General features: G+C 45.5%; 1 protein-coding gene across 4 annotated transcripts; it reads right to left on the bottom strand.

Annotated features, from left to right (window-relative positions):
- Positions 1-32,472: 32,472 nt before the first annotated feature.
- Positions 32,473-117,000, bottom strand: PRRX1 (paired related homeobox 1). 4 transcript variants are annotated; one of them, XM_045026343.1, is made up of 6 exons: positions 116,537-117,000; positions 112,998-114,321; positions 46,351-46,526; positions 43,436-43,617; positions 41,035-41,103; positions 33,219-33,350 (listed from the first exon to the last, which is right to left on the bottom strand). In XM_045026343.1, the coding sequence occupies exons 2-5, from the start codon at positions 113,236-113,238 to the stop codon at positions 41,049-41,051; spliced, it is 654 nt and encodes a 217-aa protein (XP_044882278.1). In that variant the 5' UTR covers positions 113,239-114,321; positions 116,537-117,000; the 3' UTR covers positions 33,219-33,350; positions 41,035-41,048. The 4 variants fall into 4 exon arrangements, with proteins under 4 accessions (XP_044882275.1, XP_044882277.1, XP_044882276.1 ...); XM_045026340.1 differs by lacking the exon at positions 41,035-41,103 and having other exon boundaries at positions 32,473-33,350; XM_045026342.1 differs by lacking the exons at positions 41,035-41,103; positions 116,537-117,000 and adding an exon at positions 115,994-116,111 and having other exon boundaries at positions 32,473-33,350.
- Positions 117,001-144,179: the final 27,179 nt, after the last annotated feature.

Here is a 144,179-nt window from a genome sequence, read left to right as displayed (position 1 = left end):
AATAGGCTCCACCTATGAAGACAATAAGAAAATGGTTCACATCATGTGAGACACTTTGTCTAAGGACCCACAGATCAGCCAAGGTTGGGCATTCCCCTCCCCAAAGATAGAAACTAAAATGGCTAAATGAGGATATTCTTAATTGCCTAGACAAGAATCTCTCATTATTTGCCTATGTATAAACCGCTTTCTCCCTCCCAACCTAGCTAAAAAATTCCAAGTTACCAAACAAGAGTCACACTCTGCTTTACTTTGCACGGTGGCCCATTGCATGTTGAGTACTTCAAGAAAAGATGGGTCGGGAAGCTGCAAGTTAAACAAACTAGAAATGTGCCTGTAAGATTGAAGATCAAATTGAGCAAACTGTTACCCCCAAGAAGTCCAAGCCACATGTTTTCACCCCAGTGGTCCATATTTTCAGACCAATGGCCCATGTAGCCCAGGATTCTGTCTTCCAACAGTGGCCAGTGCCAGATGCTTCAGAGGGAATGAACAGAACAGGGCAATTATGGGGAGATCCATGCCATGTTATCCATGCCCAGTATCTGACAGTCAGAGCTTTAGGGACATCCATAGCACTGGGGAGTGGCATCCCTGACCATCTTGGCTAATAGCCATTGATGGACCTTTCTTCCATGAACTTATCTAATTCTTTTTTTTACCCAGTGATAGTTTTTGCCTTCACAACATCCCCTGGCAACAAGTTCCACTGTGAACCATCCATCTTTCACCCCAGATTAGAACCTGCACATTTGTTTGCCTTATGAGTTAGCTCTACCTGTGGGAAATGTCTCTTGTTCTATTGTAAGTCCTAAATAATGTGAAATGCGTATGTACAATCAAAGAATGCATGGAGTATGTCCTCCCAATTTAGAAGGTTGAGGCTTTTGTTGGTGTTCATTGTAAATAATCGTTGCACTCTAGAAGTAATAGGAATTGTCTGGGACAAGGAAGGAGAAATGGTGAAAGATATAAACCAGGTTATAACTTTGGGATATTAAGAGAAGTTATTTAAAAGGGGGATCCTAATTGATAGTAGAGTATCAATTTGATAGTATTTGATAGTAATGAAATACAATCCTTGAAATGAATCAAATTTTAAAAGACTCGGATAAGAAAACAATTTACGGAAATTTGTTATACACCAGCAGCATCTACAGGATACCAATAGAAGCAGCAGAGAAACCTAGACAGCTGAAATTTGAGGACCCACCTGGCATGTGTCCAAAAGGAATCAGAGGGTGTCTCCTTCCCATGAACCCTGAAACTAGGTTGTATAAATGGACATCACCATGTGCTCAGGAGAGTTAACTGAACCCAACACAAAAAGCTGCAGAATCCCAAGTGTGACCAGCCAGGACCAGCCATGTGGAATGACTCTTCCCCCATCCCCAGGTTTAAGAGGATAAGTAGTGGTGATTTGATTTCATCTATTTCTCCTTCTATTCTTTAATAAAGATAGCTGTAAGTTAGCTTCCTGAGCCTACACTCTCTAGTGAGACCTAAAGGAACCATATTTTAGAATTTAACTGCTTAATAGTTCAAGCAAATTGGCCTAAAAGAGATTGAAAAAAATTGTTTTAAGCAATTTTAATATTCTAAACTTGACCCACGCTCTTCAAAGTGCCTCAAAGACAAGTGCACCCATAGAAGTGTGATAACTGGCTTAGGTACTAAAGAATTGATGGTAATAAGCAATCTTGGTAATTTGCATCATTATTTGATATAACTGCTGAGTGTCAATTGGTTGTGTATACATTTGAGTGGTGAACTGTTGATTATATATCAGTGTGGCTTTGGGTGAATGAGTAAGTTGTTGGTTGGTCAGGAACAAGCAAGTCTACTGATTTGAGAAACACTGTTTAGGTTAAACGTTGACCTGAAAAGAACCCAATGTTAAACTAGTAAGCTAACACTCCCTGGACTCAGTACAAAGGTGTTATTGCTTATCCCACTCAATTCTATATTGGCAAACCTAGTTTGTTAGATTTCAGCTGTAAAATCAACTCCCTTTCACGCTTACATGCTGACAACCACCTAGGGGCATCACCAGTGGCGGATTTAGAGTTAGTGGGGCCCTGTGCACGGCTTCATTTTTGGGGCCTCCCCCTTGGGGCCCAGCCAAGAAAAAGAACATTCTCTCATTTCTTCCCCTCCGCCCCCGTTTTTCATTCTTTTTTCTTCCTCCTCTTCCTATATTATAAGTAATAGGAAGTAAATGAAAATAAAGTGAGGTACCTTGATTGGGGCAGGGAGTTGGGGTGGAGGAGGGGGTGAGGAGTGCAGGCTCTGTGAGGAAGTTTGGGTGTGGGATGCAGGCTCTGGGCTGGGGCAGAGGGTTGGGGTGTGAGAGAGGATCAGGGGCGCGGCACTTACCTTGGGCAGCACGGCTCCCAAAGCGACTGGCACACCCCCCTGGCAGCGGCTTCCAGGCAGGGGGAACCAGGAGGTCTCCATGCACTGCTGCCCACAGGTGCCGCCCCTGCAGTTCCCATTGGCCACAGTTCCCAGCCAATGGGAGCTGTGGAGTAGGGTGGGGGCAATGCATTGAGACACCCCCCCAGGGGCCGCAGGGACATGCCATCTGCTTCCGGGAGTGGCATGGCGTGGAGGGAGGGAGGCAGAGAGGACAAGGAGCTGCCTTAGCCCTGCTGCTGGCACGTCTCTGCGTGCCGCTTTGGGGGAGGGAGGTAGTGGGTCTCCGTGAGCTGCGTGGAGCAGGGGCAGCTCGCAGAGCCACCTCCCCCACACCAGGGGCATGCAGAGATGTGCCAGCAGCAGGCCACTTGTGGGAGTGGTGCGAGGCCACTGGCAACAGCATGCAGGCAGCCTGCCTGCCTGAGCCCTGCTGCGCTGCTGCATTTTTAGGGCCTCCCTGTCATTGCGGGCTCTGCGCCACCTCACGGTGTGTTTAACAGTAAATCCACTCCGGGGTATCGCATAATATTTTCACTGCACGCCTGATTCTGTGGGCTTGTCTTCACTGCTGTGCTAGACTGAGCTATCGAGATTTGAGCTAATTCCTCTGTGGTTAGCCTAGCTTGAAAGAGAGAGGCCAAAATGTGAAATAACACTCAAACTGAACAGTGTGTGTCAATTAGCAACCCAGATTAGCTGCATCTTCGCTGCATTACTTAAGTGTCAGCAGCACTTGAACTTCAAGCCATACCCCTGATGGGCTAGCTAACTCAAAGTGCCTTTTCCCACAAATGTTTTCAAGATTTTGAAATTTTTTCCCCATCCAGAATCCGAAATCATGAAAATTTTCACAAACCTAGCCAATTTTTTTTGATCGGGTCAATCAATATGTCTCATTTTGGTAATTTTGAAATGTTTCATTCAGATTTTGAGCTTTTCATTTAGTTTGTAATATAAATTAACTAATGTTTCTAAATGGAAAGTCTGTTAGAAGCAGAAATCAAAATTTTTCATTTCAATTCAGGAACTTTTTTTTTCTAAAAAGTTTTGAAACCAGGTGAGCCATCAATACTCACCATCAAATTTTGGTTTTGGTGAATCAGCACTTTCCAACAAAAGAAGTTTATCTGGAAAATTCCTAAACCAGATCTACATCTAACTTGAACTAGAGAGTCTTGTGGGTGGAGGGGTATTGGGTTAGGGGTCACACTTGAGTTATATCTCAAGCTAACACTGCAGTGACAAGCCCTAAAAATATTGCTCATCGACTCTGGGAACAAAAAACACGCCATGTGCCCCATTGTAACAGCTTAGATTACAAATGCTGATTACTTCTAGTGAGTTTCTCATCACCAAGCTACAGACCTAGAATTACTCACAAAAAATCTTCAGGGGATAAAGGAAACAGCTGATGAACTTGCAATCTGTTTGTAAATGACTGATTCACTGAGTTCTACTGCCTGTCAGAAATTTTCTACACTGATGCATGCTGGTTAAAATTTTCAAAAGCACCTTAGTGATTTAGGAGCCTAACCCCTTTTCAAACATGATTTAAGCACTTAGAACTGAATGGAAAGTCAACTGGACTTAGGCACCTCTACTATGGGGCCTTCATCTCTGATGCCCTTTTGCAGCAGGATGGGGAGCTACACCAACCTGACTCCATCCCAATTGTGCTGCCGTACTCAATTCTGTGTTCATCAAGTCCTCCTTGTGACCCAACAATCTGGCAGGGTCCTCAATAGTCTCTGTCACCTTCAGGATTATGAGGAGTAGGAAATTCCATGGCTCTAGTGGGACTAGACATCCCTTGGTCTCCTGGGTTTAGAGTCATCTCCAAATTCAGTCTGGAGTAGGTTGGGGAACCCAGGCCTGTCCACTCCACTGGGTTCTAGATCAGGGTCCTTGTTTGGACCAGACAGAAGCAAACCTTCTCAGTCCCTTGCTGTTCCCTGAGCTATCTCCTACCTCTCTTCCCCAGCCTCCTGCCCTGCTTCTCCTACTTTGGAATGGTGGCTTCTCAGGCAGCTTCCAACCAGTCTGCTGGAGGGTTCCTGCCTCTGCCTCTCTGAGAGCCACCTTTCTCCTCAGGAGCTCCCCCTCTAACTGAGACCCTTAGCTTTTGATCATGCCCAGGTTCTTCCCTGCCTCATTAACTGCATTCCAGTTACTCAGTTAATTACTCCCAGGTGAACCCGAGCTGTTTCATTCCCCCTAGTGGAGCCTGTCAGAAGTAGCCTGGGCACTTGATCCCTTCACAGGTCCAGCAATCCTCTGGCAACACCTATCTGGGCAAATAATGGATTTTTTGTTTTGCTAGCAATTCCAAAAAACCTGAGTGTGTGTGTGTGGGGGGGGTCATTTTGGGTCAAACCATAAAGCAATTAAAAAAAAAATTCAGTCTCAAAAATAAAAAATAAAAAATAATTGGGGTTGAATGAATCATTTTGTTTTGACAAACGCTAGACGTGTCATTTTGGTTTTGTCCATTGGAAACATTTTTCATAGAATCATAGAATCATAGAACTTAAGATCAGAAGGGACCATTATGATCATCTAGTCTGACCTCCCACAAGATGCAGGCCACAAAAGCTGACCCACCCACTCCTGAAATAATTCTCTCCCTTGACTCAGCTGTTGAAGTCCCCAAATCCTGATTTAAAGACTTCAAGTAGCAGATAATCCTCCAGCAAGCGACCCCTGCCCCATGCTGCGGAGGAAGGCGAAAAACCTCCAGGGCCACTGCCAATCTACCCTGGAGGAAAATTCCTTCCCGACCCCAAATATGGCGATCAGCTGAACCCCGAGCATGCGGGCAAGACTCTCCAGCCAGACACTGAGGAAAAAGACTTTCAATATCCCAACATTGACCCTCGGTACTAATTTTTGATTGTTTTAATAAAATTAAAGGACATTTTTAAACAAAAAGTCATCTCAAACCAAAAGATAACCAAAATATTTTTATTTTCTCTGATTTTTTTGAAGGTATTTTTTTCCAGCTGAAACAATTTGGTGAAACATTCATGAAGTGTTTGATGTTGCTGAATATGCATTTTTCAGCCAAAAAAAGTTTTGGATGAAAATTTTTCCCAGCTCTACTCCTAAGTACCAAAGTCACTTTTGAAAATGGGACTTAGGTGCTTTTGAAAATTTTATCCATTTTTGCATGACTAGAGATTTATGCAACTAAACTGCATTGTATTACTTTGTTCTGACTCTTGCACTTACAAAATAAGGCCATAATGCAGGAAAGCACTTATGCACATGCTTAAGTCCATCACTGCTTAGGAAAGAACGTAAATATGTGTTTACCTATTAGCACATGTTCTGGTTTAATGAGACAAACACATACTGAAAGTTAAGCATATGCTTAAATGCTGTCCTTAACAGGGATGCTTTACTGAATCAGGAGCTATGTATGTATGTGTGTTTTGGTGTACATGTATAGGTGTGAGTTTGTGTTGTGTGGATGTGTACGTGTTTGTGTTTGTTTTAGTGTTGGCATTTGCATGTGTGTGTCTGTCCATGTGATTGGTTGTGAATATGAGGCGGGGGAGTTATATGTACCGGAAAACCTCTGGTTTGTTAAATGGGGAGCTAATTTGTTGGAATGAAAGTAAACACAACACATGGACAATGTTACTATGCTAATATATTTTCTTTTAATTAAAAAAATAAGCATGCTGCTGACTTTTCTATTCCGTAGTGGGTCCTGGCTTCTATTGTAACAAATGGTAGGCTGACCCACAGTTGAATGCTAATGACTCTCGATGGGAAATATTTTGTTTCATAACAGTGGCCAAAGCCAGCGTAACACATGAGGACATTTTTTCAGGCACATGAAAGTTGCTATTTTTAACTGTTCTTCCCTATATTTATGGTGTTTGAAGGACCCTGGGGAAATGATGTGGCAGTTTAAACACACTGGAGCAATTTATTACGTTCAACTCCTTAGTTTGCATGGATGGGTTTGCAAAAACATCAATTGTTGTTATTCGAATATTGAACAAGCTTTTTGTATTATGCTATGTTACCACTCAGTTGCAGTGATACTTGGGAAGCGATTCTCCTTGTTATCTATCTTCTTTGACTGAGCTTGTCTACACTGGCAATTTACAGTGCTGCAACGTTTCTCATTCAGGGGTGTGAAAAAACACCCTTCTGAGCGCAGCCAGTTTCAGCGCTGTAAAGTGCCAGTGTAGACCGTGCCCCGGCACTGGGAGCCGCGCTTCCAGAGCTGGTAGCTACGCCCCACGTGGAGGTGGGTTTTTTAGAGTGCCATGACCACACAACGCCTGTTAAAGCACTGCCGTGGCAGCGCTTTAGCATTGCCAGTGTAGGCTAGCCCTGAGTCTGTTACCATGAGTGCCATTTTCAGTATCATAGATCCATTATTGATGATTTACAATTATGTTGTTGTAGCTCAGGATATTAGAGAGACAAGGTGGGGGAGGTACTACCTTTTATTGGACCAATTCCTGTTGGTGAGAGAAACAAACTTCTGAGCTTACCCCAACCTGAAGAACAGTTCTATGTAGCAAAAAAGCATGTCACTCTCACCAACAGAAGTTGGTCCAGTAAAAGATATTACCTCCCTCACCTTGTCTCTCTAATCAGTAGGAATCTTAAGTGCATCTTTTTTCTTGTGTCTGAGTAAGACTGGCAGTAGTAATGCAGCAGGTGACCCAAGATCAAACCAGCCATGTAAAACAAGACTACAGAAAAGAATCATTCACAGCTGGGTGAAATCTGTATTTGTGCCAGTAGCCAACCCCAGGGGGTGAAAACATTGCATTGATGCACACTGCAGACATGACCTGGGGCAGCAGGAATATCACTAGAACTCTCGTTATTATTTATGTTACAATAGCAATTAAGCTGAGGGCCCCATTGTACCAGGCACTGTGCACACACAGAGTAAGAGACAGTCCCTGAAGAACTTACAGGCTAAGTAGACTAGACAGACAAAGGAAGGATTATTAGCCCCATTATACAAATGGGAAACTGAAGCCTGGCGAGATGAAGGGCTGGGATCATGAAAGCACTGAGCACTCTGGACCCAACCAGTAAAGCACCGACACTCATGAGCGGTTCTTGCAACTGGGATGCTGTTACTCATGTGCTTAAAGTTACGCCTGTGCTTTGCTGGCTTGGGGCCAGAGCACTCAGCAGGACCAGCCCATATGAGATTTGCCCATAGCATGCAGGGAATCACCACAGAGCCAGAAATTGACCTCCCAGTCTCCTACATATTCATCCAGTGCTGTCCCCACCCTTCACTCACCCCCAGAACAAGCAGAACCCTGCGTGCATCTCCACACTGCCCTGCCAGTATGCTAGAACCTGACCTGGCAGACCCATCTCTAAAGGGGAGAGTGGAGCTGATGCTGTGAGCCACAACTTTCTATATACCATCTACCTCCACACACTCCCATTTCAGGAGCACCCAAGGGGTACTGGAGTACGGCCAAAGGGGACTCCGGGCTGTTATTAGAGTAACATGGAGAAGTTACAAACCCAAGAGCATTAACACTGTCGAAGATGTGTTTAGAAGTAAATGAGCAAGGAGTGGACTGAAATCATGCTCCTTTGAGTCCAACAAAAATACATTCCTAATAGGCATTAAGCTAAGTGGAGTCGCACAGCGTTAGGATTGCCTTTCAGCAGATAGTTCATCTTTGCTGTCACTTTCGCTTACGCCATAATTAAAACAATAAACCTCAGCAGAACCACCCTGCTCCCAATCAGCAGCTGCTTCTCCTCCAGAGCTTTGGAAATGGGTCAATTTGTCGCTTAAAAGAAAAAAAACAAGGAAAATTAAAGACAGACTCTTTTTCCTATTTGAAGCTGCCATATTTGGAGACCGAAAAGCTCCCTGGCAAGACAAGTGAGTGAAAATTATGGTTCCCCCATAAAGTAGCAGGTTTGCCAACCTAGTGGCGACAGGAAGTGGGGGGAAGTCATAGCTCAGAGCTTCATGGGTAATAGAATCTATATACAAGGGCACATGCTATTAGAAGATTTAACAGTGTTGCCAGTCCCCAGGCATTCATGAGTCAGGGTTCCCACCCCACCCCCAAAGATCACAAAATTGGTTTAAAAATCCTGAGATTTCCACAAACCAGTAATTCACGGGATTCTTTTTATTTGCTTTCTTGTTTCTGATTATCTAGGGGTCATGTTTTCACACTTTTTGTCACAACCGTCAGGCCTAGAAACTCAATTTCTTTTGAAAATGAAAGTTGAGACTGGTATAATCAGCTGACTCCAGGAGCTGGGGCTTTAAGGAGAGCGAAGAGAGGGATAGCTCATTGTTTTGAGCATTAGCCTGCTAAACCCAGGGTTGTGAGTTCAATCCTTGAGGGGGCCATTTGGGGATTGGTCCTGCTTTGAGCAGGGGGTTGGACTAGATGATCTCTTGAGGTCCCTTCCAACCCTAATAATCTGATTCTATGATCACAACAGTCATGATAAATATATGAGAGCTGGCAACACCAAATTAGATGCTGAAGGGCCAGCTGAGCCTCTATAGTACAGTGTTTCCCAAACAGTGGGTCATGGGAAGGTTGTAGGTTGGATGCAGGCCTGGTGCAGAGGGCCCTGGCAGAGAGGAATTAAAAAGCAAGCCTGCCCCATGCAGCAGTAGCTCGGGTCCCATGAGGCTGGGCTCCCTGTGTTGAGACCTGGCACATGGAGTCTCAGTTCCACTCCATCATGACAGAGGGGTAGCTGGGCCAAACATGAGTGGCACTGCTACCCCATGTGCACATGGTGGGTCACCTTGCTTGTCCAGAAAACAGTGGGCAATTCCCTTTTCCTGCACCTGCAGGATGGCGACCAAACTGATGGAATTCAGTTTTTCTGTGCCATGGAAGTTAAGACAAACAAAGCAATGAAAACACAACCCGAGATTTTTCAAAGCAGCCCGGAGGATTTGTGCACCCAGCTGCCACTAATTTTAAAGGAAATTGGGCACCTTAGTGCCCATAGGCAACTCTGAAACTCTCATCCACAATGAGAGGGTTGTGTGCCTTTATTTTATTTATAACTTGTCATTTATGTTCGAAAGGTAACATGCCTGGGGGGGGGAGTGAGGAGAGGGGGCTAGCCTTCTTTACCAGATATAAAGAAGGCCTAAAAGATGTGAAGCTTGGTTTTGTTTTATAATTTAGTGGTCCTTTACTTTTGAAATATCAGGGACATCAAGTCTGATCCTCCCTAATTTTGGTGGTGGTCTCGTTAGTGAGGTTGATCAGACCCCAAAGGAGCCTCACTTCATTGTGCAAAATCTCTTCATGTGTGCAAATGCTCAGAATTGCACATTCAGTGAAGCTAAGTTCCATGGAAGCCATGGCTTGACGGGGTGAACATCTTGAGCAGGACAGAGCTATCTACTGTGGCCAAGCCAATCACTCCACATGATGGAATTCCATGATTTTCCCCCTTTTTAAAAAACAACCTTGGAAAATTCATTCAAAAACAAACCGTGTGTTAAAAGGACCCTGTGGTTGCACAGTTAAGCACTCATAAATAAATACATAAATAAATAAATAAAATATTTCACACCAAGTACATACACAAGAGAAGCGCCAAAAAGAGGACAGGTATTTAGAAATGTGCTCTCCCTTTTTAACATCCTCAGAGGAGGAGGGTTCCCCAGCCAGCAAGCCATAATCTTTAGCCAGGTTCTTTGAATATTAACCTCATTCTGAATAAGTAATAAACAATGTAGTATGTTAATGTCTTATTGTAACTTTGCCTTAAAAAAAGTTTCTATAAATAAATAAATGAGGAAATGTCAAAGTGAAAAATGCCTCTACAACCTTAACTCTGCCCCCCAGTGCATATGCATTACAATACAGTACGGTCATAAGTTACGTGATGTCATGTGGTTTTTCCTCACAGCCCCTGTCTCATTCAAAAAGTAGAATGGGTGGCAAGTGAGACACCAGTGCAGGAGACAGTGAATGGCTGGATCAGCAATAAGGTTGTTCTTTGCAGCTCCACTTGCATGTGCACAATTAGTTTAGAGACTGTAAACTAATTTTCCTGGGGCAGGGACTGTCTTTCACTGAGAGCCATCCCTTGGGTAGGGCGAATCGGGGCGACTGCGCTTTGGGGAGCTGCTTCAATAAAATCGGAACTGTCCCGATATTTAGCCCTTTGTCCCCCAACCCGACCGCTGTACGATCGGGATGCCGTTTGTCCCAATATGCAGGTGAGGAGGCGGGTGCGGAGGTGAGGCAAGAGGCGGGCAGGCAGGAGAGGGGTGAGGAGGCAAGAAGGTGAGGGACAGCGAGGAGGAGAACAGCAGTCGGGTGGGGTGGGAGAGCACGCGCTGGACAGAAGGCAAGAAGACTAGCGGGGAGGCGAGCAGCAAGCGGGAGGGTGGGTGGGAGGTTGAGGAGGCAAGTCGGGGCTGGGGAGGGGGAGTGAGAAGGCAAGTGCCAGCTGGGCGGAGAGAGGGCACATCAGGTGGACAGCGAGGAGACTAGTGGGGAGGCTGATTTGTCCCGGGCCCTGCACCCCCCTAGGGACAGCCCTGCTTTCACTATATGTATGTACAGAACCTGGGTCTCAACTGAAATCTCTCGGCATTACTACAATAATAAAATATAATAATTATGTGAATCTTGAGTGTATGTGACTATGTGCTTTCCCTTAAGTGTATCTCTTCTTTTATTAAAACAATGCTTAGGTTCTTTTAAATTGGAATATTCCCTAATACACACACAGGAGCAATTTTAACATAAAAGACAACAAAGTATTTTATCCATTAATTTCCTTGTTTTCTTTAAAAAACAAACATACCAATTGCTTATGTAATTTCACAGAAAATTTTGACGTTTTGACTTTTTTTCAGGATGCAAGCACATTTTCAAATCTTGGAATCTCCCATTGGACAGAAACTCAATTTTCTGACCAGCTCTGGGATGTGCATTGCTACAGCCATGGCCACAGGACAGAATCCTTCTGTCTTCAACTGGTCAGGAGAACTATGTGCCCTCCTGTCAGACCTTGCCATCCCCCTGACCTCAGACGACTGCAGGCATCTCTGTCAAAGAGTGAATGAAATAATCAGAAACAGGCTAATGTTGGTACTGCCCATAGTAGCACCCCTCATAGGAGACAAAGGCAAGTGTGAACACATCATCCTTGGCCTCTGCAAATTCTACAGGCTCCCTCTTCATTTCAGAAATGAATCAATCTATCGTCTCAATGTACGAAAACCGTTAGCAGACATAGAGCCAGCTACCTCAGAAAATATCTCATTGGCCACAAAAACTCCACGATAGCTACACTCTACAGGGGCACTGGATCTGGAAAGAACCTGGTTTAGATAATGAGGCATTCAGGGTAGCGCGGCTGCAGTGGCACGACCTCCGCTTCTGCCAGAATGAATCAACCTGAGCTGCAGCCTGGCTGGGTTTCAGTCCAAAGGCAAGCTAACTTGGTTTGAGAAGGATGTCTCCAGATATAGTGCCTGTACACAACCAACACCAACGCCTGACCACAAGAAGACAGATGGTTTTGCTGTGAAAGGGACAAACTAAGGCTCTGTCTTCAATGCACCATTAAGCTGGTTGATCAGGCCCCTGGACTAGCTTAACCCAGGTCTGAGCATTCCCACAGCAAAGCCCTACCTTTGTTACCATGTCCTCACGCTTTCTGCACTTGCCCTTGTGTGTCTGAGGCACATCCCATGGTTCTTTGTGCTGAGATGCTCTAGGATCCTTTCCTGGTCAGTTGTGGGAGAACTTGTCTGTCCTTTGAGGGCAATTGTGGGAAGGCACTGGAGGACTACCAGCACTTGAGTGATTTCACCTGAATACTCACTGCAGAGTGGGTGGGTTCCAGCCCAAATTGAAGGAGAGGCTGGGTTCTAGCCCAGCTAACCCGGCTTAAAGGTCTTCTGTGAGAATGGTAGGGAAGGTTGGGTTAAAACTCGGGTTAAGTGTTCAATGAAGACATACTATCAGACATACTCAGGAGTTCAAGATTAAATTCATAGCTTTACCACAAACTTCCTGTGTGAGTTTATACAAACCCTTCATCTCACTGTACTTCAGCTCGCACCCGCCCGCGAAATGAAGATGACAATCCCACCCTCTGCCTAGCTTGTCTCTTTAAATTTAGGTCTTCAGGACAGGGACTGTCTCTCACTATGTGTTTGTACAGTGCCAAGCAGAATGGGGGCCAGACCTCTGTTGGAGTTTCTACGTGCTACAGGAATATCAACATCACAAAAAACAATAAAATACACACGTTCCTCTTCACACCATTTTTGTTAGTAAGTCTTAATTTTGTACAGTGGTTAGGTGAGTAGTGTCTTAGAAATACTCAAGGTTTGGGGAAAAGAAAGATTTTTTCTATGTAGTGATCAATACAGCTTGTCTTCATTACTTTTAATTAGATTCAGACAAAGGAGCTCAACACATGGTTGCTTTTTGTTCTTTTCATTCTTTACTAACTGGACTAAACCAATTCACATTTCTAGGTCTGACTAGATGCTTATAATGACCCCTCCTGGCCCTAAGAACTTATGAAGCTTGCACTATATAGTGTCCTGAAACATACTCATAATACCCTTTTTATGGTACCTTCCATTCCAAAGGATTGCTTCTCCCATCACTGATGAACCCACTTCTGGGATGGAAAGCAGCTGCTGTCAGACAGCATTCACCAACACTATATTACAGGCTAGGGCAAGAAGTGAAGGAAAACACTGCATCAGTTTGAAATATTTGAGGGATTATAGTTGGACAGAAATTAGAATTTGGACAAGCCATTATAAATAGTGACCCGGCACAAAATGACATGGGATCCTAGAGAACTTTGGTTGCCATTCCCCACCCCCCATCCAATATGATATTAACTCCAACAACACAAGGCCCCCTACCACCATATGGCGGCATTGGGCCTGTAAAGCCATGATCCTACATAACTGAAATCAGTTGGAGCTTTGACAATGACTTCAGTGGCCACCTATTGCATCATCCACAGTACTCTCTGCTATCCCATGGATTTTGCCTATAGGTCTTCTGTCCAAATAATGACCTGATCTAACCCTGCTAGGGCTTGGATTCTTCAAACACATGCATAACTTTATGCACTCAACTTGTTCCCTGTGTGTTTTCAAGAATGGGACCTTTGCAGGTCAGAGATGATGGCCCAGCTCTTGAATGTATTTGATAGTTCATAGCTAACTCTATAATTACCCACATATTGGTAAAACATAATTATATTCTGGATTCCCAAAAGGGGACTGTTTTTACATTCTTCTGCTGCTTTTCCTATTTAATGCGGGATTTGCAGATGACATCCTTGCACTTGCTGAACATCCAGAACCTGTGGAGAGGAATACACAAGAGCTCTATTATGGCAAGCATGACTAAGAAGAGAGATGTTAGAAGATGAAGAGGTAAGTGAATGCTTGAGGGCAAAAGAAACCTTTAATAAATGGGAAAGAATTAAAGTGAATTAAAGAATTCCTTCCCCCCATCCTCACAACAAGGGAAACTATCGCTTCCAAAAGGCTGGCCCAGAAGGTCTGCTCACTCTGGGAGTCCATTTTCAGAGCTTAGGGAGGAGGTTGGGTTTTAGCAAACATGCAAAACCCAAATGTTTCCAGGTTCATATCCCCCTACAAAATGCATGCTCTGTATTAGGGTAGTTTTAAGTTATGTGGCTTGGGTCCTAGCTATTTATCATAGAGGTGGGTGAATTTTTTTTTTTGGAGTGTAGTACATTTGCTGAAAAATGCATTTTTCGGGGCACGGAAACGACTCACAAATTCGACAAATAGTTTTGGCCAAAAATTTGCATTTTTTATTAAGTCAAAACAGTTTGTTTGAGCCATTTCAGAATGAAACATTTTGACCTTTCATTTTGGAAAGGCATTCCGTTTAAAAACTTAGCTAATTTCAAAAAGGGGGGAAACATCTAAAAAGGACCCCAAATGAAAAAACAAAGAAGTTTTGTTTTCGTTTGAACCTAATATTTTGACCAGAAGCTATCTTAAAATCTTACATGGCCCCGATTACCATAGTATCTCACTGTCTTTAATGCCAAATCTTTAAGTCCCCAAAAAATTCAGCTTAGGTTTGAACTGAACTGATTTTTTTCTACTTATTTTTCTGTCCAGCCCCTGAATCACCAAAATCAACTACTTGCTCGGCTCTAAGTGATCTGTCCATCTCTTTCGTATAGAGAAGCGGTTCTCAAACTGTGGGGTGGGATCCCAAAGTGGGTCACAAATGGGGTTGCCAAGTCTGGCATTAGACTTGCTGGGGCCTAGGGCCCAAGCCCCACCACCCAGGGCTGAAGCCGAAGCCCAAGAGCTTCAGCCCCAGGTGGCGGAGTTCAGGCTTTGGCTTCAGCCTGGGTGGCGAGGTTCACACTACAAGCCCCCGGCTCTGGGCTGAAGCTTTGGCCCCACCCTTACCCAGGGTGGCAGGGCTTGAGCGGGCTCAGGCTTTGGTCCCCCCTTCTGGGGTTGTGTAGTAAATTTTGTGGTCAGAAGGGGGTCACAGTGCAATGCAGTTTGAGAACCGCTGCTATAGAGTCAACATAATAATGTCTAAGCCCCAAGAAATCAATTCTCTCTAGAAACTGGCAGGATGCAAACAAGAGAGTTTTTCGGTCAAGGCCACTGGAAGAAACATGTCATGAAGGCAGACACGGTGTGACAAAATCTGCCTGTGAGCTCAGTGGGGCTGTATGGGGTAACTGGGGGCACAATATGGCCCACTAATTGGGGATGTGAGGTTGTGATGCGTCTATACCTCACATCATTCCTACATAAGGGAATCTAAGGATAACAGCGCACTCTAACCCAGAATCAGACTCCACTCAAATCAGCATTCCAGTTGGTATTGGCATGGAAATCAAGGGTCTGAATTCCATACATGGACTGTACTTTGCACCACTTTCTCCAGTGTCCAACACAAATGTGCTCTTCCAATGCATTCTAGAGAGCACCCTGATGAAGGATGGAGCCTACAGTCCAGCTTATTCACTCCCCCTTTTCAAAGAAGCCTCTTTCACGCTCCAGTCTCTCTCTGGAAAAACAAAACCATCCTGTTTTGTACAGTCTTGCGGGGCATGTGAGTGGAATGCTTTAGGATTCACAGCCACTGGAAAAACATACTAGTTGCTGCAAACTTCTCTGCCTGCTACCAGCAGGACAGACAAATCCAGGGCACCTCCAGAGAGGAAGGATGGTTCAAGTGATTAAGGGCTAGGGTAGGACTTGGAAGACAGGCAGTCATGTCACCTAGCCTCACTGTGCCTCAGTTCCCCACTCTGTGGAATGGGGAGAACAGCTGTGCCCTACCTCCCAGGGGTGTTGGAAGGATAAAGACACTGAAGATGGTGAGGTGTTCAGATACTCTGATCATGGGGGCTAGACAAGGATCTAAGATTCTGAGCAACCAGTAATGATGCCAAGCGAGACAGGGAAAACTGATGAAGCCCTAAAGAGGGACAGGGAAAGACAAAGCCCAAAGAAGGCAGTGACCTCCTTCAGGTCCGGGAAGATACACAATGCTATCAAAGGTCTGGCGCTTGCTCACTGTGCTGGTGGCTTCTGAATGGGGTTGGCATGTGTTGTCAAGAGCTCTTAAAGCTGGGGTGATTTCCCATCAAGCTGACTCCTGGGCAATGGAGTTTTACAGTCAGGGCACTTCTTCACTGACCAGCGCCGTGTGGGACAGCAGCAGAACTACTTACACTGGCACAGCTACATCAGCAATGGGAAAAGCACTTATACTGCCTCTCCATTGCTTGAACTCCCACAACTATAGGGCTGCCCCAGTACTACAAGCAAGATGACTATATTGATTTAATTACAGAGATCTATCAAAGGGGGGCAGATGCCCTTTGGAAACTCCTGGAATCATACACCATGGAGCAGGAGACTCAGGATTTGCTCATTTTCCTGCTTTTCTGGTCTTGCATCCATGTTCTACAGTTGCTGCTCCATGCAGGCTGAGGGTCAGTTCTTGGTCCAGATACTGAAGGAGTCCCTGGTACCTGGCAAGGAAGCCTAGTATGGATTGTTCCAAAGGCCTCTGAAGTTCCTTTGGGCAAGCTGTTCATCATCTGATTATCAACACCTCCCTGAAGTGCATCATTCCCATTCTTCAGGGCTAATTTTCAGCATGAGGGTAGGGAGATGACACTCAAACCCTGCCAACTGGTATCCTCATTGCATTGGAACCAGGGGTGGGATAAGAACTGGGACTGCATTTCCTTTTCCAGCACGTAGGGGCTGCATCCTTTCAGCACAAGGAGCTGCATACGGGCCAAGTGGAGGCTCATTGGTTGAGCAACGTGGGGGAAGCTTGTTCTGCTTCCCACGCTGTACCTGGCCCATGGGTAAAGAGAGGACATCAGTGTAGCACCTTTCACCATGCAATTGTGGGACTGTGCTCCTCGGCCTAGTTCATGCACACATCCAGGCCGAGTTCCATGGGGCAGCATCCACTGACTCCCTTGACATCTTCTTGGAGCAGTGGTTGCTGTCCAGGAGGGTATGCTCAGTGTTTCTCACTGGTTCCCTTTTATTATCCCTCTAGCCTCAGTCCATGCATTTTTGGATTAGTTCCCCATGTTCTGCTGACCTGGGTCCTTTTTGGCCCCTCCCCTGTGGCTGGGGGAGTAGGCCATTCTGTCCATGGGTGAGGCTTCCTTCAGAGGCCATGTCTGTCAAAATGGAGATCAAATAGGTCATCACTTTTCACCAGTGCCATATTCTCTCTCTTTCTCTGCACACACATACACTTCCTGTTAAAAGAAATTGGCAATAAACGATGGATACATTAAATCCACCTATCTGATTACTACTATGAAATCCAAGTTGCCCAGCGAGATAGTAACGAAGTAACTTTGGCAACAGTTGCCCACTGTCCCTTGTCACACTATGGAGGTTATCAAAATAGGGGGGGAGTGAGAAAAAAGGAAGAGAACCAGAGTAGACAAGGGTGAAAGAGCAAAGTGGGAAAGTGTTGGTAAGAGAATATGTGGAGGTGGAAGTGAGGAAAAGTTGCCCACAAAAGAAAATAGGGAACAGCTAAAATTTCCAAAAGCACCTGTCTGACTTGGGAACCTAAGTCCTATATACTAACGTGACTTAGACACTTAGGGTACATCTACACTGCAATAAAAAACCCACAGCATCAACTCTCAGAGGCCGGGTCAATTGACTCAGGCTGCGGGGCTAAAAACTGCAGTGTAGCCATTAGGTCTTGGACTGAAGCCTGGGCTCTGAGATCCTCCCTCCTTGTGGGGTTGCAGTCCCAGGGCTCCAGCCTGCGCCCGAATGTCTACACGGCAATTTTTTAACCCCGCATCCCGAGCTCAAGTCAGCTGACCCAGGCTAGCTGTGGGTCTTTTACTGCGGTGTAGTCATACCCTTAGGAGGGGTATGAGGGTCTTCGAAAATGATGGATGAACATCATCATCAGTCATGCCCTTAGGAGCCGGTAGCAGCACCACCTACCGCTCTGCATCAGGCTAGTCACTGCACCCATCTTCCCCTCACTCAGGCTGGCTCTCCCAACCTGGCTTGGTAGCGCAGAGACTTGCTGCAGGGATGTGAGTCTCCGCCCAAGTCATTAAAGAGAAAGTCCAGCCCTTCCAGGTATCCATGTCCAAAACAAACATAGATGAGTCCAAGGTTGGCCTCACCCCTCCCTCCTAAGAACCTGACTCCTCTCCTCTGCTCTTCCTGGGCTCCTTTGAGGCTCTCCCTGCTCGCCATTGAGCAGCAGCTCTTGGGGCTTCCAGACAGCAGCCTCCCTTTGCTCTCCACAAGCTTCTGCCTTACCTCCAGCCTCGAAGGTCTGGTTTAGCCAAATGCCCTCCCTGTCATTTGTCATGGCTCATTTTCTCCACCTAGGGAGGTGAGCTAGGTGTGCCACATGTGGGGCTGACCCCATCTCCCCTGAGAGGCCCAGCCACCCTGTGATAGACTCTAAGTCGCTTTCGAAAATGGAATTAAGGCACTGAAGTCACTTGGGCGCTTTTGAAAATTTTTGCCTAAAACTCAAATGGTGATGTACACAGAAAGGGATGATGTCCAGACTCAGCTCTACACGGTGTACTTTGGAACGATGTTGCAGTTAAGTGCTCTATTTGTGGAACGATTACCAGTAACTGATCCATAGAGACAAAGCTCCTGATGCTGGCCGTGGATCCGTGCACATGAACCTGGGTTCAAATCCTGCAGAGTTTGCAGAAAACTCCTTCTGAAACCCAAGCCCAGGCAGACGCCTCTTTCATGTCCCAGAGCAGAGCTATCTTGCTCCCCTGCAGATAATATGGCAGAGCAGTCTGCTGCCTTGACTCAACAGACAACATGCTAAGTCCAACAGTCAAGATACATTGGGCATGTTTGCTTAGGCTACAGCTACACTTGCAGATGTAGAGGGCTGGGAGTTAAACCAGCCCTCGGAGACAGCAGTAGGGAAAGCGCCGCCGTGTATTTACACTGTCAGCTGCAAGCGGAGTGGAGTGGCCACATTAGCATCTCTTGCAACGCCACAGAGAGCAGTGCATTTTGATAGCTATCCCAGGGTGCAAGTGGCTGCAGCATGCTTTTCAAATGGGAGGAGAGGGTGTGGAGTGTGTGTGTTGTGTTTATGTGGGGGATAGACAGTGTAGTTTTGGGGGCAGAGTGTGTATCAGCATGCTGTCTTGTAAGTTCAGACAGCAGCAGGGGAAACCCCAATATCAGCCTTCCTCTCCCCTGCTCACTGTCTCTCTCACACACACACACAAACGCCTGCCTCAGCAGCAGCAGCATTCCACAGTAATCGTTTGCTTTGTGTCCCAGAGCAGATAAGCATGCGGGATGTCAGAAAAGGAGCTTTGAAAGGGGATATTGGCATGCCTGCAGCCGAGTTCAAACAATGACCAGAGTGGCCACTTGACTTCAAGGGATTATGAGACGTTTCTGGATGCCGATCACTCATGGGGGTGGATTACCAGGGGCACTCCAGCCATGGAGTCCAGGCCCTCTACATGCCTTGCCAGTGTGGACACCAGGAGTTAGGGTGTCTTGGGCTGATTTAATGTGCTCTAACTTGCAAGTATAGCTGAGCCCTTAGTGTTTTCCTAAGATAATAGAACTTTACAGCTACTTGATGGCTGTTTTCAGAGTGCTGCACTTTCCCACTAGCACTGAGTCAATGTAGAGGGTGGGGATACAGGCCAGCCACTGGGCTACAAAAAACAACCACCATCCCAAACCTCAATGCACATTCCAAACCTCCTCTGAGTTTGAAAAGGTTATGTTTCCATTTCCCCCATGCCTTCTAGTTTTAATATGAGGCCAGAAGCAGCAGCAGCAGCAGCAGCTGTCTTCCATCCATGCATCACAAACACATGCCCGATTTGCCAGCCAGAATGCCATTCCCAGCTCTGTGCACATGATCTTCTCTGATGATTACTCCAGCCCCAATGGGCCACTTAGGTCATCTGCTTCTCCCTTGGAGAGATACATTTTGGTGTCACCTTCTGGTTTCCTGGGTGGTTGGAGATGGTGTTAAGAAAGGGCCCCTTTCTCCACATTCCCATTTATGGGAAAACCAGGACAATATGTATCCCTTCTCTCTCCCCCAAAGGCAAAGGTGCCTCTTTGCCTTGAATCTCCAGCCAAGCAGGAGAAGCCAGAGGAGACATCCTCTTGGCCTTTTCTTCTCTTTCCAGGGCAAGGATGTGTGTGTGGCAGGGGGAATTCTAGCTGCAGCCCCAGTGCAGGATTCTCTTGGGATACCGAGACAGGGATACCAGAAAGATGTTCATAAGCACCAAGGTGAATAAGAAGCACGAATCTGACTTTCAAGTGCTTTTGAAAGTGCCACCCACAGCCTTTTGTGAACCTGGCAGGTAACTAATTCTGGAAAAGAAAAACCAGTCTCTTCCCAGCACTCCTGTGTGCCGTGCCTTGAGTACTGGGATCAGAGGAAAACATCTATGGCAGAGATGGAGCAAATGAAGCCTCATAAAAGACAGAAGCTGGCAGAGAATGCAGCTACAGCACTTCAAAGATTTCCTGGAAGCCAGTGGTACTACAGGAAAATCCGAGAGGGTGACATTCTCCCGCCTGCTACATATGGGCAGCCCAGAAGCATTGGAGATCTCAAATACATTCTAGTGGATGTAAAGTGCAGGACAAGTCATATCAACGTTTGAAGGACAGGGTGATCCAGACATGGACTTCCCTTGGGAAAGGCTCCTGGGGCCAAGTTGTCTGCTGGAGTAATGCCACTGAGGCCAGTGGAATTATCCTAGCAAGTAACGTGGCCTCTTGGCTTTCTAAAAGATGATCTGCCAGATGAGGCCATTGACTATAACAATAGACCTATGTCACAAAGCTAAGTCATGTGACTGTGAACAGGTAACACACGGATTAATTACTTTCCTTAGCTTTTTTCCCCTTCCAGGAGAAGCCAAAGGTTCTAGGGGATGTGGACTGGAGCATGCTTGTTGAAATGCCTCGTCTCGGGGCAGAGCGCCATTCAGGGCTGTTGTGTAGCATCTGTCCTTTGTATTCTGACTCCCGCTGCACATTATGCTGCATAGTTTTTATTTGTATAATCAGAATACATTACCACGGGATGAGATTCCATTTTTATTAGGCTAATTGAGAGTCTCGTTTTAGCATTTCTGGGACTCTCAGATTTTCTTACTGGGCAGAGACCTCATAATCAAGAAGCCTCATGTTGTTGCCTCCCTGTACATGTGCACATGTGTTTCCCATTAAAGCTTTCCCATTGAAAACAAATCTGACGCCTCTTAAGGCTGGAGTTAAAGGTCTGGATTTATTCTTGCATGAGCCTGAGAAAATGTTACACCACCAGATTAACTCTATACTCACTGAAACCATCTCATAGGCACTGGACTTGTCTTTCCACACTTGATTTTCTTGGTCTAAGGCTTTTCAAAGTTGCCTAAGGATTCAAGACAATCAGATTTGAGCACCTAACTCCCATGGGCTTCTTTGAGAATTGCAGACCAGGAGAGGAAGGTGACAAATGTAAAAGAAAGTACTTGATAAATCATGCTCCATTTTTGTAAAGCTGGTTAACATTTTTGACTAAAAAACTTTCCTAACAAATGACGGAGTTTCCTAGAAATAGATATTTTTCACAGGAAAATGTTGATTTTGACAAAAAGAAAATCTGATTTTTCAATTGGAAAATGATAAACATAAACACTAATTATAAAATTTGAATTGACATGATGAAAATATCAAAATTGTCAACACTTCAAATGCGAGACAAGCTGGGTGAGGTAACATCTTCCAGTGGGTTACCTTCCGTTGATGAAAGAGACAAACTTTCAGGGAGCTAATGAAGAGTTCATAAGCTTGTCGCTTTCACCAACAGAAGTTTAAATCTACATTTTGAAAGGTTTCAGTTCAATCGAAAACGACAATGTTTTCCTTTTTGATATTTTCAAACAGAAATATTTTGGAATTTTTTTCACCCCATGGAAATTTTCAATTATTTTGACCTTTTGTTTCATTTTGGGACAAACCCAATTGTGAAATATTGTCATTCCGAGTGGGATGGAAAGTCCATATTCCAAACAGCATTATTCCTGAGAGACACACACATGCAGACAGAGACAGAAATTCAATCTAGTAGTAAAAGAGGCAGAGGTGGGCAACTGTCAAAATGTTTATTTTGCCTCAAATAAGCAGCCGAAAGTTTGGATGAGTTTCTGAGGCTCATTCCAATTAATTCCTAAGCACTTTGGTCTTAGTATCAACTTAGACATTTTCTGAGATCAGTTTGCAATATTCATTACACTTCTTTTGGCTCGCTAATCATTGCATTTAAATATAATTTTTCATCTACAAAGGAGTAAATGACTAATTCTCACGGGGGGGGGGGCTGAGTTAGACTTAAACCACAGAGACAAGTGAAAATGTAAGAAAATAAATATGTTACCCTAACTGTTTCAAGTTTCAGAGTGGAAAATACAGCAGGGAGGTATAAATACACAGCACATGAAAAGATGGGAGTTGCCTTACCAAGTGGGGGATCAGTGCTAACGAGCCAATTCAATTAAGGTGGAAGTCTCAACCTTAATTGAGTTGGCTCATTACCACTTACTACTTGGTAAGGCAACTCCCATCTTTTCATATGCTATGTATTTATACCTCCCTGCTGTATTTTCCACTCCATGCATCCGATTAAGTGGGTTTTAGCCCACAAAAGCTTATGCCCAAATAAATTTTAGTCTCTAAGGTGCCACAAGGACTCCTCATTGTTTTAACTGTTTCAAGAGTCACAGCATTTTGGGTCACATTTTTGGGAGTAATTTGCAGCGCTTATTTTATCCAAACCAAGAGAAAGTACAGAAAACAATTTAGCATTCAGGGCAGTCAAGAGGAGCATGTTTCTGTCTCTCTCTCTCTCTCTCTTTGTCAGCTGTGGGTTTTGATTCTGTTGGGTTTTGATTGTGTTGCATTTTGCTACAGAATAATTCTATCCATTTGCACCTCTGCGCCACATGGATCCAGCCCTTCTGGCTCTGAGTTAATAAAACCAAACCTAGTAAAATCCAAAATACTGTCAATCCTCCTGGATTATTAACACAGAAACTTCCTCATCAAAAAAATAATCCTGACAAGAAAGGCTCAGCCAGGCTTGGCTCATCTTCAGCTCCCTCCCCTCCTTTATAACAAGTTCTTAAGAAACCAGCTGCAGCAATGAGTCATCACCCCCTTTACCCTTTCTAGCTAGCTCGCTCCTGGGGAATGAGGTGGGTGTATGAGGCAAACTTGCCTGCTTGTTACCATGCCCTCCTCTTGTTGAGTGCCTTTGTTTCCCCATCTAGGTTATTGGCCCTCATGCCCATCTAACCATGTTGTCCACTGATCCATTCTCTCCCCCTGCCCCATCTGCTGAGGGCCCCAAACTATTCCCTCCCACCTGTTGGTTCCTCCCCTCCCTGATGCCTCCCCAAAACTCCAGTGGGCTCCCCCACCCACTTTCCTCCACCTGCTGGTATCTTTCCTTTCCCCCCTCTTTTTGACCAACTCTAGAAATTAGGGTGTGCATCTCTTACAGACTCTAATCAAGGACCCAGTGAGGTCTGAGCCAGCACCCATGGAAGTGATTAGAAAGACTTCCACTGACTTCACTGGGTAACAACGCAGGGCCGTTGGCATTACAAGTGGTAGCCTGCACTGGGGAGCCTCTGAAGCTCCAGGCTGCTCTTCCCAGGCCAGAGGAGAATGTAAGTTGGGCAGGCCTGCTCAGTGTGGCACTCTGTCCATCTCTAGTGGTGGCCAGGCCAAGTAGAGATCAATGATCCTGCTACAAACTTGGCTAAGAGACCATTTGTAACCCCACCACCCCTAGATGTGTTGGTGGTGGCGGGGAATCAAACCTAGGACCACCGGAGCTTAAACCATGAGCCTTTGCTCTCTGAGTTGAGAGACCCAATCTGTAGCAGGCTGATCAGTCTCTAGATGGCCTCTTTACCAGTAGAGGAGGACAGAGCACCACACTGAGCCAGCTTGGCTGACACCTGGACTTGTTAGGGGCTACTGCATGTCAAATGCCGCTCAGATAGTCCACCCTTTACTGTAGAAGGAATACAGTCCCCTTCATTAATGTGTCCAATCTCCCATCCTTTTTTAATCAACTTACAACCATCTTGAGAAGAAGGATGATGAGGTGGTTATGGGACTCCAGAGCTCTCGGATTTCTGTCTCTGCCCCAGGCTCAATGGGTGAACTCACGTGATGACTGTGGGTAGGTCACACAGAGCAGGCTTTTCCAAAGTGCCCAGTGTTGGCCTAACTCTGCTCCTTCTGAAGTCCGGGGTAAAACTGTTGACTTCAATGAGAGCAGAGATAGGCCAAGGCTGAGCTCTGTGGCAATCCCCCTCTTAATCTCTTTGTGTCTCAGTTCCCCACCTGTGAAATTGGAACAACAACACTTCCTTTCTCCCATCCTTTGTCTGTCTAATCTGTTTAGACCGTAAGCTCTTCAGGACAGGATCTGCCTCTCACTGTGTGTATGTACTGCGTCTAACACCACAGGGCTCTGATCTCAATTGGGGCCCCTAGGCACTTCTGTGGCATAAACCATAATAGTAAGGCCATGTCTGCACCACAGCAGCACAGCTACAGCACAGCACCTGTAGTGCAGACATGGAAGCACATGTCCTCACATCTAGGGTGCCCCCTTTTGCCTGGGCATGGCATTGAAAGGGACTTCACCTCTTGTACTCCCTTTTGTGGCCACATCCTTGGCCATGATGTAGGGTTGCCAACTTTCTACTTGCACAAAACCGAATGTCCTTGCCCCGCCCTGCCACTCCTCCAAGGCCCCACCCCTTCTCTGAGGCCACACACCCCATTCACTCCATCCCCGCTCCCTTCCCTCACTCATTCATTTTCACTGGGCTGGCTATGGGGGTTGGGGTTTAGGAGGGGGTAAGGACTCTGGGTTGGGGTGCAGGCTGTGAGATGGGGCCAGAAATGAGTTCAGGCTGCAGGATGAGGCTCCAGGCTAAGGCAGTGGATTGGGATGCGGAATGGGGTGAGGGCTCTGGCCAGGGCCGCCCAGAGGGGGGAGCAAAGGGGGCAATTTGCCCCGGGCCCCGGGCTCCGCAGGGGCCCCCAAGAGAAGAGCGGAGGCTCCAGCCTCGGCCCCTCTCCTGGAGCCTCGGCGCATCAAGCGCCGAGTCTCCGGCCGAGCCCGGGAGCCCCGCCCCGCTCAGAGCCGCGTGGTGAGGGGGCGGGGCTGGGAGCTCCAACGGGGCCTGAGCCCCGCCCCGCTCAGAGCGGCGTGGGGAGGGGGCAGGGCAGCTGCCTCCGCTGGGCGTGGAGCTCACAGCCCCGCCCCCTCACCACGCGGCTCTGAGCGGGGCGGGGCTCCCGGGCTCGGCCGGAGACGCGCTCAGGTAAGGGGGCGGGGGTTAGAGGCTGCCGCTGAAGCCGAAGCGCAGCCCGGTCTTCAGCGGCGGGGGGGCCCTTCTGTTCCGAGACCCGCCCCCCGCCACCTAATTACCGCCGAAGACCGGGCTGCGCTTCGGCGGCGGGTCCCGCTTCGGTGGTAATTCGGCGGCGGGGGGCTCCCGCCGCAGGTCTTTGGGGCACTTTGGCGGCGGGTCCCGGAACGGAAGGGCCCCCCGCCGCCGAAGACCCCGGGCCCCCGGAATCCTCTGGGCGGCCCTGGCTCTGGCTGGGGATGTGGGCTCCAGTGTAGCGCCAGGGATGAGGGATTGGGGTGCAGGAGGGGGCTTCGGGTTTTGGAGTGTGGGAGGGACTCCAGGCAGGGGGTTGGGGTGCGGGGGGGGGGTGAGGATTCTGGCTGGGTGTGCAGACTCAGGGGTGGGGCAGGGAATGAAGGGTTTGGGTTGTAGGAGGGTGTTCTGGACTGGGATCGAGGGGTTCAGTGAGAGGGAGAGAGTTCAGGGTTGAGGCAGGGGGTTGCGGCACAGAGGTGGGGATGAGGGCTCTGGCTGGAAGTGCAGGCTCTGAGGTGGGGCAGGGATGAGGGGGTTCAGGGTGCAGGAGGGTGATCCAGGCTTGGATTGAGGGGTTCGGAGGGTGAGAGGTGGATCAGGTTTGGGGCAGGGAGTTGGAGTGCAGGAGGGGATCAGGGGTGCAGGCTCCGGGCAGTGCTTACCTCAAGCAGCTCCCGGAAGCAGTGGCATGTCTCCACTCCAGCTCCTGTGCGGAAGCACAGCCAGGTGGTTCTGTGCCCTGCTCCATCTGCAGGTCCCACCCCTGCAGGTTCCTTTGGCTGTAGTTCCTGGTCAATGGGAGCTGTGGAGCCAGCACTTGTGGCTGGGGCAATGTGCAGAGCCCCCTGGCTGCCCCTACATAGGAACCGGAGGGGGGGAACTTGCTGCTGCTTCCAGGAGCCGCACAGAGCCCGGCAGGCAGGGAACCTGCCTTAGCCCTGGTGCACTGCTGATTGGACTTTTAACGGCCTGGTCAGCAATGCTGACCGGAGCCACCAGAGCCCTTTTTCGACTGGGCATTCTGGTCAAAAACCGAACAACTGGCAACCCTACCACAATGGCCAGTCACGGCTGATGTCTTCACCCATCTCCCTCCCTGGGCTCTCTGCGGCTCAGCCCTCTTGCCAAGTCATGCAACAGATCACTCCCCTTCTGGGGTAACAAGGGTCCAACTTAGAGTCCAAATCACATGCCCAAACTAATAGTGCTTCTGTCCCCCTCTCAGGCACCACCGATGCCCTCTGCTTCTTAGCCCTGGCAGAGCATCTCTTGTCTTGCTTCTTCCCCAGCAGGATTCCCCAGCTGCTTCCATTCACCAAGGACTTTAGCAGTTTGTCTGTAGGAATCTCCCAGCTCCTGACACAGGCCCTAACTCAGGGCTCCCCACACAGAACCCTGCTGTGCTCCCAGTGGGTCCCTTTCTCCTGTGACAGGCCTAACTGAGGACTCCCAGAGGGTGACTCACCCTGACTTCCTTAGGCTCCTCCAGAGGGTGCTCCCCTTGTTCCTCCCTCCAGGGGCTCCCCCTCTACTGACTTCCCAGCTCTGTTTAAGTAGCGCTCACCTGCTGCACCACCACAGCTGGGGTCAGTCTTTCTAACTAAGCCTCATCACACCTGGCTAGGGTCATTAATTAGCCCTTACTTTGCCAGCTCCTCAGTGAGGCTGAGGGCTAGCTGCTAAGTCAGGGGCAAGGCTGAGCACTGCTTGCCTCCAAGGGCTGGCCAGCCCATGACAAGATGCTTCCTACATCGACAGAAGGCGTTTTTTCTGTTGATGACGTTCATCCACCCCTCCAAGAGGTGGTAGCTAGGTTGACAGAAGTTCTTCTATTGAACTAACGATGTCTACACCATGGGTTAGGCATGACATTTTTCACAGCCCTAACCAACGTTGATAGGTCAATCTAGTTTTGAAATGTAGACCAGGCCTCAGTCTCCAGGAGCAGACCCTGGAAAGAAAAGTGACATTGGGCTCTGGTTTGACTGCCACTCTTCCGGTGCCTTACCCCTGGTGCTCTCTCCAGACTAGCGCAGCAGACACAAATGCATGACAACAAATGGAAAGGGAGGCAGGGGCTCCATTTATTTAAAATGATCATTTCTATTCTAGTGCAAACATAGTATATTTTACATCACAAAGCAGGACATAATTTACAGAATATATTTCCACAAGATCTCAAAACCCCTCAGTGGTGTTTGCTCCAGTCCATCATCTTCACAGTGTTTTTATTCCCCCCACCTCCCCCACCCCCACACTTAAAATTTCATACAGTCCACCACCACCTTGTTTCTGGACAGACCAATGGTGGAGAGTTGCTCATCAATATTTGTCCATGAGGGTCAGGGGATATGTCTCATGAACATGTTCTACCATATGGGTCCCCAAACTTTATGATACCAAAAGTTAACTAGGTAGCATCTAAGAAGCCCAGAAACAATGTACCTGGAACTTCTACTAAAGCTGTGGAGAGTTTCATGCCTTCACAATCAGGCCCCTGATCTGCATGTATATTGATACAGTTTTATAACATACAGAATAAACATGTGTGATCACACTATTGCGCTTTTGCTGGGTAGATGAATAGAAAATTGCTTGTTGGTTGAAATCATCCACACTGAAAACCTGCAGTTGATCAGCTTTGTCCGTGGACTATATTTACAAAAGCTAGTGGGTGCTGAGTGCATTTTTGGATGTGGTGGTTTTGTGTCTGGCCCTTGTCAGGATACTCCCACTCTGACCTGGTGGAAGTTTACCAATGGGAGGGTGAGAATCCAGCAGACGGGATGACTTCACCAAAAATAAAATCACCACCACCTAAATAATAAGGCAAAACCTGGAGACATTTCTATGGTTCCACTGCTGCATATACTTATACATATGCATAAATTTATTGACATGTAGTGAATGTGATTACTGTCATGAGTGAAGTTAAGCATGTGCATAAGTGTTTGCAGGATCAGGCCTTAGTTAAGTCTGGTATTTACAGGCAAATCTCAGTTTAAGAGTCAACAATTCAGGGAACACAAATTGGGCAACTTTGGTCCCGGGAGTTTGCACATTTGTCCTTTCTGAGCTGTTTTCCCACCAGCATAAAAAATGGATTCCTTTACTGAGACTCAAGGTGATTTCTGCCTGCAGAAGATGCCTCGTGGTGTATCAAAAAGTGGAGAAGGGCTAGGGTACCACAAAAATGCAGCATTCATTGATGGAAAACTTTGGCCCAGATTCTCAGCTAGCATCTGTCCTCCAGTGACTTCATCAAAGCCAGGCCAATACACATACACTGAAGATATGGTTCCTGATTTTAATTCAGATGTGAGTCCCCTCCCCCAAGCTCTGCTTGGCACAGGACTGGGTGAGTGGAAAGTACCCCAAGTATCAATTTAAAAGCTGAGAAAGAAAGGAAAGTGGAAGCTCTTTGCACCATTTCCTAGAAGTCTGCTATGGTGATTGGACCTCTCCACACAACGTCTGATCTCAAGAGTTCTGTGAAGATGAACCATCACCCTTCTTAACCCCAACACAGAAACACAGTTATCCGAAAGGATAAATTTCTCTCTGCTGGGAAAATGCAGCTTTGAATTCATAGTTTAAGACACCACATAGTATTTTGTGCTGAGCTATTTCCTTTCATCTGAACATCTCCATAAATGAAGCCTCACAACACTCCTGTGAGGTAGGTAAGTACTAGTCACTCCATATTGCAGAGTAGGAGAGCCAGGCACAAGAGAGGCGAAATAACTTGGTCAATGTCACGCAGTGAGTCAGCAGCAGACACAGCAGCACAGCCTGGGAGTCATGACTCCTAGTGCCCTGCTAGATAATACAATGCACCTCAGAAAACTGGAGATAATATTAAATGCTTTCCAATATTTATACTTTCTTGTAAATTTATTCCTATCCCCTTCAAGGATGTATCTGTAGTTTGGTGCTGGAAAGAGTGGATAATTAAAGGGTGTCTTTGTCCTTGCACATATCTATATCCCATTGGTTGTGTCTACACTAACATTTTTCCTTTAAATTTCTCCCTATTGCACTACCATCGACTGATGGTAACAGCAGACAGAGGTTGAGTGTAGACCAATCACAGTCATTTGGGGGGGATAGCTCAGTGGTTTGAGCAATGGCCTGCTAAACCCAGCGTTGTGAGTTAAATCCTTGAGGGGGCCACTTTGGGGCAAAATCAGTTTTTGGTCCTGCTAGTGAAAGCAGGGGCTGGACTTGATGACCTTTCAGGGTCCCTTCCAGTTCTATGAGATAGGTATATCTCCATATATTTTAACTACTGTGTTGCCTCAGTCTGCTCTGAGGGCTATGCACCACAGTGGTTTGAACACCAGTAGTTGTCGATTGCTGTGCCACCGGCAGAACGGCACTTTTGGTAGTGTAACAAGAGTGTCATCCCCCAGGTAACTAAAAATCATGAGTCAGCCACCCCCAATAAATCATAAGATCAACTTAAAAATAATAGTTCATAGAAATGTAAAACTGGAAGGGACTCCAAGAGGTCATCTGGTTTGTCCCTCACCCTGCACTTGAGGGCATTGGGTCCTGTAAATATTGAGTCATTTTTCTTTACTGTCTAACTTTTGAGTCGTTAGGTGACACTTATCAGAGGGGTAGCTGTGTTAGTCTGGATCTGTAAAAGCAGCAAAGAGTTCTGTGGCACCTTATAGACTAACAAACGTATTGGAGCATGAGCTTTCGTGGGTGAATACCCACTTCGTCAGATGCGTTGACTATTTTCCACTACATGCATCCGACGAAGTGGGTATTCACCCACGAAAGCTCATGCTCCAATATGTTTGTTAGTCTACAAGGTGCCACAGATCTCTTTGCTGCTTTTAGGTGACGCTTGGGTCACACTGTCTCGCTTTTCTTCACAACCACAAGGGTTAGAATTTTGGGGGCGTGCAGTAGGGGGATGCTAAATGAAAGCTGAGATTTTCTTGCAATCATGCAACTCCAGGACCTGTGGCTTTAGGAACCCCACCAAATATCCCAAGAAAATCATGAGGGTCAGCAACCTTGATGCAATGGTGGGAAGTTTGAAGTGGAATGCTGGTGCCGACTAGGCACTGGCTGGCTGTATTATGACATCTTCATGCCATGCACAGAACTCTAAGGGACATCCGCAACTGCATGTGACCCTGCCAGCTAGAGCTCAGAAGCTAAGCAGAGTTAGATAGAGAACTAGAGGGGTGGGCCAATCTGCTTAAAAAGTTGATCTGTTTTGAAGGGCAAATTCTACTCAAGTCGGAGGGAGGGAAGGCAAGTCTATCTGTCCGGCATGGCATGTGGACTCCTAAATGGACCGGCCTGTAAGGTTGGGCAGCACAGTTGCACCCTGGTGTTGGTGACTCAGCAGAAGGCGCTCATCCCTTGGATTCAGTCCTGAATGAATCCACGCCAGAGCGCACAGACACGCCGTCTTTTAGATACAACCAAAATCCCGGCTGCATGGGGGATGCATGCTCATCACCTCATACAAATCAGCCCAGCACTGCAGTCAGTGGAGCGACACCCGTTTAGACCAGCAGAGGATCTGGCCCTTGGTTCATATGCTTTTTGCAAGTGTTAAGCCCGATGCTCGGGCTAAATTCTAATTTATATTCTGCCTACGTAACATCTCACCTTCATTTTAAATGGTTGTGCCTGGTTTTAGAATGGTGGGGCCTATTGCCAGACCAAAGCCATATTCCAGCCAAAAGGTGCCTGTTTCAACACCTAGATATAGATCTATGGTAGTGTTTGGGAAATGCTCTGTGTATATATAATCATCAGATCAGTGCCCAATGCTTACTCACATCGAGTAATACCTTGAACAGTCCATTGACTTCAGTGGGGCCATTCAAGGAGCAAAGTTCTACTCAGCGTGAGCAGTGGTCTCAGCACCTGGCCCTCAATGGCTCTACTTCTGTGCGTAAGTGCTACTTGGCGTGAGAAAGGCTGGCAGGAGCAGGCCCTCTGATTTCACTCAGGAGTACTCCCACTGGCAGCAGTAAAAGCACAAGGGGATCATCTTTCCCTCAGGATGTATGGACGGGGGGGAAATTTTCCAGGCACACATCCAAGACAGCTTCATAATATCAGAGGGGTAGCCGTGTTAGTCTGGATCTGTAAAAGCAGCAAAGAATCCTGTGGCACCTTATTAACTAACAGACGTTTTGGAGCATGAGCTTTCGTGGGTGAATACCCACTTCGTTGGATGCATGTAGTGGAAAATAGTCAACGCATCTGACGAAGTGGGTATTCACCCACGAAAGCCCATGCTCCAAAACATCTGTTAGTCTATAAGGTGCCACAGGATTCTTTGCAGCTTCATAATGTTGTCCCTCCTCTCTCTATACCCACACAGTGTGGGGGGAAGTACAGAAGGGGATCTGATAGGAATCTCATCCCTATCTGAGTCTCAGAAGGGGGAGGACATTTCAGGGGAAAAAGCACTGCTGGCCCCTGCTGTTTTACCTTGGTGTGTAATCCCTTCATGGTGGGAGAATCCCCTCTATCGCTTGGCACCGCACCCAGTGGATGGTCCTGTGTCTTCGGTGAATTTCCCAAGATCTGACTGGATCTGAAGTGCTGGAGGGCCAGAGTCCTCACTTCTCTGCAGGAGCAAACCTTACTCACTCCATAAAGGGAACTTCACAATATTTCTTCCCCCAGAGCCACGTCGGATGGGTTTTCCCATAGGAAGAGATGATCTAGCCCTGAATATTGACCTCCTGATTTGGATCAACTGGATCCTGAGTTTTGCCTGACTAAAGACATGGGGATTTGGCCGACAGCTTGTAATGTGCTGTGGCCTTCTGTGAGATGAAATGTTCTAAGTGTAAGCTATTTATTATTGCTATGATTGAGGGCAGCATACGACCATAAATGGGAATCTGGCACTCTGATATGTATCTGTCTCTATAGGAACTTGGCTGGAGCACACACATACTGAACGTTTGCAATGTATTTTTATTTTGTTTAATAAAAAACACCAACCAAGCTTGTATGTATATCTTATATATATAAATATATACAGTATATATAAAACAAATGCGTTTGGACAACACCTTTACCTGTGGCACAAAACATAAGGCATAGAAAGAAGCGTAAGGCAAAGTCCTAATCTTTGAGCTCCCGAGCAATCTCCCCCATGCAGACACGCACTCTAGCTTGAGAAGGATTTTCTCTTCTTTGGCTTTTCAAAGAGGCTGGGCCAGAAATAATCAGAAAGAGGCGAATAAGTTCTAAACTCAAGATGGGTGTGAATGAAACGATGAACATTCCAGGCAACTGGATGAGAGGAACCCACCGTGTTGCTCATAAAGCCTCCTCAGAGGCTAATGATAATGACTTTGCAGCTGCAGCCTTGGTCTGGAGCGATGGAAGGAGACTTCGATCTCATCCAGATACAATGGAGAGGGCTTTGGCTTCGGAATTCCCTTTTCTAGAGTGAACTGGGGCATAGGAGGTGAGGGACCCAGTGCTGAACCTCAGGAAAGTCTAGGGGAGAAGTTCAAAGGTTGGATTGATAGGGTTTCTTTTGCAGTCACGTATAAAATAAACAAGGATGGAATTGTCCTTAACTGAAGAAGCTCATAGTATACTGAGCAGAAGCGATAAACCTGACACAAAGTGGTGGCATTATCCCACAATGAAAGAGGAACATCATAACTAATTTGCAGTTCATTTTTCTCCTGCTTTTGTCCCAATAGTCAGTTCAGGGTTTACTTTTTCAGCATGAGCAAACTGCTAAGCAGGACAGGTGTCATTTTGCTTTACTTTTTCTTTGAGACAGTGTTTAATTGACTGTCGGTACTTGGTTCCTCTGTAAACTATATTCCTTTGCTTTCAGTCTCAGGTTGGCAATGCTGTTGGCCATGTTCATGCCCTGGGCAGGGCTAGCATTGGTACACGTAGCAGAATAAGTAGCCATGGCGCTGTTGGGGTGGAGAGAAGAGGAAAAAAGAAAGAAAAACAAAATCAGAATCCAGCTGCAAATCAGGGCTGCACTGAACTCGGGAAACAGTCGCTAGATGAGTGGGTGCTGACATGGGCATACATCATGATGTATAATGTTTCAGTTACTGGGTGCAACATTCCTTACCATGACTGGACATTTTAGTAATTTCTCTTTTAGCGCACTGATGGGTCACCCTATCTAACGACATGTCCCAGACTACAGGCTGATCCAAAGCCAGCTGAAGTCAAAGGATTATGAACCAGGCCCACAACAACCAAAGTACATGAGAATGTACTACAAATAGTCACCAGATGCAAAGCTCACATATGGAGCCAACCTTTGTGAAAGTTCAGGGGTGCTCAGGTCCGAGGTCCTGGCTCTGGAATATACTGGAAGGAACACGCCTGCATTAGCAGGAAGATAGACTAGACACAGCCCTTTTCCACCTCTGATTTCTATGGTTGGAGATTCTTTCTAATGGCAAGTCTACCTTGGGAAAAATTGGGGGTTTACTACAGGTAAGGGAGCAAAGGTTTTGCCAGTGTGTTGCACATATTCCAAGTTGCTGGTGATATTTCTAAGTGGCTGCACAAGTCAGAGCTGTACCCTTAGAATTTTACATGCAGTTCAGTTATATTTGCTGCTTGAGACAGAAACTTTCAGATGATCCAGAACGGACCCTGTCATAAACAGATAGTTAAGGGTTAAAGTCTCTTTTACCTGTAAAGGGTTAACAAGCTCAGTAACCTAATGAACACCTGACCAGAGGACCAATCAAGGGACAGGATAATTTCAAATCTCTGTGGAGGGAAGCCTTTGTCTGTGTCCTTTGTTTTGGACTGAGTCTCTTTTTGGATTTAAGAGAGGCCAGTCATATCCTTCAAGTTCTCCAAGTTTCCTGAAATAGCCTCTTCTATTCAATATAGTGAGTATTAGTTAAAAAGGCGGATTAGTCTTTTGAGTTACTTTCTGTATTTGCAATTGTGTGTTTTGCTCAAGGAATATCTTTATTTCTGTTGCTGTTACTTTGCTTTTACTGAGAAAGAAAGGGGGAGGGAGAAATCTCTCCAGGTTTATAAGTTAGACCCTGTGTATTGTTCCATCCTGGTAATACAGAGATAGCGTACTTTTTTTCCCCTTTCTTTAATAAAATCTTTTCTTTTTTAGAACTTGATTGATTTCTTCCCTTGTTTGGATTTTCAGGGGAAGGGGAGGGGGAAAAAGTGAATCCCTCTTTGTTTGATTCAAGGAGTTTGAATCAAGGTCTCTCTCCTAAACACTAGGAGAGGGGAGGAGGGAAATGGATTATTTCCCTTTGTGTTGAGATTCAAGGTGTTTGGATCTGTGTTCCCCAGGGGAAGTTTTTGGGGGAACAGGGAGTTTTGTCAGACACTTAAAACTTGACTGGTGGCAGCGAGAACCAGATCTAAACTAGGATTTTAGTTTAGAGGAGTCCATGCAGGTCCCCATCTTGTGAACGCTAAAGTTCAAAGTGGGGAATAAACCTATGACAGACCCTATTCCAGGCCAAGCAGCTACCAGACACATTTCACAGGAAAATAAACTCAGGAAAGTCCATTTTGCCACAAAGACCCAGATGGACCGTGCCGCCACTTCCTGTATGGAATGGCAAGCAGTTTTCTGTCACTTGTGTCCCAGCCAAGTTTTGTCAGTCACTAGCATTCATTGTTACATCACCTGAGTGGCCTGGCCAAGGAGCGAAAACTGAGCTTTGTACCAAACGCCATCAAGAAACAGAAAGAACAGATCATGAACACTTGCATTTCTCGCTGCCCAGCCTAGAAACGGGCACGGTAGCAGTGCCATGCCTTAGCTTTAGGGAACACCATCTCCTAGAATACAGGAATTATTTGACTCAGCACATCCATTCAGACATTTGTTTTCTAAATACTTCCTTTGTACTTTTGGTGGGGCTGTGGGCAGGGGCAGCTCTATGTTTTTTGCCACCCCAAGCACGGCAGTCAGGCGGCTTTCGGCAGCGCGGGTCCACTGGTAATGTGGATTCGGCGGCATGCCTGCGGGAGATCCGCCGGTGCTGCGCCATCGGCATCCCCACCGCTGAATTGCCGCTGAAGCCATGGGACCAGCGGACCTCCCACAGGCGAGCCGCCAAAGGCTGCCTGACTGCTGCCCTCACAGCGACCGGCAGTCCTCCTCCCGTGATTTGCCACCCCAGGCATGCGCTTGGCGTGCTGGTGCCTGGAGCCGCCCCTGGCTGTGGGATAAGATGGACTTTTATCACCGGATAAAACCTCAGCAGCATTCCTATTGGGACACTTTACTCCCATGGCCCTGCTCCATTTTCTCTGTTGTCCCTTTTCCTGTTTAACGGCTGATCGGTAATTGTGAACATGGATGTGGCATATCCCTTTGCAGCCACTGTACGGCTGTAACCTGAGATGTCTAGCACCGATTGGAGAACAAATGCACAAGGTGTTACAGAGTGTGACAGTAGCTGCCACTAAGCATCACTGGACAGCACATACATGATCTAACAGTCATCTCTAATAAGGCCCAATTCAAAACCTACTGTAATCAAGAGGATTCCAAACTGTCTTTATTAGAAATGCTCAAACTGCTTTCGACTCATATTAACTTTGTGGATGGGAAAGATATCCAGCCTGACGCAGGGAAATAATGTGGGGAAGAGGTCAAAACAGCATTAAGGATGAACAGCTTTGAATAAAATACAAACCCACCTGCACCTTTGTCCTGTATTGTAAATTTAAACCTTCAACCCTGAAGCTTTCCTGAGGCTCAATAATGTTTGGTTAAATTTATTATTAATATTTATTGGTATTGTGGTAACGCCAAAGAACTGCAGTCATGGACCAGGACACCATTGTGCTAGGTGCTGTACAAACACAGAACAAAAGGATGGTCTGTGTCCCACAGGGCTTGCAATCTAAGGGTATACCTACACTCCTCAAGCCAACATACCCAAGTTAGCTTGAATCTGGCTAGCTCGGGTCCCAGAACAGGGAAGCTGTGGCAGCATGGACTATCCCTGGAAGTGATTACCCCGGGTTCCAGGCAGGATCAGATAGCCCACGCTGCTGCAGCGTATCTGATCCTGCCTGGAACCTGGAGTAATCACTTCCAGGACTAGTTCGTGCTGCCACAGCTTCACTGCTCCAATACCTGAGCTAGCCAAATTAAGGCAGACTCGGATACATCAGCTCAAGCTGCAGTCGTATCCCATGATTGCAGTCTAGACATTTCAGGAACAACAAGTATGGGTCATTCAGATAAAAGCTCAATCTGAACTGGGGAACTTGCAATGATTGCCCGATGCTGATTTAAAGACCCCGAGGAAATAAAGTGCACTGAATGAGTGACACAAGTTTTAAAAGAATCCCAATAGTTTGACAGGCTACATTTCTCATGTGTACTGCAGACAATTGAGAAGTATCAGGAAATCAATTCGGTTTGGGATTTTGTCAAGGCTGATCCCAGTTTTCTGTGATTTTTAGCTGTATCTAAATATTGTAATGTAATTCATGCTAATAGGCTGGGATACACCCCTGCTAGGGAGACCAGATGCCCCTTTTTATAGGGACAGTCCCGATATTTAGGGCATTTTCTTCTATAAGCACCTATTACCCCCAACCCCTGTCCCAATTTTTCACACTTGCTGTCTGGTCACCCTAACCCCTGCGCAAAAGGCCATGCACCACTTACATCCTTAAAATACATTTTATATTGAGACTTAAGTGGTGTCTGGGCCTGGGGATGGGTGCAAACCTGGTGGGCGGGTAGGGGGGAGCAGTGTAGGAAGGCCTAGCATCCCTGCAATGGAAATATGCTGGGAGCTCTGCTCCCATGTAAACTTGTGTACAGCTGGGGGAGTGATGGAGGGGACCTGCAGAAGCTGGAGTGGCACCCAGGCTTGGGCTGGGGAGCAGAGAGTGGGATCTGGAGGGTCTGGAATGGGCCCAGGAGCAGATAGGATCCCCCAGGATCCTTCTTCCCAGCCTGGAGCCAACTGCCATCCCTCCTACCCCATGTTGAGTCTCAATATCTCCCCTTTCTCTGTCCTACCCTTCTGCCCTGCACCCCAGCCCACCTGATCCTTGTGCTGGCTCTCTGCATAGAAGTGAATGTCATCCTCAAAGTTTTGAAAGCCCTCTAGTGGTCATTTTTATTATAGTACTTCTTACTACAGGAAAGAGCCTGTTGCTGGGTTGTACTTGTCTCTCGTCTTGTCTTATACATTGATTGTAAGATGTATGGAACCATATTTTCATTATACTGGTATACAGCACCCAGCACAATGGGGCCCAGATCTTTTACTGGGTCCTGGAGGAGTTACCACAATACAGATAGTGAATAATAATTACACGACCCAGAATCCCAAACAGGAAGAGTCTGCTTGGAGAATGGAAAAATACTGTAGCGTTTAGTAGCACAACTCAAGGTTTCTGTTTTTCATTCAGTTAAAAATCCCAACTTCATATGCACAACTATATGACAGATCTGGCGAAATTTCATCTCCCCTCACCAGGAAATGGCTAGACATAAATCCTGAATAGATGCCAGTTCAATGGGTTTTGGGCATCTAATTCCTTTAAACTCCTTTGAAAAGCTCCATCTACACAACCGCAGCACAGCAACGGTGCTACAGCAGTGCCACTGGACCGTAGATGCTTCCTACATCAACAGAAGGGTTTTTCCCATCGATGTAGATAATCCACCTCTCTGAGATGTGGAAGCTAAGTTGACAGAAGAATTCTAAAATCAGCTTTGCTGCACCTACCATGTGGGTTGGGGGCCATGAAATTTTTCACAGCCCTGAGCGACGTAGCTAGATTGACATAAGTTTTAGGTGTAGGCCAGGCCTCAGCCTTTTTGTTACAGTGGCTCCTGGTAGAGGCTGGTTTGGCTTCAGTGCTAACCGTCCTGTCTACACCATGAATTATAATAAACAGGTGGTCAAAGGTCTCTCAACAATAACTTGGGATAGGAGAATTTGAGGGGAGACTAAATTTTCCACTCTAGACACATTCTACCTCAACAGCAGTCATTATACAAAAGAACAAACACCTGTCAGGGATGGACTAGGTATACTTGATCTTGCCTCAGCATAGGGGTCCGGACTAGATGACCTCTCACGGTCCCTTCCAGCGATACATTTCTATGATTCTGTAAAATGCAGCACAGAGCTGTGTGAATAACCAATTTGTCGGTTCACCGGCAAGTCAAAAACCAAAAAATATATATATAAAAAAATAAATTAAAATTTCATTTTGAGTCTACCCAAAACCATTTTTCAAAAATTTCAGAAAATTGAAAAGTAAAAGAAAAAAAAAGTTTCCTTCAACCCGAAATGAAATGTTTCGTTTCAGTTTCAAGCATTTTCAATTGTTTTTTCATTAAATGAAAGGAAATTTTGAAGCAAAAAGTTGTTTCAAGATAAAAAAAATCAATTTGGGGGTAATATTTTGTTAGGGTTTTTTCCAGCCAAAACAACTCACTGAATTTGCAAAATATTTTGATGTTGCCATATCTGCATTCTTCACCGAAAAAAAGATTCATCTGAAATTCACAAGCTCTAATGCTGCAGGGCTCTACAATGGTCCCAAACACAACAGCTAACAACAATGTCCTTGCAGCATCTTGGCCCATTACTGTAGAATACTAGGATAGTCATGCTAAGAGGTTATTATAAAACTTGGGACCCTGGGGCTGGATCTCTCTTTCACTTACTTATATTGTACTATAGCGACTCCAGCCCAGTAAACTACTTCATAGTCTGCTTCATAGTTTGTGCAACTCTATTCCAGTGAATTTCTTAATCCACTCCAGAATATGACTAGCAACTGACTGAATTTTGAGGGGTGCAGAGAACAGAGTACACACAGGAGAGCAATTTGCCTATAAAAGATCAATAGTTTAAATACTCCCACTGCTGTCTTCTTTTGGTTCCAAAATAGGAATGTTACATTTAACTCCCACCAACATTAATAAGCTTTGTTTGCATACATTGTAAAATGGTGCCAAGAGGCCAGGACACAGAATTTGAAGCAAAGACCAACTTAGTTCTAATTTTGACTCTGCTACTGTGTTTCTCTGAGGCCTTGGCCAAGTCATTTGATTCCAGTGGGGCCAAAATACTTTTAAGGATCTGGCCCTTAATCTCTCTGCTTCACTTTGCCTGTCTCCTAAATGGGAATAATACATCCCTAGCTAACAGGAGTGCTGTGAGACGGGGTGAGCTAATGGTTGCAAACCACCTCAAAGTTCAGCGATATGTGGTGTGGTTAAGCACAATGAAGTTTATAAGCTCCTGGGTCTTCCCTTTCTCCATTATAGGATGGCACAAGAGTTGACAGCAGCCCATTAACCTATTTTTCAGAATAGAATAGAAACAAGGGTATTTAAAACTCAATCGGGTGTTTCCAAGACCCACTGAAGTAATTGCACACGTGCATCTTTCCTGCATCTCCCAATAGCAAGGCAGCTCTGGCAGAGATGCTGGGAGGGGGGGCTAGGTGATGAGAGTTTTTTCCTCCCAGAAGAAAGCCCCCTATAGGGCTTTCTTGTGATCATGCCAGCCTCTGTCTCATGGGCTCTGCTGCTGGTGAAGGGCAGGGCGGTGTGGGAAGGAAGCCGTTAGCCCTTAGCACGCCTACCTCGGGGAAAGCAAATCATCTTTGTGGATCTCCCATCTTTGCTCGCCTTACATCTGCCCATGGCCACTGCCTGCAGGTGTGAGCAGCAGAGACCACAGGTTTCCCCTGCTCTGCCATCCTGCCTTGGGCCTGTACTCCACCCAGCAGAGCTCTAGCACCTGCAGAAGGGATGGCCCCAGAGCACAAGGCATAGCTCTGTGTTCTGCGGGACTCTGTGCTAACTAAGACACCTGGGCTTCAGTAGCCCAAGTAGCCCGCAGAGGGGCTTGTCGCTGGGGGCGCAGAGAAGGGGAAGATCAGTGATCGGGGGTGGGCAGGTTGGAACAGGGCTGCTTGTCTTTGAAAGATGAACTTGGGAGTCCAGCTCTCCATGTCACAGCAAACTAGGGGGTCACAGCAGGAAGCTGGAGGATGTAGGGGTGTGCTGGGAGTGGGTGCTGACAGAGCTGGACCCCAAAATCACTGAGCACTCTGTAGGCCACATGCTTGCCATGTATTTCTGGGCCAGCCATAAGACTTTGTGTACACACTGCAACCCTGAAGGGGAGAGGGCAGCCCTATGAACTGTGACCCTGAAAGGAAAGGGGTCTCCCTATCAACTGTCATATGGTGGGAGGGGGAACCTCTATGAGTTGACTCAGTGTAGGGGAACCCTTATAAACAATGGCCTGTAAAGGACAGAACACCCCTAAACACTGTGACCTAGAGGGGGGAGCACACCCATCCACACGGACCTGGAGCAGCATGGGGCACCCCTCTAAACACTGCATCTGGCCTAGGCCCACCCACCTAATCCATGAGCCTGACAGTTTCCTCCTGCTGCCGTCCCTTCTGTGCTCACTGCCAGGGCCTGGCATGGCTCGCGTTTGAGCCCACTTCAGTCCCTCCTCTCTACAGCAGCCCAGACCAGCCTAGCCAGCTGGCAGTCTCCTCCTTGCCTTTCCAGTGACCGTGCTGCCTCCGCCCCATACAGCCCATACAGAATGCCCCCTGCCCCCTGGAAGTTACCTTTGCAGTGTCTTCTAGAATCCATTATGAAGCCCCTCGTGTAAACAACATCTTGGGAGGGACGAGGATCTATTTTTAAAAGTGTGAGAGGTAGAAATGAGCCACGTGAGTTCAACAGATCCCTGTTACCGTGACCATAACAGCTATAGGGGGTGGGAAGGGAGCGGCCATCTGCACTCATCTCTCCTGGACCGTCTCACCACCCCACTCCTCCCCAGCAAGCAACACTGCGGGCAAAGCCCCCAAGCCAGGATGCATGCTGGGAGCTAACCCCCATGGGAAGGGGCTTTGCCAGCCAGGCAGGTAAACACGAGAGGGCAAGGCCTGGCCCCAGTGTACAGGGCAAAAAAGTGGGTTCATTGAGTTCATCTAGTGTCATGACCAGACCACACTCCTTGTCTGTACAGAGGGGGCGTCCTAACTCCCTCTTTATTCTAACGTGAGGTTGTGGTGTGGACGTGGTTGAGGACCACTGAGCAAAGGTACCATCATACAGGGGATGCCACGTGGTGAGTGATTGTTTGTTGCATGAGTGCTGCGAGGAATAGGCCTGATTGACTTTGGGCAGCAGAGACCTTTGATCGGGTGCGGCTCTCTAAGGCCAGCACAGGGGATGTGGCTTAGCTGGGCTGACATTGAGCTGTGACAGGATGGAGCAACGGCCAAGAGTCTCAGGCCTTTCATTTAAGTTCAAGCCAGTGCTAAAAACATCCACCAGCCACCTACCCCTCCCCACAAGCCAGCACAACCTGAGTTCCCTCCATCCCCCAGAGAGCAGGCCCCAGCTGGCTGGGGACTGCCCAGAGAAGGGAGGCGAGGGCTGTGAATTGTATGAAGCGCAAATGCTAAGGAGATTTTTCCCTTTCTGATTTTACACTGGCAGCATTTCTCATGGCCCAGTAGCTCCCAGAACATGCTATCAGGCCGGCTTCCACTCATGGAGAGGAACGCCCGCCTCTGCTCCTTTTAGCAATGTATTTATCACTTCCTCCCTCCGCCGCTCCAGAAAGCTCCCTCTGCTATGTGGTTCAGCGGAGAGGGAAGCTGGGCCCCTGTTTTGCTACCCTGTTTGTGTATTTCCAATATTGGCAAGTCACCTTGGGTGTGAGTGGGAGCAACCAGACCTACCAGAGCAACCACGTCAGTGCCAGGAAAAACACTTTCCATGGCAGCAATGAACCTCGCCCGCTCACGTTTTCCCCTTGGCTTAGTCTTGTCCTAGTTAAAATAAAAGACCTGAGACTTTGAGAACTCGCCGGCTTGCAAGCCCCAGAACTGAGCAGGTTCAGGCTGGTGCTCTGGGGCCCAACAGCTGAGTCTTGTTGTCTCCTTACCCAGCCCTGCCCCTGTGCCCTAGAGCTGACCAGACAATGCTGGGACGACCCAGCTGAGCCTATTGCTAGATCAGGGTACGGGAAGTTCCTGGAACTTTCCCAACCTGCCTAGAGATGGAAGAGTCACGTCAGTTCTTGGCCTCTCTGCTGAGACTGCCAACAACAAGTTAATGCCTGTGCACTAGGAACAAGAGAGAGGAACCACTCACTAATCTCATATTTGCCACCAGAAAGCGACTTCTTTCAGAGACTGGTGCCACACCTGCGTTCAAACAAGCATCCCCCAGAGGAAAGACTCGGCATTCCCTCTCCACTCCTGCCAGCCACCCCAGGGCACAACGGTTCTAGTTTTTTAACAACAAAAGTGGCCAGGTCCTTAAAGAGCTCAACAAAGGCTACTATTGTATCAGCATCCCCTTACCAACGTGGGTGTTCTTGTGGTGACCCCATTTAATCTATTCTAGATGCTGTATTTCAAATGAAACAAGCCAGAAATTAGTCGCATTAAATTTGATTCTTTATTTAAGCAAGCTCACAAAATATAACGGCTCCGCCTTTCCCTTCTCCCTCCATTCTTTCTTTAAGCTGTCTGAACTGCATAAAGGGGCCACAAAGAGACAAGAAACAGCCCCCTAGAGAATCTCTGTTGCAAGGGGGTTTCTTGCCTGGCACAAGGCTGACATAAATGTTCTATGCTAGCCCCACTTGCAGCCCCAGGCATAGGGGATGTGTTGAGGATGGGCCAGGGCAGGAGAGGTTTGGCCAGAATGCTATGTGCTCCAGCTGTGCAATGCCTAGAGGGTGTTGTTACAAGCCAGTGCAACTTAGAGCAGTGCTGGGGCTGCTCTAAATTGTGCCAGGAAGCCTCACAGGTCAGAATTAGGGAGGCACAAAGGTGACTTAAAGCCTGGGTGTGGGAAAGGAGCAACAGGAAATCTGGCCCAAGATATGGCTCTCACAGGGTGCTCCCCGGTGAGCGTCACTGTCAGATGAAGAAGGAGCTCTGAAGGTGATGGCTGAACAAGGCCAGAGGAGGCTGATCACCTAGAGATGGGATATGCATTCACCTGTAAGGCGAGGCTGTTCCCCAGGAGAGATAGTCAGTGGGTCTTGGAGCTGGGCGAGGTACTATGGGCTGCTCCACCGCAGTCACGTCCCCTGAATAGGATTTGAGAAGGGAGGCATTCTTGTTGGCCAGCATGGCTCTCTCGTTCCTGCGGAACTTTGCTCTTCGGTTCTGAAACCACACCTAGAAGGAGGGGGAAAGACAGGCAGGCCAGAGATTATAACCTGATCCATTGATGTTCTGCTACTCTCCCTGCATTATTAGATACTCGGGGGCCCAGGCACCCTGGTGTGATGGTGGCCTGGAGAGCCAGAACCCTGTTGTGAGGAAAGGACCAGCAGTGGACTGATGCACTGTGTTTGCAGGAGGAGCTTCCATTACGCCTGAGCAGCTAATCATCTTCCCTACCCAAGGTGAAGCAGCAGCATGTGGGGGGTCATGTACTTCCAAGCTGGGACCCACAGGAGAGATGCTCATGAGCTGGACCTCTCCTGCTTCTGGATATTCCAGAACCCAGGATGATGCTGGTGGCCTCATGTCTCCACCCCAGTGCCTGAGCACCAAGAATCCTCTCAGTGAAGATGCAGATGTCCTGTCTGGCCTTTAAGATCACGGCTGCTCTGGGAGAGGCTGCTGGCTGCTTGAACCTCATTCCTGAATGAGGGGGATTCTTGGGAAGCTGCTGCTGGTCCATTGCCCTGAGCTGTAGAAGCGGCTGCTTTTATGTTAGGATTTGCCCTGCTGTCCTAATGCATGGTGATCCCTTCCCCTGACTATGCCTGGTACTCATGCCCTGCCCTAAAATACAACACACCTACCTTTGCTGCTAGCCCATGCATGCACACACATATGTATGCGCACACACAAACACTCACGCACGTGTGTGCAAGTTATTCAGCTTAGTACAGGGGTACTAGGTGAATTTGAATGGCCTGTGTGGTGCAGGACGTCAGACTAGATGATCTAACAGTCCCTTCTGGCTTTAAACTCTGAATCTATCAATGAACAAATATACGCACATGCACACAGGTGTTCTCTCTCTCACACACGCACGCGTGCACACATCCAGAAGCTCTTCCCCTTCAGTCCAAGAACCATCAGAATTTAAAAGGCTAATTTCATTCATTCCCTGACCCGTCCCACTCTTGCGCTCTCAAACTGCTCAAGGGCTTTACTCTCACCCTCCACACATCTTGGGGAAATCCTGCTCGGCTAAACTAGCAATGTAAGAACAAGAGAGAGTTTATGCTGTTATAACTCTGGTGACAACTGATGTGAACAGAGGTTTGGGAGGTGGACTGTTCCCTGCAATGCCACTCTAGGCCTGGATACTCACTGGGCAGTGGGTGCATCCATTCTGGTTAAATAAATCTAACTCAACCCTTCATCAGAACCTCTGGTGGAACCCAAGTCTCCTGGCACTTGGATAAGGCTGTGAGCAATTTGTTTCCTTGTAACTTTCAGTTTCATACAGCTCTGTGTTTCTGGGCTCTGGCAAGGATTAAGAAAGGTCACTCACAGGGTGTTTCCAGCCTGAGCAGAAGCAGGAAGCCTTGGCAACCCCATGAAGAACCCTATCCTTTGCTGCTTTTATCTATCCTATTGTGATTCCCTACCTGATCTTGAAATCTCTTGAGGTTCAGAACAAGTCAAGGGGATCTTTAGGTCTGATGCGGACCATTAGTGGCACTCTGGTGGTGTGATGAGACTCCTTGGGTGCACAAAGCTGGCATAACCAGCTCTCTCTGCCTCCCTCTCTGCAGGACCTCTAAGCAACGGCACATGGTTAGACTGATGCTGCACTCCATCAGCTCCCATCCAACATAATAGCCCTTTGGGGCCTGTTACTGCTGCCACAAGTCCTGAGGCTGCTTCATCTTGCACAGGGGCACAAGGGGGGTTCAAACCCACCTTTGCTTGCCATACTGGGTCTACACGGAGTGCACCTTAGCAAGACCAGAAGGCTAAAGCCATGATGCACAACTCAACTTTGGGATCTGACCCGAAAGTTTCAACCTTTTGAGGTTTCCCTCATCATGATCCAGAACCTTCTTCTCTACCCCCCAAAATAGCATACATTTGCCACCATAATTAAATATTGGGTGTAATGCCTCCATAGGAAACTCAGTCTACAGTGTATAACCCATACAGATCACTTTGGAGAAGGCTTGGCATTTTTGCCTGTGTCGTCAATCTGATTACATAAATAGACATCACTTCCAAACCCCTGCCGAGTTGTCTCTGATTGCTAAAGCAGATAAGATCTGCAGTTGTGTTTCTTTCATGGCACATTTCCTACAGAATTTAGTGAATTCTTTCCCTGCTATAGAATTCCATAATCTGTCTGAAAAATTCTACAGGGTGAAATTCTCTATTAAATTCTTTGGATTTTTCAGATAGATTTGGGGGCAGGGACTGAGGATGAAATTTTCAAGAGTACCTAAGTGACATAGAAGCTCCCATTTTCAAAAGTAACATGCACCCAGGAGCCTAAATCCCATTGACTTTAAGTGAGACTTTTGAAAATAGGCTTCTAAGTCACTTCTGAAAATTTTGGCCCTTGTCTTTGTATGGATTTGTACAACACCTAACGCAATGGGGCCTTGATCCCAATCTGGGGTTCTGGGGCTCTACTGTGATAAAATTATTGTTATTGTCCTGTTTGATTTCTAGAAAACCCTAATGTTTCACCTATTAAATATGATAGAGCTTTTCAGAAGGATCTCTATGGCATTTAGTTGTTTGAGAGCTTTAATGACAGTAAGATCTATATTCTTGTAATGATTTTAAGGCCCATGTTCTTTAACAATCCTCTATCTCTGCAGCCATCCTGCTGGCTGAGTGAATGCTAAAGCCATGGCTTGCTGACAGTACTTGGATGAGATGGGCAGAAGATTGACTTCTGGCATTACTTACCTGAACTCTGGCTTCAGTGAGGTTGACTCTGCGTGCAAGGTCTTCTCGTACAAAGGCATCTGGGTAATGTGTCCTCTCAAAGACTCTCTCCAATGCCTGGAGCTGACTGCTGTTGAAGGTGGTCCTGTTTCTTCTCTGCTTTCTTTTCTTCTTCTCTTCTGAGTTCAGCTGATCATCTAGAATGGGAGAGAATCAGACAGGTGAAATGCTGGAACTAGATTACTCATATTTCTAAAGCATCAGCATTTACTTTTTTTTTCTTTTTCTTTTTTTTAAACACACCTAATTTAGATCTCTGCATCATTTGGATGAGAGATAAAAACCAAGATCCTGGACACTTGGATCAAAGTTGAGACACACATTTTTCATAGATTAATATAAATTAATACATTTGGAGACCAGAATAGACCATCCTTATCATCTAGTCTGACCACCTCTGGAACACTGGCCAGAGAACTTCCCCCAGTGATTCTTGTATCAAAACCCATAACTTCTGGCTAAGCTAGAACAGACCTTTTAAAAAGAGATTCAACATCGATTTTGGAAGTCTGGGCCTATGGCTTCAGGTCCCCTTCTTCACCTATTTGTCCCCTTTCTTGAAGCTGTCTTTCTAATACAAATGTTTCCCTCTGTTCCACATTGCAGAGGGGAACAAACCGATGAAAACCTTCCAAAGTTTGGATAGGAAACGTGGAGGGAAGTGGAGACTAGACTGAATGCTTCCCTCTGCCCAGTGCTGATAGAAGCCCTTCTGCGCAGACAACTTAATGCAAAAAGAGGGTCAGAGCCTCATCTGGTATACACTGGCATAGCTCCACTGAAGTCAATGGACCACATCCCCATCTTGTGTAAATCAGCAAATCTTCACTGAAATCAATTTTAGGAAAAGAAAATAGGAACTCTGGATCTATTCAGCTTGGGGAGCTCACCATCAGTGTGTAGAGCCCTTGATACAGAGAAATTACGCTGCTACAGCAGATGTCCAAGGTCCATCAGGTCTGGACTGGGATTCCTCAAAGCCCTTTAAACTCCACATGATTTAGAAGGAGCCTCCTTGACTGGCCATCTTCTTCTGCTCCAAAGCTTTGCCAGTGAGACCTACCATAAATAACGGCCGCTGCATATTCCCCCTCCTCCATCCCTTTATGGCCAGAGGTGATTGGTTCACATGGCTGAGCAAAGGACCAGCTGTACTAGCACCACTCATGTCAAGCACCTACCCTGTTGCACTGAAGCCAGAGCACAAGTATTGAACTGAGGATTTAGCACCACCAAGATAAAAACCATGCTCACTGCATTAATAGAGAAATGCAATGACAATCCTATTCCCACGTGCATAATTGACCCATTGTTCTGCCACAATGCAGCTAGTCATGGGCATGCCCAGCCTCTGCTGTTTTGTGAAATTGACCTAGATCTGGATGAACAATTCACCACCAAATTATTTATTGATTTAGTCCCTTGTTGTGAACTGTCCACAGACGGGTGGCAATTTTTACATATTTGTTTGCTCGTCAGCATTGTTGGATGAGTTCTAAGCATGAACCAATTTCAGCTTAGGCTTTGTTCACAAAATGTCTGCTGCCAGTATGCATTGTTCCCGAGTCACTGGTTGCCCTACGTGATTAGTCACCTAACTAACATGGTTAGGTTTCCATTTTCCCCAGTTTGGAAGAGCCACACTTTATAAACATGAAGACTTCTTGAAGAACTCATTGATTGGTTGCTTCTTTCAGGAAAGCACTGGAAGATCATTATTATCCTGCTCACCAGATTCCAATGCAAACCAGTGCAAAGGCATCCCAGGCAAAGGTGGAGTTTGGTTCCTCCCATTACTCCCTGCTCCACCTTATGCAAACTAGCTTGCTCGGCAAACTGTCCTTCCCTTTGCTCCCTCATTACTTCTTCCATAACAGCATCACTGTTCCTGCTTTGTCAGAGAGTACAGGGCCCTTTAGTTCCACCAGAACCCTTAGCATTTGATGCAGTAATGTGGCGGTGTGGCTCCAGATGTCCCCCAAAGCATTTAGGGAGCTATATGTTTATATACTGGGTAGTCAAACCTTTGGCCAGCTAGGTAGGGAACTATCCAAGATGCTGGAGCAATAAGACCATGTAAAACATGGCCTGAGATGCCTTCCTCTTCTCAGTGGCTTTGTTTCTGCTGAACTGGTCATAACAAAAACACTGGGGAGTTATTTTCTCCTCTTTATGTCGCTCATTGGCCTTATAATGAGGCTTACGTCCACCATGCAATAGGATTGATTCTTTGCCTATTTACACTGGTTTTATACCAAGGGAACTTCACTAATGTCAGTAGAGTTGCACCTGCATGAACATGGTGTCCCGGAGTAGAGAATCAGACCTGTAATAGTTTGACACAGATGCTTCCTGTAATCTGTACCATGCCTGGCTTCATATTATTCAACTCTAAGGGTAACTCTACACTGAAAAAAACAAAACAAAAACTGGCAGCAGCGAGCCGCAGAGCCCAGGTCAACTGATTTGGCTCATGAGGTTCCCACTACAGCGTTAAAACCAGCAGTGTAGACATTCCTGCTCCGGCTAAAGCCCCAGCTCTGAGAAGCCACCCCCTTGCTGGGTTTCAGAGCCTGGGCTCCAACCTGGGTGGGAATGTCTACACTGATGTTTTTAGCCCCGTTGTGTGAGTCCCGCAACACACAGTCAGCTGACCTGGGCTCTGAGACTTGTTGCTGTGGGCTTTTTCCTCCCCAGTGTAGACGTATCCTATGCTGGAACTTTCAGAGATGTCTATGGGAGTTTGGCACCCAACTGCCATGGAATTCCAAAGGGAATTGAGCTCCTAATTGAACAGGTGTATTAATAACAACAATTTGCACTGACAGCATCTTCTCTCTGAGGAGCTCAAACATGCATGAACAGTTTCACAGCACCTCTGTCTGTCAGGTCAGCATATGTTTCCATGCAATGTAGGGGAAAGCGAGAGCGAGGAAAAGATCTGGGTCCAGCAAAGCACTTAAGCATCAGCATGTGTTTAACTTTAAGCATGCGAATAGTCCCACTGAAATCAATGGGTCTGCTCATGTGATTAAAGTTAAGCATCTACTTAAGTATGTTGCTGGATTGGGACCTTAACATTCTTAAATATAACAGACCAGATCTTTGGCTAATGTATATCAGTGTGGACCCATTGAAGTCGAAGGAGATACATCAGCTACATCCATCTAGGGATCTGGCCCAATAGATTTAGAATAAAATAAAGCATTGTGAAGTAGCCCTGCCTTGCCTCTCCCATAGCGATACTGCCTTCTCCCTAGTGTCCCTGGGAAAGGATGCAGTCCCAAAACAGGAAAGTTTTTATTAAGAAAATGAAATCCAAAATGCGTTGTTTTTCTGAGCACCCATTTGGGATACTTTTCGCTGTCCATCTGGTAACAGTTACTGCACCTGAACACCTAAAGTCCATACAATTGGGAACAAAGGGACATTCCACTTAAATTAAAAAGCAGTTTTCAGATTCCAAAAGGTTTACAGCTCCCATATCTTCTCTCCTCAATAGACAGCCAATCCCTGGACAGATTCCTTTCCAGTCTGGGAATGCCTGGATACAAACATGCCCCTGATTTCCTTGTATTTGAGAGGAAGTGTTTGGAGATTAGTTTTAAACAGGAGTTTTGAATCTTTAAGCCAAGATGGAAAGGCAGAAATGTGTTTGAAAAGCAAGTGTGTTTAGGAATTTTGGAGCATTAAAGTATGGCCACACGTGGTAACAGCGGGTCATCCTGATCAGGCTACAGGAAGATGAGTGAGGGAGAGAGTGGGACACAATTTAATTAATACTTGTGCTGAGTGTAGTGTTGGCATTTCTGGTTATGCTTTTCATGGGTTTATTTCAGACAGTGATGGGGTTGATATATGAAGGAGATGATGCTTTACTGCCTTCCACTTTGTGTAGTCACCGAAACCTGTGCAGAAGGAGAGAACTCACTCAGTGATGTGAGGGGACAGTTCTGACAGGGTAGCATTTTACACTAAGAGCACACAGCGCAAGGCAGGGGAGAATCAGTCTCACAGTGTTTCAGTTCCTTGGACAGTGGAAACACTGCAAGACCAGCTGCTGTGGTTTGTGGGCCCCACAAATGGTTCCTGGAGGCATTAAAAAAATCCATGAAAATGGTAAGTGCCAATACAAAGTTAGAGATTTGGCTTTTGAGGGAGGTGTCCACTTACGGCTTCCTCTGGAATCCAAATGAATGTCTCTATTAATACAGGGTCAGCGGAGGATAAGAGGATCAGATCAGGGAGTCTTTCCATTGACTTCAGTGGGCACTGGATTGGGCCTGAAGTAAGGGCAATGGAACAGAAGCATAAACTCCACAGAGGAACCCTAGTACAACACTGACAAAAGATGGGCAACCCTCATAAGGGCTGAAGGTTCAGTGTAAGTCATCTGTGAAGGGTCAGGTTGTTTTTTTTCCCCAGTATGTCTGTGGGAACCAGGCAGCTGTTTCCAGTCAGCGGCACTGTGGATAGGTGGTTGGGTCAATGTTCAAATAATACCACCTCACTCTTCAAGTGGAAAACCCAAGTGCCTGGGGCCTGAGCTGGACTGTTTTGTGTAGGGAGTTTGGGAAGGATTCTGAACCCCACCCTGCTGAACCACATGTGTTGTGTGATTCCCCACCCCATCCCCCGAACCTGGCCCGAGTTGTTATGATTTTGGCAGGCATAGCTTCACCACAACTTCATGGCGTTTGGATCACAACATCCATTGGGTTACATTGCTGCAAACATCATCACATTGTGCTGATGGCCCAGAATGTCCTGTGCTTTAAGCACCCAGAAGAGGGAGGGTTCTGAGTTTGAGCTCAGATTCTAGCTCATTGCCCTTTATGACCAGAATCTGGGGTTTGCTAACTCCTAGGGATGGAGGAACAATAAAAGGGATCCAAATCCACACATACTTCAGCCTAGCATCTCTGCCACCCGAGGATCTCTCTCTCCATACACCCCAGATGGACTCTGGTCTTCTTTCCTCCTCTTAGTGCTTGATCTTCCTCCTAGAGTGGAACAGCTCAGTTCAGCATACCAAGGGGCCTGTTCTGCTATCTGTTACCCTACCTCCGACTCATTGCTCCATCTGGGACCCTACGAACTAGAGAAGTGCATTACAGGCTTTTCACTTTCCTTTGAAGAACCAATTTTTGGCCAGTGCTGGAGGCAGGATACAGAATTAGATGGCCCATTGGTCCAATGCCAAAAAGCAGATTGTTTGTTCCTGTGATACCATAGTGAATGGACACCTTATTTCTATCTTGGTTGGTCATTTCTAGACACAATGGACCTGTTTTTCTCCAACTTATAGGAGTTTTACATTAGTGTGCCTTCATTGACTTTAGTGGAAATATTCCCAATTTACACCAGCATAGAGAGGAGAAATCACTGGTTTCTCTTAATATTCATGGGAATATGGGTTAGCTAGAAACATGGCTAAAATTAAATTAGTACAGATCCTAGTGGGGGGACTTCTTACACTAGGTCAGCTCTTATACCGCGCTTCTCATCATAAATCTCAAAGTGCTTTACAAAGGAGTGTCAGTGTCATTATCCCCATTTTACAGATGGGGAAACTGAGGCATGGAGGTGACATGACCTGCCAAAGCTCACCCAGCAGGCCAGTGGCAGAGCTGGGAATGGAACCCACCCAGGTCTCCTGCATGCCAGTCCAGGACTCTATCCACCAAGCACACTGCCTCTCTTAATCAGATTCAAGAGTATCTAAGGGGGGGGTCACAAATCAGAGCCCAAACTGTGTATACACCAGTTCTAAGATGCTAAACATAATGATTTTAATGGGAGTTAGGCCCTTAAATATCTTGAAGAGCTGGATCATTGCTTTCTCATCTCCCAAACATTTCTCAGAAGGAAGCTAGCTCCTAAGGGCTCTCTTGGGGTTTCATACCTCATCTTCTGAAACATCTGGTACTGGCCACTATCAGAAACAGGATGTAGGACTAGGTAGACAGTGGGTCTGATCCAGTCTGGCAATTGCTACATTCCTGTGTGACTGTTACACACGAGGAGCCACGAGCTCAGTGCTGTGGGGATGGGAGAACAAAGGAGATGGCCTGAAAAATGCCAAAGAATAAATGTGCATCCTGCCAACAGCCCCAAAAGCACCATCACAATTTGCTTGGTTCTTCCTGGCATGAAGGGAGATGCCAGTGATTCACAGCTCACGCCTAACAGACGGGATCCAAAAAACAAAAGGTCAATAAAAGGTGACTTGGTGCACGCACTGAATGGAAAATTATGAGCAATCGTTATATTCCAGTGACTCATGTGAAGGTCACCCCTGGCCAATTCACCTCTGCCATCAATTGGCATGGAGCGTGGACATTACTCACCCTATTACGGGAAGTATCTGGACACAGATTGCTAGGCAGCTAAGCCCAGTGGTGGTTTTCCTTGACCACAGGCTTGGGTTAATTACAGGGACAGAGACGACCAGAGAGTGTAGCCACACAACTCCCAGTAACGTCAATGAGCGGCTAAATCATCTCTTAGGTAGCTTTGAAAAATCTCAACCACCCTCAGCACCTTGATTTCTATTTCCCCTCCACCACTATCACCATTTCATTGCCTGGAACACCCTTTTCTTTTCTTCTTCATCCTTTCCTGCATTTGCTGAATAGCAGAAAGGGGTCAAAACCAGTATCTGACTGCTGCTCTCTGATAGTTCAGAAACAGGAAATATATCATGACTCAATTTGGTTCACATCCTCCAAGGTCCGATTCCCTTGCATGCCCATACCTATCCCTACCTACCAAGCACCCACACCCGCCCCATCTCCGGACTAGACCCATGACATCCCTCCAGAGGGCAAGGGGAGAACATTGCAGGGTAGACACATGCCCAGATCTAAACAGCAGTACAGGGCATATAGCACTTTGCTGTCCAGGTTACTCAGCACATGCTAAAAGAGAGAGGAAGGACCATCCATTTTTTAGAGCACTAGCCTAGGACTTGGCTTAAACTCCCTGTTCTGTCATATGCTTCCTGTGTGGCCTGGGACTGATCATGTATTCTCTATAGGCATCAGTTCCCCAGTAGAGATAATAGCAATGCCCTGCCTCGCAGGGGTGGTGGAAGATGCTCAGATATTGTGGAGATAGGGGCTGTATAAATACCATAGAGAGTGCCTGAGAGGAGGAAATAGAAAGAGGGGAAATAGGAAGGAGAGAAATATTATAATAGGACACAAGATTTGTGGGTCAACATTTGGTGTTATTTAGATTGTAAGTAAAAGGATTGGCAGGACTCAAACGCAAGCCTGGAGGCCTCTCACGCAACCAACACCCCCACACTGCCAGCCGGTGGCAGCTGCAACCTGGATGCTCCCTGTGAGCCACAATCCACAGGGACTGATGGACAGCTGTCTTTAGTGACCCCTGATTGGCTCCTTGATCCTACATAAGCCCATGGGGCTTACCGGGAAGTGTCTAGACAACAATATGGATTACCAGCTAGCTGCCATGACAACCCTGCTTCTCAGCCTTTGAACTCCTGGTACTGACCTTGGCTCTGATTTGGATCCTGATTCCTGATTGACCCCCTCAACCCCAACACTAAGATTCCGATATGTAGTATTGATCCCTGGCCCAATTCCTGACTTTGTCTCTGACCCTCAGCCTTGGCTCCTGACTGAGGGTATGTCTACACTACCTGCCAGATCGGCGGGTAGTGATTGATCTATTGGGGATCGATTTATTGTGTCTAGTGTAGACACGATCCCTGATCGCTCTGCCGTCGACTCCGGAACTCCACCGTGCGCAAGAGGTGGAAGCAGAGTTGACAGGGGAGCAGCAGTGGTCAACTTGCCGCCGTCCTCACGGCCAGGTAAATCGGCCTAAAATACACTGACTTCAGCTACGCTATTTGCATAGCTGAAGTTGCGTATCTTAGGTCGACTCCCACCTCAGTGTAGACCTAGCCTGAGACTCTAGCTTTGACCCTCAACTTGACTCCGACTCCAGCTCTGATCCCTGGCATCAGTTCCTGGCTCCCAAGACCCTGCCACTAGTCCTACCTGACTTTGCCCGGGATCCTGACAATAAGCTTTTTGAGGCAGGGGTTGCCTCTGACTATATGTTTGTACAGCACCATGCACAATGGGCTCCTGTCCTCTGTAGGGTGCTCCAGCCACTGCAATTATAATAATGTCAGAAACTGAAGCAAAAGAGGAATCATTTAGACACAGCTACTGATTATTATAAACACAATAATCAAATCCACATTGAAACTAAACAGTTTGATTTAATCCAAGAAGGGTATGAGGCTTTTTCAACCCAAGACATTTAACCACAAAGCATAGGATACGCCAGGAAAGATTTTTCACATCAGTTGTGTAAGCTGGAAGCTCAATGACTTAATTCCAGCAAGAAAACAAGAGCATTGAAATATGTTCCCAGGCCTCAAAATACTGAGTGGGAAAATTTAGTGGAAAATTTTGACTTTTGGTAGAAAAAAGTAAAACTGAAAGTTTTCTGCCAAAAGCCAACAAAAAAAATTCAGGTTTGGTGTTTGACAATAGAAAAAAGCAACACTTTTTTGAGATAGATACTTGCTGTGAAAATTTTTGGTCTGGAAAATCCAAATTTTCCAGACCAAAAAAAAAGGTTTGATGGGAAATTTTTGAGCAACCTACTTCCAGGAGTTCCAGGAGATTCCTTGCCAAAGTAAAACTTGGTGTATGGCCATAACTCTTTGCCCAGTTCAGTCCTTGCTTGGCCCTAGTGACATTTCCTTTTATATTTGAAATACCGTCCGCAAGCCCTCCCTCCTCTCCCCCCCCCCCCCAACACATTGTGCACTCCAGAACAGGGAACTTAGAGGTGGAAAGGGCTGAGAAAAGGAATTCAAAAATAGCATTGGGTTTGTTTATGAAAAGAAATTAACAAAGACATCATGAAAGCAATCCTTACAGCATGAGAGCAATCTATCCAGCTCCAAATTATCAACAGAAGTTACTTTTCCCTTTACAAATTGCTGAAGGCAAAAACCATTAACACAGACAAATTCTGGAGAGGCAGTGCCAGTTTCGGGAGCAGAGTGCATATGTTTTTGAGTTGCTCTGTGAGTCAGTGAAACTGGAAAAAAAATCCTCATGTGAATGAATATTATATTCTCTCAAAAAGTCTCTTTAAGAGAACATCTTCTAACATTCAGTGGTTAGAAAATGCCAACATTAAGGTTTCAACTGCAACCTTAAAGAGACTGTGTCAATCTGAAGATCACTTTTTCCCCTTAAAATTTCTATTTATTATTGCTAGCAGTAACCCTGAAGACCACTACCATGGAAAGAGAGTTGAGAGAAAGATTCTATTTTTCTTCAGTTTATTTTGTGCCTTGGACAGCATTTGGTGTATGGTCAATTTCATCACTCCCTTGTTGAGGGTCATTTGCACATGATGTCTCATGCTGACATCACTCTCATGCAGTCCTCACACTCTGCAAGAGTCTATTTACCAGGAGTAGCAGTAGTAAAGTTAAAACTGGAAAGGCAGCAGGCAGGTGTGAGCACAGAGAGAAAAAGGGGGAGAAGAGACCCAAGCATGTAAGGGTTGCTCTCAAACCTGCACAAAATATCCTTCCAAACACCCCTTAGAAGTACAAAACCCTTATTTTTATGTTTAAAAGTCATTACAGAGTTGTTGCAATTACCCAAACCAAGCACTGCAAACTCAGGAAACTAAGAGTTAAGGTTACAATTGAAAGAAATATAAAATTGTTCAGGTAAGAAATGCCCAAGTAAGTGATCCATGCAACTTAACTCTGCCCTTTAGTGACACAATGCAATGACCACACAATTATAATTTTTAAAAAACCAAAACCATCTGACCGCACACCACTAGATTGTGACCTACTACCCCACATTGGAACCCAGAGGGGGCCTCATTAAACAATTACAACCATATTTGCTGGGGACCACATCCTGAAAGAAATAGTTTCTAAAGTCCCTCTTCTGGCCTTCAAACAACCCTCCAACTTCATCAGAAGCAAGCTCCCCACAGACCAGGACACTCAAACTGGCACCAGACCGTGCCAGAAAAACAGATGCAAAACCTGCAGACATATCTCCACTGCTACAATGATCAACATCCCCCAGAACACATCTTTCAAGATCCATGGCTCCTAAACATACTTATTGAAACACGTGGTGTACTTCATCCAGTGCTCTAAATGCCCCAATAACAACTGTGTGAGTGAAACAAAACAAGGTGGGTGAGATGATATATTTTATTGGACCAACTTCTGTTGGTGGGAGAGATAAGCTTTCACCAACAGAAGTTGTCTCAATAAAAGATATCACCTCACCCACATTGTCTCTCTAATTATAATTAGGACAGTTTAATATTTGTGATCCCAGATCAGGTTGTACTGATTTTTAACACACATCAATTTTTTTTTCACATTTTCCCCCCTCATGGCACACTATCATTGTTAAGTTAGTTGATGGGTTTTTTTTTTCAGATATAGCCTGTGCACAAGACTTTAACTGATTTTAACTATATAGAAAGTTTGGCTCTACATTATACCATTGTTAAAGTCATTCAGGACAAAGAAAAGACTGAGTCAGATGTTAAATGTCTTAAAGGACCCAGTTTATATTTAATTTAACTCAAACTAAAAAAAAAAACAGATTTCCTTGTTAATTCTCAGAAAAGTCACTTGTCCTCAAAAGAGTAAGGGTGATAAGTTTGGAAAGCAGTAAGCACTTGTTGTATTTTTCATTCAAAACAAAGACCGAGTCCTTCTTTAAATGTAAAATGAACTTATGTGTGTGGATACATGTGTCTTATTTCCTGAGCAACCAGAGCTGCCAAATGCATATATGCACAGCATGACTACTCTTCTATTTTTAGCATACTAGCTCAATCAGAGCTAACATGGGTATGTCTGCCTGATCTGGAAACTACACCTCTAGCTGGAGTGTAGACACCACACCAACAAGGTTATGTCTACACTACAATAAGTGGTGTGATTGTAGCAAGTATAGACATGCCTGGGCTAGCTTTGAACAGCAATAGCAGTGAAGCTGTACAAGCTCACTTGGGACTCTGGTATGTACTCCATCAGAGCAGCCATGCAGCCGCCCGTGCTGCTGCAGCTTTAGTGCGCTTGTTATCTGTGTTACCTGAGCTAGCTTTGATCTAGTTATGTCTGCACACGCTGCAGTCACACCTCCGACCGCAATGTAGCACTGATGTTGGGCACAAATGTAATCCTGACAGAACTGGAAGAAGGGCACAGATTCTCTCATACCAGTAGTTTGGAAAAATTGTCACTAGATGTTAACCGTTGAAAAAAGTATTTACTAGAAAAAATACACCTACAATCATATTTATAATTTGATATAAAGCCAATGAGCATCTCACTAGATGCCACAGACAAGACTAAACTGCTGTAACTGGGTTCCTTTTACTCTGGATATGATTTCAGTTGGGATTTGTCACACCCAACACACGTGCACGGACCCAGCCCTTTGCATCCTTCAGCGATTATTAAGGAGAATGGTTAGTTCTCCTTTTGTAGCAGAGTTTTCAACCAGGGCTCCAGGGCAGATGGTTCCCATAATATAGTAAGTCCTCTATGGATCTCGGATTCCAAGGCATGTGTTTGGAATTCCTTGTCTGTTTCATATTTTATTTTACATATTATAATTTTTATGTGACTTATCACGTTGGTCCTTGGGAAATGAATCAAAAACAAACACATTGTAAAAAGGCTTGCCAGTGGCGAATTATAGAGGTCAGGCTAAATGACCACGAAGGTCCCCTGGCTCTATAAACTATGAATCTATGGCATGTCTACGCTCCAATCAGAGGTGTGATTGCAGCTCCAGTGGATGTATTTGCACTAGGTTTACATGCACTAGTACAGCTAAAAATAGCACTGTAGGTATGACTGGGTAGGCGTCAGCACAAGATGTATAAGTCCACCAGTACCCATGGCATGTATTTGCATTGCAGAAGCTGGAAGCCCTGCATCTACAGTGCTAGTTTTAATCATGCTACCACAGATATAGCTTGCACAGGTATTTCTACCCAATCTCCAATTGCACCTCGGACTGCAATATAGACATACCTTATGTTGTGTTTGTAACTGGTCAACACACCCCAATCCACTGGTGCCTGTCGTCACATCTCTTAAAGAGCACACAGTGACATAAAACTATGCAAAACAATCCCAAAGCCAGCACTACAAAGTCAATAGATATCATCCCCTCCCTTATATATAGAAACATTGGGTTCCATTGCCCACCTCACATTCACAAGACTCTGGCCCTGCCAAAATTTACACACGTGTTTAACATTGAAGTCTATAGCACTACTCAAGAGTGAAAATATAAGTCTGGGCATAAATCTTTGCCAGCTTCAAAGCCAGGTTTACAACATCTGCATCTCTGGCCATCTGTTCCTCAACCCCTCAGTCATGTCTGCTGATGTCTCTTGCTACCCAAAAACCTTTCATATCTTTTAGTGCAACTGTTTGAAATCAAATATTGTATAACACAGTTTTAAAAGTGCCTACACTCCGTTTTCACTTCCTTCTGCAGCGTGTCTGCATGTCTGCTTCCTTTTCTGTCACCGTCCCATTTCACTCCAAAACAACTTTTCCTTTTTCCCTCTAAAAAAATTCTCCCTCTGTTCATTCATTGTGAAAATTCCTGGATCATCAATGGGTTAGCGATATATTCCTTCCTGACCCCAATGAGTGATCATCTAGTCTGGTATCTCATCTCCAGTGGTGGCCAGTAACAGATGCTTCAGAAGAAGGAGAAAAATACCATGGAAAAGGCAATGAGGAAATATCCCACTCACAAGCAAACTATACTAATCAATTTGCCTCATTAGTATCCAGAAGCAGTAAGCGCCACAAGGTAATTGTAAAATGCATCAAAAAAAATTTTTCCAGATATCTCTTTTACAGTTGCTGCCCCTTTAAAGTTTTAGCTGGTGCCCTCTATTTCCTGTACTTGGATACCTTTCTCCTTGTATGGGGCAAGAGTAAGGGGTGCCTGACTGATCACTTTAACTGGACAAAGCCCACAAACATCTTGAAGCTGTGCACAGGTTTAAAGCCACATGAGACCCCCATAAGTCATAGTGTAAAAAAAAATCAGCAGAGAAACACAGAGTATTCCTAAGGACGCCCTGGCATTTCAGGGACCAAACTGCTGGTTGGTTTTTTTTGTTTTTTTGTTGTTGTTTTTTTGGACCGCTGGAAGAATAAAATCCTAGTAAAACCATCTTTGGGGATATTATTTCCTATCTGTTATCCTGGCAGAGTGCTCCAGCCCTCACTAGATCTCACACTTTGGTGGAGGAGCCATGCTAGGTGGTAAACGTCCCACAATTCCTGGAGTCATCGTAAAACAGGATGGAATTCGCAACATCCCTCTGGCTTGGTGAATTCTTAGCGATCTCATTCTCCTTATTCAAAGCCTATGATGTATATGACTTATGAGGAAGGAGAGTACCCAATAGCTGTCTGGTTTTAACTTGCACCCTGAGGAAAACCAGCAAAAAAACCCATCAGACCATACTCCTGCCCTCTTAAATCTGCAGTGACCACACTGAAGTTAACGGATTGCATGTGGTGCATATCTAGGCAGAATTTAACCCATCATCCTTGGACCATACTCATAAAAAGCAGAACACCTGGAGGGTATCCCTCGTCGTTTACATTTTTTCCAGTATGGCAAAATATAGTGTTTGTTTTTACAGATTATTACCCAAGATCCTCAGCCCTTTTCTGGTCCCTGTGTATCACATAAAAGGGCTGGAGCAATGTGAAGGGTCTGTTAAAGCCCCATATCTTCCCTGGGCATAGGCATTGCAGGAGAGAGTGGTAATGCTGCTGTCAGAGGACCCTCTTGCAAGCCCTGGTGTAGGAGCAAGCTGAGGATGGGGCTGAGGGTGAGAAGGGTGTGTCAGAGGCAGGATCGGAACATGCAGTACTGTGGAGACTCCAGGTAGCACTGCAGTCAACAGGGCAATTCTTTAGGATAGGGGGCGCTCTAGAGAGCAGCTCAGTTTTCGGCAGGCACAAAGGTGTCTAAAATCCAGCTCAACCTGCATCCCCCTGGGCTGTGAGTTCTGTGGTGCACATGTAATACAGACAGATCACAGTCATCAGCTGGCAGGATCAAACCTGGGACCTCAGGAGCTTAGTGGATGAGCTAAAAGCCATATGACTGTTAGCTAAGGCTGTAGAGCAGGCTCATTAATCTCTCTCTAAGTGGTCTGGGTGCCACTAGACGGGACAGAACACCACACCCAGGAGGTGTGTGGGTTACACACTGAATCTCACCTGTTATCATAATTATTATTCATTTATATTGTGGTACTGGCTAGAGGCCAATGAGGTTGCTGCCCATTGTGCCTTCCAGCCTCTCTCTCAAACAGGCCAATCTGCGGCCAGGAACACATGCGGCTTCACTTGTTTTTACTTTGTACTCAGAAAACTGCAAAAATCCATGTGAGTTTCAATTGGAAAGAATGGAAAAATGAAAGACATTTTGCACAGGGCTACTACAAATATTTTTGCAAGGAGAATTAAAAAATAATTGCAAACCAATTGTTTGGCATTTTGTGCATTCCTAACAGCCTTTTCCAAACTCTGTAGGAACTACAATGCTCTGCAAAACCACCCAGAACTCCCTTTAGCCTGCACTGGCAAAGATTTACTCATTCCTACTTGATTCATGAATATCTTTGCTTGTTTGGGTCCCACAGCGAGCTGGCTTTGCTGCTGGGAAGTGTCATTACTACATAGCCTTGCCCCACCTGTATCTGGAAATTCACTTTGACATGTTATTTTGTATGTATGGCCCATGTGGACCCACAGTCAATGGCCTGTGTGATATGAATGCCAGCTGGTCTCCCCAGTAAACAAGAATGGTATTTGCAGTAGATATTTCATCTGTTTATAATTTTAACACGCAGACCTCAGACAGCTAGAAGAATGTCAGCTACAGATCACCTAGTGTGCCACATCCTGTTAGTTCTTGTTACCAGGGACTGGATCAATAGTGCTGTAATTCACGGCATTGACAGGATGTTATGGGAAAACATAAGATGCAAATTAACGTGAAAAAGAACATTATGGTCAGATCTCTGAAAAGGTCATTTTCCTTTCATTCATATCCAAATGTATTTTGACCCAGTTAGATGATTTCCCCCAAGTAACGCATGCATCTTGGAACCATTAGCAGATTTTCATTTAGAAATCCCGATCTAAACTACTAAAGCATTTTATGGGTCCCTCCTGATCTGGCCTGGAAAAATGATGGCATAGGAGATCCAGTAACAACAGAACTTGAGCCTGGTTATTAGCTTCCAGGCTACATGCCTCATCCAAGAATGGAACATCCAAAGAGGCACTGTGTTCTATGGATGCTGAATAAAAATCTTTTTATCTAACATTGTTAGAGTACCGAGTCTGTGGGATTAGAGAGTTTAGAGCTACTTAAAAAAATAACTTTGTTCCTCATTCTTTTAACTGAAACTGGTAGCCTGCTATTAGCTGGTTCTAGCTGAAAGATGATAGGACTGGAGAAAAGAAGAGTCTGTGTTTTCTTAGGTACAAATTGCAACTCATACAAGATAACAAGATTCTGCAGAATTAGCAAAACTATGGGCCAGATTCAGAGTTGGTCTATAATGGTGTAAATCCAGAGTGACTCTGGTGACTTCTTTGGAATTCTCTAGATTTACAACAGTGTAAACGAAGATCAGAATCTGACCCAATTTGTATACTTAGCCTATTATATACACTGAATGCATTTCACATTAGCTAATAAATTGCTCCATCTTATGTCTCATAACCTTTTGGAATGATGAATATTTGGAATGTATTTTGAATGGTCCTCTGCCAAAGTCTAACAGCTATCTAGAGATTTGAAATCAAAAGGATGAGAAATGGAAACCTATACATTCCCAGTAGACGAGGCAGGGTAATTATTATCAGAGCTTTTGAGAATTGGGGAGAATGAGTGATATGTTGGAATCGACACTGTACAATATTGCATAATGATCTTCACTTCCATGTAATGAATATATTATCAAATAATTCTCCTTTACTGCCCTTAATCAGTCATAACTAGCTGACACCCCAACCTGGAAGTCTGGATGATTCAAGGGATTAGTAATGAGCTACAGAACATTGCATCCTAGAATACTGCTTTAAATTTGGTTCAGAGCAGTAATAGCACTTCGCCCTTCTGTTGCATTTTAATCTAAGGATCTCAAAGCACTTTAAAGGCATACAATTTACCACACCCCTGTTAGGGCATGTTATCATCATCCCCATTTTATGGATGAGTAAATTGAAGCAAAGAGATTTAACGACTCACCCAAAGTCACATAGCTAGAAGAACAAGGGATGGAAGCCCCAGCCCCCCTACTCTAACCACTAGGCCATGGTGTCTCAGTGAACAAAAGTCATGCAATGACTGTTTCACGGGCTATTTGCAGTCAGTCAATTAGCTCAGCCACAAATCTGGATCTTGGATACAAAGCCACCATCACAGTAGATGATGACATCACTTAGTATGCTTGTCTCGTCAGAGAGGCCAACACTTGAATGGGCCAAAAAGGAAGCTACGCTCTCACCTTTGGCTATGGACTGTCTAGACATGTTGGCAGGGCAGTGCTGAGGGATTTATATTGCCATTTCCCTGCTTCTTGTATTCTGCTGAAAGAGAATTTCTGCCTCCAGGGCTGGCAGTACGGCACCTTGGATAAATTTCATAGAGTTGGCCAAAAGAAGCCAATAATTCTCGTATGCGAAGATTTTTAAAATTCATTTGTTTTGTTTTTCCAAAATTCCTTCAGAAAATTTTTTTCATAAAAAAAGCAAAAACTGAAAAAATTAACTATTTTTGTTTCCAAAAAAAATCAGTGTTTGAAAACCAAAAAATGACAATGTTAACGACAATTGCAACAGAAACCTGAAAATTTTAACAGCCAATAAAATTTAACCAATGTTTTCTCTCTCTGAAGGTAAACATTTCAATGCCGCATGTGTCAACTCTCATACTACTACTGACTATCTCTTGTGAATGGCCATTATAGCTCATTTTATTTGAGATATGGAAAGCAGCAGAACCGTATGTTTCCCACACCCGTTCAGTTCACAAATCTCTCCTAGCAGACTTCCAGCTATATGTTTGAATGTCTAGGGTAGGGGCAAGAAACAGAAGCTAAATCGAAGGCCACAAAAGGGAATAAACAGAACAAGTCCTAGTGCTACCTAGAGACTGAAAGATGTCACCAAACTGCCCAAAGATAATCTAGTGCCCTGGCCTCACTTATATCCACCAAAGGCCAGTGTGGTGGGGTAGTCTGTCCATCCATGGTAAGTCCATCCTGCCATCTGGCATGGCTCTTTATGAGTTGAAAGATCTGATTGTAGACACAAGGACGTGGGAGATATTGGAAGAGAGGAAGCAGTCTTGCAAGTAAGAAGTATTTGGGAGGCAGGGCTGGTGCAACCCATTAGCGACCTGGGTGGTCGCCTAGGGCACTAGCATTTGGGGGGCGGCATTTTGGGTCCTTCGGCGGTGACCACGGCAGCTGGATCTTCGGCCGCCCCGGTTGTCATTGGCATTTAGGCGGAGGGAGCTGGGGCAGGGGGGCACGGGGAGGGCTGCCTGTAGCAAGTAAGGGGTGGGGGGGACAGCAGGCAGGGGAACTCCCTGCCCCAGCTCACCTCTGCTCCGCCTCCTCCCCTGAGCACGCCGCCCCACTTTACTTCTCTCCCTCCCAGGCTTGCGGCGCCAAAGAGCTGATTGGCGCCACAAGCCTGGGAGGTGGGAGAAGTGGAGCGGCGACGGCGTGCTCGGGGAGGAGGCGGAGAAGAGGGGAGCTGGGGAGGGGAGCTGCCGCGCAGCTCCCCGGGCCAGGGGGAGCTGCCGCCGGGGGGGGGTGCCACAGGATGGGGGGGGAACTGCCGCAGGAGGGGCGCGTCAGGGCGGGGCGGAGAGCTGCCACAGGGCTCAGGGGGGATGCAAGGTGGAAGTTTCGCCTAGGGCGCGAAACATCCTTGCACCCACCCTGTTGGGAGGAAATCCCATTACTGCTTCTTTAAGAGTTGGAGCCTTGCAGAAGGGGTGGAGTAAAACTCCCCTCTCACCCAACCAATCAGGGATGAGTTGGGAGAAGGGGACCAGCATAAATACTGCAGAAGACTGCTAAACCCTCTGAGCCTGAGGACCAAGTGTGGCTGGCTGGGCCAGCTCCAGGTTTTCTGCCGTCCCAAGCATCTAAAAAAAAAAAAAAAAAAACTGCGGCAGCGTGATCGCACCGCTCCACTGTTCGGCGGCAATTTGGCAGCAGGTCCTTTGCTCCGAGAGGGACTGAGGGACCCACTGCCAAATTGCTGCCAAAGACCCGGATGTGCCGCCCCAATAGTGGCCAGAGTGCCGTCCCTTGATATTGGCCGCCCCAAGCACCTGCTTCTTTAGCTGGTGCCTGGAGCCGGCCCTGGGGTTGGCTGAGGGAGAAGCTGGCTACAACCCCAGCTCCAGAAGTACAGCTGGGGAGCCCTGGTAAGGAGAGGGACAATAATTGCTTGAATGACCCAGCTCCAAGAGGAGGGCTGGGGCTTCTGCCATAAGGAGAAGTCACGGAGACTGAGTAATGACTATGAAGGGACTGGGAACAGAGCTTACAGGACAGGCTTCAGGGGAACCCTAAAAGCCAGACGCACCTTTAATTTATTTGGGATTTTGTTACGGACCCTTTTGTATGAGGTTTTACAATAAACCAGCCTCCCAGGAGGGTATTTATTGAGTCAAGCATCAAGATGGCCTGAAGTGGATTTATTGGCTTCCTGAGAAGGGAAACTGAGGCAGGGAGTCGCTGCATCACCACACTAACTCAGCAGGGGGCACTAAAGGGCAGTCATGCCCTATGACAGGCAGGGGCTTTTCTGTCTTTAGTACCTTAACCAAACGCACATCAGGCAGATGCAACAAATCAGAGATCTAGACCGAGATGAACATAGGTGGCCAGTTACCTCTCAGTGCAACATCAGTGGAGTTACTCCAGGGATGAATTTCATCCAGTGGGACAAACTCAGCAGTGGCATAAATGATAAGGTAAAGGCTACATGCTGGGTATAGGGTGGTTAGAAACTAGGTGTCAGTGACAGTGTAGGCTTGTACCAGCTCAGCATTCAGGAGGTGAGCAAAATGAGTGAATTGCCAGCTTAGTGGAAAGGTAACTAAATACCTCCATTTAGCCTGTGCAACAGGCCAAGGTGGGCATGCCATTCATTTTTTAAGATTACCAGATGGCAGAGGTTCCCTTGAGGACCTGATTGCTAGAGCATCCACACACCATATTAGTGGATCAGATGCAGATACAAACTTTGTATCCACACAGGGCTCTCCTGGTTGCTGACAGCCATTATTGTCACTGCCTGCAGGGAGCACAGCATTTTTGCTGTCAAGACCTCTGCCACTTGGGCTCAGAACCAACTTGGTTTCTCATAGATAGCTTTTGGGACTACACAATCAGTCACACCCTAGGCCTCATCTCTGGGTTGATCATAGACAGAGCGTATAATGCTATTCCCCCTTCTGTCCTGTGCAGATCACCAGTTCATTCAGGTGGAAGGCAGAGCTGTTCCTGTCTCTAGGCAAGAAGGAACCACTGTGGTGGTCTGCTCGTGAAAGCACATCCTGGGCCCTTTTTCTTTCCCAAATGTTCTTAGGAAAATCCTACCCAGCCAATAGGCTCAGGGGGACAGAAGAACCAGTCAGACACTACAATCACTGTAGGATGGACACTCCTTCCTCTCATGGCAACATCCAAAGCTCTTGTATGACCCAATCAGAGAAGTGGGAAGGGGCATCAGCACAGGCATAAATAGGCTTTGCCAGAAGGGATTCTTACAAGTCAACATTCCTGCTGTGGAGGAGACAAAGATGTTCTCTTCCACCGTCACTCACTGAGTCACACCCCACAGAACTAACTTCAACCAGCAATGCTTGTCCTGAACTCCAGAACCCAGCCCCTCTGTTGTGAGGAGCTACCAGCCCACTTCCCTGAGATCACCCACACCTGCGATGGCCTCTCTGGACATCAGGGGCAGCAAGCCAAGCCGGGCTCAGTAACCTCCTCCCTCCAAGGATTTGGTCCATGTATGCTTAGGAAGCACTAATAGAAATCTGAGCCATGACCTACCACTCCTGCCTAGTGAGAAAGGTTAGAGAATTTGGAACCCTTCGTAAATGGGATCACCAACCTTTCCTTTGAAGAAGGAAATCTGCCTCCTGCCTTGAAACATGAACTACCCTGAGCAGAACTTAAGAAACCATTACTTAATATAGTTGACTCACAAATTACTGCTCGGTGTCCCTCCCATTTCTGAGCAAGCTAATCAAGAAGCTAGCAGAGAATCAACTCCAAGTCTACCTCTCTACAGCCAACAGGTAGAGCCCTGCACAGATACAAAATTTGTATCCGCATCTGATCCGCAATCCACAAACATGGTCCATGGATATCCACAGATTTGCAGAGCTCTACTAATGGCAACCCTATGAGACATCTCCAGCCTTTTCCATCTTGACTTTCCTATCCTTCTTCTCTGACTTTCTCAGTGAATTTGGGCAAGTTATGGCACTGCTCTGTGCCTTAGTTTCCACAGCTGTAGACTGGGTATATAATACTTGCTTCACAGGGGCATTGTGGAGATTAATTAACTTTTGGACAGTTCCTGGAACACTCAAAGTCCTGTTTAAATGCTAGGTGATAGTATTTAAAAAACTGGAGAGCTGATGGGCCTTAAATCCAGTCAGGAGAGAACCCTTACTACAGAATTGGCCGTCTGATCCTAAAATGGGGTTTTTTAAATGCAGCTCATTAAGTGTGTGCTGGAAAAACAGAAAATCATTTTCCATACAGAAGAGGACATCCAAGAAAAGCCCTTTTGGACTGAAGTTGGCAAGGGGCTGCCGAGCATTTATCTTTGGCATAGAATGTGCTCTGTCAGGGGGTTGTAACTAACAATACGTTGAAAAACATGCCACAGACTTCCACTGTATTTTATTTGGCATGGAAGGATTATTCCTCAGCACAAAGTATTTGCAACTGGCATCAGTTAAACGAAAAATTACAACCTTTAAAAGATCTATTTATCATCGGCTGCAAAGTAAGGAATTTGCCGTGCAGATTATGCACCATAAACAGCACACTCACATACTCTGCTTCAATGTGTTTGGCAGTGAGCAGCTAATTTAGGATGGACAGTTAAGAAGTTGATGTTTGGTGCCCCTTCTTCAGAGTAATGATTTTGCAATAAATTACTCTCCTCAACCCCATTCCTTCAGTTTGTGTGGCTGACAAATTCAGCGCATTTGGATCGAGCTACAATCAGGCTGATATGCTTTTTAATTTTTCCTTTTAGAATAGCCTGTCAGAGGTAATCAGCAATCTGATAACCAATTCTTGCCACTGGCTCCAACCAGGCTGCGAAGTAACCCCCTAGCAACAAAGCAACATTAAGCCTGTTAAAGGGGTACATTATTTAAAATGCTGAATACGTTGGGTTCTGATTTCACTTCAAACAGTGGCAATCCAGAGTAACTCCAATGCAGTCTGTAGGCTAGTTTCTCACCTAATGTGAATCAAAGTCAATGGAGCTATGCCAGTTTATCCTAACTGAGAGACTGCCTCTGTATGTTTCGGTTTGAAGTCAATAGAGTTGTTTGCTCTGGATTTATACTGGCATAAGGGAGAAAAGTTTTGCCTTTAGTGACCGGCATCTTCATACTGGCACAAACTAACTTAAACCGCCTGGCTACCCAACTGCACTGGAAGTCTCATGAGAAAGGTCTTTTTCAGGGTATTCCCTAGAGCAAGGAGAGGCCAGAACATAAGAACAGCCATACTGGGTCAGACCAAAGATCCATCTAGCCCAATATCCTGTCTTCCGACAGTGGCCAGTGCCAGGTGCCCCAGAGAGAATGAACAGAACAGGTAATCATCAAGTGATCCATCCCCTGTCATCCAGGCCCAACTTCTGGCAAACAGAGGCTAGGGACACCATTCCTGCCCATCCTGGCTAGTAGCCATTGATGGACCTATCCTCCAGGAATTTATCTAGTTCTTTTTAAAACCCTATTATAGTCTTGGCCTTCACAACATCCTCTGGCAGAGAGTTCCACAGGTTGACTGTGCATTGTGCGAAGAAATACTTCCTTTTGTTTGTTTTAGACCTGTTGCCTATTCATTTCATTTGGTACACCCTAGTTCTTGTGTTATCAGGAGTAAATAACACTTCCTTATTTACTTTCTCCACACCAGTCATGATTTGATAGACCTTTATCATATCTCCCCCCCCGCCCTAGTTGTCTCTTTTCCAAGTTGAAAAGTCCCAGTCTTATTAATCTCTCTTTATACGGCAGCCGTTCCATTCCCTTAATCATTTTTGTTGCCCTTTTCTGAACCTTTTCCAATTCCAATACATCTTTTTTTATATGGGGCGACCACATCTGCACGCAGTATTCAAGATGTGGGTGTACCATAGATTTATATAGAGACAATATGATATTTTCTGACTTACTATCTATCCCTTTCTTAAGGATTCCCAGCAGTCTGACTGCTTTTTTTTTTACTGTCGCTGCAGATTGAGTGCAGAAGATATGAATAAATGAAAAATAAGCATTAAAAATGTTATCCAAACTTTTTTGGCCCGTAAGAAGGTTCCTCTCAGGTTTGGGATGAGTGTTAGGAGAAGGTTTAGACGAGCTGTTCATCTGTCTGCACTGGTTTGCTCACACTTAATGGAGGAAACTTCAGCCAGATCTTCAGTGGGTGTAAAGTGAAATCAGCAGAGGTGTACCAGTTCATACCAGCTGAGGAGCTGGCCCTTAGTTTGCAGCCAATATTTTCTAGACTGAATACCCCTATCACAAGCTTTGTCTCATGCACTCTGATGACCTCAAACTGTGTGGCACAAGACTAAAGGACAAGCATCTTCAAACACTAGAGAAGGGCAAGGAGCTGCATTTTTTTAAATGAGAATTACCCTTTCTGTCTGCAAGGTTGCATGTGCATGTCTCTCTTTTCTTGTACCCTGGCCCATCCCCCATTGAGCTACATCCCGAGGGACTCCTCTCAGAAGGATGTTTCCTCCACAGCATCCTCTCCCTACCTGTTCCTCTGGTGGGGCACATGGAGCCCCATGAGGGGCTTGAGGGTGATAGGGCATGGAGCAGGGGAAGTGCTGCATTCCATCCCCTGCTGTGCACCTGGGTTTCCATGTGGCAATTACCTTCCTCTGGGTCATTTCTGTGGCTGCTACTGAACAGCACCTGGAGGATCTACCCATCTGCAACATAGATCCTGCAAGAGTCAAATCAGCCATGGAGAGGGGGACAGCTAAGAGGTAGATGTCCCTGCAGGACAGCTCCTGCCTCTTGCAGAAGGGTGGTTCCTTTCCCACTGAGATCTGTGGGGCAGGGAGAAAGTGCATCCCCACAACCCTTACCATTAGAGGTTATGCTGCTGAGAGCTTTGCAAAGGAAAAACCTCAAGGTTCTTTTAAAACACTTCTGATATTTCCGGGGGGAAGCGGGGGGAGGTAGGTAAGTGTGTGTGTGAGAGTTAATCAATGAGCTGTCACTTGGTGCTATCCTTTTCCAAGAATCACACCACTCTGGATATCTCTAATTTTGTTAAATTAAAAGAGGGACCGAAGCCGATTCTCAGTCCAAAAATAATCTCTTTCCATTGGCTCTTGGAATGAACTCACAAGAAGTGAGCCTGAGCTAAATTAAAGCTTTCATCCAGCAAACCCCAGGCCCTTTTCCTGAGTGGTAAATGTTCTCTTTCTCTCTGTGAGAACTTTACTGTTTCCTTCCTCTGGTGGAGGCCACGCTCTGATTCAGAGAAAGCAGCTCATAACAACCTGTAAAGACCAGTTTTATTTGACAAAGACCCTTAATTTAAGCTGCTGGGGTGGGATATTTAAATGTTTATAGGGTTTTCAAAACAGAAAAAATGTTTGGGGGGCAGGAGGATTAAAATGATTTCAAAGGGCAGCTCATCTACCTCCACAAGAGGAACATGTGCTAAAGCAGTATTTCTGCTGGAAGCACTCCTGGAAATTCATAGGATTACAAAGAAAATAAAAAAGGGCCTTATGTTATTTGGTCCTGTTTGAAACAGATTTTAAAATGCTAGCACATTCCACATGGCACTTGAATTAGCCCCTGATCCTGAAGGCTTACCAATGGGTTTAACTTTAAGCAAGTGAGTTGTCTCATTGACATGAAATTTAAGCACATGCGAAAGTTCTTGCAGGATCAGGGGGAGAGATATTAGCTGTGCTGCATCATGGCTATAATAATTCATTGCATTCTGGGCATGAATTGAGGGCACAGATCATCAGTTGGGGTAAATCGCTAAATTAGACCATCTGAGTTTAGGGCCCTAATCCTGCAAATGGGTGGCTCTGATTACAGGATGGAGGACATAGGATGAAGAAATATTTATGGGTCTAGGGCTCTTCTCGATGTGGCTGTATAATTCTCCATAGGGCCTATTCCCTTCTTGATAGGTTGTATAACTCCTATTCTTATTATGATTTATTACTGGTAACATGGCAGAACTATTGCTAACCCCAAGCATTCACAAATCATGAGTCAAGCTCCCAAAATCATAAGATAAGCTTAAAAATAATGAGATGTTTTAAAAAAATAACACATTGAAGGTTATTTTTATTGATCTCCTGCTTGGTTTTTTTTTTTTTTTTTAAACACTTTTAGGCTGCATTTGGGTCACATTTTCAAGCATTATTCCCCAGCTATGAAAGCTAGAGACTGATGTATTTAAAAAAAAAAAAAAAAAGAAAGCCAAGGTTCTCACCTATTCACATGGCTCCAGGAGCTGGGGCTTGAAAAAGAACCACCAAACACTGCAAGACTCACAATAAAACAACAAGAGTTGGCAACACTGCAACTAAGACCAGAGCCCAGTTGCACCAGGCACTGTACATACACGTAGTAAGACACAGTCCATGCCCTAAAGAGCTTTCAGTCTAAATAAGCAAGCCACACAAAGAGTGGGATCCCATTAATAACAGTCAGTGGTTTGCTAGTTTAGCCAAATTTTTAATTTTCAGTGCCTAAAGTGCACCACCTAAATCCATATTTAGAAACCTGAAGCCAATGGAAGCACAGCACCTCTGAAAAATCAGTTCATTTATAGTTAGGTGCCTAAATATGGATTTAGATTACTAGCTTTAGGCAACAATATTTGAAAATGTTGGCCAAATACATGGTATTTTCACTCAGGCAAATCCTGTAGTCCTTTCTCAGTTCTTATTCAGGTAAAGCGCCCATTGAAGTAGATTTTTAAGTTCATTCTGCTACACATCAGTGAAGAGACTCGTGGTCACCATCAGAGCAGGGCCAATAACAGCAACAGTCATTTGAATCTATTTTTTCCAACAATTGATGTAAAAAAATGTATCAGAATGTTATTCACCTAATCAAACCATCAATCAAAATTGATCAAATAATTAAAGATATATTTGCAAATGATCTAGGCACCAGTTCAGAAAGATGCTTATTCCACACAAGCTTAACTTTAAGCATGTGTCTAGGTGTCCTTTCTGAACAGGGATGCTTCCCTGAATCAGGTCTTAGTTAAGGAAAAATTCATCACACAAATTATTCCCAACAAATATTTTGACCAACTCTGCTCACAATATTAGAATCCCGGGAGCTGGAGAGGAAAAGCCTCGGTTAAATTATAGATTCCACCTCCTATTTCCTAATAAAGGAATTAACATTTATGAAAACTGATATTACATTTAATTTTAGCTAATGGGATTGGCAGTTCTGTGAATATATTGAAAGAAGCAAAAATACTCCTGGTGACTATCAATTAATTGCAGATAATGTACAAGTCATATAATACAGTTATAGAATGTAAAGGTTTCCCAAGAAATCTGTTTTTATTAAAATTATGACAGACCAAATGTTTCCTCTTAGTTTGTATTTCACTAACCTTGGTAGTTTTATTATAGAAACAATAACTACAGGTAGGCTTGGAAGGATGTGATATGTATTGGTAAATGTCAGTAAATATCATCGTACACATACAAACTGATGAAAAAATAGTTCCACTGATAATAATCAAAATGTACAGATAGGCAAAGTAAGAAAAATGCTGCTGCAGAACTTAAAGTTTGATTTAATAATATTTACTGTGTACATTGTAACGTGATCTGGACAATTTGTGTTTTAACAGTTATAAAGCCAGATGAGTACGTAAGACAGTGATTCTGGGTGTCCCATATGTTGCGTGTTCAACTTGAGACACCTTAGCCTATTTTTGAGAGAGCAGATGCTCAGGACCTTTAAGCTACCTTAAGATGAACACCCCAAATCACTAGTCCCATCTGAAAATTGTGGCCAGAACACTTGATCCCAGCTTTACTCTAGTGGGATAAATGCCATCTATACAGAGCTAGCTCTGCTGCTGCTTCCCATGGGAGAACTTCCATTGTACTCAGAGCTTTGCACTGAGGCAATTTGATGTGTAATGCCACGCCCCACTGTCCTTTTAGCTAGATTGATAGGGAGGTGTGCAGACCTGTTATAGGTCAAGTCCAGCTAGGAATGGTGAAACAGCGCAGATCATAGAATCATAGAATCATAGAATCTCAGGGTTGGAAGGGACCTCAGGAGGTCATCTAGTCCAACCCCCTGCTCAAAGCAGGACCAAACCCAACTAAATCATCCCTGCCAGGGCGTCATCAAGCCTGACCTTAAAAACCTCTAAGGAAGGAGATTCCACTACCTCCCTAGGTAACCTATTCCAGTTCTTCACCACCCTACTAGTGAAAAAGGTTTTCCTAATATCCAACCTAAACCTCCCCCTCTGCAACTTGAGACCATTACTCCTTGTTCTGTCATCTTCTACCACTGAGAACAGTCTAGATCCATCCTCTTTGGAACCCCCTTTCAGGTAGTTGAAAGCAGCTATCAAATCCCCCCTCATTCTTCTCTTCTGCAGACTAAACAATCCCAGTTCCCTCAGCCTCTCCTCATAACTCATGTGCTCCAGCCCCCTAATCATTTTTGTTGCCCTCCGCTGGACTCTCTCCAATTTATCCACATCCTTCTTGTAGTGTGGGGCCCAAAACTGGACACAGTACTCCAAATGAGGCCTCACCAGTGCTGAGTAGAGGGGAATGATCACATCCCTTGATCTGCTGGAAATGCCCCTACTTATACAACCCAAAATGCCATTAGCCTTCTTGGCAACAAGGGCACACTGTTGACTCATATTCAGCTTTTCGTCTACCGTAACCCCTAGGTCCTTTTCTGCAGAACTGCTGCCCAGCCATTCGGTCCCTAGTCTGTAGCAGTGCATGGGATTCTTCCGTCCTAAGTGCAGGACTCTGCACTTGTCCTTGTTGAACCTCATCATATTTCTTTTGGCCCAATCCTCTAATTTGTCTAGGTCCCTCTGTATCCTATCCCTACCCTCCAGCGTATCAACCACTCCTCCCAGTTTAGTGTCATCTGCAAACTTGCTAAGGGTGCAGTCCACACCATCCTCCAGATCGTTAATGATTAAATAAAACAATCCTGATTCCCTGGAGTTTCATTCCTTACTTGAACTAAGCCTTCTTGCTCCCCCCGACTTAAAAAGTTTGAATAACTTTTGCTGTTGTTTTTCTCTCTCATTGCTGCCTCTGTGTATTCGGACTGTAGCTCAGAGAAGCCATCGGAGGCTGCCAGGGAGCTCTTTTCCTGGGATTTTCAGCTCAATGTTGTGGAAGCAACTGATCAAAGCAGCATCTGATTTATAGGGTACCTAACAAATTCCCCAAATACAAGAAAACTGCACCATGCAAAATACCCAGAATCAGAAAACATTATTGCCCTAAGATCCAAAGAAAACAGGCTACATAAGTTAACCTAGCAGAGTCAATGACCCGTGTGCTACTCCAAACACAACTTCCTCACCTCTACTTCTTGTGACTAGTTATGAGCGAATAGTCCAAATCACACTCATTGCAACTCCACTCAACTCCGAATGAATTCTACCTGTCACCAGTTTGTTCACAAGTACATACCTAAGGAGTTTAGGGTGTGAAGTGAAGCCAGCGGAGAGACTCCCATTCATTTCAATGGGCTTTGGATCAGGCTCTTAGCACCCCGTGAATGCATATACAGTATATCCTCTCTTAAGGAAATCTCTCCATGGTACATACCTGGGCCCCCCATTGCTGATTGTGAGGTGTCAGGCCCTATGGCAATGTATCACACTCACAGCACCTCGGTGAAGTAGGGAAGTGCTATTATCCCCATTTCAAAAATGGGAAACTGAGGCATGGAGAAAAAAAGCGACTTGCCCAATTCACAAAGGAAGTCTGTGGAACCACTGGACCATGCTTCTTCCTCCATACTGAATGAAACTAGCTACAAATATTACTATGTTTTCAAATGGTCGTGACTGGGGCATATGAAAACCAGTTTCCTCCAAGGCCGGGTCCTGCTCCTCGGAGGGGAATGTTTCCATGGCAACTTGCAACTTTAAAAGTTGAGCCATTTCAGCTTTTAGATCCCCTCAGGAAAAAGTGTATTTTTTCCACCTTCCTCTCACACAAAAGTCCTTCAACTGTTTTGGCCTGAACTTTTCCAAACTATTCACCTAGGGGCAGAGAACAAACCTGGCAAATTTCAGCTTCAAATATGAATGCTTCAGAAAGTTATGGGTTATTGAAAACTGGGGGACAGAAAGGAAAAATCTTCGCAACCTTAGCTATATGGGAGTGTCTGTACAGTGCAAGTCCAGTTATCTGAAAATCCTAGTTATCTGAATCCAGGGTGTCCCCCATGTAACCCTAGTTAGTTAATAGCACTACCCTTTATCCAAACATTCAGTTATCCAAGTTTCCAATATCCTCCTGGCTATTCAGATAAACAGGAGTGCACTGTATCTGTGTCAATGACCCCTTTGGGTTTCTCTGTACTGCACCTTTAAACTTCAGCAAAATGAGATCTGTGCTTAATAACATACCAGGAGAGTGGGAAGAAAATTTGAAAAGCACCAGAGTACCTAAACATTTCTTCCCCTTTCTTCCTGGGCTTTGCACACAGGACAGTTGGCATCTGGCTCTCTGCACTGCCTGCCATGTTGTAGAAATGTACTTGGGACTTTCAAAGCAGCCACAACAGAGAAGGCCTTTTCTCCCTGGAGAAACACCGCGTGGGACTGTCCAGAGTCATGGACAAAATCAGGCCAATGGGGAATGCATTCCAGAAGAGAGCAAGAAACAGAGAGAATCCAAGAGCCATAACTCCCATTGGCTTCAGTGGGAGTTGACTATGTGCAGGAGGAGCAGAATTTACCCAATGGTGATTTGCCCAATGAAATCCTATTGAGTTGGGTGTCTAGCTCTCTTAGGCTCCCTTGAATATCCTGGCCTAAATTCTTAAGCTTTCCACCTTCCATCCCACTTCCTTATGCCTCAGTACCCTCGTCCCTATTCCCACCACCATCCCTAGAGAGCTGCAGTCCCTGGGGCTCCTGTCCTCTGGCAGACTAACAAACAATCCACCCGCCGTAAGACTACAGCACTGGAGGAATATAGGGAGAAACCCTGGCTCCATTGAAGTCAATGGCAAAACTCCCATTGACCTCTCTACAGCCAGGATTTCACCCTTAGGGTATGTCTATACTTCAGCTGGGGAGGTGTGATTGCAGCATGTGTAGACATAACTAAGCTAGCTTTGGTCTAGCTAGATCGGAGCTAAATCGAGTAACAACAGCAGTGTACAGGGGAAGGCACCTGGGCTGTTTCAATCCAGCCCCCTAGTCTTGGATAAGCGAGCTTTATGGAGGTCTCTCACGTGTTACATTCCTGCCCTGACTCTCATCTTGAAGGAGTGAACAGAACAGGGATCTGTCATGTGGCATTCCCAGCATGCCCTACTATTGCTTGAGTGCACAGTGCAGATCCTATGTCTTTTTCAGGTATCAGAGAGGTAGCCGTGTTAGTCTGGATCAGTAAAAAGCGACAAAGAGTCCTGTGGCACCTTATAGACTAACAGACGTATTGGAGCGTAAGCTTTCGTGGGTGAAGCGGTTAACCCCCAGGACATTACACTGTCCTATCCTGAGCATCTCCAGTGCAGTTGTCTATCTCCTGGTCACTCTGTAGTTGGTTGCTGTCCTAACTAGCATTGTTCTTCTATCTTTGCATTTATTCCCATTTAATCACTTTTAAAATGTGACTCTCCCCTCTGTCATGTTAAACAGCAAGAGAACACACACAGGTTTGAAGCTGCTGCCTCATTTCTGTTCTCTCATCCTAAATGTCCTTTATTATCATCATGATTAGAGTGGACGACCAGATCTACCATAGCTAAGGTCAAAACCATCTCTCTCTTTAAAGCTTGACTCATCTATGTTCTTGCCTGCACAACCACTCAGATTGACTTGAAATGGGGCAGTGTTAGTGATCCAAATTTGGGGTCATTTGGCCCAGGGGTTCCCAAGATTTTATATTACAGTGGGACCTAAAAGACCCCAACTAAGGTGAAGGCCACAAAGAGCTTACAGTCTAAACCCTCAAGACAGACAAAGGGTGAGAGGGGAAACAGGCCAAGAGTGGGGAAGTGATTTGCTCTAAGTCACATACAAGGTCAGTGGTAGAGTTAAGAAGAGACCCCAAATCTCCTGAGTGCCAGCCCAATGTTCTGTCCGCAAGCCCACACCGCCTCCTGAAAGAGACCTTTACTAATCACATCTTTACAGTGAGAAGCCTTTACCTGCTGGTTAGGCAAGTACCAGACTGTCTGGCCTCTTTCTTTAGCAAGTTGGCTGTCTGCACAGCACAGCCAGCCAAAGAACCCTCTACAGAAATCAGTCAGTGAGGATAGGTTTTCATACTGCTCGCTTATCTCAGCCTAAACTGTACACAACTCAGAATGTTCCTTGTGAGAAGATGGATGGTCCTTGGGACCTGGGAGACCAGCTTCCCTGTCTGGCATTGATTTCCTGTGTAACACTTGGCCTCATTGGGTATGTCTACACTGCAACTAGACACTCTCTGGTACCAGCTGCCTTGGGTTCACAGGGCTCGGGCTAAGGAGTTGTTTAATTGCTGTGTAGACATTCAGGCTCAGCCCGAGCTCTGGGACACTCCCTCCTTGCAGGGTCCTAGATCCCAGGGTCCAACCCCAACTCAAACGTCTACACGGCAATTTTTAGCCCCATAGTCCAAGCCCCACGAGCCTGAGTCAGCTGAACTGGGCCAGCCATGTTGTGGGTCTTTTATGGAGGGGGTGTGGGGTCTGGGAGGGAGTTCAGGTGCAGGAGGGAGCTATATGTCAGGGGTGGGCAAAATACGGCCCGCAGGCCAGATCTGGCCCATCTAACATTTCTGTCCAGCCCGCCATGACTAACATTTCTGTCTGGCCTCCTCTGCCCCCTCGCGAGCTCCGAGTCTGGGCCGCTAAAAGTCCCGCGACACAGCAGGACGCTCAGGCAGGCTGCCTGCCTGCCGTCGCCCCACACTGATCCCAGAAGTGGCTGGCTGCAGCTGGCACATCTCTGCGCCCCTGGCGGGGGGGGAGGGGCAGCTCCGTATGCTGTCCCTGCCCCCAGCTCTGTCCTCACAGCTCCCATTGACTGGAAACCAGCCAATGGGAGCTGTGGGGACGGTGCTCGTGGATGCGGGCAGCGCACAGAGACCCACTGCCCACCTCTCCCCAAGGGGCGCGCAGAGACGTGCCAGCAGCAGCCGGCCACAGCCACTTCCAGGAGCGGCGTGGGGCCATGGCATGCAGGCAGCCTGCCTGAGCCTTGCTGCGCTGCCGTCCGGAAGCTGCCTGTGGTAAGTGCTTCCTGGCCAGAACCTGCACCTCACATCCCCTCCTGCATCTCTACCCCCTGCCGCAGGTCAGAACCCCCTCTTGCACCAAACTCTGTCCCAGAGCCCACAACCCTCATCCTCTCTTTCATCCCAACACTCAGCACCAGCCCAGAGCTGCCTCCTGCATCGAAACTCCCTCTCAGACCCTGCACCCCCTCCTGAACCCCAATCCCCTGCCCCAACCTGGAGCCGCCTCCTGCACCCAAACTCCGTCCCAGACTCCGCATCCCCATTAATATAGTAGAAATGTGCGGCTCGTGAAGACTTACCAAAATTCATGGAGTGGCCCCCCTGTGAAAATTATTGCCCACCCCTGCTATATGTTTAGCACTGTGAGGTGCACAGGTACTACTGTACAGTCATATAGGCACAGAAGACAGACAGACCCTTAATATGCAAATCTCGCTGTATGTTACTTCCTGTTGTCATGGTTACATCCCATGTGAACAATGGACTTTTTGGTTTGCTGACAATTCTGGAAAAAAAATTATACTAGTTTCAAGCCGAACCAAGAATGAATCGTTAGAACATTCCAGAAAATCAAAAAGTAAAAATTTCAGGTTTAACAAACCACTTCATTTTAACAAACTCAAAATGTTTTGTGTCCGTTCTGACTGTTTTTGATTTTTTTTAAAGAAATGTAAAGGAAATTTTGAAATAAAAAGTTGTTTCAAGCCAAAAAAAAAAAATCCACAAGCTTTTGTTTCACAAAATGTCAGTATGAAATGTTTTGATTTTTTTCAGAATTTTTTAGGGTTTTTTCCCCTTTTTCAACCAAAACAATGTGACAAAACCGACACAAATTCACAAAATGTTTCAGTGTCGTTGCCACTGCATTTTTCGCTGAAAAACAGTTTCATACAAAAACAACGAGGAGTCCGGCGGCACATGCATCTGTAATTTTCACTCCATGCAGCTGAAGAAGTGGGTTTTTTACTCATGAAAACTTATGCCCAAATAAATTTGTTAGTCTTTAAGCTGCCACTGGACTCCTTGTTGTTTTTGTGGATACAGACTAACACGGCTACCACTCTGATACCTGAGTTTCACACAAAGTATTTTGCCCAAGTCTAGCCATAATTGAACTCAACCAGTAGATGGCACTAAAGTAATGAAAAAAAATGGTCTCCCATTCTCTTCCTGTCCTTTCCCCTGTTCAAACATTAGCCCATTCTAGCAACCTTCCCTCTTGCTTTACTATCTAAAGGCCGAACATTAGTCCTACATCTGGGATGGTACTGAAAAAGTTTTTTCTGAGCTCTACTCAGAATTACATTCACAGCCTCCACTTCTGCACTGAGTCCAGTACTTTTCTACCAAAAAAGCAAACTCTCACCTCTCACGTGCAATTGTTACATTGGGGCCTGATCTACACTGGGGGGGGGGGGAGGGGAGGGTCGATGTAAGATACGCAACTTCAGCTACGAGAATAGCATAGCTGAAGTCGATGTATCTTAGTTCGACTTACCTCCCGGCCTCACGACACGGGATCGACGGCCGTGGCTTCCCCATTGACTCCACTTCCGCCTCTCGCCTTGGTGGAGTTCCGGAGTCGACGGGAGCGCATTCAGGGATCGATGTATTGTGTCTAGACGAGACACGATACATCGATCCCTGATAGATCGATTGCTACCCGCCGATTCAGTGAGTAGTGTGGACGTACCCTGGGAGCGATTTAATATATGAGGGTGTGTTTGCTCATTACCTATCTGTTGCTGGTCGGGATAAGCTGTGTCTTACATTCAATTTGCAATAGCATTTAGCTTATTTGTGACAGGAGAATGGAGGAGCACGTATGGGCTGGAGTACTTGTGAATAAGAAGCACGTGACCATAAGGACAGCGGTTCTGATTCAGTATGGTACTTGAGCATGTGCCTAACTTCAACCATAAGAAGCATCCCATTTTGTTCACTGCTTAAGTGCCCTACTGAATAGAAGCCCTGACCCAATCCCCACTGAAGTCAGCGGAGTCGTTCTGGTGACTTCAGTTGGCATTGGATCTGGCCCTGTATACTGCAGCCATAGGGTGTCGGGGCAGCTGGGGGGTGTGGGATTTTTTGCAATGTTTATTTATATACAATCCATATTAATTTCTCTGAGCCAAATTCTTCTCTCAGCTACCCTTGGGCAGCTCCATAGCACTAGCTGACTAGTCCTTCTGGGAAGGACATTGCAACAAGGTCAAGCACCTTCTGACATTTGGGAGGTTGCTCACAGACATGGGGATGGGATGGGTAGTCTCACTTTTAATCCAAAGATGAGACCAAACTGGCCCACAGAACCTGAACCCTTCTGATCTTTAGATCCAGGGCTGAATCCAAACCTCACCGCTCCAACCCGTCTCTACCCAAAGAATCTCCCATCTTCACGTATTACCTTCAGCCATCTATTTGCAACAGGAGTTATATTACTGGTTGTTCTATCTGGCCTGTTCTCCTGAGTCCAGCTCCACTCCATGACATCATACAGGCCTCTACAAACATCAGTGAGCACCTTGTAAGGAGTCGGTGGCTGCACCTTGGTAAAGAAGTGCTCAGCCCAGCAGGGCTGCCAGGTATGCTGCATGTGTCCTTGTATTTCCCAAGTTTGACTGGACAGTCTCTTAAAGTAGTTTCCAGAGCCCAGGTCCAATCTGGTCCATTCCCTGTCACTGCACGTGGCTTGGGCTTTTGCAGCTGTGCCCAAAGGCCATTCATTCAAACCGATGAAACAAAGCAATGCATACCTGGCAGTCATGCGAAAGCAAGCACCTTTTCCCAGAATGCCTTTCATCCCAGTCATTTTGAACAGTTGTTCTGTTCACAGTGATGGTGAGACACCAACCGGGTGCAGCAGCACTGAAGAGTTAATACCAAAGGAACGCAAGATACGCCCAAACCAGAACCCAACATCAGTCCCACCCCACCCCCAGCCTCTCCCTCACCCTCCATTTTGGGAAAGGCCAGCTCTGGATCTGTACATTGTGTCTCATACCTATTGCTATAATGGGCCAAAACCAAAATCCTCAATACAAACACCATTGAACTTTTGGAAAGTTCTGATTCAAATCTGGAATCCCCCTCCACAGAGGAGATGCCAGACTGGGTAAGATCATAGAAAGTCAAGTATCCTGTGCCCAACAGCAGACAGTATCCAATGCTTCATAGGAAGGTGAGAAATACCTCATAATGACCAGTTTGTTGTACCATGGTAAACACAGTTACCTTCTGGAACCCTACTGTGCTCAACTGGTGCCCTGAAACAGGAGCTGATTACCTTTATCTTACCCTGTGTACTATTTATCATTAGATGATAGCCATTATGAAAGCCTTTAGTAAAGCCAGTCACAGGGGGACTCACAGGAAACTCTTGACCTTCTTCTTCAAGTTCAATAGGAAGCTTGAGTCCTTCATACAAGTCTTTTCTTTGGGAGTTCCCACAGCTCTCCAATTAATTGCTCTGTCCTCCCTCTCACAAGACAATTTCACACCCCAAAATATTTTTAGCCCCACACTTAATAGATTAAATGATCCCTTTAATTCCTTGAGTCAAGTAACTCTTCACAGAACACACACACAACTGTATAACTAGCAGTTTAATGCAGAAGGAGCCATTGGGAAAGTCAAACCTGCCTCCCCTTTGTTCCCAAGAGCGAGCTCCTGTTTGCTAATTCCCCTCCTCCTCCATGACTGTCAGCATGATTATGAAGTGCAGCAGTTGCCAGCTCCAAGTCAGCTGGTGGATTATCGTCTCAATAACACGCATGCAGAATGAGCAGCTGGGGCTGGGCTGAAACAGCTGGAGAAAAGTGACTCACAGTGATTGCAATGCACACACCTGGTCACTCTGATCTCATAGGGACAACAGGGTTTAGTCTGGTGCATGAGAGTCATACAAGCCCCAGAAAGGTTTAACAAGCAGCACCGGCCCTGAGAGGCCAGTAGAACCCAGAGGTCTGGTCCTCCACTGGCTTGGCAGTGCTGTGACTCCACTGACTTCACTGGAATTACTCCTGATTTACACCAGTGGGACCAATGGTCTCAATCCTGAAAGGTGCTGAGCACTCCAGCCCTGATCCAGCAAAGCTTTGCTTTAAACTGGTTCAAAGGACACTGGATGAGTCAGTGGAAGTGGTGGGAATAAGAGTCAGGATTTCAGGCCCCCAGGGTCCTATGCTGACCAGTAGACATCATTCCCCCCCTGGTTCAGATCCTGTGCAGAATATTTCTGTCCAGGGAAAAGCAATGCCTCGATAAGCATTTCACAGTCGAGACCAATAGTGATGTGTCAGGCAAGGAGCCCCTAGTGCTGCATTCCAGCTTGCAATGGCTGAGTGTCAAGGAGGACTCAGCACGAGAGGAGAATGGCGAGCAGCCAGGAGTAGGATTTGCCTGTTTTCTCAAGAAGAAAGTTAGAAGATGGCTGGGGAGATGAGCAGGATTTGAAGAGAGGTAGGAGCTAGGAAGGCAGAGCAAGATGGTTGGGGGTTCTCCCACCCACTGAGGGAGAGACAAGCCACCTACTGAAGGAGGTGCACACCTGGGGCTTCTTGATGACTAGCGATAAATCCAGGAAAGGCTCCCTTTGACTTAGGCCACAATCTCGTGTCCATTGAAATCAGTGGAAAGATTCCCACAGACATCAGCGGGCATTGCCCAGGCCCTTATAGGCTGCTATGGCACAGGTGGAGGCAGAGAACCACTGGCATACAGAGCAAGTCTCCATTTATGGCAGAGCAAAACTAAAATGTCTGTAAAGATGAAGACCCTTTTAAAAAAAAACAACAACAACATATTATCCCCTTCAGCCTTGACACAACCCAATCAGCCAGAACAAACTGAATTCTTCTTACTGGCCACGTAGGGCGATGATGATTATGGCATAGGATTACCTATCCTAAACCTAGTAATGAGGGCCACATTTTCCTTTCAGAGCCACTAAACTTCATCTGATACTTTGTTCAGCTGTGACACACAGAGCCCTGATGGAAACCATCAATGGAAGCTCCAGGCTAGGCCAAGCCAGGATAGCTGCCTGGTTAGGACTCTAGCCTGGAAAGTAAAGATCCAGATTCAAGTTCTGCTCTGCCACAGGTTTCCTTGGGAAAGTCACCTAGCCTCTCCGTGCCTCAGTACCCCACCTGTACACTAGCACTTCCCTGTTACCAGGCTGGGGTAGATAACCATATTAAAGCTTGTGAGGTGCTCAGATGCTAGGGTAACCGATACCAGATAAGTATCCAAAATATGTACACTGTGAAGAACAATTATAGTTACTGAGGGCTGTGATTTTTTCAGCCAACATGAGCTAGTTTGGGGTACATCTGGGGTGAGTTTGGAGTATGTCTGAACCAAGTTCCAACTAGCACTCCCAGGGGGAGTTTGACATGAGCCTGGGGGTGTATTTGGAGTAGATTCCAGCAAATAATTTATCACAATAATTTATTTGATGATTTTTGCCTTTCCCCCCCTCCCAATGTGTGGGGGGAAGGGTGGAATGCGGGTCATATGTCCCCCAGATTTGCTGCTTAGCTTGGAGTGAGCATGTTCACACAGAGTGAGCATGCTCAGTAACACTGCTGAAGCCAGCTGCCCTCACTCTATGTCCCCCAAACACACTATTGGCAGGCACGGTGGTCTCTGCCTTCCTGTTTATGAATTGTCCATAAGCAGATTGCATTTTCTTCAAATACGGTTATTACTACTTGCAAAATAATTTCTGGGATTTTCCAAAGTGCCTACTGGAGCTAGATGCATTTGAAAATACCACCCTCTGCAAATTATCCTTTGCATGTAGTGGATTTATGAAAGGTCTTTGAAGATGAGAAACATGGGGGCAGTTAGTTGTGTGTGATTTAATATCAGAAATTCAAAATTCAACCAGCTTCAACGGGACTGATGTGATTGTTTTTATTCCCCAGTGTGATGAAGGGAGATCATAGGATCAGTTTACCAGCCTGAAACACTCATAATTAGGAATTGAGGATTTGATTCTGGGACCAATCTGCAAGATTTGTTTACATTTTTCCATTTTCATAGACAATCTTGCTAGTAAACTTGTTTGCTAGGATATTCATGGAAAGTGAACACCAAATGGAGTGCGGACAGCTGAAGAACTGGCTTAAATTTCCAACTGAAAGTTCACAGCAATTGTTCTGCAATATTTTTATTATAAGAATATAAGAACGGCCATACTGAGCAGACCAAAGGTCCATCTAGCTCAGTATCCTGTCTTCCAACAGTGGCTAATGCCATGTGCCCCAGGTGGAATGAACAGAACAGGTAATCATCAAGTGATCCATCCCCTGTCACCCATTCCCAGCTTCTGGCAAACAGAGGCTAGGAACACCATCCCTGCCCATCCTGGCTAATAGCCATTCTTTTTTGAACCCTGTTATAGTCTTGACCTTCACAACATCCTCTTGGACCAGGACTCCATTGTATTGAGCAACCAACCCAGAATTTCACCAAAAACCCACACTCACTCCAAATTTGAAACCCTTTCTGAGGCTAGAAAATGTTTAAATAACCTTTTTTCAAGTTCAATAAGATCAAAAGCACCACAGTTACGAGAAAGGCAGTTCACCCGGAATATTCGTCCAGAAGTGGGAAATACCAGAAATCTCGTGTGAAATCTTGTTCATCTAAGAATTCCAATTTACTTTTGTGGACTCAGGGAATCCAGATAGTTCAGAGAAGATGCATAGAGATATCCATTTAGTTGCCTACTAAACCCTATATCTTTAGTGGCTTTCCCAGTATCACCATTAACAGGGTGTATGGAATTGTTTTGTTTTGTTTTGTTCCGTAAGTGAGTATGGAGTCTGGTTCTAATAAGGGAAGGACTGGGAAATCTTCCCCTGCATTATCATCAGAGCTTAGTAAATAATGCAAAAAAAATGCTGTCTTTTGTTCAAACCTATAAACAAATTTGCACTGAATGTGTTTCCTTTCTGCAGCCATTCCAGTGAATAAGTTTACTGGCAGGAGTGTTCACTGAAACCACAAATTGTAAGTGAATGTTGCAAAACATTCATAGATTCTGAGGCCAAAAGGGACTCCTAGATCTTCTAGTCTGACCTCCTTTGTGACACAGGCGATAGAACTTAATCCAATTACTCCGGTATTAAGCCCATTAATTTAAGTTTGACCAAAGCAGCTCTTCCAGAGAGACAGCCAGTCTTGATTTAAAGACTTAAGAGACAGAGACTCCACCACTTCCCTTGGTAGTTTGTTAATTGCCCTCACTGTTCACCTTTTGTGCCTTATTTCTAATTTGAATTGGTCTGGCTTTAATTTCTCAGCCATTGATTCTTGTCCCACCTTTCTCCACTAGAGATATTCATGGAAAGCAAATTTCAAATTCAAAATGATAAGTATTTGCAAGGGAAACCTCATTTTAAGAGTAACACTCATCCTGTCTGAGGACACAAACATAGCACATGCCAAATCGAAACATTCTCAGTTCAGAGTTTGAGCTCTGGAATACTTGAAACACTAAACATATCAAAGAGTTCACGAACAAACCAAAAGCTCAGTGCCTCCTATAAGAAAATCACCATCTTCATCTACAGTGAGTGTCAGACAGAGAACAGTAGCAGTGATCACAACTTCCCACATGCCCAGCCATTATCAGTTTTCTGTGTGTTTTCCATTAGAGGTGTCTTGAAAGAGGACAAGAGAGTAGCTCTATGGATTTGGACTGGGAGTTTTTCATACTGGTGCTGGAGAAAGCCTGAAAGTAGTTGTCAGGGAAGCAGAGCAATCTAGGCTGGCATGGTCAGCAGAGCTAAGACAAGAGGTAATGGGATCAGGCCCCAAATTATACAAACAATACACATCTATGGAGAGAAAGGAGGATCGTGTGGCTAAAGGCACTGCACTCAGGATCAGCTCCCATCTCTGCCACAGCTTCCCTGTCTGGCCTTGGGCAAATCATTTAACCTCTCCGAGCCTCAATTCCCCACTGTGTACAATGGGGATAACAACGCTCTCTGTCTCGCTTGGCTATTTCAATGGTAATCTCTTCAAGGTAAGGATGGTCTTTTTCGGGGTGTCTGTACAGCACTCAGCACAATGGGACCTTGATCTCAGCTGGGGCTTCCAGGCGCTACAGACAGTAACAAAACCATCTCTCACATAAAGCACCAGTCCTGGCAGATCTCAAGGTGGTGTGGGAGATGGAGATGGAGTTTTCCTTCTTAACAACTTTGTGTCTGTATCTTGCAAAATCTCTGCTCTTTCAGATTCTCTCTCACACACACACACACAAAGTTCTGGATCAAACAGTTGCTGTCCAGTTCCCCAGCGGTGATTCAGTCTCAAAGAATTTGTTTTCCATTTTCCCCCCACATGCTTTGTCTTGTTCTGTCATGACGTAATGCCTTCCTGGTGCCTCTTGGGCGCCTGACCTCACCCAGCACAGCAGCCTTCTGTATGTGTCCAAAAGGGAAAGAAAAATATCCCATGCTGGGAAAATGGCTCTCCTGTTTTGATGGAGGTAACAATTGGAGACTGATGCTCATTGATCTGCCTGCTAAGGGTAATCAGATCACAAGCTTCAGGGCACAAACTGATCACCACAGAGATCAGGAAGAAATTCCACCCCCGCCCATCAAAATGAAGCATTTCACAATAGTGAAGTCCCACATTCTCTTTCCCTGCACAAAGACCAGTGAAGTAGGGTTTGCAAAGGGGAGATGGCCAAAGGGAATACATCTATGGAGCTCCAGTGTAGGCTGTTCATCCAGTCTCCCAGCCTCCTGCACACAGAAGTGTTTAGCCAATGGACCCATGTTGTCAAGGGTCAACTAGCCATTCCTTAACCACATGAGACCGAATGGAGCAGAGCCCCAAAGGATCTTGGAAATGGCAATCATGCTAGCTCAGCATGCTTCTTTTAAGTGACAAATCTGAGGAACTGTCCCAGATTGAGGTGTCATTAGAGGAGATTTTAGAACAAATTGATAAACTAAACAGTAATAAGTCACCAGAACCAGATGGTATTTCCCCAAGAGTTCTGAAGGAACTCAAATGTGAAAGCACAGAACTACTAACTTATCAGCTTCTGTACCAAATGACTGGAGGATAGCAAATGTGACGCCAATTTTTAAAAAGGGCTCCAGAGGTGATCCTGGCAATTACAGGCCAGTAAGCCTGACTTCAGTACCGGGCAAACTGGTTGAAACTATAGTAAAGAACAAAATTGTCAGATACATAGATTAACATAATTTGTTGGGCAAGAGTCAAGATGGTTTTTGTAAAAGGGAAATCATGCCTCACCAATCTATTAGAATTCTTTGAGGGAGTCAACAAGCATGTGGACAAGGGGGATCCAATGGATATAGTGTACTTAGATTTTCAGAAAGCCTTTGACAAGGTCCCTCACCAAAGGCTCTTAAGCAAAATAAGCTGTCATAGGATAAGAGGGAAGGTCCTCTCATGGATTGGTAACTGGTTAAAAGATAGGAAACAAAGGGTAGGAATAAATGGTCAGTTTTCAGAATGGAGAGAGATAAATAGTGGTGTCCCCCAGGGGTCTGTTCTGGACCCAGTCCTATTCAATATATTCATAAATGATCTGGAAAAAGGGGTAAACAAAATGAGGTGGCAAAATTTGCAGATGATACAAAATTGCTCAAAATAGTTAAGTTCCAGGCAGACTGCAAAGAGCTACAAAAGGATCTCTCAAAACTGGGTGACTGGGCAACGAAATGGCAGATGAAATTCAATGTTGATAAATGCAAAGTAATGCACATTGGAAAACATAAAACATAAACATAAACCCCATAAAATGATGGGGTCTAAATTGGCTGTTTCCACTCAAGAAAGAGATCTTGGGAGTCATTGTGGATAGTTCTCTGAAGACATCCACTCAATGTGCAGCGGCAGTCAAAAAAGCAAACAGAATGTTGGTAATCATTAAGAAGGGCATAGATAAGACAGATAATATCATATTGCATCTATATAAATCCATGGTACACCCACATCTTGAATACTGCATGCAGATGTGGTCGCCCCATCTAAAAAAAAAAAGATATATTGGAATTGGAAAAGGTTCAGAAAAGGGCAACAAAAAATATTGGGGTATGGAACAGCTGCCATATGAGGAGAGATTCATAAGACTGGGACTTTTCAACTTGGAAAATAAATGACTACGCGTGGGGATATGATAGAGATCTATAAAATCGTGACTGGTGTGGAGAAAGTAAATAAGGAAGTGTTATTTACTCCTTCTGATAACACAAGAACTAGGGGTCACCAAATGAAATGAATAGGCAGCAGGGTTAAAACAAAGAAAAGAAGTATTTTTTCACACAATGCACAGTCAACCTGTGGAACTCCTTGCCAGAGAATGTTGTGAAGACCAAGACTATAACAGGGTTCAAAAAAGAATTAGATAAATTCATGGAGGATAGGTCCATCAATGGCTATTAGCCAAGATGGACAGAGATGGTGTCTCTAGCCTCTGTTTGCCAGAAGCTGGGAATGGGCGACAGGGGATGGATCACTTGATGATTACCTGTTCTGTTCATTCCCTCTGGGGTGCCTGGCACTGGCCATTTTTGGAAGACAGAATACTGAGCTAGATAGCTCTTTGGTCTGACCCCCACATGATATTGTTTCTGTTTCCTGATTGGATGTCTCAAACTTTTATTTTAAAAAGGAGACTAAGGTGTAATGAGAAACAAATTATGAGTAATCAGCACTACTGACTAGTGACCACTGTTGTTCATGCACAAATACCCTTAATCTCATGTGACTATAGGACATGGGAAAACCCACATATACAAAACAAACTGTGAACAAAGATTCATTGCGCAAAAATATTCATGAAGAATGACTAGCCATTGAAAAGAACATGGCCAAATCTAAATCTATTGGAAATATGAATGTATGTCGGCGACCTGCCCTGGAGTTACAGCTTCAATGAAGCTACATCGATAAACACCAGCTGATGATATGGTTCGCTGGTTTTACAATAATTACCAACTTACAAAGTCAAATCCTCAGTGCTTTCCTCCAGCCCCCTCTGGAACACTCACTGATTCTGGCCGCCAAAACCATACCATGGTGTGATATAAGTGACCACACCTAACCAACCAGGGCCGGCTCCAAGTTTTTTGCCGCTCCAAGCAAAAAAATTTTCCCGCGCCCCCCCCCAACTCCGCCCCTTCCCCACCCCATTCCAACCCCTTCCCCAAATCCCCAGCCCCGCCTCCTCCCCGGGCACGCCACATTTCCCCTTCTATCCCTCCCTCCCAGAGTACGGAGAAGCGGAGCAGCGGTGCACTCAGGGGAGGAGGCGGAGGTGAGCTGGGGGGGAGGGGTTCCTCTGCCCTCCCCCACAGGGTTACTTCCTGCGGCCCTCCCCACGCCCCCCACCGCCTCAGCTCACCTCCGCTCTGCCTGCTCCCCTGAGCGCACCGCTGCCGCTCCGCTTCTCCCCCCTCCCTCCCAGGCTTGCTGCAAAACAGCTGAGCAGGCAGCAGTGGAGCAGAGGTGAGCTGGGGGGAAGGGTTACTTCCTGTGGCCCTCTCCACACCCCCACTGCCGCAGCTCACCTCCGCTCTGCTTGCTCCCCTGAGTGCGCAAAACAGCTGAGCAGGCAGCAGTGGAGCAGAGGTGAGCTGGCGGGGAGGGTTATTTCCTCTGGCCCTCCCCGCGCCCCCCCACCGCTGCAGCTCACCTCCGCTCAGGGCCGGCTCCCGGCTTTTTGCACCTCAAGCCCCTTGGAAAGTGCCGCCCCAAGCACATGCTTGGAGTGCTGGTGCCTAGAGCCGGCCCTGTAGCCAACACAGCTCAAATTCGGAATATCATAAGAAAAACTGTCACAGATCAATCCATTGGGTAAAAATAAAACTTACCCAAACATGCTGAGTGAACTCAAATACATTCGAGGAAGTCGCATTCTATGAGCAGAGAAAGAGGGTATGTTTTACAGTAAATTATTTGCTGCAAATTACTATCTCAGCTCCAGGAGAAGAACACAGGCTTATTTCTAGCTAAGAAATAACCATCGAGACACTGGAAAGTAATGGACCAGCTTAGAATAATCAAGGGCCAGAGGAGAAACCAATGAACCTCACTGTGTCACTAATAATACCTGGCTGTTGTATAGCACTTTTCATGAGATCTCAAAGCATTTTCCAAAAGGAGGTCAGTATCATTGGGGAAACTGAGGCACAAGGTGTGACTGGACATGTCCACGGTCACTTAGCAGGCCAGTAGTATGTATAGGACCCTGGCTCCTAGTTCAACAATATATCCATTAGGCCAGAGGTTCTCAAACTATGGTCCATGGACCACCAGTGGTCCACAAGCTCCATTCAGGTGGGCCGCAATAGTTCCCTCTAAGGTGCATGCCTGGGTGGCCACACAAGGGCCACCCACTTAATTAGTGGAGTCATGCAGGCACATCAGACACAGGGACTCCTTTCCACTTGAAGGTGCAGTGCACAGGAAACAGAATGATGAACTCCCCTTTCAGTTACCCAGCTATAGAAATATAATAGACCTGAGCCACACAATTTGGTCAGGATTTCGAAACCCCTTCAAAGACCATTGGGTTTGGAGCCAGGTTTTGGTTCAGTTCATTATAGAGAAAGGAGCCAACTGTGCTCAAAGTATGGGGGCACTTTTATCTTGGATACGGATTTGGCCCGCTCTGAAACTATTCCTTTCTCCACGTTCTCACAGAGAGGTGCCCACAATCAGCTCTATCCATGGCAATCACAAGGGAGAAGCCAAGGATTGAATGGGAGCCATGGAGACTGCACTGCCCTCTGACCCCTAGCAATGGGCCCTCCCTCCAGTTCAGGGTGCAGGCAGTGTAAGGGAAGCAACATACTGTACCTGTTCCGTGGATAAACAGAGTCCTTCACTGTCCGACAATCTCTCCCCCTCTCTTCTACCCTCACGCTATCTAGATTAATTCCACACAAAAAACTCTGGTAAAAGGACACTAAGGTTGCACAGTTGAGCAATTGAAAGCAATGAAAAGCATGTGTAACCTTATCTCTGCTTCCTTTGTGCCCGTGCAATACACCCTTTGCTTGTATGCTTACATACTATTTCTCAAACAATACAGTGCAGCAGGCCCTTCTTTTCCACCACCTGCATTTCAATTTTGTGACTACTTTTTTTAAAAGGAAACAAGGAAGAAAACAAACACACCCCATAACAGGAACCAGGGGATAGCAGTGTGACCCCTATTCTGCCTCCTCACAAAGCTCTCTGGAAGCTCAGCTACTATGGCACTAAGATTTCTACAGTGAAGTCTTCCTCCATGCACGTCCATTACAACCCTCACTTAGGGCTCAGTCCTGCAACCCTGGCACATGGGAGTGACCTTAAATAAGTTATAGCAATGGATGGCGCATACGAGTAGCCCCATACACCTTCACATCTCTCCATCCCTGAAACGCACAAATGCAGTCCCTGGCCCGGTACCCCAGTGAGGGGCCGTTCTATAGGGACGAGGTTGAGATGAAGTAAATGGAGGGACTCTGATTTGCACTCACTGAGGATCTAGTGCTCAGTGGTTTGCTAAACATCCCATGGAAATGCTGCTCTGTGTCCTAACATTGTCTTTTCAGGGGGATTCAGTAGCAAGTCCTCACAAATATTTGGGAGCCACAGACCCCATTTTTGCTAACTTTCCATAATGACATGCGGCTTGGGAATAATTTGTCCCAAGCTGTGACTTCCCCACTGGGTTTACTGATAAAAAGCAGCAGCTCTTCCTGCCTGAATGAGAGGAGAATCCCATATCGTCGTTCAGAATGCAGAGTGATAATGGTTAGAACGTTCTATTCAGGCCTCCACATATGAAAGGGCAACGTCATAAAGATCCTTAAGAAAATAGCCCAGGCTTCACAGTGGAAAAAGCAACTTAGGGCCTCACAAGGCAACTGCAGCCATTTCTAAAATGTCAGATCCCAAAACTAACAGCAAGGGCTTGCCTTCCCCACAGAGTTAACTGGCGTTCGAGCTCAAGTGTTATCCCGATATGGAGGCCCATCCCCACAGACAGATCCTGAGCTCTAGTGCAGTGGTACTTTTAAAGGAGTTGGCTGACTCCGAAGGGGCTAGAAGCTAAAACTGGGCTCAGCACAATCTGCCAAAACTGATGTGTAATGTTGAAGCAGGCTAGTGCCTCTCAAGCGCTGCTAGTCCTCCAACACCATGCCACAATTCCCTCTGTGCATCCAGAAAAGACAGACAAGTTCTCCCACAATTCACTGGGAAATAATTCACAGATCCCACCAGTTTACCGCGGTGCAAAGAACCATGGGATAGCTTCTTAGCGTCACACCCACATGAGGGCAGCACCAGTGGGGACACAGAGCTGGGGAGTTATTTCATAACATGGCCGTTCTTATTCAAGCCAGGCTAACTTGAGAGGAATAACTCAAGTGTAGATAGCTCAAACTAACTCTGCAGCGAAGACAGACCCAAAGAAACACTTCAGAAGGCAGTGCAGTCTCCTCCTGCTCCACACCAACCCTTTTCCCTCATAGCATTTGTTCTTTCAAGTTGGCAGGGAAGATAACAGCAGGTGAACCAACGGCCCTTTACCTCCTGCTAGGCAGGGATGTTTACCATTCTACATCCCTACCCAGGAGCCAAACTTCATTTGGGAATTGTTTCTCTGGCAGGGAAGGAGAAACACAGGGATTCAACCTCGCCATAGGTCAGGTCAGACTTTATAGAGGCCAGAGTATATAATATTGTGACACACTGTAAATTACTCATGATGTGCTTAATTATGCAACAAAAAAACTTTTCAGGAAAATAACCATATAACCCCTAGGGTGTACTTAATATGTAAATCACAAATGATTAAGAATAGAATAAACAACAAGCAGCACTGAACTACCTGGCTGTAATCCCATCAAGGGGTTCTGGTGATGTCATAAACCAGGGGACCAAATTTCAAATGGCCAGAAAATCACAGAATGAATTCTTACCCTGTAATTCAGCACTTGCTTAGTCAATAGGTGTTTTAAAATCTCATCTTCTTAACTTTTTTGTTACACTCTTTCCCAGCTCTTCCCTTCTCTCATGCCCGTCCCCTCCATATACTCTGAAGCACCTCCAACATGCTGATTGTGGGAAACCTATGTCAGTTATTGTATGTAACAAAAGGTATAAATGCTTGCTGTAATTGTTTACCTGTAGAGAGACCTGCCTAGGACTGGGGCAACCCTGTGTCCTAGGGCACTCCCTCCCTCTATACAATTGTAAAGAGAAAATAAAGTATCTGACTCTGCTGCACCCAACCAAAAAGTGAGAACTGAGTTTTTCTCCGACAATATATATTATAGCACATGAAAAGATGGGAGTTGCCTTCATGTGCTATTATATATGTATTCTGCTTACTGTATTTTTCACTCCATGCATCTGATGAAGTGGGTTTTAGCCCACAAATGCTTATGCCCAAATAAATTTGTTAGTCTCTAAAGTGCCACAAAGACTCCTCGTTGTTTTTACTGATACAGACTAACATGGCTACCACTCTGAAACCTGATTATAATAATTTGTTCAGTGCACAAGAAAAGAGACTTTACTTATAGTACTGCAGACAGAGAACATGCCGCTTTATTCAGCTAATCAGTGACTCTCAACCTTTCCAGACTACTGTACCCCTTTCAGGAGTTTGATTTGTCTTGCATAGCTCCAAGTTTCACCTCACTTAAAAACTACTTGATTATAAAATCAGACATACAAATACAAAAGTGTCACAGCACACTAGTACTGACAAATTGCTGACTTTCTCACTTTTACCATATAATTATCAAATAAATCAATCAACTTACTGGAATATAGATATTGTACTTACATTTCAGTATATAGTATATAGAGCAGTATAAACAAGTCATTGCTTGTATGAAATTATAGTTGGTACTGACTTTGCTAGTGCTTTTTACATAACCTGTTGTAAAACTAGGCAAATATCTAGATGAGTTGAGTACCCCCTGACAGATCTCTGTACCCCTAGGGGTGTGCATACCCCCTGGCTGAGACCCACTGAGCTACATAAAAACAGAGGGGTGGGGGTCAAAACACCCAGTAAGTAAACAGGAAATAAGGGTGGGGTGGTGCCTGGCTCCAACCTATTATACTCTGAGTAACTCATTTAACACCTTGATTACCACTTTACTGCAAATCGGGAAGGGAAATTGATTATAAACGGAAAAGTCTAGTTTTATTCTCCAAAATAAGGGCAATGTTCAAAAATAATGAATCAAGCTCCAGAAAACCATCAGACTTCTTTTAAAATAATACATTTTGGAGTCTTTTTCTTTGCCTTCAGGTTGCACTTGGGTCACATTTTCTAGCTTTCCTCTGCAACCATGAGAGCGAGAAAATTGCTTTAAAAGAAAGGAAAGCTGAAATTCACATATACTCCAGGAGTTGGGGCTTTTAGATAAATACCAAATACTGTAAGACTCACAGGACTGTGAGTGACATGCAAAAAATGCACAAGAAACATAAATGGAGAAAAGTAAATCAGACTTTAAACAGATTTTTTTTCATTTTTAATTATCTAAGTCCTGCCCTACAAACTTTACTCACATGAGCAATTGTTACTCATGCAAGAAGTCCCAGTTGTGTCAATTGGACTACTCACCCGAACAACTATTACTCAGATGAGTAAAGTTTGTAGGATCTATCACCTGTGGTTATTAAAATAGAGGTAATTAATGTTTTAAAAATAATTTTGGTCTAAACCTAACAAAGTGGAAAGGAGTTTTCTCATTAACTTCAATAGGAGCAGCATTGGACCCTGAATTTCTATTTTGACAGCATTCCTTTGGGGACGCCCAATTACATTCAAGAGTTAAATGCATTGACCGATCTGCCTTGTTTACGTGGTCTGTAACCTGTTGATGTAACCAGCCAACCATTTCTGTACAATTTCCATCTGCCTACTATTACAGAAAATAGGGGAAAAAACACTGACAGCTGCTAGTTCTAGTCAATGTAAAGTCCCTAATTATTTTTTCCTATTTTTTGTCCCTCCCAAGTCCATAAACTCCACATCTCTGGGGGAAAACCCTGAGTTTTGAGAATAAAATATGCTAAAATCAGGAATGCTAAAATAAACCTTTCCAAAGAAAGATCTTGAATGGGATCTCTGGATGATCTTTGCCCCTTATCTTGCAGCTGCGGTCTGTGCATCTCACCCAATCCATAAGGCAAGTTTTCATTCGTATAGCTTTGGAGAGATTGGATGTTTCATATTGGTGGCAGGCTATCACATCAGGCAGAATGCAATGTTCTGCCTTCTTTTCAAAAGCAAGTTGTTTTAAGGGGGTGTCTATGCAAATAAGAGCACTTAGTAGTACCAGTGGGAGTTAGGCACCTAAATATTTTTGTGAATCCCACCCCACATGTCTATCATGCCATTGATCTGAGAATCTCAAACAGCTCTACAAACGCCCCTTCATATGGAAGCATTAGCTTAATTTACAGCCAGCACATAAAGTGGTCAAACCAGGAGTGGACGCTCTAGTTGGAACAACAAAAAGGGGAAGAGGAGAGCTGTGGGAGAGCCCTGCTTACCAAGCCCAGGAGAGGATGGGGAGCAGCGAGCTGTGTTCCTACCTGCTCCCCTTACTTTAGTTCTGGCTTTCATAGAAGTGAACAAAGGTACAGAGAGGTTATGTAACTTGCTGAGATCACACAACAAGTCATAGGAAAAGCCAGGACTCCTGACTCCCAGTCCTGTGCTTTAACCATTAGCCCATAGACACAACTGAATCTAACCACTTAGCCTGGGGAAAGACGCCTTAGTCCTAAGCCAGTTAAAAGAACTATAATAAATAAAGATGCAAGGGATTTGTACATAAATCAGGTAGAATTGATCGGGAAATTATTTTTCCCCATAAAAAAATTCAGTGAACAGATATTTTCTCATGTTTGTCATCATTTTTCTTCAAAAATTGTATAGGTTTTCATTTTTTTTTAAAGAAAAAAATTCAGTAGAAAGGGTTTTTTAAGTTTCAGCCAAAAAACTGTTGATCAGCTCTAAAGCTGAGATCCTGTAGCAGCACTCTGATTCAGGACGTCTAGAGACCCCACCCTGAAGAAGCCATGCCACCTCTGTTAGGGTGTTCTCCTAAGGAAGGATACAAAGGACATTCAAAGATAAGTAATGCTGGGTTTTTGCACAAGAGAACTTTCCCAAGGAAGTGCACAGGGAAGATGAGATGGGAGCTATGGCTGGTTATCTGTAATGGGAGGGGTTGTCCTCTATGGAATGGAGGTCAGTGCCCCTGTTGAAAATCGAAATACAGGTCCACCTCAGCTTTAGCAGGAGACTCATGAAACAACAGCATCTTAAACTGAACATTGGTTGTGTTTTGTCTTATGTTGTCAGGGAACTTGGCCTTTAAAACCCTTCCAGTTCAGCTGCTGATGTGGGTCAGTTGGCTATACATTAAATCGGCTTTTATTCTTTTAGGGTCTGATTTTCAGAGTTGCTGAACATTTGCAACTCCATCTCAAGTCAACAACCCTGAAAATCAGCCTTTTACTATGCTGACAATGTTCTCCTGATAGACATTAAGATTAAAGTCACTACTTTGTCAGATTCTATACACTATTACAATGGGGAAAAAATGAATGAAACATTTACCCATTGGAAAATGATGTTTCATTGAAATTAAAATTTTCAGTGGAAAAAAAATCAAATTCAGCTGAAATGTTTCATTTCAATCAAAAATGTCTGAACAAAAATGTTTCACCATTTCTGATTCAAAACTTTCTGTAACTTTTCATTACACAAACTGTTTCAATTCTTTTCCTCACAATTTGGGACTAAAATAAACACCAAAATATTGGAATTTCCCACAACATAGAAAAATCAATTTTTGATCTTTTCTGCCCACTACAAAAATTTCTCTGAATGGTTCTTACTGTCCTTCCTTAAGCAGTGTATACAACAGTGAATCCAAGATAGATAGATAGATAGATAGATAGATCTGTCCTCTAAAACAGATCTGATTTTTTTCAGAGAAGGAGAAAAGATAATTCCATTATCTCCAGTATATTTTTCTTACCTTAAAATACTTTGAAATTCTACCTTATAGGAATGTCTGCTGCCGCAGGACCATTATTTCAAGGTCAAATTGATCACCATATTTGGAATCACAAAAAAAACTTCCCTTCAGCAAGGAAGGAACCATCTGATATTTTTGGCCCTTTTCCTTCAGGAATCAAACCTTTGAGTTTGGGGGACAATCATTTTCTTGCTATTACTGTGAGCTGATTTGGGCATTAGTGGAGATTAGTTATTCATATCTATACATAGGTGCACAGTTAGGCAACAAAATATTGTTTTCAATGAAAATCGGCTTTTTGAAAGAAAAGGAAGTTCTATGCAAAATGTCCATTTTCATCAAAATATTTTGGGTATTCGTCAAAAAATGGAAGTGCAAAAATGTTTCAGTTTTACCCTCCCCAAAAAATTTGGTTTGGGTTCTGAAAAATGAAACATGATTTTTGTGGGATTTGACAAACCACCTCCCCCCCAAAAAAAATCTAAGAAAAATATTTGTTTTTGTTGATTTTTCACTAGGAAAAAAAATCATTTCCAAATTAGCCTTTATCAGGAGCAAGCAACTTCCAAACCCAGGTAGTTTTTGATTGTCATTTTCCTGTCTGTCTCCCATAAAACAATCGATCTCTGAAGGACTGGGATAATTAAAGGACACAGCTGGTATTTCTAACCTTCCCCTCCCTCTGCCTAGTTCATAGGAATACTTACTGTGCCATTCACCAGTGCCAGACACGGCAATGGAAAGATTCAATCCCAATTCCATTTACCTTTAATGTGACTTGCTTTGCAAGCTAGAAGAGCCCAAATCAGAACAGCTTTTTGCTACTGTTTATCTGAAATGCAATCTGAATGGCAAAATGATGTCTTGGGTTCAATTCAAATTGTATGTTGTCTCTTTACTAGTAACATGTCATAATAGTATCCTTGTGAAATACATCTCTGTAGGGGCTTTTGGATTGTGTAGGAATAAAGTAATGATTATTAATAATTGTGTTTGCTGTTCTTATAGATTCTAAAGCCAAAAGGGACCATTGTGATCACCTAGTCTGATCTCCTGCATATCACAGGCCAGAGAACAGCCAGAAAATAATTCCCAGAACAGATCTTTCAGAAAAAAAACATCCAGTTCTTCAACTCCTCTGTATTATTGTACATTGCACTTTATATTAATATGCTCCCAGTCCTGCAGTCTTTATTCATTTGAATAAGAGCTGAAAGATTGGGTCTTCAATTATAACTGTATTATTATTTCAACAGCAGATCCAGCTGGCCACTTTACTGAAACTGCTGTGCCTTTACATTATCAGATTTTGATGGCAGGGATTATATTCTGTGTGTGATCTATGTTGCAGGTAGAGCTGTGCTGTTAATCAATTTTTCGGTGTGGGGGCTGAACTTAAATATTAAATTAAATTAATAAAATCATTTGGGGTTTACCTGAAAAGATTTTTAAATTTGTTTATTTTTTCGTGAAGCAAAAATGTCAGAAACATTTTACTTTGAGTTGAACAAAATGTTTCATTTGACCCATATCAAAACATTTCGGGGTTTTTTTAACCTTCTTAAAAATTATAATTGCAGTTAAATTTGAAGCAAAAGACCCTTGTGAAACAAAAAGTCAAAACATTTCAATTAAAAAAATGTAGAAATAAAGCTTTTTTACTTTATCAGAATTTGTTTGGTTTTTGACTGAAACAATTTGGCAATTTCAGCACAGATTCAAGAAACCTTTTGGTCTACCCAGATCTGCATTTTTCTGCAAAAAATAGTTTCAGCTGAAAAATTATGCCCTGCTCTAGTTGCAGGTCATAAAACAATGTGTATGGCTAGAGGGCAATATAAATAATTATGGAAATGCTGGTAGAAATGCTATAGTTAAGGCTATATTTGTTTTTTCAGTTAAAGTGGAGTTTAAGTAATTTTGTTAGGAATGTAAACAGATGTTAATTGTAGGCATAATTAACCCAATCACTTCCAGGGAGATTCCATTTTCTGGATTATTACAAGTAAAGCTTTTTAATTATTTAGAAGTCAGAAGGAGTTAAAACTAAGCTTTTTTGAAATATGCTGTTTAACTTTTTTTGTTCTAAATTAAAAAAAATAGCTTTAGTTTTAAATATTAAACTTTAGATAGATTTCAGTCTAAACAATACCTACCATAGACTGTTGGGGTTTTTGTTTGTTTGTTTGTTTTAAGAAAAAGGTTATTTATATTATTCCTCATAGCCATTTCTAGTTCCACTACAAGCTCAGATGGAATAAAAATTACCCAGGCAAATGGTAACATTTTCAACTTTACATGTTAAATCACTGGCATATTGGAATTGTAGCTGTGAGCTCTTTTGAGAGGGAAATTCGGATAATCCACATCAATGCAAAACAATGATGGGTGATTCGGGTGGGTGGGTGAGATATGTATTTGCAGAAGGAACAAGTGTTCTGTTTGTCCTCAGTTGGGGGGCATGTTTCAGGGAGAAGATGCAAAGACCCAGTGAACCCCTTACATCTGCTTCTCAAGCTGGATTTCCCAGGAGAAGAGAAGCCCTTTCCTCTCTGCATTCACCCAGACCACCGCTGACACATAGCTCCAGCCCTTCAGAGAAAGGACTCCTCTGCAGGAGCTGGAGAAGAGCAGCCTCTCCTGATTCCCACTTCTCAGTAGGCCTGATCCAACTTTCCCTGAAGTCTTTCCATTAACTTAAATGGGAGCTGGTTCAGACTCCAGGGATTTGCCAAAGTTCAAACGGTCTATTCTCCAATGTTTTGTACCTAGGATGAACGCGGCAGCCAGATCTGAGCTAAATCCAGGTGCTCCAGCCCCAGAGAAATGCACAAACCCTCCTCCAGGCCATGTCTACAGTACAAACTTTGGTTGACGCAAGTTATGTCAACGTAAAGCCGCCGCAGTTAGTATATCACTTGTGCACATGCATACTAGGCTACTTGTGTTGGAGCTGCATATACTCACCAGAAGTGCTTGTGTCGCTGTACAGTGTGGTGCACCATGGGTAGGTATCCCAGCGTGCAACTCGCCACCTTTCAGTGCACTGTCTTTTTGGACATTTTGGCAATGCCTGGTGGAGCAGAAAGGAGTCACGCGTGTGTGAATGGGAGCAAGGGGTCAGCTTCCCAGAATGCAACTGTCTCCATCCCATCATATCATCGAATTCCCATAACTTTTGCATCTTTTTAAAAACTCCTATGAATCTTCTCAGCACTCCTCTGACAGAAGCATGGCGCCTGCACAGCTATGCACTATTGTCATAAGCATTGCAAACACGGGATGCACAATCCTCTGTTATTTGCAGAGCCTTACAAAGAACCAGATCAGCAAGGAACATGATTTCTTGGAGGACAGATTGCTGTGGGACATTCTGAGAACGAATTCAAGGTTGTTGGTGGTGTTCCTGGAGCAGCTGCAGATGGTGGAACACCACTTCTAGCCAGAGAAACAAGCATTTACTGGTGGGATTGAATTGTAATGTAGGTTTGAGAAGATGAGCAGTGGCTGCAGAACTTTTGGATGTGCAGGGCAACATTCCTGGACCTGTGTGCCAAGCTTAGCATGGCCTTCTAACACAGGAACACCAAACTGAGAGCTGCACTGACAGTGGAGAAGTGAGTGGTGATTGCACTGTGGAAACTTGCAATGCAAATTGCTATCTGTCAGTGGCAAATTATTTTGGAATTGGAAAATCCACTGTGGAGGTGATTGTCATGCACATGTGTAGGGCCATTAATCATATCCTGCTATGCAGAACTGTGGTGCTTGGCAATGTGCAGGACATAGCAGATGGATTTGCAGCAATGAGATTCCCAAACTGTGGTGTAGCGATAGACGGTATGCATATCTCAATTTTGGCTCCAGCTCACCTTGCTGCAGAGTACATCAACATAAAAGACTACTTTTTTATGGTTATGCAAGCATTGGTGCATCACAGAGGATGCTTCACCGACATCAGTGTTGACTGGTCAGGGAAGGTGCATGATGAGTGCATCTTTAAGAACACAGGACTGCTCAGAAAGCTAAAAGCACAAACTTTCTTTCCTGACCAGCAGCTTTCCATTGGTGATGTTGAAATGCCAACAGTGATCCTGCGGAACTCAGCCTACCCCTTGCTTCCTGGCTCCTGAAGTCATACACCAGCTGTCTCAACAGCACCAAGGAATGATCTACCTGCCGGTTCAGCAGGTGTAGAATGACAGTTTAATGCACTTTTGGTAGATTGAAGGGATGTTGGTGTTGTTTACTCATAAGATTGGACCTCAGTGAAAAAAAATATCCTAGTAGGTATAGCTGCCTCCTGTGTCCTGAATAATATCTGTGAAGCAAAGGAAGAAAAGATGCTTCTGGGGTGGAGGGCAGAGATGGAGCAGCTATCTGCTGAGTTTGAACAGCTAGACACAAGGGCTATTAGAAAAGCTCAACACAGAGCTATAAAGCACAGGAAAGTTTTGAACAAGCTCTTTAACAGTGACCAACAGTAATACATTGTGATGTACTGCGTTCTACCTGGCCCTGCTGTTTGGGGTCAGTTAGAAGCTGTATGGTCCTTGGAGTACATCTATGAATATATCACTGTCATTGCACCTATTAATTTTGCAGTGCTTGCTGTGCATTTACAATAACACTATTTTTCACTGATCATGTGAGTTGTGTCACTCTGTTCAGTAACAAATAAGTGGGTGTGTTCAGAACTTCTAGGCACTCTGCAGCATATGTTGTGATTAATTATTTTCCAAATAATAGAATTTTATTCAGTAACAAAACCAGAACAAAGAAAAATCTTTGCAATTTAAAAGCAAATACATTAAAAACTTAATAAATTAATGGAACAGAACAGGAGGAAAAAACATTCACAAGGATACATCAACCGTGGCTCTCACAGGTCAGTGTATGTGAAGCTGTGGTTGTCCTTAATGTCCCCTGGGGTGCACTGGTAAAAGTAGGAATGCAGACCCTGATGCCATATGGAATGTTGAGGGGGATATAAGGAGGTGCTGCAATGGAATTCTTCATGGACTTCAAAGGGAGGCAAATTTGGGATTGTTGAACTTGTAGGTCCACCAGAGTCTGCAGCATCTGTGTTTGCTTGCTTGCCCCATTAAGTCCTGGTATGTCTCTCTCTCCTTTTCCTGCTGGGACTCCTGGGCCTTTTGTCCTGCCCACTCTTTCCTTCTCCGGGCTGTCTGCAATGCTCACCCTCCAGGACTTTAGTCTGATGCAGCCCCTGCAGGATCTCACTGAACCTGTCATCCCAAGTCCTCTTCTTTCTCCTCCTTATCTGGTTCAGGTGTTCTGCGGCGGTGGAGGGAGAGCCTCTCAAGGCCACAATGGCAGTAGCTGCAGATAAAACACACACAGGTACCATTGTCATTATAGTCACCACCAAAAGCAAAAGTTAAAATTCAGAACTCCCCTCCCTTGCTCCCCTAAAGTTTTGAACAGGACACCCTTATTGACACTTCTGTTTGGAGTGTTTGTGCACAGCACCATTCACAGCACCACGGAAAGTGTGGCCCACCAGGGGTGAGGGGAGGGAATTGCTCAGCTGCATGAAACTATGAGCACAGGGCAATGGCACTGAATACTGGCACCAGCAGAGGTGATTTTAGCTGATATCTCACTCCTGAGAATAACCAAGGCACAGAGAGCACAGCTGCTGCTGCTGGCATCCTGAAGATGCCTGGGCCAGTAGCTGCTAGCCTGTTTACTGCAATGGTGTCAGCCAAAGTTATCGCTGACTGGCATGGGAAAGTGTCCTGCCATGGAGGAAGAAATAAGGCTGCCATTGCAGAGTATCTCCATGGAAGTTTCATCAAGATCTCTCAGGTGGATTCAAGGGACATCCCTGTGTACATAAACAAACTGCTCCACATGATCCGTCCGTCCCCACCCCCGCACACACACACCCCTAACTCTACAGGGGAATGAAAAGCAGAGAGAAACTCCATCTCTCTTTGCTGTACTGCTACTTCTTCTAGTGCGAGTAAATTATTGGCAAGGCGATAGCTGTGTTCTGTTAAATTGGGGGTGCCATCAGTACATCATTGTAAAGGGGAAATACAATTACACACTTACCAGAGGTTCCTTCCCTTGCATTGGGCTCGCCCGTGCTCCACTGCCAGGACTGACTGGACTGGAGTCTCAAACAGGTCCTGACTTCAGGCATAGCTGGACCATCCTCCTCTGCTTCCTCCTCCACCTCCTTGTCCTCGCTGTTCATGCTAAGGGCCTGTGACTCGGGCTCCTCAGAAGTTTTCACAGTGGTTCGTGAAGTGGTGGTGGAGTCTCCGCCAAGGATGGCATGCTGCTCTTTGTCAAAGCAACAGGTCTGCAGCTCAGCACCAGACTGACTGTTTGCCTTCTTGGCCCGCCACAATTCCTTTGCTTTCATGCAGTACTGCTGCTGATCCCTGTTCTATCTCTTCTCCTGTATCCCTCCTGCAATCTGCTCATAGAGGTCCATGTTTCTACAGCTGTTCTGTAGCTGTGCCTACACAGCCTCTTCTCCCCACAGGCCCAGGAGATCCAGTATCTCCTGTCTGCTCCAAGCTGGGGTGCGGCTGGAGCATGGCCAGCTGGGTAACTGCACACAATGGAGAGCTGCTAGCTGTGCTCACCAAGCTGGACAATCAGGAAAAGGCATTTCAAAAATTTGTGGGGCTTTAAAAGGGAGGGGTCCTTTGGGTCTCTATGATGTTGGGCAGTGGAGTTCACAATTGTGACCAGAGTGATCAGTGTCAGGCATTGTGGGACAGCTGCTGGAGGACTGTTAGGATAGACAGAAGTAATGCAGTGACTACATTCATGCTGCATCAACCTCAGTACATCAGCCAGGGCTCGATGCAGTTCAGGGACATGGTGTCACTGCATCACCATAATGAGGCACTCACATCACACCAGTGGGAGACGAATTTAAAAGCTGATACGTGCACAACTAGATGGGATGCAAGGCGGCTCATGTCGACCTAACTTTGTACACCAGGCCTCAGTTTGATTCTAAAATCAGCCAGCAGCATAAGCTCAGTTACACCAGACAAGGAGAAAACAACAGCCCTGGACTCTGGGGAAGCTCAGTTCTCCAGTATCAGCTCAAAATGTCACTCTATCAGCTGTGTTAGTTTAACAGCTTCAGAGGAGTTTACTTTGGATATAAGGGCAAGAAAACCCAAAGGCTGGTTTTCAGTGTTTCCCCAAGTCTCCCTCCCCAAGTCTGGTTTGACTCAGCAAAACACGTGTGTGTTGGTAACATTGAGATGTAAATATTCTCTTTTTTCTGTACTTTGAAATCTGCCAATGAGAAGCGCAATCCGAGAGCTAGTTAATAAAATAAATAATAACGATAACAACCACCTTGGCTTCGATTTTGGTGTGGAAGTTCAGACTGGCTGGGGATATCTGATAGATGATTTTTGACTTTCAATTGAAAATAAGGATAACATTGTGGGTAAACAACATTTGCAGGTTACAGTTGCTGGATTTACCTTCAATAAAACAAAACACAATAACACACTAATACTAAATGATTACACAAGTTTGCCTCTTCTGAGCTGAAGAGTTAGTACCCTGATCTATCCTGGGCAATGTTTTGCTGGAATATTACAACCTCTTCCACCCTCATGTCAGGGGCTGCTGCTATATCCACCCCAGAAAGCTGCTAATTCAGGGGTAAATCCAGCTTCATATTTTTCCTCCCCAGAAAAAGAAAGAAAGTCCCTTTTAAATCGGATTTCAGACAGAACCCTGGAGCTCAGAGTAGTCTAGAGAAACTTGAGGCCTGATCCAAAGGTTGTTGACTTTAATAAGATTTTTACAATTGCACTTTGGATCCGGCCTTTCCAGCAGAGCAGGCAGCCCCCATGCAATGCACACAGGGGATCCTCAGAGGAGTAACCAGTGGCAAATTGGGGGCTGACACTGTGCATCCCCCTGAATGGGAAGCAATCTCTACTAAGCGTCCTGAGAAATGGTGCAGCAGTGGTGAGGGGATTCAGCAAAGGCGCGCCCAGCTAGCGAGTTCCACACAGCAGAGACATATTTGCATCAAAGTGCTTTAGCTAGCAGGGCTTTTAGGTCTGTCCTCGGCCCCCTGCCCACCTCCAGCAAACCTGTAAACCCAGGCGACTGGGGGTTACGTACAACAGCCCGTTATAAAGTAGCAAGCACCTGGACATGCTGTTTTAAAGGAAGGTTTCTTGTTCTACAGGGCTGTTAGGCACAAACCTTTAATTACTGGCCTGGTGGGGGATGGGAGTGAGATCACTATGTTCATCCCCGAGTTCTTAGCGCGTTTGAAAACCCTCACTCCGCGATTTATTCCTTAGACACCCCAAATGGATTTCAGGGCTAAATCCCCCATCGCCTTACTCACGGGAGTAAAGGTTGCTCACAAAAGCGTCCCGCAGAAGTCGCTGTGGGTACTTTTGCTGCGGGATTGGGCCCTCCACGGGAATTCAGTTTTTCTCTGAAACGATCTCATTTCACCGGATCGGTAACGAGAGGTACAGAACTAACACCGGTGGCTTTATTCAGATCTGGCCACCTCTAAAATCAAATTCAATATTTTTTTAACAATTTCCTGCTCTGTGCTGGATAAAATATGAGCAGATCCACGCAACCTGGATGCATTTTAGCTGGGTACATCTTCTTGTTGGTGTGGTTAAGGCTAAGCAAACCCTTTTTATAGCTTCAGGAGGAAGAATTTCAGGGTGAAGAAACCTACGGAGCTAAGGAGATTTTTGGACCACATAGACATTAGGTTACATTAGTATACATACAATTATTTAAAACCAAAGAGTGTAAGTTTTTTTTAAATATCAACAATAGCAAACGAAAAGGTAGCAGATTTGGTAAGAAATGACAACATTAGCTATGCTAATGTTGGGACTGTTGGAAGGATAGATAGATAGATAGATAGATAGATAGATAGATAGATAGATAGATAGATAGATAGATGGCGGCAGTGGGGGCGGGGGCAAGTGGGGCAATTTGCTCCAGGCCCCACAGGGGCCCCCATGAGAATACAGTATTCTATAGTATTGCAACTTTTTTTTATGGAAGGGGCCCCCAAAATTGCTTTGCCCAAGGCCCCCTGAATCCTCTGGGCAGCCCTAGGTAGATAGATAGATATTCTTGTTGTTACTGTGGGTTTGTCTATTTAATGTGTAGACTCTTGCGGTTTATATAGCAAAGACTAGCTGCTATTCCAAATAGAAAAACTCTTATCGCACGTCACTGGAGCCAGGATCTGGCCCAGCTCTCCAGTCCCCGTTGGAGTTCACAGGGGTGTTGTAAGGACTGACTGACTACAGAGATACTAGACTTTTAAAAACTCCAGCGACTTTTTAGCGCTGTCAAAAGCAGGGCTGGCTGGAGGTTCCATTGATCTGGGCCCGGGTGGCTGTTCCGTCTAATCCCTGCCCGCTTTGTAAATGTTTGGAGACTGGCTGGAGGAGGAAACGCAATCCTTATCCAAACAGTCTTTTAACCTCCAGTCCTCTCTGCCCCGTGAACGCTTTGTATGAGCCTGTCATAAGCCTTATTAATGACCCTTGTTACTTAATCTGAAACGGGGCTCCTGGCAAACAGACAAGCTTCTTGCCGCCGCAAAGAACGGATTTGAAAAGCATTTTGGTCCCAACCTAAATTCAGCTCGATGAGTTTCTCTCTCCTGCACCGAGAAATCACTACGGCGCAGCTGCGTCATTTACTTGTTTGGCCTCAAGATTATATGACACGCGCCCCGATTTCAGTGTCTCTCGTTTCTTTTCTTACAGCAAACGAGAAATAAAGTGGAATATACAGAATGTTAGTCTGATGGTGTCGATTTCGTAGCGATAGGGGTGTTTGTCTGTAAATCCTACCGGAAACATGGGAATGTAAGAGCTGAAATTCAGATACCAACCTGGTTATTTAGCACAAGTATCAGAATAAATCTGACGTTTCATAGTGGATAGTCAATTCTTCTAGGAGGCCAGATTGGGGAATTGTTGGAATAATCCCTGAAAGAGACCAGCCGCGTTCCATTCGATTCCATCGCTTCTCCCATAGGGAGCACTCCCTGCAGTCCGGGCATTCAACTTACTTAAGGGTCCGGATTTTGTCAGGGGCTGGGTCCCTTCCCCGTGGGATCGGTGGATCTCTGCCCCCCTCATTCGCCGTTTTGGGTTCCCGGGGAGAGAGATCGGGGTAACGCGCAGCGGTTGGGGACAGAATTATAAACCCCCCCCCCCCCCCCCGCCTCCCTCTCCATTCGGGACTCCTGCGAAGCGGCTCCTTTCCACATGAGCTGTAACATTTTCCAGGCTTGGGGTCTATTTGCTGCTGGGTTCGTTCTCCACCCTTCAGTAAAAATTTAACAACTGCAATGATCTCACAGCGCCATACATGTGTTTGATAAGCTTGTTTGAGAAACAGGCCTATAAAATGCAACCTCCCAGCAACTAGATACCGTGTTTGTGCCTGTCTGTTGTTATTTGCCTCCCTGGGTACAATAGTTAAGCAGATACACTGGGAATGTGCTACATTGTTTCATGCTGTGGTTAGATGGTTACTGGAAACCAGACAACGTTATTTTATGTTTTTAATTTAACTATCCCGAATGGCGTTTGCAAAGCTGTATGGAGACATTCAAAGAAGTATGACACCACACTAAACAAAGTTGCCAGATATAAATATTCCATCAGGGCCTGATTTTTCACTGAAGTCAATGGGAATTTTAGCACAGTCTCCAATACAAGCAGGATCGAGCCTTTAAGAATAGCGGCTAACGGAAATACCCGTTGGGGGATAAATGACGCGCGGTGTCATTAATTATAACACGCTGGGGGGATTTTAAAAACGGATCGGGGCTTTGAAATCTGCAGGAATGTTCTCTGTATAAGCGACCAGACGTGGCGACAGTGGGAGTACGTCTGCGAGATCCGTTTGTGCTTACAGGAGAATTTCTCGCTGCTGTAGAAGTTGGTATTTTAAGGTGCGGTCTGCTAGTCTGAGCCCTGTGATCCGAAATTAGAAAAGATTTTGAAATAGTATGGAGGCGAATAACAGATACATTATAAAGTGGGCTACATCGCATTTATAACCCAGATCTGTAGGTTGTGGCTGCTTCACATCGTATGGCAATTTTCTAGAGGAAAATAATGCATCTCAGGAATTGTATTCCTAGGTAATAAAGCATTTATCGCACAGTGCGGACAACAGTTCGTGCTGCTGGATTGGGGCACTACATGTCATCTGGTTTCTTTGCAAGAATTCCGTCTCAAAGCACAAGTCCTGCTCACTGATGCATTTATTTTTGTACCTCAAAACGATCCCTGCTTTGGGGGAAGTCATTTCACTCAAGGTGTCAGTCCAGGAGAGACTCAATTACGATTCGTTCTGTCCCTGCGCTCAGATGATTAATATCTTCCCTTTAATCCCTTTCTTCATGACTAACCGATTTCTCCTGCCAGGGCTCCGATTTGTTTGTGTGACTTGGTAGGGGGATGAACAGCCCGGCCCCTACTTCAGCCTGGTGTCTCTAATTGACTTCCAGTCTACCTTTTAGTGGCGACATGTGTTTCTCACAAAGCTCTTATTAGGACAAGCTGCTTTCACTAATTGAGAGTTACAGAATGCGGAAGGCAGGCTGGTTTTTCAGATCCACCAACTCCAGAGGATTCAGGGAAGGAAAGGTTCCCTGCACACTCTGCATCGGATCCCTAAGATCAAATAACCAAGGCAAACTAGTCTCCTCCTCAGAAGAGAATTCCATTTCTAACCCCCATACCGCATCGCAGATCCCAGGGAAGCGCCAAGAAGCACGTGAAAGGCTACCTAGGGAGAGATCCTGTACCAGACCTTGCGCGCCACGCGAACTCGCCCGAGCAAAGCTGACGCACGTGGGGAAGGGCTGCCGGACTCTGCTGTCTGAGGAAAAGCGAGGCACGTGCACGTGCCAATTAGGAAGCTGATTAATTGTGAGCTGCTATGTCACATGTGATCAGTACCATGAGCTTTACGATTTCAACTCAGACAGTCTAAATAAATCAATAAAACCTCCCAGTTAGAGGAAAAGCAACACGGGGAAAAAAATTAACCCACGAACTGTTTAAAGCACTGCCTCAATGAGAGCTAATGCAACTCTTTTAATACCGACAGCAACATTTTTATAAATGTCAGAGGGGTAGCCGTGTTAGTCAGGATCTGTAAAAGCAGCAAAGAATCCTGTGGCACCTTATAGACTAACAGACGTTTTGCAGCATGAGCTTTCCTGGGTGAATACCCACTTCGTGGGATGCAAGTAGTGGAAATTTCCAGGGGCAGGTATATATATGCAAGCAAGAAGCAGGCTAGAGATATAAATGCTTGCATATATATAAATTTCCACTACTTGCATCGGACGAAGTGGGTATTCACCCACGAAAGCTCATGCTGCAAAACGTCTTTTAGTCTATAAGGTGCCACAGGATTCTTTGCTATTTTTATAAATGTGCTGGAAGATCCAGACGGGCAAGTTATGCACGCGCAGAGATCGATCGGGGAAGACACGTTTAAGGACACATAGCTACACATGGCTCAGCTTTCTCATGTGTTTCACTCGCTCTCTGCCGCCTGACAATGAATTCTCGGATTTAGGAGGGAGTTTGGCACAGAGGGACAAGGCCTAAAGCCCTCCCCAGGCGGCTGACTCTAAAGAGATATTTTAAATCTATCTGATGAGGGCATAAGGAAAGCTTCCCTCGGGCATATATGGTCAGTACTTAGCTTCCTTCGCTGTGCTGGTGCGTGCAGTTTACCCCAAAGCCCACCGGTAGAATTGCCCCCCCTTAGGTAAGCCAATATTAACATGACCCCCTCCCCGCAGCCTGCCTTAGCCATGAAATAGCAGAGGACTGAGAAGAGCTCAGTATGTCCATTTCTATTGTGCTTCGCAGAACTTCTGAAAGATCCTGTCTACTGAAAAGAAACAACCACAACTTAGGTCTGGATGGATGGCTAGATCAGTAATGTACGCCTGGGATGGGACCTATGGCGGGGGGAGTAGTTGGCTTTTGCAACCGTACGCCCGAATGGGGTCTTCTGTACTGTTCTTGTTTCCAGTGTTGCACGTCAGTCAAATGCAATGTTTGTAAAAGTTGCATTTTTTTCATTCACTTGCAAACACGTCCCAAAGTGAACGTAGTTTGTCTGGGTCGCAGACACGGGAGCAAAGCTCCTCAAGCCTGTAGCCTCGTGCAGGGATGGAGCGGGGCTGGGGGATGCACCCGTGAATAGCGGAGCCAGCCAAGTACAGGGCGCACTGCTTTTGGGATTAGTTTTAGTCGTGTGGCTGGCTGGCTTCAATGCATATCTCCGCGCGGTGGGGGTTGCTGGGGCCTCTTTCGGCGGGAAAGGTGATCGGTTGGATCCTATCAGAAAGGTGCAGGAATGTGGGACTGTTTCTGTCCCCTTCCCTAGCATCCACGGCCCTCCTGGCTTCGTTACAGTCAGCGATCTCGCCTGGCCCATCCCCTCCAGCCAGACACCCGCCGCACTGATCACTTGTTGGCCTGCCCCAGTGCTGCCTCTTACAGCGCCTAGCACAACGGGGCATCACTAGGGCTCCTGGGGCGGCCCTATAGTAAATAATGGCCCTACCTGCGCCTGAGCCATTCCCTTTGAAAATAACAGGGATGGGCATCATGGCAGCGTCAGGACCCTGTGGCTGGGATGCCCCAAGATTTAGTCCATCAGCCCTTAGCCCAAAGTTCCCGGGTTAAATCCATGCTCAGTTCCACCCGGGGCCAGTGGGGTGGCTCTGCCGGGCAGATAAACGGGGCGGTTCCGTGCGTCCAATACAGCAAAGGGGGAGCGTTGATTAAACCGGCTCCCCAGCTCCGGCCTGCCCCCCTCACGTCCGAGTTGGCCTGGCAGGACTGGAACCGTCTGTTTCTCAGTATTAAACCCCGGTCCAATCAATCGGGCAGTGCCGGTAAACCCAGGCTGGAGCGAGCGTTTCTGGGCTCGCCGGCTTCGCTCCGCCAGCAACCCCACTCCACTCCAGTAGAGACTGGAATCTGGATTGAACGCCGAAATCCCGATCCTGTTCCCAACGGCAAAGCGCCCCCAAAAGAGCCAGCAAGTAGCCTCTACTCGCGATCCGATCATGCTCCCACTGGAGTCAAGCAGGGATCCGGCTCTTAGGTGAGAGCAGAGGACTAGGAAATATATCCCCACCCGCTGGCTGTCCCTTCTCTTCGGGATTCAAACCCTCGTTGGAAGGCGTGTTTAAAAATAAGGTACTTTGTCCTGTATCTAGAGTACCTAGTATCTAGAGACATCCCCTAGCTCCAGTTCTTTCTCTTAGCCCCATCCCACAGAGCGTTCTCACTACAGCTGACCTGGGACAAAGGTTTTTAAATCAGCATGAAATAAAATGAAGAGTTTATATAGTAAAACTGGCCAATATGGGAGAAGAAATCCGTGTCTCCCACTTTAATGAGGCAGCTGCTTTTTCAGCTACTTACTACGTAAAGGCGGAAGGATTTATTTGTATTTATTTTTCAGAATGTACTAGGGCAGTCAGGTTTTACTAACTGATGGTGGATTGAAAAGCCAATCTTCTTCTATAAAGTAAAGGGAAATTGAGAAGAAGAAATGATAGTAAAACTAAGCATCCCACCAGGGCAAAGTCTGCAGGTTTGTTCCTTTACATTTCCATTCAAATTTAAATACACATTGGGACCCTAACATATAATTCTCTTTTTAGTGCGTGAGTGAGAAGACAGGGAAGCACGTTCTTTGGTTTTGGTGTGATATCTTAGCGATGTGTTTGTGTACAGTTGTGGTGCTTGTGTTGGGGTGGATGGGGGGAAGGTATCTGCGACCGGTTGCTCCAAGGCCCTGTTTCCAAACCACCACCCCGGCAAATCCCAGAGATTTATTAAAACGCTTCGGGTTCTAATTTTTTTTTTATTTTGTAGTTCAGTTTACAAGTCTTCTTAATTAAAGACCGATCCGGATTGAATCCGAGCTCTGATTACGGATCCCTTTTCAAGGGCAGTCATTGCCAAGGGTGGAAAGGTGTTAGAACCCCGGTATGCAGCTTTAGAAGCTGATTTCACTGCTCCGCCAGCCCCCCTACACAGCGTGGTGTGTCTGCGCTCGCTCCCTGGGTACCTAACCCACACGCGCACCCCTGCACCCCTGGCGAACACGTCTTCCCAACCTCTCCGGCCAGACGCACACGGTTCCTTCCCAGCCCAGCCGCCCGATCTCCAGCTTGTGGCACTGACACCAGGGCCTGATTTCCCGGGACATGTAGCCGTTCCCCACCAGTTACCGGCCCCTCTGCCTGATCCAGCAATAACTACAACTGCTCACTTCCAGCCGGCCGTCTCCAAGCCCTTCAGGCGCGCAGAGCTCAGGCTGAACCCCCAACCCGACTCTCTCTTTCCAGGACAAGGACAGTCCCTTTCAAGCCCAGTATTCCCCCAGAATATCGATCCCTCTGCTAAAGGACACCGCTCGAGCTGTGGGATAGTGTCATTATGGCAGCCTCCCTCCCGCCCCCCAACAAAAAATTAGTTTGATCCCAGGCTGTCCCCTGAGCGCTACCGCCCGCTTTATCTGCGCCCCTGCGCCGCGCGCGGGGGAGCCCCGGTCTCACTTACTGTCCTGCTGCGGGGTGTCGCTGCCGCTGGTTAGCCCCGGGGATTCCAGCAAGCTTCTGCCGGCTTCCCCTACGCTCTCGTCCGCCTGAGCCGCCACCATGTCTCCGGCTTCCTCCAGATCCAACAGGTGACTGACGGAGAAGTTCTTTTTGGCCTGTAAGTTGTCCAGGTTGCTGGGGCTCTCCAAGCGGGTGGCTAGGACGGCCTGTCTCTCCATGATGTGGGCATAGCTGGAAGTCATGGTTTCCCCCAAGTCTTAAAGGGGAAGTGCAGGCAAAACAGGAAGGGGGGGATACAAGGGACTCTCCCCAAAATCTCAGACGCTGTCCCCGCAGCAGGGGCGCTCCCTGGGCTTCCTTCGGCAGGTTCCAGGGGGAGAATCCGGCCTCCCTCTGCCCAGTTCTCACGCGAAAGTGACACAGAAAGCGAGAGAGAGAGAGAAATTGAGGGAGGGGATGGGGGAGGGGGGCAGAGGAATCGAAACGTGTCTTTCAGGACAAGCGGCGTATTCCCAGGCAGGCACCAGCAGCAAGAGGCTTGTCCCGGCTTTAAACCATCTCCAAGAGAGCGCGTTGCCCCCTTTGCGCTCCTGGTGAGTCCCGGGAGTGACTGAGGTTTCAGGTCACGGGTGCTGATGTCTTGCAGATGTACTCGCGAGCATTAACTCTCACCGAAGGGAAGACGAGGGTTTTCAGGAGTCCGAGAGAGCCCCCCGCCCTCCCCTGATCGCGCTCTCAGTTGCTCTCCCCCACCCCTCTCAGTTGGATCAAGCCGCTCTCTGGCACTTCAAAAGGGCCAGTCTGGCACACAGGGGAGACTTTGCAGGGAATACATGAAAATTGGAGACCCAAGGGAGGGCAGCTCGAGACTTAATAGGGGCCTGTAATTACGTGGCAAAGTCTTTGTGCTGTTTCTGACGTTTTACAGACCCCTCTTCTCCAGCGCAAACTCTCCCTCCACCACCAAAAACACACTGATTAGGAACTCCCCTCCCCCCTTCGCCAACATCTGATGTAGCGAGCAAGCGAGCGGGGAAGACCCCTTGCGTTTCTTAAATAACGATCGAATTATCTCTCTCCCCCCCTTGCAATAGGATCTCTGGCAGAAAAGTCAAACTGAAAGCCACAGTCACTTCAAACAGGCTGATTATTTTGCTTCAGCATTAACTCCTCCTGATTTGTTTTAAATCTTGTTGGAGACTCTCATCTGCATGTTTTGATAACAGCTGCAGGGGAAACTTTTGGAAACAGTCCATGTCCATTCCAATCAAGTTTTCTCCTATTTTTTTTAACGTTTCCTGCTGTTCCAACCGTTTGGCTTCAGGCTATTAAGAAAGAAGAGAGGAACCCAAACAAGGGGTTGGATTTAATATACAGATATTTGAACCAGACAGTATATTATTAAATACAAGCATCAGCAAGCAACTATTAATGAAAGTTAATGGATAGGGCGATCTGTTTAAGATGTGGGATGCATATTTCAGGAGCCTTCATTCAGCAACATGTGGGAGAACAGGTCTCCTTGCTATTAGAATCCATGGAAATAGGGAGCGGAAGAGATTATTTAAATAATTAAAACCCATTCAGTAACTCTGAACGATCTACACTAGGGGTAGGCAACCTATGGCATGGGTGCCAATGGCGGCAGGCGAGCTGATTTTCAGTGGCACTCACACTGCCTGGGTCCTGGCCACCAGTCCAGGGGGCTCTGCATTTTAATTTAATTTTAAATGAAGCTTCTTAAACATTTTAAAAACCTTATTTACTTTACATACAACAATAGTTTGGTTCTATGTTATAGACTTATAGAAAGAGACCTTCTAAAAACGTTAAAATGTATTAATGGCACTCGAAAACTTAAATCAGAGTGAATAAATGAAGACTGGGCACAGCACTTCTGAAAGGTTGCCGACCCCTGACACTCAGCTCTGGCCAGATCAGAAATCATTAAAGCCGCAGAGAGAGTAGGCGAAGGCATTTAACTTGAACCCAGATCCTGAATTCCTATCCAGGCAAAACTCCCTTTGCCATCAACGGGGCTTGTGACCGAGTGAAGAAATGGGGGCCCATAGATTGGGAGAGCTGTGTGGACAAATGGGAAAACGTCTGATTCGTTCAATTAGCGCTGAGCCAGTTCAGAGGTTTTCGCGAGCCCCGTTTTGCAGAAAGATGTACTCACAAACTTCCGTCCTCGACTTGAACAGTCGAACCAAGAGAGAGGGGCGTCTGACATGCCCCCAAGTGTAATGCTGTAGCAGTTTGAATAGCCTCATAAGGGATGAATTACTGCACGGACAGCAGGTAAAATATGACGTGCTTATTTGTAGAGATTGCGGCTCGCTCTCTCTCTCAAAAAAAATATTTTCTATTGAAGAGGGGTCAGCGAGAACCAAGAGGGTTGCGTGAGTTTTGAGTGAGGGAACTCCCCAGGAGAGAGAAAGACCCATGTGTTTAAATGGCCGGAGCCTGGGCTCCAAGCTGCCATAGCCAGCCCAGAATTTCCAGCCCCCTGATCTGGGAAAAGAACATTTGATGCCATCAAAGGGCTGCAGATTGAAACCAGATGTGCTTTCCTCGGCTCTTTCCATGCATTTAATTAAGGAGCCGGGATAGAGGAGACTTTTTCATCATTAGGTCGCCCCCCTCCTCCTCCCAAAGTTTCCCCTTCCCAGCCTGGAGCGCCCAGAGCTGTGCCAGCGCCGCGTTTTCTCTTTCCATGGACAAATCTGCGCTAGCTAGAGAATCCGCGGGCCTGTGTGTGCGTGATTAAATGCGTGTTTGGAATCCGTGTGTGTCCTGGGGTTGGAGGGAATGTTTTTCTGTGTGTGTGTCCGTCCGGAAGCTCGGGGCAGAGCGTGTGTGTGTGTTGAACAGGAGTATCTGCCTTCCTGAGTGGGTCTGCCTGTGTGCCTCGATTTGTGCGTGGGTGTGTTGGGACGAATGTGGGGATCTACGCGTGGGTGCCGGTGTCTAGCTGCAGCTTTGTGTTTCCCTTACTCGACTCTGCCTTTCAGGAGCCAGGTAGCTGGGCACAACCCAGCCAGCTCCCCAACGCTGAGCCCGACCCCTGCCTTTTCACCGCGGTGCTGCTGCTTTCGCTTTGAATTTGGCTCCGCTTGTCCATGCCTGGCCCGGCGGCTGGTGCGCGCGGGCGCTAGGGAGTGGCCGGACAGCCTGGTGGTGCGGGTTTGCACGCGAGGTGCAGAGGGGAAGTGGCGTTACTGTTCCCGAGGGCAGCCCGAGCTGCCGCGGCTGCCCACGGGGGGCAGCAGAGAGGCCGCGCGTGGGGGACACGCGGGCCGGGACAGCTGCGGGCGAGGGGCAGTATCCCGGCTGCGCTAGGTCCAAGCAGCTGCGCCTGGTGCACCGGGCGAAGGGGTTGAGGCCAGAGAGCCAGCGTGGGTGCTGCGAGAAACGAGGGATCCTTAAAGTACGGAGCAGGGGAGGGGGGGAGGGGAAGAGGACACTGGAGCTTCTCCGCGCCGGGTGCCTTCGGGATGAATTATTGTCGCCTCCACCCCCATGCCCGGAGGAGCTCACCCCTGCCTAGGGCCGGCAGCCAACCTGTGACCAGAGCAGATGCACAGGGCCGGGACACCGAGCTCTGGGCTCCATTCTGCGATCCTCCGCCAGACCTGCAGGGTCAGCCCCGCCCGCAGTGCCCCAGATGGGAAGGATGCGGGAGGAGAGCTGGTTTGCAGTCGGATCTGAGTGATGGCGTGTCCAGTCCCCGCGCCCAGCCCCAGGGCTCGCTCCTATCTGTATTTACAGGGGACTATAAACCGCACCCAGCTCCGCGCAGGGACCGGGCTGCGGCCTGTAAGACCTCCGGGGCTCAGAACCAGCACCAGGTGACCCGCTCCCCACAGCCAGCATAACGTGAGCGGAAATGGGGGCGATTTTCATGCCCCGCCGCGGAATTAAATTCCCCCACGCGGGAGAGGAACAAGACGATCCTCCGAAATCTTCATTAAGCCCTCAAACAGCTGCCTAGGCGAGTTGGATTTATTTAACCCAGCTCTTAGCAACAAACAACCAGTCGGGGGAGAGCCCGCTGTCCCGGCCCGTCCTTTAAAACGAACAGGGCTGGAGACACCCAAATCAGCCCCAGGTTTCCCCAGCTTGTGATTAGAGAGGGTGGTAAATAAAAGGAAAGAAAAATCTAGGCGATGGATCTCTATCAGGTACACACCTAATCTAGGAGAGGAAGGACGAAGAGGGGGGGGGGTGGAATTGCACACAGGCCAGAGGGGAGAGACAAGAAATTAGCTCATTTCATGTGTACCAAATCAAGCCCTGCAGATACTAGCGGCCAAAGCCTCAGCTGGGGATCAATGGGTATTAGGCACAGGCCCCTGGCGTTTCACAGTGGCAATTCACCCCAGCTGCCCAAGAGGGATGGAGAGAAGGAGAGTGGGCGTCTGTGGGAAGGAGGGAAGATCCGTTTTAGCTGTGCGCACTGTTGGAGTTAAGCGGTGTGAACGGGAGCTGAAATCGGGGCGGGTGGTGGCAGGAACGATCCCCCCGGTGATCGCTGCTCCAGGAGAGCGGGCCGCTGCGAGCTGAACGCACCGAACCGGCTGGGTCCCAGGGAGAGGCCCTAGTGCCTGCTGCGGCCTGGGGGTGGCTGAAGATGGGGGAGCTGCTGCGATCTCTTCTCCTAAGGGGCCATCACCCCCTTCCGCTCAGCCCTCAGCTCGAGACCACTTCCAGCCCAAGCGTAGCTGGAAGGGAAACTGAACATCCCCTGCTCCCCGCGGCTGCTGAGCGCCCCCCAGTAGGCAGGAGCGGGGGTTCCTGCAGCGCCGTGGGCAATGCACAGCCTTACGCACGTGCCACGTCGGCCCGAGCCCCGCCGCTGGGACATCTCAGCGGGCCAGCCAGATAGGACAGTTGGGCTGGCGTGGGGAGAACGAGCAAAGGTTTCCCTAAGCTACCTCTGCCGGGCGTGGACACGTAGCGGGGTCAAATGTTTGTACGTTGCTACCATGAGCCCCAGCCTGCAAAATAAATGTGCACGGTGCTATGTCAAATGTATGTTTATCTTGGTAAGAACATGCAAAACGTTTTACATCGCCCCATAGACGTATATGGTATATTGTGTATCTGTAACATGTAGCATACATACGTGTAGATGTTGCTATGTTAACATGTATGACCGCATGTATGCAATAAACTTGACGTAACTTAGTGAGTTAAAATGTTTGTATGTTGATACCATAATATACAAGAGGTATAGATTTAATCTTGGTGTACGTTGTATAGGTAACACGCAAACCTACCTCATTAAAGTACATTTATTGAATGTTATTTTACGTGTTTTCACCAAAGCAGCTGATAATACAAGTAAATGTAGCTATGTAACATGTTGACATGTTAGTACCATGGCACAGGTACATGCAATAATTAAATGTACATACAATCAATGTCAAGGTTGTTTTTTATTCGGGATTTTCTGCCCATATTGCAATAAGCTATTAAGAACTTTGTCCAGCGTTCTACACCAAAACCCTATTCAACGGGATAAACACCGTGTATTAATTCATATAAATTTAATATTTGCACTGCAACAGTACCCACCGTTTTTTTTTCTTTAAATGTAACCTACACGCCTGATTATTTTTCCTTCGCGTTTAACTGACTAGAGATTAAGCTTTTCAAATCTGTCTGAGCAAGAGAAACAAAAATGAAGCCTTTATAAATGGAAACATTAAATTCCACAAAACAACTTTGGAGATGTGAAAGGAATGTTCTCTCTCAAAACTTTCCAAAGAAGTGTACAAAGATAGAAGTAAATTGATGGAAAACAGCACCCTCCCGAACTAATAAGCGTGCAAAGGAGCTATTTAGGCATCCCATTCTTTTCACCTGTCTTCCGCTCCAGTTCACGAAAGTAACTCTCAAACCCTCGGCAGCGTAGTTATTTTGGCTTTGGCTTGTTTCTCTGTGCATGCATCACAACGTGGAAGCCAATTCGTTTGCTGCCTATAAGCTAGGTCTATTCCACCCCCACATCCTGCCTGCCACCCCCACATCCCCACATTTCTTCTATACCCCAGCCCTGCCCGGGGGATGCTTCAAAGCTTGCCAAGGGCTACAAACTGTCGTTGGACCAGACAAGCAAATTTCATCTCTCTTTATCTCTCTGGTTGGCTGCTGTGGATTGAGGGGAATGAATATACGGCGGTAACTTTATAGTCTCAGCCCACAAACCTAATTACATATGTAATCTGGACCGCTCAAAAATGAGCCTGATTTCTTTCCTCTCCCTAAACTTTAGCCATTTCTGTTGTTTTGAGTCAAGGCTAAACAAACCCGAGTAGCTTAACCTGCCTGTTTCATTTGCATTTTGTTTGCGGTGTGGTTGTAACTATGTTGGTCCCAGGATATTAGAGAGACAAGGTGCGGGAGGGAATATATTTTATTGTAGTAAGAAATCTTTAACATTTTGAATCTCAACATCCACTGTTATTAAATAATTGACTCTTCCACTATCTGGCCCCTCCCCCTAATTTCCGGCAACTGAAAATTTAAATAGATAAAAAGAATACATGTTTAAAATCCATAATTCCACATAAGTGTGAACATTTGAATAGATACAAATTGAAAAACATGCTTAAAATAATCAATATTCTCATAAACATTAAAATCGAATTCTGCCATAATACATCAGAATAAAGCCGCTGGCCAGGCACAATTGACACAAGCCCCGTGGGCCATATAGGTGGGGGAAACTGAGGCAGAGGGCAGTGACCTGTCTTGCCTTCAGTAAACGAATGAGCAAATAGCAGAGGTGGGAACAGAACCCAGCTCTCGACTCCTAAGCTTTAATCCAAGACTCTCCTGCCCCGTGTGCTCCCCGGCAGTATGGAGAACATAACAGGATTTATATGGTGTAATTGAACAATGACACCGCAAATGCTGAAATAACAGGTTATTTCAACACTTGCCTGGTCGTGAACCTGTGATTTCAGCACTTACTGACTTATCACTAGCCTGCTTCAAGCTGAACACGTGATTCCCCTCCTTGTGTTCAGCTGCCATCTCGCCCAGAAAACACCTAAAACCAGGAGCAGGGCTTTGGCTGCATGTGTTGTGTGGGTGGGCTTTTCAAATGCAATTGACCAAAGGAGGTGTAGGACACCAATTTTCTCATGGGCCGGACTCCCTGTGCTGCAAGTACCAGGCAGTGGAAGTTCCTGTCTCACGGAGCTGTGCCTGGTCATTGCCACATGGTACGAAGGGTCATGGTGGTGACCCCATGGACCATATCACAACAACATTCAAATTTGGTCAGGATGGAGAGGTGGCTGGGCCAAACCTGGATGACTCCGTGACCCTGTTTGGCAGGTCACAATGCCCAGAGTGAGGAGCCGAGCCCAGCCCCATGGGACAGGAGCTGCCTCTGTCAGTTGAGCGGGGCGGGGGACAGCTCACTGTCCAACTCACCCCTCATTCCCACCACTCCTGAGTTGTAAAAATCCAGCTCTGCCTAAAACCCTTCCTCCAGTCCTGGACTTTTCAGTCATTCTTCTCTGGAGGTCCACTTCTCCTCTGTTCATATTTCCCAGACTGCTTTTCTGGTCCTTTGGCTAATGCCTTCATGCACCATTAGATCAGCATCTGCTGGCCTTGCAAAGTGCAGGTCCTTCCTCTTTCTTGGTGCTATCCATCTCCCACAATCTTTCCCAAGACCTATACTGTTCCTGGATATAAAAGAATCCTTCAGCAAAGACTAAGCACCTGGATTAGTACATCCTCTCACTCATTTGGGCCTATATCTTAAAAGATGTCCTGCAATCCTTGCCCACTCTTGACTCCCAGTGGCTTTGATGCAAGCAGCACAAGATTCCACCCACCCTGGTGTCACACGGCAGAGACACAGGGTCCCAGAGATAATTGTTGTCCTGCCTGGAGTCAGATACTGTAGGGCTAATCTGCAGTCAATTTTGCCTGTCCCCTCTCAGTTGTCACCAGTGAATAGTGGCCTGGCTCATATTTTTACTAGTACCACTGACTTAAGTTGCCTGTAAGCTGTGCGGCTGCACAGCAGCCTATTTAGCACCTCACAGGTGCTCAGGGAATCTGCCTGGGGATCTGCCACCCCTTCCCCAGCCTAGACCGGCCCCCCAACCTGCCATGGCTGGGGTGCCCGGCCCAGACTCAGGTGGAGCAGCCCAGCCCAGACCCAGGCGTGGCTGGAGTGACCAGCCCGGACCCAGGTGCCGCTGCGGGGAGAGAGAGCTGGGGAGAGTCCTCTCTCCCCTCCAAAGCCCCCTCCCACACCCCAAACGCCTCATCCCCAGTCCCACCCCAGAGCCTGCACCCCTAGCTAGAGCCCTCACCCCCTGCATTCCAACCCTCTGCCCCAGCCCTGATCCCCCTCCCGCACTCCAAACCCCTCGGCCTCACCCCCACAACATGAATTTTGTTATGTGCACCAATATGAAGGTGAGGTGTCACACGTCACCTCCATATTGGTGCACATAACAAAATTCGTTCCGCACATAGGTGGGTAAAATTAGAGGGAACACTGCCACTGGCTACTGCAATTCGCTCCTGACTCCCCTATCCTCCTCCCCCACAGTGAATTTGAGTCCATCAATACCTAGTGGAAAGAAATGATATATCTAGTCACCCTCATGGCATACCCTGCTTAAAACATAAGGCCTAGATTTCACTTTATAAATTACAGTTTTTATAGCGCATTATTTGACAGTGTGATCTTAATGAAAAGGAAGAAAAGTGATATATTATTGCAGAAGATGAGGTCAGAAGGATAACAATATACCCTGCCTTGATTTTGGAACACAGAATTGGAGCCTTCTGATTGGTCATTGGTGATGTCATAGCCGTGTCTATAATGCCCATTGACTGGTCTAATTCCTGTATTTTTATAGATATAAATTCCATTTCAAACCAGCAATAAGATACACTCCAGGCAGTGCACTTGTCAAGTAGTAAAAATGAGCCCTCCTGTTTTATGACACTACCTGAGGTGTATTATAATCACTCAGAAATGCACTGCTGACTCTTCTTATTGTTTAAATATGTGCTTCTAGGAGACTGTGGCTTACACTTGGTTGGGAAAGATTTTTAAGTTACTGCAGACTGTAGCTAAATGACTTTCAAAGTCCCTAGCTTTGTGGGTCGGGCAGGCAGGATAGCAAATACAGAGAGCTTTGGAGACTAACAAATGCAAAAATGAAAAAGACACTGAACCAAATCACAATCATACAGTTTGAATTCAGTGCACCAGAGTCTGGGCAGAAGTTTACGGCCATGCAATCCTAGGAAGGCTGCCTGGGTTTTGTGGTTCTCTGTGTTTGTGTCCCCCTTTTTTGTTGTTGTTCCTGGGTGTGATCCCGGAGCCTTTGTGTAATTTTGCCAATGTCAATGGGACTTGCCACATGTTAAAAGATGCAGTTGAGCCTGTAGTCAGTCGGCCCTTTTCTAGCAAAGCACTTATGTCAATGGAACTACTCAGGTGCTTAAATGTAAGCACATGCTTACATGCTTCACTGGATCAGGGCCTCGGGAGTCTTTGGCAGAGCCAGGAAATGAACACAGATCTCAAGTCCCAGGCCAGATCCTAGACTATCATTGAAGATTATCATCCCTCTCTTGAGCTGATTGCCATAAATATTGTACAATAATGGCACAGTAGTCCTGTTTTACTGTAATTATTCCTGTATTGGAACAGGGGAGGGAAACTTTTTTTCCCTTTCCTTTTCCAAGTTAAATCCCTTTTTAAAAACTCTATTTAAAAACAGATTTAATGTTGGTGAAAGGTACTGGATTAACAGGCCTGAGACTGATGTCTTTTGAGACTCTTATCCTCTTAATAGATTGTGTTTTAATATCCAAAAGAGATTTCCACAGTGCAGTTTTAGATACTAGAACATTTCCACTGGCAGACTGCACTAGTGATCTCAATCTGCTTGCTGTGAATCTGAGACTGATGCTTCAAAAGCTACCTAAATGATACAAAAGACTACAGGTTGATTTGGATAGACTCATGCATGGAACACGCTTCAAAAGTCAACCACACCTGGATGTCTCATATGACTACAATGAAGACACTGTAGAAGAAAACCGGAAAAAGTTTAAGACAGGAGTCGGATAGCCACTATGTTGGTACTAGGAGAGAAAGGATGTGATGTTAAGCAACCCTGGATGACTAACAAAAGTATAACCCTAATAAATAAAGACAAGAATGCAAAGATAGAAAAGAGGAATACAAAAAGTTACACAAATTCAGAAATAATCGTTGTCCTGTCCGGAGTCAGATACGATGACAACCTGGTTGGCAGCGCTTCAACTAGGGAAGAGCTTCAGAACATACTTGCTGGTGTGAACAATGGCAGCAAGAAATACAGAATAATGATCAATGTTACAAAGACAAAAGTAGTGTAATAAGAAAACAGAGCAATGCACAAGGTAGGCCACATCTATACCTGGAGGGTCAAGTGCTGCAATAAATGAATAGTTTCCCCTACTTAGGGAGTCTAGTAACATCAGCCAGAAGATGCAACAAAGAAATTAAGTGAAGGATACAGCTTATAAAAAAGTGTATTTGACAACGTTAAAAGACTTCTGGGTTGTCCCAGAAAATTAAAAGCATGCAGCTACACTAGATTGGTGAAGTGATCAACCCTCCTGTATGGATGTGAGAGCAGGACACTTACAAAGGAATAGAGATGACTCAGAGTGTTCAAGTTTTGTGTTCTAGAAGAATGTTAAAAATGATCTGTTAGCCAAAAACTACAAATGATGAGGATGAATTTTAAAGGAGCACAACTACCTGAGACCCTAGGTCAGGGGTGGTCAAACTGCGGCAGGGCTTTGGATCTGGCCTGCGGGATTGCCACCCCCATGGTGCGGTGGGGCTAAGGCAGGATCCCTGCAGCCTCTGGGGGAATGGGGGTGGCAGAGGGCTCTGCGTGCTGCCCTCACCTGCAGGCACCATCCCCCACAGCTCTGATTGGCCAGAAATTGGGAACCGCGGCCAATGGGAGCTGCAGGGGGTGGTGCCTTCAGGCGAGGGCAGTGCACGGAGCCTGCCTTAGCCCTGCAGCACACCGCTGCCACCCCGGAGCCGCTCAAGGTAAGATGCACCAGGCTGGAGCCTGCACCCTGAACACCTCCTGCACTCCGCACCCCAACCCCCTGCCCTGAGACTCTGCCACACCCCACACCCCTCCTGCACCCCAACCCCCTGTCCCAGCCCTATATTCATGGCTCTGCATGCAATTTCCCCATCCAGATGTGGCCCTCGGGCCAAAAAGTTTGCCCACCCCTGCCCTAGGTAAAAGATTAAACATCTTAGTATGGACACACAACTCGTCAATCAAAGAGCCACTCAATTCCAGCACTCATACTATCCATCAAGATCACAGGTAAACTAGGAAGAGGAAGAAAGAGCTAGTTACACTGGAATCACCACCAGATGGTCTGGTATCCCAAGGAAAGCAGAAGTTTTACATGTCTGTTATGACTGTGAAAGACAGAAGGTGATGTTTGACAACCTCGGCATTAGCGATGTCACTTGAAGATCCTCTTACAGCTAGACAAGAAGCAGCACAGCTCAGACAGTGGTAGGGGAAACTTCCCACTTTCTCCTGCCCTGTTATTACAGTAGCACCTCCAGACCCCAGAGGAGAGCAGGACCCAGTTGTGCTATGGGTTATACAGACATAGTGAGAGACAGTCCTTGTCCCAAAGAGTTTACAATCTATATAGATAATAGGTGGAAGAGGAACCAGCCAGAAATTGGCTTGCCCAAAGTCACATTTTCCCAAGGGAAAACCAGGGCTAGAACCCAGGTCTTTGTATTCCCTGTGTAGGGCCCGATCCACTAGACAATGCTGCCTGCAGAAAGTGCCAGGATGAGGCAGCAGATCACTCTTCATGGCCATGGTATCCTGTTGTTTAAAAGGCTGTAAAATTCTTCTGTTCCTCCCCCTACTTAACAAAAATCATATTACTGGTCTGTACTCTTAGGTCTTAACTCTTTGAGGAACTCAGTGCCTTCTGAGTGAGATCTTCAATCCCCATTGCTTTCCAAGGGCTAGAAAAATACTTTAAAAAATGTCAGCTGAGATTCTCACATAATCACAGGGCTCCAGGAGCTGGAACTTTAATACTCTTCTCCTCACCAATCATCAAAAATCACAAGAGATGGTGACACTGTGTGTGAAGTGTGTCTGGGTGGTCTCAGCCCAGCCTCCAGCAAGAAAGCTGCCATTACAGGAGACAGCTAGCTAGCAGCTTCTTCAGCAACCTCAATGGTGCAGCCAACAATTAAATGCATTTGGAATCATCCCTGTAAGAGACTGACTCTGCCAGGTGCTGAGTGCCTCCTGGGAGGTATTATCTTCTGCTGAAGAAGTCTTCTGGCTTGTGTGCTCTCTAAGAGTGGTTGCTGTGGTTCAGAACTGTGGGCATGTTGACATGGGGGGATTTGCTGCTATCTGTGTTATGTCTGTTTCGTGGCTATCCAAAGGGCTTTAGTCTCCAAGGATCTTACACCTGCATTAAAGCAATGTTAAAATAAAATACCCCCCCCACACACACACACTTGACTCTTCCGCCCAAAATTAAGGCGGGAGAGCATAATGGATTGTTTCCTAGGGGTTTCAACAAAAGGGCTTTTAGTCAGGTATAAGACACACTTGATGCAAAGCAGCAGAGCTGGGCAGGGGGGAAAGGGGAAACAGTCTATCTATGCCAATATGCACACACACGCACCTTAAAGCCTCAACACAAGCTGATCTGTCCATTGGAAAAGAACTGTGATGGGATCTCTGTATGAAAGAGCCCAAATCTTGAGGACTTGTTGTCCCATTCAGCGCTAAGAAATGCCTGGGGGAGGAGGGGAAGGCACACAAACACTGCTAAAACAAAGGAGCACAAGTTGGGAGTGGTTACTATAGTGGGCCCAACACCCATTGTCTTCAATGGGAGTTGGATGAAACCCGAAACAAGGAAGTGCCAAAACAGAAAATCTGCTTCTTTATGACAACAAGCTGTAGAGGGGACATAAGCATGGCCTCCCTATTGGCCACTGTCTAGCTGCTGGAGTGTGGATCAGTGCAAGCTGAGCACCTATCTTGGCCTGAGATGATGGGTCTCTTGATTTGTCATTGGTAGTATAGTCAGCTGGCAGAGAGCATCAGAGACTTGGGGCAGAATACAAGATGAGTGTATAAGTACAACCGAAGGGGCTCCAGTATCCAGATTACACCAGGAGGCCTAATTCTAACTCTCATTGGGCGGAACCTTACTATGGACTTCACTAGGGTGACATATGTGGTAAGTTACTACTCAGCCTGAACAAGGGAGGCAAATTCCCACCCTTACTTTATATTTCTGATGTAGGTGAGCATTGAGCACCTGATTCTGCCAGCCTCACTTGCGCTGAGTCAGACCCGACTCCACAAGGAGTCTCCCTGAAATCAATGGCACTGGGTGTGAGAAGAGGGAGCAGAATTAATCCCGTTCCCGTTTCACTCCAGCTGCTCTGCGTATTCCCTTTGGCTGAGACCTGAAACTGACTTGGAAGCTTTCTGCAGCAGAAACCAGAGTTTGGATAAGCCAGCAGTTTAAACAGTTTTTATTACCAGCCAGCATTGCAAAAGCACTCAGGGGTCATCCAGAAACTTTCATCAGCACCAGGGGTCACTGGATAGCACTCTGAGACAGGAGACAGGAGTAGTGGGGAGGGAAACCAAATAAATAAATAAGCGCATTTAAACCCCCGCTTCAAGTGATCTATATATTTAAAGAAATCAGTGTTCTTTACAATCAGAAATGCTAAAAGAGCTGTAATTGCTCAGCAGGAATTACAGACCAACTGCAAATTTAGCCAAGAATTTTTGTCCACATACATTTTTTCTCCCCGCTCTTTGCAATTGGAGATGAAAGTTTGGCCCTGTAGTGGCTTTCAGACTGGATATCAGATATCGCTAACCCTGAAGGAAGAAACCTTCCCACCAAACCCCTCTCGCCGACAAAAAATGCATCCCATAATCAGAGCCTGGGCAGACAAATTGGCACCAGTGCTTTTTTTCCTTTTTCCAAGCGAGGACTAAGCCCTCAGAGTTTAGTCACAACTTACAAATATTTGGGGGTATTATATTGCAAGGGGGTGGGGGAACAGAGGAAGGTAACTCTTAAAAGCTCAGCTTTCACTCACAGAAAGCGAGTTTATGCTTCTCCATAAATCTCCGGTGTAAGTGGCCATTAAATAGCATCTAATTTAATTAATCTCTTTTAAATGCTCATTTGGACCTTGCAAATGAATGATATCATTTGCAAGCTATTAATGAATTGAAAAGGAAAAAAACAAAACCAAAAACTTTTCAGTGCATTTAGAGCTCTTTTAAAAGCAAATATTTAAATACCAAGGCCCTAATCCAGGAAAACACTTTAGCGCGTGCTTAATGTTAAGCACGTGCTTAAGTGCTTTGTTGGCTCAGAGCCGAATGCATACTTAGATTTTAGGTCCCAATTCTGCAAAGACTTATGAATATGCTCAACTTTACACCCACGTTTCAAGTTCAGAAGTACATGCATGAAACGTTGTGGATCAGAATCTTAGATTGCTAGCATTTGGCAGACCTGGAACTGAATTTGGTTTAAAAAAAAGTAGTACTTGCCACATTTTTTTGAAGCAGCTCGAATGAGATGCAAAGACAACTAAATACCAGTCTCAGAGTGGAAAGGGTGAAAATCCATCCCACATTTTTCAAACTAATAATTAGGTATGTTTTTAATTAGAAACTGTTAACTGCTTCAGACCTGGATGAATGTGCATGGTGTGAATTCATGTTAAAGTGGGACGGACAACGTTAACAACGCCCAATGCTGTGGGTTCATCTTTCAAATAATAAAACAGGAAACAAATAATGTATCCCAGGCTCTCAGAAATCTAACCCATCTTTAGGACTATGGCTGCAAAGTTTGTTCAGTAATTTATTAGGGGTCCAAACCAACCCTTGCTGAATAGCCTTGTAGTGTAATAAATATCAGCCTTGTTTGTTTTTGTAATGAGGATAAAACCACACCGCTTTATTTCTAAAGTGGATAATTTAATTCCATTGTAATGAACACATTGGTTGTCCAGACTTTGGCCAGGGAAAAACTTCAAACTTTACAGAGAGGTCGAGGAAAAGAAAAATTGAAAGGTAGGAATAGATGATTACAGCTACATTGTTATTCCAGTAGCATCTAGAGATCCCAACCAAGTTTGGGGGACCATGTTGTGCTAGGTGCTGTATACACACACAGTGAAAAACAGGCCCTGCCTCAAAGAGCCTACTGTCTAAATCGGCAAGACAGACAAAGGGTGGGAAGGGAAATATAGGGGAAAGTGACTTGCCCAAGGTCAACCAGCAGGTCAGCGGCAGAGCTGGGAACAAACCCCAGGACTCCTGACTCCCAGTCCAGTGTCCTATCACCCCCTTTCTCCACATCTGTGATTATTTCCCAACAAGGTACAAATATCAGTTTCCCCCACTGTCAAATGAAATTCTGTCATTTCTGTGTATATTAGGTTAATACTGGACTATCAAACGATTAAAAACATTAATAGCAATTAATTGCAAGATAAAAATTAATTTCAATTTTAATCACACTTAAAACAATAATAGAATACCATTTATTTAAATATTTTGGATGTCTTTTACATTTTCAAATATTTTGATTTTAATTACAACACAGAATACAAAGTGTACAGTGCTCATTTTATATTATTTTTTAGTACAAATATTTGCTCTGTAAAAAATAAATAGTATTTTTCAATTTACCTTATACAAGTACTATAGTGAAATCTCTGTTTTGAAAGTCAACTTGCAAATGTAGAATTTTTTTTTTTTTTTTAACATAACTGCACTCAAAAATAAACCAAACAATGTAAAACTTTAGAGCCTACAAGTCCACGCAGTCCTACTTCTTGTTCAGCCAATCGCTAAGAGAAGAAGTTTGTTTACATTTATGGGAGATAATGCTGCCCACTTCTTATTTACAATGTCACCTGAAAGTGAGAACAGGCATTCACACGGCACTGTTGTAGCTGGCGTTGCAAGGTACCAACGTGCCAGATATGCTAAACATTTGTATGCCACTTCATGCTTTGACCACCCTTCCAGAAGACATGCTATTATTCTGGGAGAAAAACCATGTAGAAAAAACATCCAAAAATAGTTATAATAAATTTCAATTGAAATTCCATTATTGTTTAACAGTGAGATTAAAACTGCGATTAATTACGATTAATTTTTTAATTGTGTTAATTCATTTCAAGTTAATTGCTTGAGTTAACTGTGATTAATTGACAGCCCTAGTATTAACCTTTCTCCTGTGACACAGATTAAAAAAGAGTCTCTCATAGTTTGTGTTTTGCTGGTAGATTTTTCTTTCATGCAAACTCCAGCTAAATCAGCATTCCCTGAAAGTTACAGTAATTCTCCATTCCTGCATCCTTTGCTTTAACCTCCTGAAACCTGGATGCAAAAAAGATGCAGTTAAAATACTGTGGGATAAAGAATCCTGGATCCAAAAGGGAGTTATTTCTGATGTAACCCATTTGCAACAATAAAGAGGAAGGGATTGTAGATATGGATGGGATGAGGTAGGAAATGTTGGGATGAAAATGACTAGGTAGCTTCCTTACTGCTTCCTGAGTAGAGCTGGGTGAAATTTTCTGGACAAATAGTTTATTCCATGAAAAATGAAGATTCAGTCTACCTGAGACTATTTTCAAATTTGACATGAATAGTTTCAGCCAGTCACAAAAGAGAAGGGAGAGAGTTACCGTACATTCCTTGCCCCACCCCTCTACTGTGCTGTAACTTTTAGCCCAGAGAGCAGGGCACTCACCTGTAATGTAGGAGACCTTGGTTCAGATCCCTGCTCTAGAACAGACTCAAAATGGATTTTTCTGAATCATCCAAAATTTTCAGATTCGGTTCCACCCAAACCTGAGCATTTTTTGCCCCAAAACCTGGCACCAAACTGAAAATCAAGTTATTGACTCAGCTCTATTGCTGAGTCAATGGGAGTAGGGCCTCCATAGAGCAGGGCAGGATGGGACACTCCCAAAGAACTTATTTCTTTCCCTTGCTGAAAATATCCCTGCTAGATTCCCCATGACCCCCAATTGCCTGAGTATCAATTCAACATTAGCAGAGCGTTTGTGCCGAAGTAACAGACTAAGGGGGCTGATCACCAGATAAGCACGTCCAATACATTCAATTACACAACAAAGTCGAAGAATTACAGCCAGCAATAAATAAAGCCTCTGGCTGTCAGAACACAGGCAGTCATTCTTTCAGGCTTTTCTTGGGGAATACACTTGGCATGCTGACGTGATTGAAGCTGCGTTTGACTCCGAGCTAAGGCCCAGATGCACCCAGATAACATTTTCATTTAACATAGCCAGCAGTTCAAAGCTGAAGTGTTAGTTATCTGATTTGCAGACAATCAATTGGAAGTAAAATGCAGAGGTCCATACAGCTACATCGCACCACAGCCAAATTCTCTTCTCTGCCACGTTCTCGAGTGAGACGGTTTCCATATGGATAGGAGTGAGGGAGTGTGACAGGGATGGAAGGAGGAGAGAGGGCAGCATTGCTCTGGGGTGATCCATGTGCCCATAGGTGTTGAATCAGGCCCATGAGCTCAGAACCTCAACTTCCAGCAAAACCAGGCACTAGGAGGTGCCTAAAGACCTTTGAGGATCTGGGGCTTTATTGCTAGTCATGGCTGCAGTGAGTCAGAGCTTCTACCCCTTTAATTGCTTGAGTTGCCTTTCCTCAGGCAGCAGTGAAATCTCATTGACTGGAGTGAGTAAGGGATCCCTGATTCAGCACATGTCTGAGTGCTTTGCTGAATGGGCACCTGGGTTCCTATATGGGCCTAATCCAAAGCCCACTGAAATCAACAGGAGTCTTTCCATTGACTCCAATGAGGTTTGGATTAGGCCTTTATTAGCTGCTGCAAGCAATTTTCTTTCTAACTAGATTTCCATATGTCTAAAAAAAATCTGCCGAGTGCTGGAGTTTGTTAGAGTAAATCTGTGCTTTATTATTCAGCTCCCCCTTTCAGTCAAGCCCCCCTTTTAGTTCCTTGATCAGGCACTTCCAGGTCCCATTTCACTCCCTCTCTCCAAGTGCCTTTCATTCTAAAGCAAATATTCTCATTGCAACAGACTCCATCGTGCCCCACGCCCCCAAAGAATTCATTTTACTCTGCAAGGAATTTTTATACCTGGAAATTATAGGGAAGAGAAATGGTTTCGTGTGTTGAGGAAGGGGGGTGGGGAAAAATCTAGGATATCTGATCTGAAAACTTAGCACATGTTTCCAAACTGATATGGCCGGGCTAAGGGGTCTGAGCAGAGGTGGCTGAAAATGTTCAGGAGAAACTCTGATGAATATTCTGCCAGAAAAGGCTTTTTGATCATTTGTGGAAGACAATTTCCCTTTTCATTGACAAAAACCCCAAATATTTAAAAAAAAAAATTGAAACCAATTTGTGCTCAGCTTTTGGCAACTGAGTTTTTTTAAACTGAAAATTTGATGGTTTACAAATGAAACTGGAGAAACGTAGATAAAAGAGAACATTTTCAAAAAAAAGGGGGGGAATAATACATTTCCTTACCTATATGTTGGTGACAGTCATTTCGGTAAGTGATTTAGGAAGCTGCATACTGCTTTCAAAAGTGACTTAGAGACTTAGGAGCCTGAATTCCATTGGCTTTCCATGAAATTTAGGGCCAGGTTTTTAAAGGTATTTAGATCATAAATACCTTTGAGGATCTGGGCCATAGGAACCTAAGTTCCATTGAAAGCCAATGGAATCAGGCTCCTAAGTCTCTAAGTCACTTTTGAAAATGGAGGTTTCTAAACCATTTGGACATTTGAACATTTTTCTGTTTAGCTCTTTGCCTCAGTTTCCCTCCCTATTTCACAGGGCTGATGCATGGATAAAATCAATTAGTGGTTATTATAGGAGGCTCAAATCCTAGAATGCAATGTAAGAGTTTCCACTGATGTAAATGATGACTGTAGGGCAATAAAGAATCAGATGCAATGCTTTCCCTGTTATAATATATTATATATACACATGCCCCTTCCTCACCAACATGACTGTTTTTAACTCAGAAGAGGTGAAGAGAAGAGATTTAGTGCTCATTAGAACAAATGTTGCACTGTGCCTTACAGATTTCAACATGTCTCATTAAAATTGGTCTTGCAATTTACATATCCTTTAAATAAACAAAGCTTAAGATGCATAAACATTGCAGCAGATATAAATTTTAACTAAGTATATTGACGGGGGGGGCGAATACTAGAACTTCGTGATCAGTAAATTGGACTTCTTCAGTGGTTTTCAGATTTATTTGGTTTTGGAGTTCCTCCACTAAAGCTGTAAGTTTTGTAGCGTTTAAATTACAAAGTGTGAAATAAAATATTATATGCCATCAAAATTCCTCTCAAAAAAAGACCCAACTAATTAATGTCTTTTGGCTACACACACATTCATTTTTTAGGAATTTTCACACTGGTGGGATATTAGAGGCAGGATTAGGAGTTTAACAGCCTCACAGACGTGCAGCATTGGCAAAGATGCTTGCTTCCCTCTGTGAGCTAGGAGCTTGCCTAGCTGTTCTCTATGGTGTTTTCAGACATTTCCATGCCACTGGAAAATAATCCTTGACTCCTGCTTGTTTGTTTTCTGGAAGTTGCTGAATAAAGTAAAGACATTTCCTGCTATTCTCTAGATTTGTCACGTTGGGGCAGGTTCATCTACTGCTAATGGAGTTTGGGCCATGCGCTTCAATGGGACAAATATGTACAAAGTGAACAGGCTCATGATTAGTGAGGGCTGGATTGCCCCCTCCACAGTAATCTCGCTGGGAGAGGAGAGTAGATTACAGAGTTGGTTGAAACAATATTAAGAACAGAATGATCAGATACACAGATGAACATGGATTTGTTGAGGAAGAGTCAACACAGCTTTTGCAAATGGAAATTGTGCCTCACCACTCTAATAGAATTCTGTGAGGGTGTCAGCAAGCATGTGGACAAGGGTGATCCAGTGAATACAGTGTACTTGGACTTTTAGAAAGGCTTTGACAAGGTACCTCACCAAAGGCTCTTAAGCAAAGTAAGCTGTCATGGGAGAAGAGGGAAGAACCTCTCATGGATCAGTAATTGGTTAAAAGATAGGAAAACAAAGGGTAGGAATAAATGGTCAGTTTTCACAATGCAGAGAGATAAATAGTGGTGTTCCCAAGGATCTGTACTACTCAACATATACATAAATGATCTGGAGAAGGGGGTGAACAGTGAGGTGGCAAAATTTGCTGACAACATAAAATTAGAGTTACAAAGGGATCTCGCAAAACTGGGTGACTCAGCAACAAAACAGCAGATGAAATTCAGTGTCGATAAACACAAATTAGTGCACATTGGAAAAAAAATACTCCCAATCCTCATTTAATTCCAGGCACTCAAGTTCACCCATCTTACTATTTAGACTTCTTGCATGTGTATGCAAGCACTTATAAAATTTGTCAATATTCAGCTCTCTGACTTCATGTGATATAATTGAATGGGAATCTTTTTTGCTTGACTGTTTGTTTTCAGTTCCTAATTATATTTTACCAACTTCTATCCTCTCCTCTTTACTAGCATATAGAGAATCTCCTTTAATAAATCCTCCCCTAAGGGATGTGTCTGTCTGAACTGTGCACTCCTCTGTACTGGCTTTTCCCCAGACCTTAGTTTAAAAAACTCCTCTACAACCTTCTTAATTTTACATGCCAACAATTTGGTTCCATTTTGCTTTAGGTGGAGCCCATCCTTCTTGTATAGGATCCTCCTTTCCCAAAAGGTTCCCCAGTTACTAATAAACCAAAATCCCTCCTCCCAAAACCATTGTCTCATCCATGCATTGAGACACCTGCAGTTCTGCCTGCCTTACTGGCCCTAGGTGTGGAACTGGAAGCATTTCAGAGATCGATACCATGGAGGTCCTGGACTTCAATCTCTTATCTAGCAGCCTAAATTTGGCCTCCAGGATCTCTCTATATTACTATTACCTTCATATACCACTATCACCGGTTCCTCCCCAGCACTACACATAAGCCTGCCTAGATGTCTTGAGAGATCCACAACCCTCATACCCAGCAGGCAATTCACCATGTGGTTCTCCTGGTCATCACAAACCCAACTATCTATATTTCTAATGATCAAATCCCCCATCACTATTATTACCTGTCTCTTCCTAATAACAGGAATCCTCTCTCCCCAAAAGTTGTCCTCAGTGTGAGAGGATACCAGGACTTCATCTGGAAGGAGGATCCCAACTATGGAATTGTTTCACTCCACTCCAGTTTGATCGTCTCCTTCCCTGAGACATTCAACAGCACAGAGGTGTCAGACTAGGGTTGGGACCACTCTACTATGTCCCTGAAAGTCTCCTCTGTGTACCTCAGTCTCCCTTAGCTCCTCCAGTTCAGTCACTCTGGTCTCCAGAGCCTGTATGCAGTCTGAGGGCCATGAGCTGCTTGCATCGAATGTACACACACCACCTGCCCACAAGGCAGGTAATCGTACAGTGCAATAAGCTGGATAGCCCACTCTGCTGCTGGACTTCTGCATGCTCTAATTTGCTCTTGCAGGGTTGTTTGCTCTTTTTGGGGGAGGGATGTTTATTGGCCTAAGGTTAGAAAATGTGTATTAGGTGTATCTGTCTCTCACCCTCCATCTCTAGACTCCTTGTTTGCTAGCTCCTCTGGTCACTTAAGAAGCTCCTCTGGTCCATCAAAAGATAGCTCTATCAATGGTTATTAACCAAGATGGTGAGGGACACAACCCCATGCTCTGGGTGTTTCTAGCATCTCTCACTGCCCAAAGCTGGGACTGGACAACGTTGGATGGATCACTCGACAATTACGCCCTGCTGCTCATTCCCTCTGATGTATCTGGCACTGGCTACTGTCAAAAGCCAAGATACTGGGCTAGATGTACCATTGGTCTGACCCACTATGGTTGTTCTTATGTTCTCTTCAGTCATTCCAATGGGGGTGGAAGGAGATCAGAGTTTTCCCCTCTCATGGAATCTCTCATGGAACCCACTCTCAAGCCTGGTGAATCCCCATATATTCCAGCAGATCCACAGGTGCTGAGGGTCATCCACACAAGGGCTTTGATCCACCATGTCAGCTCTGGGGGCAGCGTGTTCAGGGTCTGACACTGGCTGTGGGTGGCTACCTTTCTCCTTTCCTAGTATCCTCAGACACCTGAGGTCAGAGAAGATCAGTCCTAGCTGCTCACTACAGTATTGCTCAAGTTGCTGGGAAAGGGTATGATATTATCTGGAGGGACCTGAACTCCATTAAAGACAGGGAAACCATCCATACCACCTCTTAAAATAGGTGTCAGAATTTTAACAAGGGGCACCTGGGAGTCATTTCCAGCAGATCACTGAATTATTACTGATAATTAGCACCTATCCAATATCAGGGCCTTAGTATGCTAGGTGCTGTACACACAGGACAGAAGATATTCCTTGTCCCAAAGAGCTTGCAATCTAAGGCCCTGATCCTGCAGTTCAGATGCTGACTACTGTGCCCACAAAGAGGCTTGTTGAAATTCACATGGCTCCATGCAGGCCTAGCAATCATGCCATCTCCTGCAGGACTGTGGCCTAAATCATTGAGCTCTTTCTGTTAGACCATACTGCCAGTGATAGGCATGCGTGCATCTATTCCTCCGAGGGGTGTGGAGAGGATGAGCTGTTTATCAGAGAGATGGGAGGTGCAAGGGCTCAGAGCTGCTCCACTGGTTATTCCTCTGGACACGTAGAGGAGGCCAAATTTCCATCTTGAGTGCAAACTCTACACTTCGGCAGCCGAGCCACGTTCAAATCCTAATGCTGGATGTTTTAGTGCCTGGCTCCTTTTAACTGGCACATGTTAAGAGCTTTGAATTAACAGGTGCATAAAAACTGTCAAAAGCCACTTAAATCTCAAGACAGTCTGTCAGTCGGATTAAAAAATATGGTGTTATGTAACCACATTCTCTCAACACTTGCAGCATATTACGGCATGACAAAGCCAGGTGCCCCTTCCTCCCACCAAAAGCTGCAATTTTTAATCTTCCTCTTGGGGAAAAAAAAAAAAATAGACTCCTGTCAGGGAGCTGTTTCCTTCTTTCCCCACCAAAAGTAGAATTCTCCCACCAAAGGTATCCTAGCCTATGGTGCAGGATGGGCAATAATCAGTTCTATCATGCTGATGGGTGGAAGCTCTCAACACCCAGACCTAGGGTTGGGGGCTCCAGGCCATACAAAAGGGGAGATTTCCAGCTTTTCCATAGGAGACACAGTACTTGCTTCTAAGGCCAGACAGTCCTGGGAAATCAGACTTTCAAGTCAGAGTATTTTTCCCCCTCTCAAAAAGCTATTTTACATATTTTTAGAGGGTTTCTATGATGTATTAGTTACATTTTTTCCGCTCTACCTGAGTCCTGTTTAGCTGGACTTATGGTAACAAAAGATTCTGGCTTCCTAGGGGAAAGAATGCAAGATATAGTTCCAGTGGAATTTTCAAACTCTCTAAAACTTACATGGCAGATATGGAATACATTATGGAATGGTGTTTTACTGGCCTTAGAGTAGAATGACCGGCCTGCCCCACTCATGCCTTTGACACGCATGTAATGCAGTTAACTCAACTGAGTGCTAACACAATCCTTCTTACCACCCCACACCATGTATTCTCTCATGATCTCTCTAGTAAGGACCAGCTGGGCTATCAGCAATTCCATCTCTGGTCATGGAGCACCAATCAGAAGCCTGAAATGTAAGTTGGATTGATCCAGAAAATTTCTGAGCAATTGTTGGGAGGGAGAAGGGACAGGGGGACAAAAGATGAAAGGAGGAAGTTGTCACCAGATGTTTTCAGCAGAAAGGTTTGGGTTGAGTTACTGACTTGTCCATCTGCTGCTGTGGATGTGGAAGTCACCTGCTGAAGAGTGACTGTGGTCATTTTTGTTTCAAAGAAGCTGAAATAGTGCCACAGATTAAGGCCAGAAGAGACCATTATGACCATCTAGTCGGACTCCCGAATGAAACAAGGTAGAGAACCTCAGCCAGTAAATATGTCTTGTCTCAATTTGTGGTGACGGTGCCTTCAACTCCAAGAGACTCAGGTGAGATTGGATCATTTATGATGGCTGGTAAGACACACTTCTCATGAACATATCTGAGTATAAGGTGGGATAGTTGAAAGCAGTCAGCAGTGGCCTAACTCTGTTCCCACTGGAGTACCGCTCCATAGGGATAGATCAAACAATCAGTTTGTAAGCACCTGGAGGATAATAGGTTATAAACAATAGCCAGCATTTGTCAACAACAAGGATAAATCATGCCAAACCAATCTAATTTCCTTCTTTGTCTGGCCTAGTGGATGGAGGGAAGCAGTAGACACGATATATCTTGATTTTAGTAAGGCTTTTGACACAGTCCCAACATTACATTCTCAAACAAGTTAGAGAAAAGTGACCTAGATGAAATTAATAAAGGGAGGGTGAACAACTAGTTGAAAGACCGTACTCAAAGCGTAGTTTTCAATGGTTCGCTGTCAAACTGGAAGGATGTATCTAATAGGGACCCACAGGGGACAGGCCTGGGTCTGGTATTGTTCAATATTTTAATTAAAGACTTAAATAATGGAGCGGAGAGTATGCTTATAAAATTTGCAGATGACACCAAGCTGCAAGGGGTTGCAAGCACTTTGGAGGACAGGATTAGAATGCAAAACCACCTTGACGAATTGGACAATTGGTCTAAATTCAACCAGATGAAATTCAAGAAAAACAAGTGCAAAGTACTTTACTTAGGAAGGAAAAAAAATATCAAAATTACAACTACACAATGAGGAATAACTGGCTAGTGACAGTGCTGCTGAGAAAGATCTGGAGGTTATAATGGATCACAATTTGAATAGAAGTCAACAATGTGATACAGCTGCAAAAAATGCTAACAATTCTGGGGTGTAGTAATAGGAGAGTCTTATGCAAGACATAGGAGGTAACTGTCCCACTCTACTTGGCAGTGGTGAGACCTCAGCTGGGGTAATCTTCCAATTTCGATCATCACACTTTAGGAAAGATGTGGACACATTGGCAGAAGTCCAGAGGACAACAAAAATGATGATAGATTTAGAAAACCTGACCTCATTTCACCAAAATCCCCAAAAGACCAACCCAGATCACCATTTCTGATATCCCAGTTCATAGCAGGATGGGATAAGCCATCTCTGATATTTTCAGTGCCTTCAAAAAAAATCAATCAGTCTTTTCCATTTTTCTATTTGGCCATTGTGCTTTTAGGAATTCCTGGTTTTAGTTATAGTGTCTGTTAAATGTTCAGAAACTTCAGTTAGAGAGTAATATAAAATCATTATAGTTTTATTTTCCATGATTAACATAGTCCTGTGACTACTTCTAACATTCCAATTGTCTGAAATAAATAATAAGAGATGAAGAAATGTCACCAATATTCATGCAGACAACCTTGTATACGTCAATAGAGCTCATAAGCCTCAGATATCTATAGTCAACCCAAGAAAAAGGGTAATCCCACAATGGCTACTGCACAGTTGTAAAACTGGGGTCTGAAAGGCAGGACAGTCTAGTGGATAAGGGCAGCAGGGTTCTATTCCTGGTTCTGCCACTGGCCTGTGTCTCTTCTTGGGCAAATCACTTCCTGTCCATGTCTCAGTTTCCTTTCCCCACCTTTTGTCTGTCCTGAAAGTTTTTGGGGGCAGGAAAGTGCACAGCACTTATCTGAACTGGGGCCTTTAGGCACTATCAGGATACAGATAATAAATAGTAATAAATTAAGTAGATATGACTCAAAATACACAGGAACTGATATGTTGAGTAAGGAGGAACCACATCCACATAATTCCTTTCTGGAGCAGGAAACTGCACTTTATAGAAAATAGGGGTGTTGTGAGGCTAATAATACTTAACACCTTTGTAAAGCACTTAGAGATGCAAAGGTAACATGTGCCATGGAAGTTTCAGAAAACATTTTCAAAGCACCGCACACATAGCAGGAGGCTGGTAAGTAACTGGTACCCTTATTTTACAGCTAAGGCCCAAAGACATTAAGGTACCTGATTAAGGAGATACATTGAATCAGTGACAGGCCTGGGATGGGAACTTGGGAGATCTTAAGTCTATTTCTTTGATGCCTATTAAATGAATTAGTTAATAGACTTGATCTTATATAAAGCAAGTTTTTTGTCAAACATATTGTACCCAGCATTCTCAGAAATACAGTGCACCATACCTTAATAGATTTCCTTGGGCTCCTCCATTGGTCTCTACCTACTGTCATTTTATATTGACAGTTCCTTAGAGTAGGGACCATCTTTTTGTTCTGAGTTTGTACAGCAGCTAGCACAGTGGGGTCCTGGGCCATGACTGGGGCTCCTGGGTGCTACTGCAATATGAAGCATTGGTAATTGGTAATTGTCATCACCAATTAGTAGTAGTAGAGTGATTGGCAGACACTTCCATTCTCATTCAGTCATGCAGGTCACCTCCCCTTCCACTCATGTTTGGAAGCCACTCTATTAGCTGAATGCCTGATTTCTCAAACACACCCTACCAGCTGTCTAGCTGACGAAATAATGCAAAAGTTACACATCAGATAATTTGTTTGATATCTAGCAAAGCTGTAACCTGGTTAATAGGATTCAGACAGCCCTGTTAGTTTATCTTCCCAGCATGCTTCAAAGAGGGCCATGTATCTACTGTGACAGGGCAAGGCCAGATGGCTAAAGGAAAGTAGTAAGAAACAGGTATGTTAGCCCCAGGCTAAACAAATCCCTGTTACTATGGTAACCAAATGGCAGTTGCTCCAGGTTAATCAAGACACCTGGGGCCAATTAAGATCCTTCCAGAAAGCAGTGGTGACAGCTAGGTTGATTGGGACACCTGAAGCCAATCAGGGGCTGGCTGAAACTAGTTAAAAATGTCCCAGTTAGTCAGGTGGGTGTGCATGGAAGGAGTGGTGGGAGGAAGTTGTGCTGGACATACCATAGCAGGTACAAGGAAGGAGGCCCTGAGGTAATGGTGAAGTGGAGCTTGAGGAAGTGGGGGCTGCTCTGGGTAAGTAGTCCAGACCTCTTTCTAAAAGGTCAGCTACCATAGCTGATACTCTTAGGGTCCCTGGGCTGGAGTCTGGAGTAGAGGGTGGGCCTGGGATCACCCTTCCCCCCCCCCCCCAATTAATCACTGAGACTGGGAGATAACAGAGATGTGCAAGGGAGGCTAGTTTCTCCTCACTTCCCTTGCTGGCTTATGATGAAAATGGGTCAGTAGGCTGTGACCCTTGTCTCTAGAGAAAAAAGGGCTATGTGGAGGGTCACAGTGAGCCTCTGAGGCTAGTGAAATCTACCAGAAAATGTGGCACCCACAGAGACAAGGACAGAGCTTTGTCACCCTATCCATTGGAAACCTAACCCCTAGTGTGCCACACCACTACCTGTTGGAACCCTAATCAAGACCCTAGAGCTTGATCTTTTGGTTACCCTTTGGAATACTATCCCTACCCCTGGGCTGGGGAGCTGAGCTCTTTGGACCCCCAAACACCTACACGTTGAAAAGCCTGATCCTTGGGCACAGAGCCCTGCCCTTTCAAACCCCAACCCTAGAGTCCTACCCTTGTGACCCCTGCCCTTTGCCCTAACCCTAAAGACTATCCTGACCCTTGGGCCAGGAAGCCCCATCCCCAGGTACCCTTACCCAAACCCTAAAAACTGATCCTTTGGAACCCTACTCCTAGAGCTGTACGCCTGAGCAAGTCTTACAGGGAAAGCTAGCTTCTGCTAATAGTCCCACCTTTGCTGGCATCTGCCTTCCTTGCTTAACATAATCTGGCATGATGGACTCCCCTAATAGGCAGAAGGTACCATGTGATTTTATGATGGAAAAATTGCTGTTGCTAAATATTTTTATTTGAGAAAAGCAGAAAAACTGTTATTTTGGGAGCTGAGGGTGCAAAAAAATAAGCAGCAAGTGGAAGCAAAGTGGAATCCCTGCTGGGAACCTGGACTAGCTCTTCAAACAATGGTAAGATTTACCTGTTATACAGTGTTATAAAAACCTGCAGATGAACAAGATCTCTATACGCAGAGCTCTGCACCTGTGTGCATCTCCCTCCCTGCAGTGAAGATAACCATCAAAACATATTGCACGCTGGTGTGCTGAGAGGATCTTGGTGTGTTGGAGATGCAGCTTATGCGATGCTAACAGTACCATAGATGTATGTACATGCAAACCCAGCACAAACATAAGCTAAACAAATCCTTAAATGTGGTGCTTTAAAAAAAAAAAAAAAAAAAAAGCTGGATCCAGATCAGTATTTTGGAAACCGGAGCCCATCTCTGCATGGAGAAGGTTGACAGCCCCAGACAAGCCTCTTTCCACAAAACACATGGAAGATACTTTGAAGAGTAGGATGCCTGGATTAGATTAACCTATCAGTAGATCTAACACTATGCTGAGTGCTGGCAGGTTACTCAAAATATTGCTAAGATTGGCACGTGTATTTCATGTCTTTCTTGCACATGATAACAAGATGAGTGGATAAAGGAAATGGAGTGAATATTTTGTCTCATTTAAGTAAGATATCTGATGCAGTCCCAAATGACATACTGGCAAAGGACTAAAGAGGGCTGGATTCACAGATGGCTACAAAAATTGAACCCAGACAGAAATTATGAATGGTCCAGTATCAAGCTGGGAGAAGTCATCAAATTTGTTCCTTCAGGGATCTGTTCTGGGTCCAGGATTATTTATCATAATCATTAAATGACTTGGAGGATGGAGTGAAACATTCCCATATCAGATTTGGAGCTCAGAGGGATCATAAAAGCTCTGGCGGATAAGATCAAAATGCAGACTGGGTTTGCTACATTGGAGAAATGGGCTGAAAGAAAAACTAGAGCCGAAGTAATTCAAATACACAGCACAGAATAGGGGAACTTTAGGTAGGCAGCACCACACAGAAGGGGCTTAGAAAAAGTTAGCAGGGAAAATAAATTGCATGTGAGTCAATAATTGAATGCTGCTGCAGAAGAGGCAAATGCTGGGTTGGAGCGTGGCAATACAGTCTTCTAGCTAAAAGCAGCAAAGTCATTTGTACAATCCCTAGCACAATGGGAAGGGCTGTAAGTGGGATTCCTGGGCACTATGGTAATACAAATAAAGATAATCACAGTAATAAAATAGCCCCCTATTGGTGATTCCTGATTTGAAGTAATGGATTCAGCTCTAGGCAACTTTCTCTTATAAAAAAAGAGAGAGAAGAGCAGCAAAAGCAATACAAGGTTCAATGGGGGGAAAGAACTATAAGGCAGGTTAAGGGAAGTTGGTTTTACCTGGTCTTCCATCCCCCAATTTTTGTTGCAGCCCTCTGTTTTGTATCCACTAGGCAACACTGCCTCCTATTAGACATTACAGAAATGCTGGTAGTCAAGAAACATGGGTTCTACTGTGGGTGGGACCACTGGCACTGTGTGGAATATGGGAGACCATTTATATTAAAATTGCAATGAATTGTGATGAAGATGTCAGTGAAAATGTTATGATTTGCCAGGTATGATCATCTTGTTTGTGTTTGTACCACTGTTCTATTGTGAGCTATAGATATGCATGGTATATCTGTATTTAAAAACTTGTGCTGTGTTTCTGGGTGACCACCCCAGACAGATGGCATCAGCACTGCCTAGCCTGTTCAATGGTCCAGCAAGGGTCATCAACTGTACAAAACCCATTGAAAGGAGCCAGAGGATACACCTTATGAGTCAGCAAGGTATATAGGGGCATGCCTACAGACCGAACTCTAAGGCTTTTCCATGCCATGTGCTTGTGTTTGGAACACAGGAAGTACAAGCAGCTGTCTTATATCCTTTGTCATGTGGCATAATCTCCATTTAGTCTTCATCCCTGCTTCTTACCTCTGGAGCAACTTCTCTATGAACTGAAGCTCTGAACAAAGGACTGAATGACCCATCCAAGCTGTGGATATGTTCCAGAGGAACTTTCAAGCCAGCAAACCCACCAATGCTGCTAAGAACCTGATATATGGATTTTGAAGTCTTTTAGATGCATTGATTGCTTGACCATTTAACAATTCTCTTCTTGTTCATTCTTTTATAATAAAGCTTTAGGTTTAGACACTAAAGGATTGGCTGGCAGCGTACTAGTTTGGGTAAGATCCAAACCAATATTGGCCTGGTAATGTGAGTGGCCCTTCGGAGTCAGAGTAGTTTGTATAGTGCACAGTTTTTAAATAACTGCTCACTGTACTGGACCTATGTGCTAATTGGGAGCAAGGGAACTGGAATGCAATAAAGGGAGTTGTGGTATTTCTTTTTAGCTTCTTGATAGCCAGTGTGGGGGATCAGAAGCACAATTTGTGACTGGTTGGCAAGTCTAACTTCAGTGTTAACCACCAGGTTTGGGAGAATCTAATCTCCTTTTTGCAGCCACATTTTCAGTGAGGGCTACACTAAGCACCTCAGCTCACAGTACCTTCCCCTCCTTGTGCTTCTGTTCACTTGCAGGGCTTCCTGTGAGTCAGGCCAGGAAGAATGAAGGCTCGGGGTCTCACAGGACAGGTGACCATGTTGCCTGGTACTGGAATCCATCTTAAACCTGCTGCTTTTCCATTTTAGAAGGAGGGGTGGGGACCCAGAGTGACAAGATTCCTCCTTGTGCCAAAGCTATATAAGGGGGTGGAACAGAACAACTGAGGTTCCAGCCATGAGAAATACCCTAGTTACCACCTGAGCTGGAGCTAACAAGAACTGTACCAGGGGACAGGGATTAGGCCCAGACCAGGAAGGAGTCTAGTCTGTGAAAGAAGCTTTATTGGAACATCTGAGGGTGAGGTTTTATCTGTAATCAGTTTCTTAATGTATTAGGCTTAGACTTGCATGTTTTGTTTTGCTTGGTAACTTTGTTCTGTCTCATTCCTTGGAACCACTATCTTATTTTTTATATTTAATAAAATCACTTTTGCTTATTAGTTAACCCAGAGTAAGTAATACCTGGGGGAGCAAACAACTGTGCATATCTCTCTGTTAGAG

This window comes from Mauremys mutica, chromosome 8 (genome assembly GCF_020497125.1).
Source record: "Mauremys mutica isolate MM-2020 ecotype Southern chromosome 8, ASM2049712v1, whole genome shotgun sequence".
NCBI classification, from domain to species: domain Eukaryota; kingdom Metazoa; phylum Chordata; order Testudines; family Geoemydidae; genus Mauremys; species Mauremys mutica.
This window is presented reverse-complemented; position numbering and strand designations above follow the sequence as displayed.

Excerpts from the sequence above, each read along its gene's own strand:
- PRRX1 (XM_045026340.1), bottom strand. The coding sequence starts at position 113,238 with ATGACTTCCAGCTATGCCCACATCATGGAGAGACAGGCCGTCCTAGCC. Across the intron at positions 46,527-112,997 it reads CGACACCCCGCAGCAGGACA|ATGATCAGCTGAACTCAGAA; the intron begins GTAAGTGAGACC and ends CTCCCATTCTAG. Across the intron at positions 43,618-46,350 it reads TCACTGAAGCCAGAGTTCAG|GTGTGGTTTCAGAACCGAAG; the intron begins GTAAGTAATGCC and ends CCCTCCTTCTAG.